The sequence below is a fragment of the Sus scrofa genome, chromosome 15, assembly GCF_000003025.6.
Source record: "Sus scrofa isolate TJ Tabasco breed Duroc chromosome 15, Sscrofa11.1, whole genome shotgun sequence".
Lineage (NCBI taxonomy): Eukaryota > Metazoa > Chordata > Mammalia > Artiodactyla > Suidae > Sus > Sus scrofa.
This window is the reverse complement of record NC_010457.5, coordinates 90897054-91041232: the sequence shown is the minus strand read 5'-3', so window position 1 is coordinate 91041232 and position 144179 is coordinate 90897054. Positions and strand designations below refer to the sequence as shown.

The 144179-nt window shown below is 35.6% G+C and overlaps 1 protein-coding gene and 1 long non-coding RNA gene across 3 annotated transcripts; one reads left to right on the top strand and one right to left on the bottom strand.

The window, feature by feature from the left end:
* FSIP2 (fibrous sheath interacting protein 2) lies at positions 40360-139166 on the bottom strand. Its single transcript, XM_021075472.1, has 24 exons — positions 139068-139166; positions 138637-138762; positions 134683-134844; positions 133606-133695; positions 132248-132381; positions 131011-131152; positions 130409-130519; positions 121816-121942; positions 119461-119547; positions 99847-99959; positions 99416-99461; positions 98131-98237; positions 95998-96058; positions 89652-89709; positions 86033-86069; positions 77486-83943; positions 74997-77437; positions 63758-73248; positions 60751-61251; positions 58571-58671; positions 51054-51100; positions 45742-45785; positions 43810-43879; positions 40360-40516 (listed from the first exon to the last, which is right to left on the bottom strand). The coding sequence occupies exons 1-24, from the start codon at positions 139164-139166 to the stop codon at positions 40380-40382; spliced, it is 20790 nt and encodes a 6929-aa protein (XP_020931131.1). The 3' UTR covers positions 40360-40379.
* LOC110257037 lies at positions 62053-70405 on the top strand. 2 transcript variants are annotated; one of them, XR_002339198.1, is made up of 4 exons: positions 62053-62574; positions 63765-63800; positions 68839-68964; positions 70333-70405. It is a non-coding gene; the product is annotated as an uncharacterized LOC110257037 (long non-coding RNA). The 2 variants fall into 2 exon arrangements; XR_002339199.1 differs by lacking the exon at positions 63765-63800.

Genomic DNA, 144179 nt, shown 5'->3' with positions numbered 1-144179 from the left:
ATGTATATATATCCTTTATTCAGTCTTTTGTTGATGGACATTTAGATTGCTTCCATGTCTTGGCTATTACAAATAGTGCTGCAATGAACAGTGGGGTGCATGTATGTTTTCAAACCATAGTTTTCCTCAGATATATGCCCAGGAGTGGGATTGCTAGATCATATGGTAGTTTTATATTTAGTTTTTATTTTTTCTTTTTAGGGAAGCATTTGCAGCATATGGCAGTTCCCAGGCTAGGGGTCGAATTGGAGCTGCAGCTGCTGGCCTATGCCACAACCACAGCAAAGTGAGATCCAAGCAGCATCTGTGGCCTACACCACAGCTCACAGCAGTGCTGGATCCTTAACCCACTGAGCCAGGCCAGGGACTGAACCTGCATCCTCACAGGTACTATTCAGATTCTTAAACTGCTGAGCCACAACAGGAGCTCCATATTTATTTTTCTAAGGTACCTCCACACTGCTCTCCATAGTGATTACACCAACCTTCATTTGTATCAGCAGTGTAGAAGGGTTCACATTTCTCCACACCGTCTTCAGCATTTTTTGTTTTGTTTTTTTTTTTTTTTGGTTGTTGTTGTCTTTGGAGCAGCACCGGTCCTTAACCCCCTGAGCGAGGCCAGGGATCGAACCCACAACCTCATGGTTCCTAGTTGGATTTGTTTCTGCTGCTCCACGATGGGAACTCCGAGAATCTTTCTATGTGTTTTTTGGCCACCTGTGTCTTTTTTGGAGAAATGTCTATTGAGATCTTCTGACCATTTTTGACTGGGTTTTTTTTTTTTTTATATAAAGGGGTATGAGATATTTGGATATTTTGGATATTAATCCTTGTCAGTCACTTCATTTGCAAACTTTTTCTCCCATTCTATGGGTTGTATATTCATTTTTTAATGGTTACCTATAATGTGCAAAAGCTCTAAAATTTAATTGTCTCATTTAGGTTTACTTTTAATATAAGGATTTTTATTTTTTTCCATTATAGCTGGTTTACAGTGTTCTATCAATATTCTACTGTACTCGGTGACGAGTTACACATACATGTATACATTCTTTTCTCCAATTATCATGCTCCATCACAAGGGACGAGACATAATTCCCAGTGATATAAAGCAGGATCTCATTGCTTATCCATTCCACAGGCAATAGTCTGCATCTATTAACCCCAAGCTCCCCATCCGTCACACTCCCTCCCCCAACCCCTTGGCAACCACAAGTCTATTTTCCAAATCTATGAATTTCTTTTCTGTGGAAAGTTTCATTTGTGCCATATATTTGATTCCAGATATAAGAGATATCATATGGTATTTGCCTTTCTCTTTCCGACTAACTTCACTCAGTATGAGAGTCTCTAGTTCCATCCATGTTTCTGCAAATGGCATTATTTTGTTCTTTTTTATGGTTGAGTAGTGTTCCATTGTGTGTATATACCACATCTTCCTGATCCAATCATCTGTTGATGGACATTTGGCTTGTTTCCATGTCTTGGCTATTGTGAATAGTGCTGCAATGAACATGCAGGTGCATGTGTCTTTTTTAAGGAAAGTTTTATCTGGATATATGCCCAAGAGTGGGATTGCTTGGTCATATGGTAGTTCTATGTATAGATTTCTAAGGTACCTCCATACTGTTCTCCATAGTGGTTGTATCAGCCTACATTCCCACCAGTAGTGCAGAAGGGTTCCCTTTTCTCCACACCCCCTCCAGCATTTGTTCTTTGTGAACTTATTAATGATGGTCATTCTGATTGGTGTGAGGTGGTATCTTGTGGTAGTTTTGATTTGCATTTCTCTAACAGTCAGGGATGTTGAGCATTTTTTCATGTGCTTATTGGCCATCTGTACATCTTTGGAGAAATGTCTATTCAGGTCTTTTGCCCATTTTTCCACTGGGTGGTTGGCTTTTTTGCTGTTGAGTTGTATAAGTTGTTTGTATATTCTAGAGATTAAGCTCTCGTCCGTCCATTGCATCATTTGAAACTATTTTCTCCCATTCTGTAAGTTGTCTTTTTGGTTTTTTTTTATGGTTTCCTTTGCTGTGCAAAAGCTTGTCAGTTTGATTAGGTCCCATTGGTTTATTTTTGCTCTTGTTTCTGTTGCTTTGGGAGACTGACCAGAGAAAACATTCGTAAGGTTGATGTCAGAGAATGTTTTGCCTGTGTTCTCTTCTAGGAGTTTGATGGTGTCTTGTCTTATATTTAAGTCTTTCAGCCATTTTGAGTTTATTTTGGTACATGGTGTGAGGGTGTGTTCTAGTTTCATTGATTTGCATGCAGCTGTCCAGGTTTCCCGGCAATTCTTGCTGAAAAGACTGTATTTTTTCCCTTTTATGTTCTTGCCTCCTTTGTCAAAGATTAATTGACCAAAGGAGTCTGGGTTTATTTCTGGGTTCTCTATTTCTATTCCATTGGTCTGTATGTCTGTTTTGGTACCAGTACCATATTGTCTTGATGACTGTGGTGTTGTAATATTGCCTGAAGTCTGGGAGAGTGATGCCTCCTGCTTGGTTTTTGTTCCTCAGAATTGCTTTGGCAATTCTGGGTCTTTTGTTGTTCCATATAAATGTTAGGATTGTTTGTTCTAGTTCTGTGAAAAATGTCATGGATAGTTTGATAGGGATTGCATTGAATCTGTAGATTGCTTTGGGTAGTATGGCCATTTTTGCAATATTAATTTTTCCAACCCAGGAGCATGGAATACCTCCATAGTATTTATATGTTAGTTTGTTTTTGTTGGTAGTGTTCTAGAAACTGGTATTAGAACCATGATCTATATCACTTATTACCCTGGATATTTCTCCTTCAGTTTTGTTATGATTAATAAATTCTGGAGTTCCCGTCGTGGTGCAGTGGTTAACGAATCCGACTAGGAACCATGAGGTTGCGGGTTCGGTCCCTGCCCTCGCTCAGTGGGTTAACGATCCGGCGTTGCCGTGAACTGTGGTGCAGGTTGCAGATGCGGCTCGGATCCCGTGTTGCTGTGGCTCTGGTGTAGGCCGGTGGCTACAGCTCCGATTCGACCCCTAGCCTGGGAACCTCCATATGCCGTGGGAGCGGCCCAAGAAATAGCAACAACAACAACAACAACAACAACAAAAGACAAAAGACAAAAAATAAATAAATAAATAAATAAATAAATTCTGCTCATTTCATAAAAGTTATACAGTCTATTTCAGGTAATGGTGTACAGTGGAATCTGTACCTGCCAAAATCCTAATGCCCAGAGTATGTAAAACAAAATATGGAGACTGAGTTCTGAAAGATTTCTCAATCTCATCCAGAAAAAGCTACAGGATCCACCGAGGGGCCTTCCCTTTTTAAAACAATGTTTTGACAAGAGTGTGTGTACATATATATATATATACATATACATATAATTTGATAATTTACATATATTTACATATGTAATACATGGATATATATGTATAAATGGTACCTATGTATGTGTGTGTACATAACATATAATTCCTTGGGAGAGTCAGCTCATACTTTAGCATCCTCGCAAAATCATCTGTGAGCCCCCAAATGATTAAAATCCACTTATTTAGAGAATTCTGTCTTGGTTCATCTTATGTTACATTACAAATAGGCAGTGTAAATTTCTGGATATTAATTAGATGACAGGAAGACCGAATTATAAATGAGTGGTGGCAACGAATTGGAATTTTGCAAAGAGACTGGGCAACAACCAGGAGTTTGAAATGTTGGGAACACAGTTAATAAGCAACATGAAGGAGAAACAGGACCCTCAGACATTTGGCCTGGTGCACACTCCTGAGTGATTCAAGCTAGGATTTTTCAGCTGATATTTGAACTGATTTCTGTCTTTAACCTTAAAATGTGACTATAATCTAAAATGCATAGATAAAGAAAAATGTTATATTAGGTTGGAGGGGAATTACTGGTTTGTAATTTTCGAAACTACTAAATAAAATGGAAAAACATAGCATAGGAGTCTTACAGAAGAGTTAGACATTAGCTGCCTAGTAATTTTTGTGTCATCATGAGTGAAAAAAATTTAAACAGATGATGGATTTATCTGAGCTTCAATTTAGCCTTTAGTTATAGTTATGGGGAAAATTCACTCTCAAGCAGCAAAAGCATAGTTGCAGGCCACTGAGCTGTATGATTAGATCGTGATATATAAGACAATAGGTTGCCATTTTGAAGCTGACTCTGAAAACATCAAGCACATATTGTGCATTGATTTTTTTTTAATTTCCACAAGAAAGTAAATCAATATATTCAGGTATCAGGAAAGACAGAGGTTTTATATCTTCATATTACTTGTATCTTTCCATCCAAAAATTTGAATCATTCATATATTCTTTGACTGATGGAGTTTTTCCTTCCTATTCACCTCAATTTTAATTTTATTGCCAGAGAATTTGAATTTTATGTTGAAACATCTGTTGGCTTACATACTAGTTTAGGAATGCTAAAGCCATAGTTTGAACTTACAATATTTTTATTGTATTTCTTTCTGTATATTAGGCATTCAATACTACCTAAAAATCAGAATATATTTAAAGAATAAAATAATAGCCTAAAGCATAATTTTTTTCAAAGACATACACCCATAGGTATGTATGTTCTGGTCTATTATTAAAATATAATTTGCATACAAAAAATTAACACATTTTAGTTGTGCATGTGACAAGGTTTGTAAATCAAGATAGAAAAATTTCCCATATTCTCAAAAATTTGTTTTTCCTTTTATATCTAGTCTCCCCAAACCACCCCAAAGCAGTTTCCATTTAGACTTTTGGCACCTTAGCTTTATTTGCTTATTTTAGAAATTCAAGTCAGTGCAATTTTACACCAGGTGCTCTCTTTCTGGATTCTTAGACTCAAACACAGTGTTCTTCAGATTTATCCAATTATTGGATGATCAATGCTTCATTCATTTTTATATCTAAAGAATATTCAGTTATATAAGTTTACCTGAAATGTTTTCTCTCTTCATCTGTGGATGGCTATTTGAGTTATTTTCAGATTTTTTTAAATCAATTTTACTGAAGCAAAGTTTACATAAATTAAAATGAGCAGATTTTAAAAATTTGATGAGTTTTGATAACTTTATATACTTTGGGGGACACAGTCTCAGTAAAGACAAAAAATTTCTTTTTGGAGTTCCTGCTATGGGTTAAGAATCCAATTGCAGTGGCTTGGGTCCCTGCCAAGGCACAGGTTCAATCTCCAGACTGATGCAGAGGGTTAAGGGTCTAGCATTGCCACAGCTATGGTGTAGGTTTTAGCTGCAGCTTGGATTCAGTTCCTGGCCTGGGAACTTCCATATATTGTGGGTGCAGCCATTAAAAAATAGAGATAAAAATTACTTCTGTAATCATTGAAAAAGTTCTCCCAAACTTTTGCCCCCAATGCTCTGGTTACTGAGTAACTCCTAATTTGATTCTTATCACCACAGCTTTGACTTTTCAATGCTAGAACCACATCGAAATGTGTTGTAAAATATTTTTCATCTGGCTTCTTGCACTCAGAAATGTCTTTTTTTAAAAAAATTCATTCACGGTAATTTTTTGAATGTTCTGTGATTTTGCACCAGTCAGTAGTTTATATCATTTATTACTGAGTAGTATCACAATGTAAGAATACACCAATATATTCATATTCATTCTCTTGTCAGTGGACTTTTGTTTTGGTTCCAGTTTTTAGCTATCATGAATAAAAATGTTATGAATATTAGTTTGCAAATCCTGTGTGAGCATATGCATTATGTACTCTTTAGTATATACCCATGAGTTGCTCTCTCTGTATAACATATTATATAAATATTTGTTTAATTATGTAAGGTTTTCCAAAGTAGTTGTACCATTTTACACTCTCATCTAAAATGTTAGAGAATTATAATCACTCCACATCCTTATCTGCCCTAGTCATAGTTGGTCCTTTTTATTTCAGCTATTTTAGTGGTTATGAATTGCTATCACACTATGGTTTTTATTTGTATTTCCTTGGTGACTACTGACAATGAACACTTATAAAGTGCCTAGAATACTTCTAAGCAATTTGTTTATATTTTATATTAAAAATAATTCTATAAAGTGGGTACTAAAAGGACTGATAATCAGAGCTATTTTGCTGATTAAAATTTTCATAAGCTTATGTATTAATGGCAGCTCTTCCCACACCTTCCTTCACAAGTAAACTTTGGGCATTTTTCAAGGCAAAGTGTCATATTTTTTGTAGTACTTATGCATGTCTTAATCATTTAGTGTATGTAAAACTGTACTACTGTTTTTATTAGATTCCCATCTTATTTATTTTTTTTTTTTTAAGGCTACTCATGTGGCATATGGAAGTTCCCAGGCTAGGGGTTGAATTGAGCTGTAGCTGCCAGCCTATGCCACAGTCACAGCAATGTGGGATCCAAGCTGCATCTGTGACCTACAGCACAGCTCACGGCGAGGCCAGAGGTCAGGGATCAAACCCATATCCTCATGGATACTACTCAGATTCACAGCAGGAGCTCCTTCATCTTATTTTTTTAAATATATCACTGTCAAAGTTTTTGAATAGTGCGCCTTCAGTCCTGTTTACTTATAATCTTTGTGGATTTTATTATGTCATTTTGATATTCAGTGAAAAAGATCTTTCAGGAAGTTCCTGAATTTAAAATTATTTGTAACTTTTCTCTTCATGGGCACACATTTCCTGGAAAACACAACAAAAAAGCAAAAAGCCATAACCATTTTATGTCCCTAGATTGTGTTGATGAAGATGGTAGAAAATTAAGTCATATTAATATAGATGGTAAGCTGTGTGGGTGTACCATGAATGGTTTTAATTCCCAACACTAAATGCGAAAGAGAGGAATGTAAATAAATTATGGAGAAATATTCCTGAAGTTAATGTGACCACTCATGTGTGTGTGTGTATTTGTGTGTGTGTGTGATTGATATATTGAATGTCTCTTGAGGCTTATAGCAGAAGAAAATATTTGAGAAGTCATTTGCTATTTTGGAGGGTGGGTAAGCACTTGAAAGTAGCAACAATATTTTATTTTCCTTATTTTATCTCCATACTGAAGGGACTAATGATCTTTTTCTGCTAGACATATGCATATGAATTATAGTAAAACAAACCAATAAATATCAAAACATAAAATGAATATGAGAAAATATACAATACTAAACAAATAATTATACTTTGTCAGTATGTCCAACTGTACAGAATATGGATTCTTGGCTCAAGTAGAAACGTCGGAGTTTAAGCAATCAGGACAGATATCATGGTATAGATGGTGGTGTCTACTCTAGGACATAAAAGACACATAGACTCTTAATAATTAGAATCATCAAAATATGTCACATATACATGAGGTGAACAAGGGTATACTGAGGTGGTAACTGGTTCATAATAGGTACTCAGTGATTTGAGTAAATCACAGGTGAGTTATGTGATGATAAATATGCTCTTAATCTTTAAAAGAAAATTTCCTGTAAGATATTAATGCAAAATTCTATTGAAAAACTATTTGGGCAAGGTTATGAAAAGACATTAAGTAGGTAATGAATATAGACATTTTTCCCACAGGCAGTGGAGAATTGATGACTCTTGAACAGACAAATCATTTGAGGGATTTTGAAAGAATAAACAAGCCAGACTTTGCTGGGACAATTCAAAGGAGGGAAGCTGGTGGAAGAGAGTATAGTTAGAAAGAGTTTCAACCTAAAATGGAACCAGAGGAGTTCCCATCAGGGCACAGCAGAAGCGAATCCGACTAGGAACCATGAGGTTGTGGGTTCAATCCCTGGCCTTGCTTAGCGGGTTAAAGATCCAGCATTGCTGTGAGCTGTGGTGTAGGTCGCCGACACATCTTGGATCCTACATTGCTGTGGCTGTGGTGTAGGCTGGCAGGTGCAACTCCGATTGGACCCCTAGCCTGGGAACCTTCACATGCCGTGGGTGTGGCCCTAAAAAGAAAAAAAAGTGAAAGAAAAAGAAAATGGAACCAGAGGATAGAAAATGGAAAATCTCTTGTATGTGCCCTCAGGAAAATAAAATTTAAATATTGAGATACTTATTTCCTATAAATGCCTGATTTATAGATGATTGATAATATTGGATTTTTCTTAAGGGATAGGGAATTGGTTAGGGGTTGCCTCATGTCATCCTTGGGAAAGGTTGCTCATGGTTTCCAGAGGCATGAACAAGAAATAACCCAGGTCTAGTCAGTCTTGAACAAAAAGCTGAATTGAACTTCAGTTGTATGATTGGGCTGGTTTGGTCTGCTTGGGGAATTTTCAAAGCTGTTCTCCATATGTTTTTTATTTTAGCAGATGCCAAGTGCACTCTCCCTTCTTTATATTCCCTGCCCATAAATACAGCCTACCCTAAAAAACAACTTGGAATAGCATGTTAGAGAAGGCATGTATTTCCTGGTTAGTTACTGATTTCACTTTTAGGTTATTTCCAGGTAAGCTAAAATAAATATTAAAAATAGGTAGTTTTTTTGGATGTAAAATTATAAGCCTAATTCTAATTTATTAGATATTTACCATTCTGTTCTTGTAACTGGACATGTGTAAAAGGGTGAACATCTTTGCCAGGTTGAAAGGGATTATAAAATGTTTAATTAAATTTAAGCATTTCAGTTCATAATTTTGTGGCTAACTCAGGATGCCGTGGTTAATGTGATTTAATTTGTTGGCATAAAGTCCTAATTAAAGAGAGGAGTACAGCCTTTTATAATATATTAAATGAATTTTCTCTAGTGTAGTCCATATGGTATATGGCTTATGTAGGTATTTTCATAATAAAATCATTTTAGAGAAAAGCCTTTATTCTTTTTTTTTTTTTTTTTTTTTTTTTTTTGCTTTTTAGGGCCGTACTCATGGCATAAGGAAGTTCCCAGGCTAGGGGTCAAATTAGAGCAACAACTGCTGGCCTACACCACAGCCATAGCAATGCCAGATCGGAGCCGTGTCTGTGACATACATCAGAGCATGCTGGATCCCTGACCCACTGAGTGAGGCCAGGGATTGAACCCTTATCCTCATGGGTATTAGTCAGATTTGTCTCCTTTGTGCCATAATGAGAACTCCCCTTTCACACTTTTAACAACAATAATTAAAGCACAAAGTTTTGTTGGCTAAAAAGCTATTGTAAACATTTATACATTTTTCTATTTAGGCTAGGTTAAAGTTAAAAGAAAAGATTAGAGTGTAATAGGGTATTACACTGTTGGTGGGATCGTAAATTGGTGCAACCACTGTGGAACACAATATGGAGATTCCTCAGAAAACCAAAAATGGAACTACCATTCGATCCAGCAATCCCACTCCTGGGCATCTATCCAGAGAAAACCGTGACTCACAAAGATGCATGTACTCTGATGGACATTGCAGCACTATTTGCAATAGCCAAGACATGGAAACAACTAAATGTCCATCGACAGAGGAGTGGATCAAGAAGATGTGGTACATATACACAATGGAATATTACTCAGCCATTAAAATGAATGAAATACCAGCATTTTTAGCAACATGGATGAACCTAGAAATTATCATACTAAATGAAGTCAGCCATACAATGAGACACCAACATCAAATGCTTTCACTGACACGTGGAATCTGAAAAAAGGACAGACTGAACTTCTTTGCAGAACAGATGCTGACTCACAGACATTGAAAAGCTTATGGTCTCCAGAGGAGACAGTTTTGGGTGTAGGGGGATGTGCTTGGGTTATGGGATGGAAATCCTGTAAAAGTGGATTGTTATGATCATTATATAACTACAGGTGTGATAAATTCATTTGAGTAATAAAAAAAAGAAAAAGAAAAGAAAAGATTAGATACTTTGAAGAAATTTTGAGAACATATTGGTAAGTTTGGTAGTATCATAAATGGAAACACAAAATTATTGCATATATCCTTTATGACAAATTCTCTGCAGTAGGGAGAAAGTAATTAAATTGTGCTTTAAAATAAACAATTGGGAAAAATGACCAGCAATTTGAGTTATCTTAAAGAATCTAACTTCTACTTTGAATTATAATTATTATCAATGCACATATCAAGTTCTTGAAAATAGAGATTTTTGTCTTATTTAAATTTTTTGTATTCCCAATAGTATTTTTTATATTTTAACTTATTAATTACTTAATACTTATGAATTTATATTGAGTATGGAGATTTTTTAGATCAAAGTTATAGTAGCTAAATAAACATGCGTCTATCATTATATTTTAAAATAAAATTCAATAAAAATTGCCTTAGAATTTGTAATTTTTTTAAGTCCTGTATAAGAAATCCTTCCCACTGTATAAATCATTAGCTTTATTGTCTTTAGTTTTGTAATGTTGATTGTCATGTCTGGGTATTTAAGCCACCTCGGGGTTATTTGCACATGTAACGTGAGTTAGGGACAGCATCCTATTTTTTTCATAAAGTGAGTCAAATTTCCCAAAATAAATTATTGAGCTTTCTGTTATTTTCCAATTATTTATGACAATGTCTCTACATGAATCATACTGATTTCTGGTCTGTTTGTCTGTACCAGTTCCTTATTGTTTTCATCGCAGAGGCTTCAGATAACTTAATAGCTATTAGGATGCATTTTCCTTTGTTTTGCTTATGTGTGTTTTTCAATTGCTTTTACTCACTGTGGGCATTTATTTTCCCATGAAAATTTTAGGACCTTTTTATCTAATTTCTTATTTTGGACATATGTATTTAAATTTATGAATTAAATTTATTTAATTTCTATTTAAATTGTTTTAGAGAGGTGGCATCTTTACAATATTGATATTTTCTTCATTCTATGCAAATGATATATTTTCTGCATCATATAGGCATTCTTTTATGTTCTTTGAGTTTAAAGTTATGTATAGAAGTCATGTATTTTTTGGTTATTTATTTATTTTATAGTGTTATAATTGTTTTTTATATTGAAAAAATGCTATCAATTTGTATGCTCTTAGATCCAACAAAGTTTCCTCTCTTGTAATAGTTATAGCAGTTTGTTTCCATTTGTGCACAATTTATTTTTTATTTTTATTTTTTGTCTTTTCTAGGGCTGTCCCTGCAGCATATGGAGGTTCCCAGGCTAGGGGTCCAATTGGAGCTGTAGCCGCCGGCCTATGCCAGAGCCACAGCAATGCCAGATCCGAGCTGCGTCTGCGATCTACACCACAGTTCAGGGCAGCACTGGATCCTTAACCCACTGAGCGAGGCGAGGGATTGAACCCACAACCTCATGGTTCCTAGTCAGATTCGTTAACCACTGAGCAACAATGGGAACTCCCTGTGCAGTACAATTTAAACTTTTTGAGACCTTAATCACATGGCTTTAAATCATATTACATTCTTATGAATACCACAGTAGCCCCTGACTTCTTATTGATATGCGTGTACCCATAAAGTTGCTGAGAGCAAAACAGTACTGAGCCTTTTGTTTTTTCTATGAACATATTGCATTCTTGCTCACGTAGAAATTTTTGTTATAGCAAAAGATGCAGAATTTTTCAAATGCTAATAGCTCTCATATCTTATCATTGAAGTGCAGATATACTATATAATAGCAATAAATCAGAGAATTTTCCTCTTCCCAATGTGTAGCATCCTTTCCTTTGGGGAATTACTCTTTTACCTGTTGAATCATTCAGGTTTTAGAGGAACAATGACTAAGATTAGGCCAGTTATGATTTCTCTTTATTCAACAGTGTGTATCAAAGATTTGGGCATGTATTCTATACAGTGTCAATGAGATATACTCCCAAATACTGATTTTAAGAAACAAAGAGGAAAAAAATCTCTATTCATACTAAACTATGAGATGTAACATTGGGGCCTCTGGTGGTCTACTTGAATGGGTGGAAGCCCATCTGCAAAGCACTTAAAAGGAGCCCTGCACAGTAGGAAGCAAAGCCAAGTCAGTAAGAGAAGAGAGGCCTGAATTCAGTTCCCTTCTTCAAATTCTCAAGTTAGGCACCATATTTTCTTTTTCTAGTGCTAGTTTGAGATGTAGTCTATCATTTTGAGTCAAAAGTTTCCTAATACTTAATCTGATACATGGAAGTAGGGTGTAGCATCAGACAAGGTCTAACGTATGAAATTTTTGCTGTCGTTAGAAGGACAAGAATATTCATTCACTAACAAGTGGGGATTTGGCAATCCTTATTTGATAATAAAGTAGATAATTAAATTATCTTTGTGTGTGTGTAAGGACATATATCATGTAAGTAGAAAAATGTCAGACTGTGGGATTGTGTTGGCTCAATTTACTTTACTAGTGTCATGAAAAAAGTAGGGACAGAACTACTGAGGAGCACAGAACTTGGAGGGTGATTCAGACCATTGCGAGAACTTTGGCTTTTGCTTTGAGTTGAAATGGAGAGGCATTGAATGGGTTTGAAAAGATGTGAATAATGATTTTAAAGTCTCACTCTGGTTTTTGAGTAGAGAACAGACATAGAAATGCAGGGAAAGACCAGTTAAGAATCTGTAAGAATAACCTAGTTGAGAAATGGCAGTGATGGTATAAGTTATTGGTAGTGTATGTAGTAAGAATTGGTCAGAGTTTCAGATACATGTGTCAGTCTAGACATGCTATCTTTGAGAGGTTGGCCATCTCATATTGATCAACTAGAGGCACTGAGTAATGGATAACCTCAGATAGCTATAACACTGACCACTTCCAGTTTCCTGAGGACTCTGCATACCCTTTTCGGCTTATTCTGTGGGAACAGTGCCAGGAAGAGCTATGTCAGAGCGTTTGCTCCCTAGAGGAAAGAATACTTAAATATATTTCTTCATGTTCCACTCAACATGATTTCCTGTTCTCATTTCAGTCATTAAAGGTACAGGTCAGAGTTCCCGTCGTGGCTCAGTGGTTAACGAATCCGACTAGGAATGATGAGGTTGCAGGTTTAATCCCTGGCCTCACTCAGAGGGTTAAGGATCGGCGTTGCCATGAGCTGTGGTGTAAGTTGCAGACACGGCTCAGATCCCGTGTTGCTATGGCTCTGGCTTAGGCTGTCAGCAACAGGTCCAATTAGACCCCCTAGCCTGGGAGCCTCCATAAGCCATGAGTGTGGCCCTAGATAAAACAAAACAAAACAAAACAAAAAAGATAAAGGGGAGTTCCCGTCATGGCGCAGTGGTTAACGGATCCGACTAGGAACCTTGAGGTTGCGGGTTCGATCCCTGCCCTTGCTCAGTGGGTTAACGATCCGGCGTTGCCGTGAGCTGTGGTGTAGATTGCAGACGCGGCTCGGATCCTGCGTTGCTGTGGCTCTGGCGTAGGCTGGTGGCCACAGCTCCGATTAGACCCCTAGCCTGGGAACCTCCATATGCCGCGGGAGCGGCCAAAGAAATAGCAAAAAGACAAAAAAAAAAAAAAAAAAAAAAAAAAGGTACAGGTGTCCAGTGGTGCCTCTCTACTAAAACTATGTAATATAAATGTAGACCAAAAGATCTGATAGAGATGTTGTGACTGTTTATAAATGTATCTACTTGAACTTAAAAAAAATTTTGATGTGTGTTGTTAAACTGGTATTATATCATTTAAACAGAGTTTAAATGTTTATAAGAGTATATGCACTTTTCAGTCTATTACAGAGATAAGCTATTAAAAGAAAATTTGCTTTTAATCATGCAGTGCTATATATATACATATAATAAATATATTTTGAGAATTGTACCATCAAACTCATTAAATGGTGCATCTGAGAAGAGTGCTAATTATGTTTATAATGAAGAATAGTAATATATAATAAAATGTATTGATGTCACATTAATAAATAATAATATTAAGAAGGGTGTACGCTATGTTTATTATAGCAAGTATCGTTTATTTGCACCAACATTTTAATTTTCACCTGTAGTCTAGTGAGGAAGACATTTTAACGATATAAAGCTAGTTACAGAAAGGGAGTTAGATAACAGTATATTTCTTTTATTTCATTTATTTATGTATGTTTTTATGCATGTGTGTGTGTTTGTTTTTATAGCTGCGCCTGTAGCACATGGAAGTTTCCAGGGCAGTGGTCAAATTGGAGCTGCAGCTGTGGCTTATTGCCACAGCCATGAAAACACCAAATCCAAGCCATATCTGTGACCTATGCCACAGATGGTGGTAATGCCTTACCCTTAACCCACTGAACCAGGGGATGGAACCCACATCTTCACAGAGCCAATACTGGGTTCTTAACCTGCTGAGCCACAATAGGAGCTCCTATTTCTTTTATTTTAAAGTTATTGCTGGATTTATGTATTTTACTGAAAATTATTAGTTGATTAAAAACATATTGGCCAAGATTTTTTTCGATATTAGTATATAATTAATAATTTGCATTTGCATGGAGTAAGCAATTTGAAAGCGAAGCTATTTTCTTCTGTATATCACTAATTTTTAGCAAGCAACTATATGTGACAAACTAGCTTCCATCAAAACTTAACAGGGAGTTCTCAGAAACTGACAAGCTTATTCTAAAATTGATAACAAAGTTTGAAGGACTCAGAAAAGCCAAAGGAGGGAAAACGTTTAAGGACTTAAGCTGCCTGATTTCAAGATTTACCATAAAGCTACGGTAATTAAGATACTGTACCATTACTTAAGTATTATATATATGTATATATTTGTGTGTGTGTGTGTGTATATATATATATATATATATATATGGCATAAATATAGAGTTCAGAAATACAACTGCACATATTGATCAATTCAGTTTTGTTAAAGGTGCCAAAAAATTCAGTGGGAGAATTATCATCTTTAAAAAAGTGGCGATGGGAAAGTTGAATATCCACATGGGAAAAAATTGAAACAATTGAAACTAAAAACTTTAAACATTAACAATACTTAATTCAGAGTTGATCATTGACCTAAATGTAAAAAGTAATACTGTAAAACTTCTATAGAGAACAAAGCAATAACATCTTGTGACTGTGGGCTAGGCAAATATTTTTTTAGACTGGACAAAAAAATCATGAATTATAAAATCCAAAAATGATAAATGGGATTTCATCAAAATTAAAATTATGATGCTCTTCAATAGTCGTTATAAGACAATAAAAAGGCAAGCTATATAATGGAAGGAAATATTTTCAAAATAGATATCTGATAAAGGACTTGTAATTCAATAATAACATAATCTAATAAAAAATGAGAAAAGGATTATGTTCTTGTTATTGTTTTGAAAACCGGGAGTTCCCATTGTGGTTCAGTAGAATGAATCCCACTAGTATCCATGAGGATGTGGGTTTGATCCCTGGCCTCTCTCAGTGCTTTAAGGATCTGGTGTTGCTGTGAGCTGGGATGTAGACAGCAGATGTGGCTTGGATCCCGTGTTAATGTAGCTGTGCGTAGGCCGGCAGCTGTATTCCAATTCGACCCCTAGCCTGAGAACTTCCATATGCTGTGGGTGCAGCCCTGAAAAAAAAAAGAAAAGAGAAAGAAAAAATATTTTCTTCCATTGTATGGCTTGCCTTATGACTTATGTACTACTGTGCACTGAATTACCCAAGACTTAGCAACCAAAGCAAGAAAACTTTATCACCTCACAGTCTATAGTCTTAGAATATGGGAAGAATTAGCTAGGTTTTTCTACCTCAGTCTCTCTCATAAGACTCCAATCAAAGTGTGGGTGAAGGCTGCAGTCATTTTAAAACTCAAGGAAGATGGAAATTATTAATTAGTAATGTGGAAAAACATCTTTCCCAATAGGTTTTAATCAATTAATAATTTTCTCCATTAAAATACTTAAATCCAGCAATAACTCTTAAAAAAAAATCATCAAGTTCTAGCTCTTTTTAAAGTCTTTCTTTCAATTTGTCTCTTTTCTCTTACATTTGACTGTTAGCATTGTGAAGAAACCAAGCCACACCTTCAACACTTTGTTACACAACCCTTTAGGCCGATCAGCCAGCTCATTAGGCACATTTTCTACTTTCTGCACAATCCAGTTTAGTGTTGTTAATCTTTCTTCCACTAAAACAAGGGTTCTACTTCCAGTTTTCAAAACAATTTCCCTCACTTTCTTGTAAACCCTCACCCACAGCATAAAGTCAAAATTCCACAAACAATGCTGAAGACACTTTAAGTTTTCACTAATACCCTCCTCAAAGCTCAATTCCGAAGCCATTGCCACATTTTAGGTTTTGTAGTAGCAGTCCTCACATTCAGGCACCAAAATTCGTATTACTAATCTACTTCTGCCTAATAAGTGACTCCAAAACTCGAAGTGGTTGAAAACAGCAACAGATTTATTATTTCATGGCTTCTGTCAGTCAGGAAACCAGGCACATATTTGCTGGGTATTTCTGCTTAATGGTCTCTCAAGAGACTGCAATCAGGGTGTCAGGTGGGACTGCCATTTTCTCATATTTCAATTAGGATAGGATTCACTTGGAAGTTTGCTTTCACGATTCTTGACAGGCCTCAGAAGATCTGCTTGTAGACGTAGTCATATGGACTTCTCCGTGGGGCTGCCAGCTGGTTTTCCTGTGAGTACACAACTCAAGATGCAGGAAGAGAGACAGCTTATTCATGTCTGCTCTATTATATTCACTAGAAATGTGCTAATAGGTCCATCCCACATTCAGGGTAGAGTATTACACAGGCGCTTGCATACTAGCAGGCAGGGGACAGAGAGGGGATGAGTGGGGAGCATCTTAAGGCTGCATACTGCAGTAGTTTTGTATACATACATACAAATAGTGATTTGGAGTTGTCCATAAAACTGAGTTAAATATTGCCCCCAATTGCAAGGCTTTTACAAAAAAAAAAAGTATTATATATGTCGTCTTGAAGGGGTAACCATAAATCTTGAATGAATGGACAATTTCATCATTTAAGTTATTCATATCTTTTAAGTTATAATTTAGCAGATTAAATTAGATGAAGTTACCTTTTTTTCATACTCCCTGGATCTTATTTTGTATACGTATGCACCATGAGAAAAAGATCACTACTTAAAACATTATGAATTTATTAAACATGTTTTTTATTGATTTTACAATGTAGGAATTTCACTAAAACCTGCTTGTTCTCTTATGCTGTCACATATTTTCATGTTGTGTCTCCACAATGTTTATGTTCATACACTGAAGTTTCTTGATGTATAAGCATTTACATTCCATTACACATTCCACCTTGGTTCAGAGAAAACATCCCTTATCCAGTCAGGGTCCCAAAAAAACAAAATAATGTCACAGAGATTTAGGTGGAGTCCAACAGAGGATAAAAAAAAATGCTAAGGGAACCCAGAGAATCAAAACTACATAATGCTCTCATCACCCTTTGAGAGGGAAACCAAAGGGATGTGGTGATATTACCTGAGTCTAATAATCCTGCCGCTGGTGCTTAGACCGGAGATGTAAGTCTGATTAATGCTGTTTGGAGAGCAGAGGAGAGGTGGATGCAAGTTGGTGCTTCTGAAACTCCTCAGTTCATACTTTCTGGGCTGTTGTTCATACTCCAGAGGGGTGACACGTGACTGCTGGGTATGTCAAAAGAAGCTGTCTTAACTGTACTAACCAGAGAGGTCAACCAGACCATGAGCTGGAATTTCTTCTCCTCATTCCAATTTTCTAATGTTCCACCAGTGACTACCACTAGGAAAGTGTAACTCTCAGCTGGTGAGGGAATTGGCTAAATACAGTTTGCACATTTTCAACCCCAGCATCACTGAGCAGTGTAGAGAGGTAGGCATGGCATTAAGAGACTAAAGGTGAGTAAATGCTCCCTAACATAAACTAAGTGGTTTGAGGTTAATAGTGACCTGGAATTCCTGTTGTGACTTAGCAGAAACCAACACAACTAGTATCTATGAGGATATGAGGATGCATGTTGCATCCCTGGCCTTGCTCAGTAGGTTAAGGATCTGGCATTGCCATGAGCTGTGGTGTAGGTTGCAGAGGATGGCTTGGATCCCTCATTGCTGTGGCTGTGGTGTAGGCTGATGGCTGTAGCTCCAATTCGACCCTTAGCCTGGGAACCACCATATGCCTTAGGTGTGGGCCTAAAAAGCAAAATAAATAAATGAATAAATAAATAAATAAAATAGTTCTGAGATCAACTGAGAATTTGAATTTTTAAAAAGATCCCAGTTGCTGCCACCGCAGCAGCTTAATGCAGAAATATTTTTGAACTGTAATGCAGACTCAAGAAAACCCTTGGTCAATCTTCAGAGGCTCTCAGGAGAGTGTTGCCCGTTACCCTGCTGGGCCAAAAGGACCAGGCCCTTGTCTCCTCATCTCTCTCAGTCACTAGGATGCAGGTCCCTGGGAAGGGCATAAGGTCGAGTAAGGCCAGCTCTTTGCAGCTGAGGCAGGCTCTGGAGAAGTCACAAGCTGGACACTGTTTGCCAACCTTGTTCTCCACCGTTAGTAAGCCTTCCTGTTGAGGGAGCTGGTGATGCATTTGGACAACTACCAAAAAGACTGAAATAGATTTCTTTTCTGTGGAGTACTGTAAGTTTTTGTTTTGTTTGTTTTTTGCTTTTTAGGGCCTCACCTGCTGCATATAGAAGTTACCTTCCCAGGCTAGGGGTTGCATTGGAGCTGCATCTGCCAGCTTATACTACAGCTATAGCAATGAGGGATCCAAGCCACCCTCTGCAACCTACACCACAGCTCATGGCAACACCAGATCCTTAACCCACTTAGCAAGTCCAGGGATTGAACCCACGTCCCCATATATACTAGTCAGGTTCGTAACTTACTGAGCCATAACAGGAACTTCTACTATAAGTTTTTTTTTTTTTTAATTTCAGTTAAATTAATGTAGTGTTCAGTATTCAAATAAAATACAAATTATAGGAATATAGTTCCTCCCACAACCATAAAACACAATGGAAAGAAAAATATGCTTATAAAATGAATGTGATATTTCTGTGTCTCATATTGTTCTGAAATAATTGTGCAATAAATCTATAAAACAAAGCTATTTTACAAAATAATACAGAATGCATTTAAGGATGTTAGAGCTCTTTGGAAAGATATAGATGTATAGTCCAGGTGTAATGGGTAAAATTTATGATTCAATTATGCAAAATATTCACTTTCTTCATTGCAAATATAAACTATGTTCAAACCATGGTTGGTCTAATTATGAATTCATACTGAAACCAAAAATAGACTTGTTGATAAATTATAACATATTTTAACATTAATATTGAAGTATATTTAAATATGCTGTATCCTCAGATTAGTTTTGGAATATATATATTTAAAAGTGTTAAAACTTGCTGTTTATATGCATCCAGAACCACAAAATATTTTTTATTCACCAGGTAACTTGCAGGAGGTGATTATTTTGAGAAATGAATCAATCATTTACTACATAAAGTTATCTCTTTTATTTTAAAATCTAATCTTAAGAGAATGAATTAGACTTTTTGCTTCACTTCGCAAATCCTGTTATTGGTGAGTGTACCACTCAGGTGCTATTTTGTACTGGCCATTTTCAGCTAGTCATTTCTAACACTATGACTTAGTAATAATTTTTTTCAAAAGTTGTAGCAAAAACTCTTATGACCAAATGAAAAGATGCAAAGTCACTGTTGGCCCAGATAGCCTTCGCGACAAAAGTCCATGCCAGAGTATCAAAGAGCCTGATTTCCGTTTCTTGAAAATCACCCACTAGGAGTCCTTGTCCCTCTCAGTCTTCCTTTGATCCTGAGTGGTGAGGAAAGCTCTCTACTGCTCTGTCAGATTGTCCTTCTGGCACCTGCTTTTTGGGACCCTGCTATTTCAGGGTTCCTGACCTCAAACTTGTCTCTGAACCAATCAGGTCCACATCACTTGGGAAGCATGCGAGTCTCTGTTATATAAACAAGACAAAGATGGCTTCTCTCTATTGGCCCTATGTTGGTTATTTCCTCATAGCAGAGTGAGGCCAAGTAGCTCAAAATCCCACAGGCATCAAACTCAGATTTTTTTAGATCAGGACATTTAGAGACTGTCCCCTTTGTATGTCCTGCAAAACTGCACTCAATATCTGCTGGTCATCTATATGATAAACTTTAGTATGTATAAGACCTCAGGCTGCCAGCTGTCCTTCAGAATGTCTGACCCAGAGGCTCCCCGGTGTGCTGCTGAGAAAAGTCACCCACACTGACACAATTCTACTAAAGTTAGAATTTAAAATAGTCTCATAGACCCACATTGATGTTTGGTCAATCAAATCTTTTTTTTTTCTTTCTTTTTTCCTTGAATAGTAATAACAATACCTAATATTGATTGAAGGCTTGTTATATTGCAGGCATTTTCCTAAGTATTTACATATATTAACTTAATTCTCACCCCCCCCCAACTTTGCTATAGGTACTTATAGTATTATTCCAATTGAAAGATGAAGAAATTGAATCACAGAGAGATTATCTAATTTTCCTAAGGTCAAAAACCAGGAATCAAACTTAAGCATACTAATCTTAGATCCTTACAACCTTGCTTTCATTGAATTTCACTTTACTTGGCGCTGAACTTCTATTAAAATTAGCAAGACATAGAAAACAAAAACCAAAGCAAAAATGACACCCTCCATTTACTTTTGTTTTAAAACTTCTCTTCAAAAAAGTGTTCTCATTATATCACCTCGGATGAACAAAGTACATATGACAGCTGATCTTCTTTTGTACATATAAAGCATGTGTATTATATATGTTATGCACGTAATATACTGTAGCTAGGTGATTTATATGGGGGGCTGGGGGAGACACTGACAAAAATAATGATCCTTCTTTTTCTATCTTGCCCTCATACTACTGAAAGCAGCCACTATAATACTTTGAAAATAAAATTAAGTTATGCTCCACTCAAAATATGTCATAGTTTCCATTTCGACAATAAGGCCTTGTTGTTCTTGGAGATGCTAAGAATGCACTGACACTCCATAAAGTTCCTTCTAACACTCTTCTACCTTTCATTGTGGCTTACCCCTTCTCAATTTTCTGGTCTCTGCTGAAAGGTTACTTTGTAGAATAGTTCTTCCTGGACTAATCCATATATATAGAACACTCCTCCCTGCATTATCTTTGTCTCTTACTTTGCCCTAATCTTCTTTATAGCATTCATGTTGCTCCAGAATGCAATTATAAAACCAGAGACTCTGTCTATTTGGTTTACTCTTGTATCCCCGGTGTTTAAAACAGTGACTAGAAAGTATTAAGCACGCAATATTACTTCTTATGTGAATATATTTATAGCTGACTTTGAAGATACATTAACCAAAGTGCTAGCTGTTATGTTTAAGTTGTTTAGATATAATGATACATAATCATGACAAGAATTTCATGTTATAGAAACAACCAACTTATAAGTGAAAGGGATGGCATTCGATCTTAGATAGTCTGACTTTAGAGACCTCACTATTGTTTTTTTCTTTTGACAGCTGTACCTGTGGCATATGGAAGTTTCCAGGCTAGGAGCCCAATCGGAGCTGCCGCTGCCAGCCTACACCACAGCCACATCAATGCCAGATCCAAGCCATATCTGTGACCTACACCACTGCTCATGGCAACACTGGATCCTTAACCCACTGAGCAAGGTCAGAGATCAGACCCACATCCTCAAGTATACTATGTAGGGTTCTAAACCCACTAAGCCACAACGGGAACTCCTAGAGACTACACTATTAATCACAGCAAACTACCAGACTATGAGCAATTTCTTTTAGTGTTTAAAACATTACTTTCTCATCATTAAATTTTTGATGTTCTTCATTCTTGGAAGTAAAGAGAGCTCATGCAATGAACATTTATGTTTATTCTGGGTGAGAGACAGTTTAAAATTTTGTTCTCCAATCATTATTTTTATCAATGCCTTAGAATATATGCCTTCTCTAGCATGCTATTCCAATTTTTTTTCCTAGAAAAAATGTGGTAAAATAAAAAATTATAATTTGCCTTTAGAATCTCTAATCTGCTGATCTTACGTTATGCCTTATTTGTGACTTGCATTATATTCACTGGGAAACTCCAGGCTTTGATTTTTCCTCATCAATATAGTATATTCATGCTTAATGCACTTAATTTTGTGCTTTGTGAACACTTTTCCTACTTTACAATGTAATTTTAATTCTAATTATATATGTCACCTAAGTATTACTTTAAATTCCACATATAAACTCAAGTTTCCAGAAAAAAAATTCCAAAGAATATATATTACTTCGGCTTTATTCAAAGATTGACAGTATAATTTGGTCATAAACTTCTGTGCTAATGTTTTACTGCTTTCTCACTGAGAGACTGAATATATAAATGGATCCTAGCCCAACTGTTGCCAACCTGGCTCCTTAGACTCTTTAATCAAATAGAAATTGATAACAGGCCAGATGAGAAACTCTGGCAAGGCTTTATTTGGACCGGTGCTGCAGCAAGAGGGAGTGAAAACAAGAAACAGGTGCCTTTGCTCACTCCCCGAGAGTGGGGCAAGCTGGTCCCTTAAATGGGGTGAGGGTACAGGTAGATTGATGAGTTAGGCTGGAGGAGTGACTTAGGTGGTCTCTTTACATCCTGGGTGGTGCTAAGTGCAGATGTCATGTGTAGTACCCTGCTTTTCTGTTCCCAGAACCTCAGAAGTGGTAGTTGGTTTTTGGTCTTTTTGTATCTTACTTTTCATAATTTGCCCCTACTGTGCCTGCATGTTATTTTTAATCACTTAAAATTTCCTTGTGTTCTGTTGCTCAAGGAGGAGATGATTATCCAGGTGTAAGCACTCCAGCAAAGGGTTCCAGGTCCTAGCCTCTCTCAAAACCACATATAAAAGTAGAATTCTGAGTCTCAACCTGCAGCAACTAGTCTAAGAAGCTAAACAACAGCGCATTAGCCATTGACCCAAAACAACCAGGACTGGATCAGTAATGGAGAGATTCTCTAAATTTTGCCCTTGCTTCCACCTTAGGATCAACCAAAGAAAGCCAGATGTGCTCCCCTCGCTAATCACATAGGATGCCTTGCTCCCAGTTAGCCTGCTTACAGCTTTTTCATGGCAATAGCCTCCAATCAGAGGATACTTGAAGCCTTCCCTTTTTTTCCCCCAGAAGCCTGTCTGCTTCTGAGTCTGCCAACAAAATGGTTGATGACTGAATTCTTTGTTATAGCAAGCTCTGCATAAATAGCATTTGTTCATTCTTATTTGGTTAGTCTTCATTTTTTCTACAGTTCTGTGACGATTTTAAATTGTCTCTAGAGTATGTGTTCGTAATATTTAAAATTTAGACTTTCACTTATTTATACATTGTATTCATGAACACTCATTTGTAAGACTTTTAATTATGGAGAGAGTGGCAATCAAGGGCATAACCCCCGACTCCTGGACCAGCCACACTCATATGCATCTCAGCATTCTTAATTTAGGTGCTGACATTCAGAGACATTTTAGGTACCTCAGCTGAAACCTTCTACTAAGAAACCTTTCTCCCCTCTGACTCAGCCTTTTCGCTCCTAGCACATCTCCTTCCTCCTCCTCCTGGCTACCTGGGTCTATAAAAGGCAGGAGGGTTTTTGTTGTTGTCGTTTGTTTCTTCTTTAGGATTCTCAGGCTTGAGAGGATTTCTCTCACTGTGCTGCCTATAATCTGACCGACCTTCTCCTAGCACCGTTCCACAGGGGAAAATGGAACATTGCTTAGCCTGTGCTTTTTTTTTGTCTCCGCACTACAGCAGTGTTACAGGCTAAATTGTGTCCCAGAACAATTCTTGTGTTGAAGTCCTAAGCTCCAGTACCTCAGAATGCGACTGTATCTGAAGAGGCAGTATTTGAAGAGGCAGTAAGGTTGAAAGAGCTCATTGCAGTGGGCCCTAATCCAACATGACTAGCATCCTTATAAGAAGAGAATATTAGGACAAAGACACACAGAGGGAAGATCACGTGATGACATAGGGAGAAGATGGCCATCTACAAGCCTAGGAGAGAGGCCTCAGAAGAAATAACCCTGCTGACATCTTGAGCTCAGACTTCCAGCCTCCAGAACTGTAAGTTTAAACCACTCAATCTGTGGTTTGTTAATGCAGTATACAGTTTGTTGTGGTTACTCTGTTATGGCCGCCCTAACAAACTAATACATAGAGTAAATGAACAAGGGCTTGATTGTTACTTTTGGTTTGGCTCATTGACCTAGTTTACTACCTTGACACTGTGGTTCAACAGTTTTTCTCTTAATTGTACAAATGATGTCTTTGGGAGAACACATTTTTTAAATGATGTCCCAATTTATACTTTTTTCTTTTATGTTCCATGTTTTGTTTAGCTTATCTAAGGAAGTTTTGCAAGGTTAACATACACTGATTTCTTTAAGAAATGTTATAGTTTCTGGTTGAACATTTAGGTAAGCTTTTCATTTTGAGTTCATTTTTGGGCATGTTGTGAGAAAAGGGAGAATGCTCAGTCTTTATGCATACAGATTAAATTAATTGCTTTGGCATTTTTGTCAGAAACAAACTGACCCTATATATATGGGCCTATTTCTGTGCTCCATTTTGTTACACTGATGTATATATATATCTATCTTTTCACTAGTACCAGGTTTAATTTTGTAGCTTTATTCTCAAAATTAGGTAGAATAAATCAGATTTTTCTTTTTATTCAAAATCATTTTTTAATCAGCTTGTCAACTTGTGTAATTGGAATTGTATTTAATGTATAGTTGAAATGAGGGAAGTTACTATCTTAAGAATATTCTTTTAATCCATGAATATTGCATGTTTCTCCAGTTGTCTTTTTTATTTTCTGTCATCAAAAATTTGTAATTTACATTATTGAGATATAGTGCACCTTTTGTTAGATGTTTTTCACATTTTGTGTATAGTGAATGGAAATTTAAATGATTTATTTTTTATTTGTTGCCACTAGTTTGTAAAATTACAACTGAGTTTGGTATTTTAATCTTACTCTTGAACTTTGCTATATTCATTCATAAATTTTAGTAAATTTTTGTGGACTTGGAACAAACACATACACTTCTGATACACCTCGGACACTATCGACCACAATATACATAGCAATGCCTCTCAGAGTTTTGTTTATTTGTTTGTTTTTCATTTATTGTGGTGAGAACACGTAATATGAGATCTACCCTTTTTTAATTTTTAAGAGCACAATACTCTATTGTTAACTATAGGTACTACGTTGTACAGCATATATTCTAGAATTTATTCATCCAGAATAATTGAGATTTATACTGTTGAATAATAGTTCTCCATTTCCCCCAGCCCCTGGCAAACACTACTGTATTTTTTATGAATTTGACTATTTTAGAAATTTCATATAAATAGAATCATGTAATATTGTTCTTCTGTGACTTGTTTATTTTACTTACCATAATATTCTCCAGGTTCAAGCTCTGTTGTGACATCCCTTGTTCAATTTCTGATATTAGTAGTATGGGTCTTCTCCTTTGGTTCATTTGATTTTTTTCCCCCTGTTTTTCTCTTTTCAATATTGTTGACTTTTGACAGTGTATTTATTATTTCCATCTTTCAATTTGTTTTGTGTTCATTTTGTCTTTTTATATTTTTGGGGGTGCAATATTCTGAAATCTTCCAAGAAACAGATCACAACATACATATAATAATGCATATATATATATATATGAGAGGTTATTTATATATTTATTTATGGTATGAGATCTGAGATCTATAGTCAGTAAACTGGAGATACAAGCGAGCCAGTGGTGCAAGTTTCAGACTGAGCTTGAAGACAGAAGACAGATATCCCAAGATGAAGATAACCAAGCAGAGGGCAATATTTTTTCTCATTCAAGCTTTTAGTTTATTCATGACTTCAGTGGGTGGAATAAGACATATTCACTTTGGAGAGAACAACCTGCTTTACTAGATTCATCAATTCAAATATTAATCTCATCTAGAAATACCCCCACAGACACACCCATGAATATGTTTAACCAAATAACTGGACAACCTGTGGTCTTGGCAAGTTGGCACAGATTATTGATTTGAGATGGGTGCTTCTTTATACGTATACGGGAATCACAGTGTTGATATTCTAATAAACTGCTTTACATAGTGAAGAAGGTGTTTCAATTCGTGATTTTATTTTCAATGCTATTGAGACCTATCTATCCTCATAAATGAATAAGTAGAAGAGAACTGGTTAATGTTAGAGCAGTATTCTTTATTATTGGCATGGTTTGCTTAAACTCATTCCCAGTGCAAAGCCAACTAGGATTAGTCAGTTTAACTAGATTGCTAAAGTTTCAGTGTATGAGCTCTAGTAATAATTTTCAGCTGGCACAACTGTAGTTGTATATACAATTAGTTTCAATAAATTAGTATGTCTATTTAACTACTGAACCACAAGCAGGTAGTTAGGATAATAAAGACAAATTAATTTAGGGAGTGGTCACATATTTAGTTCTACTATTCTATGATCCATGATTAAAAGTCATTTAACATGTAATTTAGGAGTTCCCATCATGGCTCAGCAGTTACAAACCCTACTGGTATCCATAAGGACACGGGTTCAATCCATGGCCTCGCTTAGTGGTTAAAGGAACTGGTGTTGCCGTGAGTTGTGGTGTAGGTCGCAGATGCTGCTTGGATCCTGTGTTGCTGTGGCTGTGATGTAGGCCATCAGCTACAGCTCTGATTTGACCCCTAGCCTGGAAACTTCCATATGCTGTGAGTATGGCCCTAAAAAGACAAAAAAACAAAACAAAAAAAAAAAAACAAAACCGAAAAAAACCATGTAATTTTATTCCAATAAGAAAACAGTTAAATGTGGACCAAAAATTGGTGTTGAAACAAAGTAAACCAAGAGAATCGTAGGCTAACTTTAGACCAAGACAGGTGGAACTAACATAACACAGATCAAGCTAGTTTATGTAGATTCCCTTGGGAGAATAACAAAACAGACAAAATATTCAATTAAATTTCATAATGAAATGAATCTCCCTAAGTTCATGCAAAATGACCAACCATCATAATATTGTGTCAGAGCTCAGGACCCGCAGTAGACTGACAGAACCCCTTAGTCTATGTCACGTCTTCCCAGCTTCTATATAGATTAAGGTTTTTGTCGTCACATCTTTTTATATCTATATCTGTATCCAAGTGTGTGTGTATACATCAATAAAACTAAACAAATAATATTCATATATGCCTTCTCATACCAAGAGACTGGAAATGTCCTAATGTCTAGGCATGAGATACCCTTTTAATCACAATTTTACTCACAATTTCTGACACAGAGAATGTGTTAAATGTTTTTTAAGTGAAAATGAAACTTTATATATTCATATTCTAGAAATTGTAAAAGGTGATTATGGGATTATTCATGTACTGTAAAATATGCTAATCTACACTCCATCGTATACTTTCAAATTACTTCAGCTTTACCTTATTCTCATTTTACGTGTTGTTTCTACTTTCTAATTATTTTAAGTATTTTGTGTTATAAGGGGGGAGAATTACATTAATTGGGAAAAAAAAATCTCCAAATACACATACTTTAGAATGGTTCTCAAAATTTATAGTCAGGAACCTTTATATTTATTTTTTTGAACACCAAAGAAGAGGCTCCTATTATTGGAATCATTTAACATAATCCAATTTGACATTGCCAGAAGACTCTTTACATATTTTCTATTTTAAAATAAATTACTTCTAAAAAATAAATAATACTGGTGATATAAGTTTTATAGACACTCACCAATATAAAATTGTCATGACTATGAAATTTCTTTACTTGTGATGATAAGCTATCAAATAAAATTTTGACTGATATCATTAGTATGAATTATTTCATTTACCCATGCTTAATGATAATTTATTAATATTTGAAAAATATTCAGTAGAAAATATTTATTCTAAAACTTTAAATTAGTTTAATGAAACAAAAATAATTCATTAAATTATATTTAGTGTAAGCAGAACTCTGAGCATCTGAAAAGATGAATATATTTGTTATGTACATTGTAGAATACATTTTAAAATGTACTTTAGGGGAGTGGTTCTCAAAATTTGCACTCAGTAACTTAAAAAATTCTTAAAAGATAGTGGAGAACCATAATGTAGGTAAATTCTATCTGTATTTAATGTATTAGAAATTTAAATGGAGAATTTTTAGACTCATTTCACTTAAGACATATATTTATAAAATACTGTATATATTTACAGAACTATAAAATAACTTTAAAACAGAAAAAGTAGCAAGAAGAGTGACATTTTATCATTTTGAAAATCTCATTCTTGTTTGGTTTAATAGAGGAGAGCTTGTTCAGTCAGTTGTAATATGCATTATGTGGTCTGGAATACTCAGAGTAACAAGAAAAAAGCACTTTTTCTCTTTTACTCCCCCTTCCCTTCTTTCTTTTCCTTCTCTTCCGCTGCTTCTTCTGCAAATTATTATTATGATTGTTATTAAGGAAATTTTTTTTACCTCACTGTCCATTTTATGAAATGTAGAATATTAAGAAGCAGCCTTTTAAATTACCTGTTACTTCTCTATATCATTTATTACACTATTCGACATCTATGAAAAAATTCTCCAATTTGTTCTCAGTCTCAGACCTTTGCAGTATAAAATTTCTTATCAGTTTGTACCTGTTGAGAATTTAGCAGCTCAAGCAATTCGACAAGAATGTGAGCACACTCAGAATTCAGAATTTCTCCACAAATTATACACAATTTGACTTTTATGTGCAGAAATGCATTTCAGGTCATTCAGTAAAAATATGTAAGATAAAATATATATATATTTAAATTTTTATTGTAGTTGATTTACAGTGTTTTTTCAATTTCTGCTACACGGTGAATCGACCAATTTACACACACACACACACACACACATGCATTCTTTTGTCTCACATTCTCCTCCATCATGTTCCATCACAAGTGACTAGATATAGTTCCCTGTGCTATATAACAGGATCCATTGCTTATCCACTCCAAATGCAATAGTTTGCATCTGCTAATCCCAAACTCTGTCCATCCTGCTCCCTCCCCCTTCCCCTTTGCAGCCACAAGTCTGCTCTCCATGTCCATGAGTTTGTTTCTTTTCTGTGGAAAGGTTAATTTGTGCCATATATTACATTCTAGATATAAGTGATATCATATGGTATTTGTCTTTCTGATTTACTTCACTCATTATGAGAGTTTCATCCATGTTGCTGCAAATGGCATTATTTTGTTCTTTTTTATGGCTGAGTAGTATTCGATTGCATATATGTACCACATCTTCTTAATTCATTTTTCAGTGGACATTTAGGTTGTTTCCATGTCTTGGCTATTGTGAATAGTGCTGCAATGAACATAGGGGTGCGTGTATCTTTTCAAATGAAGTTTTAGTCTGGATATATGCCCAGGAGTGGGATTGCTAGATCATATGATAGTTCCACATTTAGTTTTTTTGAGGTTCCCCCATACTATTTTCCATAGTGGTTGTACCAATCTACATTCCCCACCAACAGCATATGAGGGTTCCCTTTTCTCCACACCCTCTCCAGTGTTTGTTATTTGTAAACTTAATGATAGCCATTCTGACTGGTGTGAGGTGGTACTTCTTTGTAGTTTTGATTTGTGTTTCTCTAAATAATTAATGATGTTGAATATTTTTTTCATGTGTATGTTGGCCATCTGTATATCTTCTTTGGAGAAATGTCTGTTTAGGTCATCTTCTGCACATTTTTCAAATTTTTTTTTTTGCTGTTGAGTTGTATGAGTTGTTTGTATATTTTGGAGATTAAGTCCTTGGCAGTCACATTTTTGAGAACTATTTTCTCCCATTCTATATTTTTTTTTTTTTTTATGGTTTCCTTTGCTGTGCAAAAGCTTTAAGTTTGACTAGGTCCCACTGGTTTTTTATGCTTTTGTTTCTGTTGCTTTAGGAGACTGACCTAAGAAAACATTTGTGGGGCTGATGTCAGAGAATGTTTTGCCTGTGTTCTCTTCTAGGAATTTTATGATGTCTTATGCTTAAGCTGTAAAGCATTTTGAGTTTATTTTTGTACATGGTGTAAGGGGGTGTTCTAGTTTCATCGACTTAACATTCAGCTGTCTAGTTTTCCCAGCACCGCTTGCTCAAGAGACTTTCCCATTTTATATTCTTGCCTCCTTTGTTGAAGATTAATTGACCATAGGTATCTGGGTTTATTTCTGGGTTCTCTATTCTGTTCTTGGTCTGTAGGATAAAATATTGATTAAAAACGCAAGTTCATCAGAAATTCCTTTGTAATCATTTCCTTTTTCCATTAATTCTCTGTTATAACCTTTTTTATATTATCATTAACTTATTTCCCAAACTTGGCATATTAATGACAATGACTTTATGTTTTATTATAGTTGACTTCCAGTGTTGTGCCAATTTCTAATGACTTTATTTTGACATTTATTCTGGAATTTTTCCTTTATTCGGAGTAGCAAACAGATTGCAAATGATCAGACATGTTGCATTAGGCTATTATTTATCCTTCTGAAATTTATGGTCTCATATAAAATGGGACAATGATCCCTTTTGTTACTGAGTCCACGTTCATACTGCTCACTACACAACAGGCCAATAAATCAAGAAGAAAGATGTTGGGGCAAGGAATAGCGATTTTGTGCAGAAAGCCACCACACCAAAATGAAAAGATGGTGGACTATTGTCTGAAAGAACCGTCTTACTTGAGTTAGAATTTAGTATGGAGAAGAATAAATTAGAAGGTTGGGATTAACATATGCACACTACTATATATAAAATAGATAACCAACAAGGACCAAGTGTATAGCACAAGGAAATATACTCAATATTTTGTAATAGCCTGTAAGGGGAAAGAATCTAAAAAAGAGTGTGTGTGCGTGCATGTGCATGTACGTGTGCATAACGAAATCACTGTGCTGTATATCTGAAACTAACATATTGTAAATGAACTATACTTCAATTTTAAAAAAAGAATTCAGGCTTCTTTTATACAAAAGGTAGGGGGGTATTGCTGGTTGTTGCAAACTTCTTGGTGCAGAAATCCTTTGTTCTTGCAGGATATATCCACATGGGACTGGTTACAATGTTCCTGTAAACCTCCAACAAGACAGATGTTATTCTCTACTCTGTGACATTTCTAAATGCATGAAAAAAGTGTTATATCTCTAAAGGTCATAACTTTGAGAATAGGCTATCAAATATATATCTGGCCATAAGCAACATTCTTTTCCAGAGGTACAGAGCCAGCATGCCTAAGCACAGGCAACAGAGCACAAGCGCTAGAGCTTAAGAAATAGATCCAATATGGGGTTAGGTTTTCTCTTCTCTGTAACACTCTCCTATCTTACATTGTTATTAAATATATTTATATATATATAAATATAATGTAAACTTTAAGGTGATATCCAAATATATAAATATTTCAATGAATTATGAACACAATGCTAGTTCTTAGTCATTGACATACATAAATTCAAGACACATACCTGATCCATGCATAGATGATGACTTGATCTCTAAATCCAAATATTAGTGTAAGAATATGATTCTAAGTTGATGGTTAAAAAATGTTGGGTTGTGTATGGTTTCCCTAGTGAATAAGGACATTAGAAAACTCAGTTTATCCATAAATTCTTATAGATTAGTGGTTGCTAGAAAATACAATTTGTTGTAAAGACACTTCAGGAAATTTTAATTTTGTCATAGTAGTCCAGTTTATGATAGTTGACAGCTGGGAAAGTGTATATGCAAAATGATGAATTAGCCATCATTTTGGAACATACTCTATTTCCACAGCCCATAGTTATTCTAGAACATAACCTCTGGAAATGCCGTTTAAAATACTTTGCATCAATCTTATGAATTTAGTATATTTCTTATTTATCATTAAAGAACACTATGGCCTCTCTGCCTACAATGGGAATTGGAAGTTAATTGCTTTGTGGTAGCAGCAATGGACTGAATTCTGTCCCTCAATTGTTATCAGTGACCTAAGTGGAATGAGATAGTTTCTTCGTGGTGAATTCAAAAGGAAATCTCTTAAATGTTTTCCACAGGATTCTTTACTATGCCCTTATGAGAATAATATAGCTGATATAGTGGCAGACTAATTTCCCAGTGAGTATTCACTTTAGCCATACCAGCTGCTAGGTTGTACCACTAGCTTACAGCTTTGATATTAAAGAGAGTCATTTTTGTAAAGAAGTAAATAACTTTATTTATTACTGATGTTGCTTGCTTCATATATTGAAATACTTTTTCACAGCTGGAGAATGCAGCTGCTTTCTTTTTTATATTACAATAAAAATAAATTGTAGGAGAAATACATTAGCGAGTAAAATAGTTTATTCAGTGTTTAAAATAGGCTGTCAGCAAGTTAGAAATATGTAATTTTCAGAAAATTAGTACATAATTTAAAGCAAACATACTGATAATGATCCATTATCTGATTTTGTTATTGTATTATTCTGAAACTCTTCTTTCTTAGTTAAGACAAACAATACCCATATTTCAAACTTTTAAAGAAATTGAATTTTGGAATCTTTTGTGTAATCATCTATAAAAGATTTAAAATTGTTATAACTCCATTGTTTCAGAGCCTGGCCCATATTAGCAATGGCAATCTTAAACACAAAGTAGAATTGTTCCTGAATGATATGATGAATCCGTTTAGAACATCAAAAAGTGATTTATCTAAACCAGACTTCTCAAGTTAATAGAAAACGAAATTCATACTCTCTCAATTGTTTTCTAAGGTCAAGGATATTTAGACTTGGAGTTTCAGGCTCAGAGGAAATTCACTTGCTCCACAGGAATGTATATAAAACTCTCTTGATGAACTGAACTGATTAAACTCTAATACATAAAATACATCAGTATACCAACTGACTAGAACTTAGTAGAAAATTTGCAACTAAAAATTACCTATCAGTTTGCCAATAAAATAATATAAAAATAAGAGCAAAAATAAAATAGCATTTCTTTCCATCTATGACAGAGTAGGGAACTGGACTTACCCTCTCTCCTTATTCAAAAACAAAATCTAAAAGCAAACAAAAATATGAAAAATTGTTTTTAGACATTGGATTAAATGCAGTATAAGCTTCTGTGATCCTGCGAGAAAAGAAAAGCAAACAACATGAATCTTGTGAATTTTTCCACATTATTACCTGGAAATATTTTTCTTACTGCAGTGTGATTCGAGTTTCTTGGGGCGGAGTGGGTTCCATTGCCCATCCATTCCAAATATAGCAGTTTGCCTCCAGAATCCCCACACTGCCTGTCTATCCCACTCCCTCTCACCCCCAGCCCCTGGGAACCACAAGTCTGCTCTCCTTGGCCACTGCTATTCACTGCTCTCCAGTTCACTACTATTAATTGGAAAAAAAAAAAATCACCACAGGTTTTTACCTTTTGATCCCAGTCAAGTGTGCCTTTCTGGAAACAAGACTTCTGGTCCTGGTGGTCAACCCATACCTTGTGAAAATTGTCATATCTGATTAAGTTGGGAAGGGAGAAGGGAGGGAGCAGCCCCTTATGCAAAAAAACCAGACTCTGTTCTTACTGAAATTCTGGAAAGATATTATGAGTAGTCTGTTAAGGTATAGTGGTAGTACACTCCCTCAGCTTTTGTTTATCTGAGGATGTCTTAATTTCTCCCTCCTTTTTAAAGACGGTTTTGTTTGATGTAGAAATCTTAATTGATTTTTCTTCCTTCAGTACTTTATATATTTTATCATCCAATTGTCTTCTGCCCCACACAGTTTCTGATGAGAAATTGCATGTTAATCTTATTGAAGTTCCTTGTAAATTAATGTGAAATGTCACATCTTTCACTGCTTTCGTCATACTTCATCTTTTGACAAGTTGATTTATAATGTGTCTTGGTGTGAGTCTCTGAGCTTATCCAATTTTGAAGCTTAGATTTGTAGATTAATGAATTTCCATGCATTTAGGACATTTTTGACCATTTATCCAAATATTATTTCTGTCCTTTTACTCAGTTCCTTCTGAGAGTCACATAATGCATATTTTTGTCTGCTTAATGATATCACATAGATATAGGTCCTTATACAGGTTACTTAGGCTCTGTTTATTTTTCTTCATTTTTTCCTGCTCCTCAAGTGAAATAATTTCAATATTTCTATCTTTTAAATTCATTTCTCCTTTGTGTTTAAGTCTTCTTTTGAATCACTCTAGTGCATTTTTCATTTCAGTTATTGTCCTTTCATTTCCAAAATTTGTGTGGTTCCACTTTTGTCTACAAGCTATTTATTATTTATTATCATTATGATCAAATACATAAAAATTTACCATTTTATGTGTTTAATTCAGTGGCATTATGTACATTTATAGTGTTTTACAAACTTTACCTCTATCAGTTTCCAGAGCTTTTTCGCCACCTCAAAGAGAAACTCTGTAATCATTGAGCAATAACTTCCCAAGCCATACTTTCCCCAGCATCTTTTTACATCTGTTCTACTTTATACATTTTTGTATTTGGTTTATTTCACTTAGCATAATGTTTTCAAGTTTCATCCATGTTGTAGTATATGTCAGAATTTTATTTTTAAGGTAGAATAATATTTAATTGTACATTTTTATCTTATTTACCCATTCACTTATTGATGAGCATTTGGGTTGTTTTTCCTTTTGGCTATTGTGAATAGTGCTGCTATGAACAGTGGTGTACAAGTAACTGAGTCCCTGCTTTAAATTCTTTTGGGTGTATACCTAGAAGTGGAATTAATGGATCATGGGGCAATACTACATTTAACTTCTTGAGGAAATGTCACAATTTTTCAGAGTGGCTGTGTTGGTTCCCTTTTATAAGCTCTGCTTCTTTATTGGTACTCTCATTTAGTTCATATATTTTTTCTGATTTCCTTCAATCTTTGCCAATATTTTCCTTTACGTTTTTGAGCATTTTTAATACAATTTTTCTGTGATCTTTGCATAATTACTCCAAGATATGGGCTTCCTCAGGGTTGGATTCTTAATGTTTTATTCCTCTACAGAGGCAATACTTTTCTTTTTATTCCTTGTTGAAGATTTCGGGGGTTGTTTTTGTTATTGTTGTTGAAAACTGGACATTTGAGTATTATAATGTGATAATCCTGGAAATCAGGTCGCCCTCTTTTCTATGTTTTACCAGGACCTTTGGTATCTGTGTTATGTATGCATTATACTTTTTTTTCCCTAGGCATCTAAGAGTTGTTATTTTGGCTTGCAGTTTTTTTGTGGGTTTTTTTGTTTTGTTTTGTTTTGTTTTTGAGTGTTGAAGGCTGTAGTAGCCCATCTTTCAGTGACTTTCCCAAATTATTTTTTTCTAAGGATGTGCTCTTTGTCTTGTGTGGTCAAGTCTCTTTACTTGCGTTAAACTAGCATTTTGACAGAGATTCCCTAGAACACAAGGAGCTTAAAAACATTAACAAAATTAAAAAACAAAAACAAAATAATATATCCCCTAGTCTGTGCAGACTGGATCTATGAAGGGTACTACTTCAATACTTAGCTAGGCTTATACCAAACCTAAGATTGGCTGGGGGTGAAAACTCAGGGCCTTTTATATCTTTTCTGAGCATGAGTTTTGCTCTAGGAATGTGCATAGCTTCTAAATTCCTCATAGGTACTTTTGAATGTCTTAATGAAACTCCCTAACATTTACATTTGTTCCAGGACCTTTGGTATCTGTGTTATGTTTCCATTATATATATATAATATTTATATATGTATAAATATTATATATACTTATATATATATATTTTAAAATATATATATATTTTTCCCCCTAGGCATCTATGAATTGTTATTTTGGCTTGCAGGTTTTTTTTTTTTTTTTTTCTTCATTGTCCACCACTTTTCTGATCAGTGGAACAGACAAGTGCCTTGCATCACTATTTCATGCAGCTCCTAGACATTTTGTAACAGACCAATAATTTTCTGATGAAGTCTTCTCTGCTCCCTCCAGAACCAGGGACCAACGACACAAGGAATACAAGTTTCTTTTTCTTTTTCTTTTTTTTAAGATTGATACTCTGTTTGGAAGGAGGTGAGGCATGGGCAAGCAAAAACATCATAAATCTTTGGTGCCATTTTGAAGTTACCGTTTTTTTTTTTTTTTTCCTGATTCAATTTTCAGTTACTTACTATAATAAACCTTTAACTTTTTTCCAGAGTTCTGAAAAGTTGGGCCTGACTGTTTTTGTTTCTCAGAGTTTCTGTGAGGTAATGGGAACTTCAAGCTGCATACTCCATTTTGCTGCTATCAAGACTAATGTAGAAGTTTTACAAATGTCACTACTAAGTGCTCTGAAAATATGTCTGGGTCCATTTCGATTAACCATCCATAAGGTAGTAAACATTTTTTTAATGGAAATTCAACTTCAAATTAAATCTTTATCTCTTTTTTTCTAATGCAAAGTATATTTTATCGGAATACTCATGTGCCTTCCTGACAATGTATTCAATAATCAAATCACTAAAAAGGTGAACATTTGAACCTTATGTATTAATTTTTGTAATAACATTTAAAACTTTACAAGTAAAATTCATTGTTTTTATAAATCTATGCTTTTAATCATGCCAAGTTAATTTATAGCTTTCAAATATTTATAGTACATGAGTCAGCAAACTACCCACTCATGGGGTAAACTTGGTCTGCCATTTATTTTTGACTGCTATGCAAACTAAGAGTGGTTTTAGAATTTTTTTTTTTTTTTTTAATTTTCCCACTGTACAGCAAGGGGGTCAGGTTATCCTTACATGTATACGTTACAATTACATTTTTCCCCCAGCCTTTCTTCTGTTGCAACATGAGTATCTAGACGAAGTTCTCAATGCTATTCAGCAGGATCTCCTTGTAAATCTATTCTAAGTTGTGTCTGATAAGCCCAAGCTCCGATCCCTCCCACTCCCTCCCCCTCCCTTCAGGCAGCCACAAGTCTCTTCTCCAAGTCCATGATTTTCTTTTCTTTTTTTTTTTCTTTTTTTTTTTTTTGTCTTTTTGCTATTTCTTTGGGCCGCTCCCGCGGCATATGGAGGTTCCCAGGTTAGGGGTCGAATCGGAGCTGTAGCCACTGGCCTACGCCAGAGCCACAGCAACGCAGGATCCGAGCCGTGTCTGCAACTTACACCACAGCTCACGGCAACGCCGGATCGTCAACCCACTGAGCAAGGGCAGGGATCGAACCCGCAACCTCATGGTTCCTAGTCGGATTCGTTAACCACTGCACCACGACAGGAACTCCCCTGATTTTTTTTTCTAAGGAGATGTTCATTTGTGCTGGATATTAGATTCCAGGTATAAGTGATATCATATGGTATTTGTCTTTGTCTTTCTGGCTCATTTCACTCAGGATGAGATTCTCTAGCTCCATCCATGTTGCTGCAAATGGCATTATGGCATTCTTTTTTATGGCTGAGTAGTATTCCATTGTGTATATATACCACCTCTTCCAAATCCAATCATCTGTCAATGGACATTTGGGTTGTTTCCATGTCCTGGCTATTGTGAATAGTGCTGCAATGAACATGCGGGTGCATGTGTCTCTTTTAAGTAGAGTTTTGTCCGGATAGATGCCCAAGAGTGGGATTGTGGGGTCATATGGAAGTTCTATGGATAGATTTCTAAGGTATCTCCAAACTATTCTCCATAGTGGCTGTACCAGTTGACATTCCCACCAACAGTGCAAGAGGGTTCCCTATTCTCCACAGCCCCTCCAGCACTTGTTATTTGTGGATTTATTAATGATGGCCATTCTGACTGGGGTGAGGTGGTATCTCATGGTTGTTTTGATTTGCATTTCTCTTATAACCAGCGATGTTGAGCATTTTTTCATGTGTTTGTTGGCCATCTGTATATCTTCTTTGGAGAAATGTCTACTCAGGTCTTTTGCCCATTTTTTCATTGATTGATTGGTTTTTTTGCTGTTGAGTTGTATAAGTTGCTTATATATTCTAGAGATTAAGCCCTTGTCAGTTGCATCATTTGAAACTATTTTCTCCCATTCTGTAAGTTGTCTTTTTGTTTTCTTGTGGGTTTCCTTTGCTGTGCAAAAGCGTTTCAGTTTGATGAGGTCCCATGGGTTTATTTTTGCTCTAATTTCTATTGCTTTGGGAGACTGACCTGAGAAAATATTCATGATGTTGATGTCAGAGAGTGTTTTGCCTATGTTTTCTTCTAGGAGTTTGATGGTGTCCTGTCGTATATTTAAGTCTTTCAGCCATTTGGAGTTTATTTTTGTGCATGGTGTGAGGGTGTGTTCTAGTCTCATGGCTTTGCATGCAGCTGTCCAGGTTTCCCAGCAATGCTTGCTGAATAGACTTTCTTTTTCCCATTTTATGTTCTTGCCTCCCTTGTCAAAGATTAATTGACCATAGGTGTCAGGGTTTATTTCCGGGTTCTCTATTCTGTTCCATTGGTCTGTCTGTCTGTTTTGGTACCAGTACCACACTGTTTTGATGACTGTGGCTTTGTAGTATTTCTTGAAGTCTGGGAGAGTTATGCCTCCTGCTTGGTTTTTGTTTCTCAGGATTGCTTTGGCGATTCTGGGTCTTTTGTGGTTCCATATAAATGTTTGGATTGTTTGTTCTAGTTCTGTGAAAAATGTCATGGGTAATTGGATAGGGATTGCATTGAATCTGTAGATTGCTTTGGGTAGTATGGCCATTTTTACAATATTGATTTTCCCAATCCAGGAACATGGAATATCTTTCCATTTCTTTACGTCTTCTTTGATTTCTTTGATTAAAGTTTTATAGTTCTCGGCATATAGGTCCTTTACCTAGTTTTAGAATTTTTTTAATACTGAAAAGAAATCAATAGTTTATGATGTGAAAATCAAGTTGAAATTTTATTTTTCATAAATATTCATTGAATTCCAGCCACATTCGCTTTGTGTGTATATTGTCTATGGTTGGTTTTGTGCTACAAAGTCACAACGGAATAGTTTTGACAGAGCATCAGTGCCATACAAAACTATGATGTTTACTATCTAGCCTTTCAAATAAAAGGTTTGTCAGCTTCTGTGTTAGTACACTAAAAGAAAATCAACAACTTGAGAAATCATCCCCACGCCTTATGGATTTAAAGGATATTTTCCAGAATCAGCAGCTCAAAGACTGTTACTTCAAGAAATTTAGATACTGTGTATTTTATCTGGTAGTATTTTTTTAACACAGTCTTTAATACTTTTAGCATATTTCTACTAAGTTATCTAAACATCCACAAAGTTTCATTTAACACATCATGTCTAACAGAAACTTTTCTGTATTAAGCTTTCCCCTGAAACTTAAATTTATCAATAATTTAAATCACTTTTTCCATACAAAATTTTCTCTGATGTTTCTGCTTTAGCACTGGCTACTGTCAAGAAAATTATAGGTATAGAGTTCCCGTTGTGGCTCAGTGGTTAATGAACCTGACTAGTATCCATGAGGATGTGGGTCAAAATGTGGCTTAGATCCCATGTTGCTATGTCTGTGGTGTAGGCCAGCATCTACAGCTCCAACTTGACCCCCAGTCTGGGTACCTCCATATGCTGCTAGTGCAGCCCTAAAAAGACAAAAGAAAAAGAGAATTGTAGATACAAGAGAAAATTCTACATTCTCTAACAATGCATGAGTCAGTATTAGAATAGATAAGGATGATGACTGACATTCTTTACTATTTGGTCTACCTTTTAGATCTAGTAAACAAGATTTTTAGAATCCAGAGACGAATATGCTGAATGAAGCTGGACATGTATCACAAAGAAGCAACTTAACTGATTTTGAAAACTTTATGTACTAGATATCCATCTTGTTCAGTTTTCCTCAGTACTTTTTATGTTCTTACAAATAGAAACTTGATAGCTATATTCATATGAGATTTATATAAGGAATCTAATAACTTTACTGACCAAAAATTTATTTATTGATGGTATTTTATCCAAAAAGGTATGCTGTATGTAAAGGGGCTTTTAGTGACAGGTTATTTTTATGCATAGAAAATTTATCCATAGTTGGATATTTTTGTTTGGGAGGTGTTTTATAAACTAATGAAGGTATCTGCAGGTGGCATAAATACTTTTATTTGAACATCCAAATACCCCTTTTACAGTGAGTCCATCGTTTTCATGGCTGTGTCATAGAGTTCAGCCTGAGTTTCATCTCAATCCGTTAACTATTTTAGTGAAAATACCCTCCAAGAATTTAATAGGAAAAGTTCAATTTTGTTTTCAGGTAATGGGGGCTGACTGGTTTACTGAGTAGAGTACACGTTTTTTCTTTATCCTCATGGTACATAATGCTAGCACTAGTAGCTCCTTATACCAAAATGCTTATCAAAAGCATTTATTAAAACTTTCACTTACCCAGGTCTCCATTATACTTATCTTTCTCTTAATTTTTTGCTCAGTACTAGAAGAATCATCTTTATGGGACATTATGTTATGTCTTATAAAATATTTTATTTTCTAAGAGAAATGTAAGCATAGTTATATCAGGTACAGAAGCTTCATTGCTTGTCCTGGTGATGTGGTGAGGAAGATCTGGAAATATTGGTGTTAGTTCGAGAAAACACTTTTGACAAAGCTGAAGATACCCTTGCCAGCATATTAGATCCTTGTTTGGAAATACTGGGCTTGAAAGTTTCTGTGGATAAAGCGGAAAAAAAAAAAAAAGGTAGTATGTATATTTACTAGACATTTGAATTGATGCAGTCATACTATAGCACTGGTGATTTAGAATTCAGAAATTGACATTTATAAAATAATTTATGGGATTTAAAAAACATTCATAAAGATTTGGAGTTCCCATTATGGCTCAGTGGAAACGAACCTGACTAGTATCCATGAGGATGTGTGTTTGATCCCTGGCCTTGCTCAGTGGGTTAAGGATCCAGCTTTGCTGCGAACCTGGGGTAGGTTGCAAAAGTGGCTCAGATCCCGAGTTGCTGTGGCTGTGGTGTAGGTCAGCAGCTAAAGCTCTGATTAGACCCTTAGCCTGGGAACTTCCATATGCCATGGGTGCGGCCCTAAAAAGACAAAGAAACAAAAATTCACAAAGATTTTTTTTTCTTTCTTTTTTTTTTTTTTGTTTTGTTCTTTTTAGGGCTGCACTCATGGCATATGGAAGTTCTCAGGCTAGGGTTTGAATTAAACTGTAGCTACCAGCCCACACCACAGCCACAGCAATGCCAGATCCGAACCATGTCTGTGACCTACCCCACAGCTTACTACAGCGCTGGATCCTTAACCCACTGAGCAAGGCCAGGGATCGAACTTGCATCCTCATGGATACTAGTCAGATTCATTTCTGCTGAGCCACAATGGGAACTCTAGAGATTCTTTTGATTTGACCCTTCCAACATGCCTGTGAAAGAAACAGAAAAAGTGATATCTCCATTTTTGGATATAAATCTTGGTGAGGTCAGAAACTTTGTCTAAGATTACATGAGTAGAAAGTGGCCAAGCTGGATTAGGGTCCAGCCTTCTGATTCTCATGGCGCCATTATTCCTATTACACTCTGCTACTTCTCTAATCAGGTATGCAAAGAATATTTTTCTAGCAGAAAACTCTTAAAAAGCCTGGTGAGGAGTTTCTGCCATGGTGCAGTGGTTAACAAATCCGACTAGGAACCATGAGGTTGCGGGTTCAGTCCCTGCCCTTGCTCAGTGGGTTAAGGATCTGGCGTTGCTGTGAGCTGTGGTGTAGGTTGCAGATGCAGTTCGGGTCCTGCGTTGCTGTGGGTCTGGCGTAGGCTGGCGGCTACAGCTCTGATTGGACCCCTAGCCTGGGAACCTCCATATGCTGCTCGAGCGGCCCTAGAAAAGGCAAAAAGACCAAAAAAAAAAAAAAGAAGAAGAAGAAAGCCTGGTGAGCTAAACTCACATGGGAGAGTTACTTTCAACACTTTACAGTGAGGGTGTGTATTTCAGAGTGCTCAACTGAAAACAAAAGTGCATTAAAACTGCTAATAATTTATCACCACTTTAGGTAAATTTTGAGTTCACTAACTTCAAGTGATTTTTTTGTTGTTGTTGTTATGTGAAGAGAGGGCTGCAGAGAAAAATAAAAGATTTTCCTTTTGGATTCATTTTTCTGTACCATTTCTTCAGGGCATGGGTTTTTAGAGAAAATCATATTATAATTAAAGAAAATGATTATTTTATATGTAAAGACAGAGGTGAACATTTATGTACTTTTCTCATACTTAACAATAAGATGTGATAGGTCATGAAAACACACAGTCATAAAAGCCTATATTTTCTTAATTCCAGTAAATGCCAGTTCATGGCTATATATCTTGCAGTTACCTAGATTTGTCTTGTCTTTTTTTTTTTTTTTTTCAGTCTCTTTCTGCCCCCATGGAGTATGGAGGTTCTTAGGCTAGCGGTCCAATTTGAGCTGCAGCCACTGGCCTACACCAGAGCCACAGCAATGCGGGATCCAAGCCATGTCTGTGTGTGACCTACGCCACAGCTCACGGCAATGCCAGATCCTTTACCCACTGAGTGAAAACAGGGATTGAACCCGTGTCCACACGGATGCTAGTCGGGTTTGCTAACTGCTGAGCCATGACAGGAACTCCAAGATTTCTTTTTTCTAGCAAGGTAATTTTCTATGGTTAAAGCTAAAATGGCCAACAGAAAATTTAAAGCTAAGAAAGCCAGTAGCATAAATAAAGAATAAGAAAGTATATTTTAAGTTTTTTGGTGTGCTTTTCTGAAAAAGCAAGATAAAAAAGTATACTAACACAATTGAGGCATTATTCCAAGGCTTCTGAAATTCTCATTGGAGAGTTAAGAGTTAATGTCCTGAAAACTTAGTTATCTTGTTAAAAATGCAGATTCCTGGGCACCATTACTCCAAAATGCTAATAACTTAGCCAGTCTGGAGAGAAGCCGGGAATCTGCATTGTTAAAAGGTATCCTAGGTGGTTCCAGGGCAGTTCCTAGAAACAACACTGAAGATACTGCCTAAATCCACATTCATTATTAGATGACTGGTGGATAGTTGGTGTCCTAGCATCATCCACACAAAAAACAGTGACCCCTTGTTTTTATCAGTTAATAGTTCTTTTCACTCCAAAACCATAAGCTATCTGGTCATTTACCCAATGAGGACCTATTTCCAGGATGCAATGGCAGCTCTATGGAACCTCAATGTAGAGGGAAGAAAGAATGTAGGGTTAAAGTCAGAAGATATGCTTTTGAGCCCTTAAAGCTCTCCATTTGTTGACTGTGTAACTTCAGACAGTTATTTACTTCCATTTCTTCTTTTGTAAATCAGAGCTCTAAGACTTGCTGAAGGAACACAATATGGTAAAGGAGATATGAACAAGTTTTATTTGGTCCATATAGTGTTTTGAATTACTTGATACAACTAGAAATTTGGGAATTTTCACATAAAACTTCCACCTCCAGTTTCTTTTGAAGAATGCTAAGACCTGAATTACCAACAATCTAGCAAAGACCAATGACTGGACCTGTGAGCAGCTCCTTTTTTTAAATGGGACATGACATCTCCAGTGAACCACAGACTCGTGCTCAAACTACTAGTGTTATTTATGTTACCCACCTAGCACCTATAAATATTTGACTGTGTGAAATATGGTCATGCTGAATGTGCTTAGGCTTTGAAGTCGGTCAGATCTGTACTTGAATCCCAGCTCTGCAGCTTACTAGCTTGGGGAGACCTTAAGCAACCTTCTCTCACTCTCTCTTTAGTAAAATGAAGGTAGCTAATACATAATCAATATTAGTTCCATTATCTATTACCCTTTTGGTTTTAGAATTGCATAATAAACTATGATAGAGATAATATCTTACTATTTATATTTTTATACATAGCAATCTCATATTGATAATAGGTGTCAATACTGCAAGTGATGAGAGAAACCACTCATTTCAGGAGTAATATTAAAAGGATAGTATATTTTGTACCTGAAACGACTTCTTTTGAGGGATTCACACTGCCAAGAATATTCTCATTTCCTTCAAATATGGTGATAAACTGCCAAGACAAAGCAAAATATTGACTCAGTCTTTTCTTACATATTATATATAGATATCCTCCAGAGATGTAGTATAATCATTATAGCAGTTAATGTAATATCTGTGCCCTGCAGTCACAAATAATTATGCTCTGAGACTGAGACCCATAATTTTTGCCAATTATGATGTGTAGGATTGACCCTTTTCACAGATATGGGCCTTGACTACTAAATGATGATTGAAGGCTCAGACATCCTAACTGACAAAAAAATGTCAGCTCTGTCTCCCCCTATCCTGGATGAGTTGGAGTAGTCAATTATAAATTCTTTTCTGATACTGGATATGAGAGAAGGAAAAATAGATGTTTACTACATAACTCTAATTTCCCTGTATGGGAATCTTAGCCATTTTGGAATCTGGAGAAATAAAGTGGCTGTGTGAACCTAGGGAGGGGAACATGGCTCAGATACTGGCTTTACTCTGTAGGCCTTTATCATATCTTTGGTTTCAAAAGTAGCAATTTTTCCAGAAAGGCTTAAAATAGCCTGGGACAGGTAGATGGACTTCACTGTAGCTATTCTACAGTGCTAACAATTTTAAAGGGAAGTAAACAAGTCAATGAAATAAGTCTGAATGCATGTAATATACAATGTATTGTGTATAGATTATGTAAAGACTACCAGATATTAATGTGGGAGTTTTACCATAGTTCTTTCAAGAGGACTAGAAGAAATTTATGTATTGAGGTTTTTAAACAGGATACCTAAAGATTAAAATGGAGCAGAGACTATCTACAAAACTTACTCTCATTATTGGCTGCACAATAAGAGCTACCTGTGAAAAATTGTTTAAAAATATGAATCCCTGGGTCCCACACCACCACTGGAATTGAAATCCCTGTGGGTGGGACACATTTAGATACTAAAAAACAAACACATGACTCTACTGTGTGAGAATTAGAATTGATAATCCCACTGATAATTCCTAGTCATGAAGTGGAGAGCAAATGTTATCCTGTGTCTGAGATGAGTAACTACACTTAAGTTCTGCTAAGAATGTCTAGCTTTCCATTTGATTCAGAATATTTGCTGAATATTAGGCCCTCAGACTCTAGATTCTTTGTCTCCTCTTTAGTGCCATATGTTTTTTTTTTTTTTTTTAAATATGGCCTAAGTGAAGCCTGAGGTTGTCAAATAGATGTTTATATGTGAGGAATGAACCCAGTATCTTTAGAGATGTGGCAAAAGTTAGCTTAAGTATAAGTTGTAAGATTTGGTTCTGAAAATTACTCTGATAATGAGAAGTGACTGGATAATTTGAGGGACTGTGTGTCATGGAGTTGGGGAGATTTGCTTAAAGGTGGAACAAAATTGAGCTAAGAAACATGCAGATAAAACAGAAGATCCGTAGCTTGAGCACCATTGGAAACTTTCTAAAAAAGATTCGGAAAGAGAGCACTTCCTGAGTTTACATTAGAAGGTAGCTGGGCCTTTTGAAAAACTGACTTTAGTCAGTCCTTTGAAGCTTCAGTTTCCTCCCTTCCTTTATCAAGTCCATCACTTGGGTCTACCTGCCCTAGGTTTTCTCCAGAGACTGCAGCAATGGAGTTAAGGAATGAAATTGTATCTAGGTCCTAGGGAGGAACGGTAGCTTATCCTATGCACTTAAGGTGAGAATTTTGATTAATGGAGTTTTTGGGTGCTATGGACAAGTCTCAGTCAGGAAGAGATCTGAGCCTGAAGAAATTAGAAATAGGGGAATGCTTCCTGATGCCCCTCAAGTAGCAACAGTCTCTGATTTGACCTTGAAAAATAGGCTGTATTCAACTGGAACCCATTACTAATGAATGTACTAATTAGAGGCTATTGAAAAAGTATTTACCTTAATACTGTTTGAATTCTCTGGCTTTAGTTCCTGAGAATATTCTGTGGATAAGGGAAAGGAAAAAAAGCATTAATTTGTATTTTGAAGCATGAATAGTGTTAACACAAACCTAATCTTACTGTTTTTCACAAGAAAGTCATAGAATTTAGACAGATAGAAGAAATAACTATTATTTTTAGTGTATAGACAGTGCGAACAAAATTGAGATAGATGAGATCCCTAAAATTCTGGGGCATGTATTAGCCCTTCTTTTAGTAATTATGAAAGATGAAGTGTGATATAGTAGGAAAAGCAGGTTCTGTAACTCGGTAGCTATACATCTATGCATGACCACTCAATCTCTATGGGCCTATTTATTTACAGCTGAAATGAGAAGTTATCTTATAGGTGATACCTAAGAACATTCCCAGCTCTATGCTCTTTGATTCTACATAGCTAATTAAAAGCAGATAACTGGAACAAAGAGGGAGGTGCTATTCTTATGAGATACTTTGGGTGAGAATCAAACGAATTTTGAAGCAATATCAAGAGGAAATCTGATGGAGTTGTTGCAGTACTAAAAGTTGCCTAAATTTCAGGGGAGATCAATGTATCAGTAAATTCAACCCAAAGAGGTAGAAATGATACCATGAGAGAAGTTTCACTAAGACCCACCACTCTAACCTGCTAGAGTCAGAAAACCTAAATTTGAGTTTTAGCCTACTTATAACTCTGCAAATATTGGCAAATTGAGTCTAATTTCTCTCTTAGTCATCCCAAGTGTAGACTGTGAATGAAACTGTTTTCTTCCGGTCTCACAAGAGGATTCAATGATATATCACATATGTAAAAACTATGTATTTTATGGGCATGTAATCATCAAGAGTCAACACAAGCGGTTACTCTCTGAATAACCCTTTGGTTCAATGTAGGCTCTGGGGGGAAAAAAGTAGTAAAACCTCAATTAAGTCAAATATAAGAAGAGCTGATTATTTGACTTATCTGATGAAATTGGCAAAATTTCATTGTTGGTTGATATTTCTAAAGTGTCTGACTCTATATTGTACATAATTGAACTGACTTTTGCTTTTAAACAACTGAGGCCATATGGATTTACTACTAGGGCTTAAAAACTACACCAGTTTTTATGTTTCTAGGTTAGATGGCTATCACCTTTCCAGGATCTACTAGGAATTTGTTTTGATGAAGATTCAATGAATTCCGAATTTTAAGATATTCACATTTAAGTTATTTGAGATTTTATTCTGTATTCTATACAAAACTATAAACTAAAATTAAGAATGTATATGTTCAACCCTGACCTTGTCATTGCACTCTACACTTAAATTCCTATTGCTATGCAAATCAATCAGCATCATACACCACATTAACAAAAAAAAAGTCAAAAATCATATGATCATCTCAATAGACGCAGAAAAAGCATTTGACAAAGTCCAACATCCATTCATGATCAAGACCCTCGCCAAAGTGGGTATAGAGGGAACATTCCTGAATATAATCAAAGCCATTTATGAGAAACCCACAGCAAATATAATCCTCAATGGGGAAAAACTGAAAGCCTTCTCACTCAAATCTGGAACAAGACAGGGATGCCCACTCTCACCACTGCTCTTCAACATCGTTTTGGAAGTCTTAGCCACAGCAATTAGACAAACAAAAGAAATCAAAGGCATCCATATAGGAAGAGAAGAGATCAAACTGTCACTGTATGCAGATGACATGATTCTATACCTAGAAAACCCTAAGGACTCAACCCCAAAACTCCTTGAACTGATTAATAAATTCAGCAAAGTGGCAGGATATAAGATTAACATTCAGAAGTCAGTGGCATTTCTGTATACCAGCAATGAAACATTAGAAAAGGAATACAAAAATACGATACCTTTTAAAATTGTACCACACAAAATCAAATACCTCGGAATACACCTGACCAAAGAGGTAAAGGACCTATATGCCGAGAACTATAAAACTTTAATCAAAGAAATCAAAGAAGATGTAAAGAAATGGAAAGATATTCCATGTTCCTGGATTGGGAAAATCAATATTGTGAAAATGGCCATACTACCCAAAGCAATCTACAGATTCAATGCAATCCCTATCCAATTACCCATGACATTTTTCACAGAACTAGAACAAACAATCCAAACATTTATATGGAACCACAAAAGACCCAGAATCGCCAAAGCAATCCTGAGAAACAAAAACCAAGCAGGAGGCATAACTCTCCAAGACTTCAAGAAATACTACAAAGCCACAGTCATCAAAACAGTGTGGTACTGCTATCAAAACAGACAGACAGACCAATGGAACAGAATAGAGAATCTGGAAATAAACCCTGACACCCATGGTCAATTAATCTTTGACAAGGGAGGCAAGAACATCAAATGGGAAAAGGAAAGTCTATTCAGCAAGCATTGCTGGGAAACCTGGACAGCTGCATGCAAAGCCATGAAACTAGAACACACCCTCACACCATGCACAAAAATCAACTCCAAATGGCTGAAAGACTTAAATATACGACAGGACACCATCAAACTCCTAGAAGAAAACATAGGCAAAACACTCTCTGACATCAACATCATGAATATTTTCTCAGGTCAGTCTCCCAAAGCAATAGAAATTAGAGCAAAAATAAACCCATGGGACCTCATCAAACTGAAACGCTTTTGCACAGCAAAGGAAACCCACAAGAAAACAAAAAGACAACTTACAGAATGGGAGAAAATAGTTTCAAATGATGCAACTGACAAGGGCTTAATCTCTAGAATATATAAGCAACTTATACAACTCAACAGCAAAAAAACCAACAACCCAATGGAAAAATGGGCAAAAGACCTGAACAGACATTTCTCCAAGGAAGATACACAGATGGCCAACAAACACATGAAAAAATGCTCAACATCGCTGATTATAAGAGAAATGCAAATCAAAACTACCATGAGATACCACCTCACCCCAGTCAGAATGGCCATCATTAATAAATCCACAAATAACAAGTGCTGGAGGGGCTGTGGAGAAAAGGGAACTCTCCTGCACTGCTGGTGGGAATGTAAACTGGTACAGCCACTATGGAAAAGTTTGGAGATACCTTAGAAATCTATACATAGAACTTCCATATGACCCCGCAATCCCACTCTTGGGCATCTATCCGGACAAAGCTCTACTTTTGCAGCACTATTCACAATAGCCAGGACATGGAATCAACCCAAATGTCCATCGACAGAGGATTGGATTCGGAAGAGGTGGTATATATACACAATGGAATACTACTCAGCCATAAAAAAGGATGACATAATGCCATTTGCAGCAACATGGATGGAATTAGAGAATCTCATCCTGAGTGAAATGAGCCAGAAAGACAAAGACAAATACCATATGATATCACTTATACCTGGAATCTAATATCCAGCACAAATGAACATCTCCTCAGAAGAGAAAATCATGGACTTGGAGAAGAGACTTGTGGCTGCCTGATGGGAGGGGGAGGGAGTGGGAGGGATAGGGAGATTGGGCTTTTCAGACACAACCTAGAATAGATTTACAAGGAGATCCCGCTGAATAGCATTGAGAACTATGTCTAGATACTCATGTTGCAACAGAAGAAATGGTGGGGGAAAAACTGTAATTGTAATGTATACATGTAAGGATAACCTGACCCCCTTGCTGTACAGTGGGAAAATAAAATAAAAAAAAAATTCCTATTGCTTATGTCACACCTCAACTTAAATGTCTAATGGGTACCTTGATCTTAACATAGCCAAAACAGGATTCCTGTGCACCCTCCTTAATTATTCTCATAGTCTCTTTAATTTTACTAACTGCATCCTCCTACCACATGCCTGTTTTAGGCTCTTGGGAATACAGCTGTGATCTCCATGAACCTTACATTATAGAGGGAGAGAGTGAAAAAATAATCAACCTGTGCAGTCTGTCACATGGTAATAAGTGCTAGAGAGAAAAATAGCGAGACGTGGAATATGTAGTAACATTTGTGAGAATGAGATTACAGTGTTAAAAGAGTGTGGTCAAATAAGACCTCACTAAGAAGGTGAGATCTGAACAAAGATCTGAAAGTGAGGGATGAGGAATGTAGACACGGGGAAGAACAACTACAGAAGGATCAGAAAGTGCAAAGACCCTGAATTCCTGGAATATTTAAGGAATAGCAAGAAAGTCATGGAAACGATACAGAGTTTTGCAAGCCATTGCAGTTTCTTTGGCTCTTGTTCCAAATGAGATGGGAAATAGTTTACTTGGAATTATCTTTGATGCTCCGCCTCAAGTTACAATGTAAATTCTATGAGATCAGGGACTGTTTTGGTCTTGTTCACAATGGAATTTTAGAACACAGTGGAGGTGCTCAGTAAATCTTTGAATGAATAAATGACTGAATTGGACAGCTGCAGTATTACTGAAGGATTTAGGAGTTAAGCTTGATCACCAAGACAAAGTTGGAAAAAACAAAACAAAACACTGAATTTAGGGTAAGAAGTCTTGGGATCTAGACTGGGCTCTGCTTCTGACTCAAAGTGACCTTGGACAAGTCACTTCCTCACCCTGTGCTTGAGTTTCTAAACAATGAGGGGAAATAATATCAAGTGATTTCTGTCTGAATCTAACAGCCTATGATACCATCATACAACAGTCATATCAGTGATTATTTTGACAACTTCTGGTTATGGTGTATTTACTGAATTCTGGCATACTTATTGTTATCCTACGAATCATCTTAATAAAAATGACCTCCACTTCCAAGTTGAGAGGATATGTTTCTCAAGTAACTCCTGGAGTGAGCTGCATGTTTGAAAATAGCCAGAGTAAACATGTAGTTCAAATTTCAAGGCCACTTTATAGGGAACATGACACTCAATCTCTTGGTCATGCTATAACCACAATAATCGTCTTAGGTTTTCACAGAGAGCCTTTTTGGGGGTGCATTTTGGTAGGGCAAAGTACAAAGGAAAGATAATTTCTCAAAGAAATTGTTAAATCCCAGTATCACGGCTTCTGGTTCTGCTAGAAATTCATATGATACACCTTGATTTTGTGGATATTTCTCATAGGAGCATGGTAAATATAAGTTTGTATTATCACACCACATTCTTGATCAAAATCATCAACAGAGCAAACTAGTTGGCTTGTTTTAATATCTCTATGATGTAGTTCTGGATAATTTCCAAAAGTAGACAAGCTCATAAGGAAAAAAAATCAAATAGTATCAACTTCAGGTTTGATAGCTAAAAAAACTGAACAAAGCAGTACAGTGTTCTTTTGAATATTTCTACTTTAATTAAGAAAAATAATCCAACCTTTTAAAATTTTAGTACTTGTATCTGGGTCACAGTCTTCAGTCTCACTAAAACAAAAGAAAAATAATATTTCATTTTTTTGTGCATTTAATGAGTGAAAGAATTACTGACTAAATAACAATCTGTCAACCATTCTTCAAGTAAACCTGGAATAGTGTATCACTTAGTTTCCAAATTGACACAAATTACTTCTAAATTGACTTTTTTTGCCCACTTTAAAATTTTTGGTTAAATATACATAAAATTTACCATCTTAGCCATTTTTAAGTGTACAGTTCTGTGCTTAAGTACATTTACATTATTGTGCAACCTTCCCTACCATCCATCTCTAGAACTTTTTCATTTTCCCCAACTGAAACTCTGTAAATACTAACTCCATAAATAATAACACTGTATATCCCTCTCTCTCCATCTCCAGGCACCAATATCCTATCTTCTGCCTATTTAGGTTTCTTACATAAGTGGAATCATGCAATACTGTTGTTTTGTAACTGACTCACTTAGCATAATGTCTTCAAGGTTACATGTAGCATGAGTTCGCATGTCTGTCCTATTAAAAACTGAATATTCTGTTGAATGCATATACCATGTTTTGTTTTATCTATTCATCCATCAGCGGACTCTTGGGTTGCCTCCAGAAATTGGCTGTTGTGAATAGTGCTATGAATATGAGTGTAAAAATCTGAATCCGTTTTCAATTCTTTGTGGTTTATACTCAGAGGTAGACTTGCTGGATTATATAGTATCTCTATATTTAATTTTTTGAGAAACTTTCATACTGTTTTCTTTAGTGACTGTGCCATTTTAATTCCCAGAAGCATTGTATAAGAGTTCTAGTGTCTTCCATTCATGCCATCACATTATTATCTGAAAAAATTTTTTTTTGATGATATATATCCTAATGGGTGTGAAATAGGATGTTGTTTTGATTTACATTTCCCTAATGATTAGTGATGTTGAGGATCTTTTCATGTACTTATTACCCATTTGTATATCCCCTTTGTAGAAGTTACTATTCAAATCCTCTAATTTTTAACCACGTTTTTTTCTTTTTTTGTTCTTGTTGTTGGGGTTGAATTTATAGGAGTTCTTTATATATTTTGGGTAGTAATCTCTTATCAGATAATATGATTTACAAATATTGTCTCCTATTCTATGTGATGACTTTTCACTCTGTCCTCTGAAACAAAACATTTTTAATTTTGGTTAAGTAAAACATACCTAATTTTTCTTTTACTGCTTGTGTTTTTGTGTCATATCCAAGAATTATTGCCAAATATAAGTCATGGTGCTTTCCCCCTATATTTTCTTATAGGAGTTCTATAGTTTTATGTAGGTCTTCGATCCATGGATTAAGTTTTTATACATAGTATAAGGGTAAGGGTCTAACTTCATTTTTGTCTGTGTGGTTATCTAGTTTTCCCAACACCTTTTGTTGAAAAGACTGTTCTTTCTCCACTAATAATAATTTTTTGGCACACTTATCAAAAACTATCTGACCATATATTAAGGATTTGTTTCTGGGCTCTCTGTTCTACTGTATTGGTGTACATATGCTTTTTTTTTTTTTTTTTTTTTTTTTTTTGGCTTTTTAGGGCTGTGCCTGTGACATATAGAAGTTCCCAGGCTGGGGGTCAAATTGGAGCTACAGCTGCCAGCCACAGCCACCACAACAACTGTGGGATCCAAGCTGCGTCTACAATTACATGACAGGAATGCCAGATCCCCAGCCTAGTGAGTGAGGCCAGGGATCAAAGCCACATCCTCGTGGATTCTAGTCAGATTCATTTCCGCTGCACCACAAAGGTAACTCCCTACACATTTGTCTTTATGAGAGCACCACACTGTTTTGATTACCATGGCTCTGTAGTAAGCTTTAAAATCAGGTAATCCAAGGTTGTTCTTCCCTGTCAAGCTAGTTTTGGCTATTAGGAGTCCCTTGAGATAAGTTTTAGAATGATTTTTTTTTTCATTTTTTTTTTTTGCAAAACATGTCATTAAGTATTTTTATAAGGATTGTATTTAATCTGTAGGATACTCTGGGTAATACTGAAATCTTAATATTAAATCTTTCAATTCATGAGCACATAATATTTCCATTAATTTGTCTTTAATTTCCTTCAAATATGTTTTATAGTTTTCAGTGTACAAATCTTTTGCTGCTTGGTTAATTACCAAATATTTTATTCTGTTTGATACTAGTGCAGATTGAATATTTCTTAATATGCTTTTAGGTTGTTTATTGTTAGTGTATAGGAATGCAATTATTTTTCTTTTTTCTGTGTTTTTATATCTAGCAACTTTGATTCATTCAAAAACTTTTCTGCGTGGAATCTTTAGGGTTTTCTGCATTAAAATAATGTCATCTATTAACAGAGCTAATTTTATTTCTGTTTCAATTTAGGTGGCTTTTATTTCATGTCTAATTGCTCTGGCCAGGACTTCTGGTAATATGCTGAAAAGAAGTGGTGAAAGTGGACTCCCTTGTCTTTTTCCTTATTTTAGAAGAATATCCTTCAGGCTTTCACCCTGAGTATAATGTTAATTGCAGTTTTGCCATATATGGCTTTTATTATTTTGAGGGTATTTCTTCCTATTCCTAGTTTATTAAGTGTTGTTATCATGAAAAGGTGTTGAATTTTATCAAATGGTTTTTCTGCATAAATTTAGACAAGAATATGTGTTTTCTTCTTTCATCTTGTTAATGTATTGTATTACAGTGATTGCTTTTCATTATCTTGAAATTCCCTTGTACTACTTGGATAAATCCTCTTTAGTTGTGGTTGGTATATAATCTTTTAAGTCTTCTATTGAATTCTGTTGGCTAATATTTTGTTGAAGATTTTTGTATAAGTAGTTTCAGGAGTTGTTTTGTTTTGTTTTTGAGGAGGTCTTTATCAATAGTTAGAGGAAGAATTTCAGGAACATTAGTTAATTAACATTAGTTAATTTTCCTTTAAATGTTTGCAAGAATTCACCAGTGAAACCATCCGGTCCTGAATTTTTCCTTGTTAGGAGCTGCTTAATAACTGATTCAATTTCTTTACTAGTTATAGGTTTGTTCATAATTTTTTCCTAAATCAATCTTTTTTTATAATGATTTTTATTTTTTTCCATTTTAGCTGGTTTACAGTGTTCTGTCAATTTTCTATTGTACAGTATGGTGACCCAGTTACACATACTTTTTTCTCACATTATCATGCTCCATCATAAGTGACTAGACATAGTTCCCAGTGCTACACAGCAGGATCTCATTGCTAATCCATTCCAAAGGCAATAGTCTACATCTGTTAACCCCAAGTTCCCAATCCATCCCTCTCCCTCCCCCTCCCCCTTGGCAACCGCAAGTCTATTCTCCAAGTCCATGAGTTTCTTTTCTGTGGAAAGGTTCATTTGTGCCGTATATTATATACTCTGGTTTCTCTTCATATCCTATAAATCTTTTGCCTTTTACTAAATCGATCTTGATAGGTCATATGTTTCAGGAATTTGTCTATTTCATTTAGATTATCCAATTTGTTGGAATAAGGTTGTTCATAGTAATAATATAATCCTTTTTACTTATGTAAAATCAACTGTAATGTCCCTTCTTTCATTTATGATTTTAGCTATTTGAATCTTTTTTCCTTGCAATGTAACTAAAAGTTGGTTAATTTTATCAATCTTTTTGAAGAACCAACTCGGTTTCACTGATTTATTTTTCTATTCTCTATTTTGTTTATCTCTAACCTTTATTATTTCCTTCTTTATGATAAGAGTTTGTTTTTCTTTTTCTAGGCATTTAAGGATTAATATTAGGTTGTTATTATAAGAGCTTTTTAAGTGAAGAATTTATAGCTATAAATTTCCCTCTATGCACCACTTTCAACTGCATCCTATCAGCGTTAGTATTATTGCATTTTCATTTCATTTGCCTTAAATATTTTCTAACTTCCCCTGTGTTTTTTCTTTGATCCACTGGTTATTTAAGAATGTTTTAATTTCCACATATTTGTAAATTTTCAGTCTTCCTTACGCTTTTGAATTCTAATTATTTAAATTTTGATTAGAAAAGATACTTTGTATGAAATCAGTCTATTAATATTTGTTTCCTGGCCTACATATGGTTTATCCTGGATAATGTTCCACTGAACTTCAGAAAAATATGTTTTCTGCTATTGTTGGGTGGAGTGTTCCATATGTCTGTTTGGCCCAAGTGGTTTATGCTGATATAAACCTCCAGATATTCTGTCTGGTTGTTCTATCAATGATTGAGAGTAGTCTATTGAATTATCCTACTATTATTGTAGAGCTATCTATTTTTCTGTTAAATTTTGTCAATGTTTGCTTCATATATTTTGGAACTCTCATGTTTGGTGTATATATGTTTATAATCATTATATCTTCTTAGTGAATTGACTCTTTTATCATTATATAATCTTGTCTCCTGTAACAGTTTTTTACTTAAAGTCTATTTTTTTTTTGGTCTTTTTGTTATTTCTTGGTCTGCTCCCGCGGCATATGGAGGTTCCCAGGCTAGGGGTCTAATCAGAGCTGTAGTCTCCAGCCTACGCCAGAGCCACAGCAACGTGGGATCCGAGCCGCGTCTGCAACCTACACCACAGCTCACGGCAATGCTGCATCCTTAACCCACTGAGCAAGGGCAGGGACCGAACCCGCAACCTCATGGTTCCTAGTCGGATTCGTTAACCACTGCGCCACGACGGGAACTCCCTTAAAGTCTATTTTGTTTGGAATTAGTATAGCTGCTCCTGCTCTCTTTTGGCTTCTTTTGCATGGGATATCTTTCCTCATCATTTCACTTTTTTTCTTTTGCATGCACAGCATATGGAAGTCCCAGGCCAGGGACTGAATCTGAGCTGCAGGTGCAACCTATGCCACAGCTGCAGCAACCCCAGACCCTTAACCCACTGCACTGGGCTGGGGATTGAACCCATACCTCAGCAGTGACCCTAACCCTAGCCAAGGCAGAGACAACACTAGATCTTCAACCCACTGCACTACAGAGGGAACTCCTCATCATTTCACTTTCAACCTGTGTATGTCCTTATATCTAAAGTGAGTCTCTTACAGATAATATGTAGTTAGATCCAATGTACAGTTTAAATCCATTCTGTCAATATCTGTCTTTTAATTGGAGTGTTTAATCCAATTACACCTAATTACTTCCCTTTTTTGGTTCTTAAAATAATTATAAATTAAATACTTTTCCAGTTCAAGATGAGTATCCCCCATCCAGATTATAAGCTTCTCAAAGCCTGACTTTAGGAATCCCCTGTGGCTCAGCAGGTTAGGGCTCCGGCATTGTCACTGCTGTGGCTCATGTCACTGCCATGGTGCAGGTTCAATCCCTAGCCCAAGAACTCTCTCATGCTGCAGGCACAGCCAAAAAAAACTGACTTTAACCCTGACTTTTACTACACACTCAGCAGACATGTATTGACTGTGCCAAATGCTGTTTACAAACTAGAGGAAGATTGGAGGGGTAAGGCTGATGTGTATAGACAGAAAGGTTAAGGTTACTTCCTGGGGAATGAAGATGTTTCTTTTATCTTTCTTTTTTTTTCCAATTAATTTAAAATAAAAGCAATACATGTCCATGGTTAAAAAAAAAGTTTTACTATGTTTTCTGTATGTTTTATAGCTTTTCAATCCCTCATTTCCCCCACTACTGCTTTCCTTCGTGTTAGTTGATACTCTACAGATACACATTTTGATTCCCTTATTTCCTTTCAGGGTCTGTGTATGTACTTTTTTTTTCCTTCTTCAGTATTCCTGACTTACTTTTAAAAGTTTTATTTCCTAAGAGTCTGATCATGTTTCTTCTCAGGGCCTTAGATGTTCTGTTGTTTTCCTCTGCCTGTAATCTCTTGCCCTAGGTGTTTATCCATCTGCAGTCCTTGCGATTTTCATGCACCATGGCATCTACCTTTTGTGGTTTCCAGGCTTAGATCATACTATACCACCATTGTGCTTCTATTCAGATGAGACAGAAAACATTCCCTCAGGTAGTGCACAGATAAGCCTGAATGTTGAAAAAAATTCCAATCTGCTCTCTCCACACCCAAGAGAAAACAGAATTTAGCAGTTTCTTCCCAACTGTGCCACATCATGTTGGAGATTGGCGCTGGGCAAGGACAAGTTAAAAAAAAAAATCTGTGGAATTTCCTACCACTTTTAATGTGGGTTTTCTTTGGGCACTCACTTGGTTGTTACAGTTATTTGACTGTTTTTCAGAGCTCATAGAAAGTTGTTTTATCACTCTGTAGGTGTTTATTTTTTGTTTCTACAAGAAAGTAAGGGTGTGCTCTTTTTTGGTCTGCTATCTTACTCCAACTTGACCATTATTTGGTATTATCTGTGCCCTCTGTCTTCACTGATATAAATGACAAAAAGGTATCTGCACTACTAATTATTTAAGACAACCTGGAGTTCCCGTTGCGGCTCATCAGAAATGAATCCGACTAGCATCCATGAGGCTGCAGGTTTGATCCCTGGCCTTGCTCAGTGGGTTAAGGACCTGGCATTGCCGTGAGCTGTGGTGTAGGTTACAACATGGCTCAGATCTGGCGTTTCTGTGGTGTAGGCCAGGAGTAACAGCTTCAATTCTACCCCTAGCCTGGGAACCTCCATATGCTGTGGGTGTAGCCCTAAAAAGCAAAAAAACAAAACAAAAAAACCATTACTGCAGGAGAAAGAGGAAATGATAGGCCAGGAACAGATATTCCCAAATAATGTCAGTGTCGAAGAGAAACAATTCCATCATGCTATGTGGGAAAAAATTGTTACCAGGTAGATTTTTCTTCTATTCATATCCATTGCTTTTTCTTCAATAGAAATGGTACCTTTTCTAGGTTATGAGTATTCTTATAAACTTAAGAATGATTTTAGACAAGTTCTAACTGTTCTAGATATAATTATTAACTAAATTTCAAGTCTATGGTGTAGTTGTTCTCTCAATCCACACAGTGCAAACTTTGCTGTTATAGTCATCTAAACTTGGACTGCCTTCTCATGCAAATGCTGTCCATCCTTATAGACTTATATCAAACTCTATTGCTTCTTAGAATTCATCTCTGAATGCTCCAACTTACATGGTTCCTTCTCTTCTTTGGATTCTTCTTACTGGAAGTTATATACATTGGTACATTTGGGTACTCAAAGAGAGTTGAGAGGGAACCCTTTGGGCTGAAAGCCACTGGGTTATAATAGTATCTTATTATATTCCAAGTTAAGAAAAACCAAGAACAGAAAACACACTAGAAAATTCTTGATCAACAAGATGCTATACTAGAAAGAATGTACAGACCAGGTAACTAAAAATGAGGGACCAAATAGAAAGGAAAGGCCTTAGGAAGTGTCCACAGTGGAGAGACAAGGGAGGGAAGGATAAGAAGGAGTGAGAGAAGGTTTAAGGCTGAATGCTTGCTCCAATCATAATTTTATCTGACACCCCATTCTTCCCATAAGTATTACTTTCATTTCAGATTTCTTTATATTACTTAAATTTCATGTACCTGGCATGTGAAATCAGATCTTCTTGGTTGTATGATGATGAACTCATAATTCTGTGTATGAAGTAATGTGTTGGCTCAGTAATAAGGTTTTTTTCTTCTTTCTGGAAAAGTGCAAACTGTATATTACATGAAATAGAGTCTTATCTTCATTTTCTAACATATGTGGCATATTCTGCCCTCTAATCTATACTATAATAAAAAGAAGTTTGAGATTACTCTTTAAAATGGATGAACCCTAAAATTCTAATTAACATGTCTCTTTCCAATATACATCTTTGGAAATAGCTAGTGAAGATAGATTCATAGTATAATATTGGAGTTTGAATAAACTTCAGAGATAAACTTAGCAAAGATTGAAGAATATAGTTTTCCATGTCTGTACTTTAGAAATATTTTAATGATATTTTAGTTCAAAAAGAAAAGAATGCAGATGCAACTGTTCAGAAGTTTGTAAAATCACTCATATTTTTTTTTTTCCCCACTGTACAGCAAGGGGATCAAGTTATCCTTACATGTATACATTTTTCCCCCACCCTTGTTCTGTTGCAATATGAGTATCTAGACATAGTTCTCAATGCTACTTAGCAGGATCTTGTAAATCTATTCTAAGTTGTGTCTGATAACCCCAAGCTCCCGATCCCTCCCACTCCCTCCCCCTCCCCCCAGGCAGCCACAAGTCTATTTTCCAAGTCCATGATTTTCTTTTCTGAGGAGATGTTCATTTGTGCTGGATATTAGATTCCAGTTATAAGTGACATCATATGGTATTTGTCTTTGTCTTTCTGGCTCATTTCACTCAGGATGAGATTCTCTAGTTCCATCCATGTTGGTGCAAATGGCATTATGTCATTCTTTTTTATGGCTGAGTAGTATTCCATTGTGTGTATATACCACATCTACCTAATCTAATCATCTGTGGATGGACATTTGGGTTGTTTCCATGTCCTGGCTATTGTGAATAGTGCTGCAATGAACATGCGGGTGCATGTGTCTCTTTTAAGTAGAGTTTTGTTTGGAAAATCAGTCATCTTAATCATCATATTCTGATCTAATTTGGGGGAAGCTGTGTGTGATTTTTATGGCCGTAGCTTTTATAGAATACCTTTATTGTTATGTCTATCAGAATCTTGATATAAATAGACTACTGTTATTGCAATAATAATAGTTACATATATAAACAATAGTTTATATAATCCACTTTGATTTTTGCTAACATTATACTATGACAATTTAATTATTTATGAAGCCAGCATTTCAGACTATGAGGTTCAAGAGAACTATTCTGTAGACTGCATCTGGTCATGCAATTACACACAGCTTCCCAACAAATAGGTCAGGATATGTGTTAAGATGATTTACCTGTGAAGCTTCTGAACTGAACAGAGTTGTATCTCTCCCCCCCGCCCTGGTTTATCTCAACTTTTGTATTAATCTGGGGATCCTGTCAAATGGATAAGTAATAGAATTGTCTCACTAGGAAGTCCTAAATCATATATACTTTCACAAAGCATCTTTTAGTATGGCTGTTTAGACAGGAATCACCCAAAGGGTCACTGAAATCCAGACCATTATGTTATGTGAGGGGTATGGAACTAGGGATGAGTTGGTACCATGATGATGATAGAGTTTATAGACTGATTGCAAGGGTGATATTTCAAATATTTTGATTAACTTTTTAATTATGGTATATTGGCTAAGTAACTTTAAAAAAAATTGGCTATGTAATATTCTCAAGGGATGCATAGCTATTAAAATGAAAGGAATCAAACCCAGAAAATCTGAATTTGTGTGGATTTTTTTTTTTTAATTCTTCCTACCTTGGCCCACCTTCTGGTCCCACCCTACCTATTCAATAGGTATTTACCAGCCAAAATACAAGAAGGATGGAATATATTAAAAGGTATAAATAACTAACTTGATTTCTCTTAAACAGCTTAAATTTTCTGTTATCTTTGGGAGTCTAACTAATCTATGTTTCTTTCCATTATCTATTTTCTCTCAATTGGGAACTTTTTTTTTTTTTTTTTTTTTTTTTTGTGATCTCTCCTACTGTAAATGTTACCAGGCTTTGGAAGAGACTGGATTTTCTTCCAATTAAGGTACATTCTTGGATGGAATTTCTGAAGATCTCTAATCTTTCCATTGATATTTGATCATTGACAATCATAGTTCTCACTCACCTTTCTCTGTGGCTTTTCCTCCAAAGAAGGATCTGTTTTAGTCAAGGTTCTTGAGCAGGTGGCCATGTCAAGTTCAGCAACAGTTCTTTTAACTTGTCCCTTCTTAGGTTCTATTACATGATTTGAGGTTGCTTCAGTATTTTCAACATTTGGATTGGATGTGGGCTGACAACATGTGCTTAGTGAAAAAAATTTTTTCAGGCTGCTTGCACTTTGTGTTGGCTTGGGAGAAACAATTTTGTTTTCTACCAGTTTTGTGGCTTCTTTTACTTGATATTCAAATTTTCCTCCTACATGTTCTTCTTGTACAATCTCTCTTAAAACAACTTCGTCTTCATCAGACGTTAGCTCCTCTTCTAGGTTACTTTCTGAAATTTCTTGATCAATATCATGAGCTACTAACCGAATAATGAGTTCTTTTTTGTTTTGAACATCTTTTAAAAGTTCCACTTTGGTGATATCAGGCTTTCTTATATTCTGAAATGAATTTCTGCCAACAGCCTGGAATTGAAGGTATAAATGAATATCAAAAACAAAGGTCTCAATCATTTTTCCTGTGGTTCTATTACAATAAAGCAATTTTAATATGATTTCTAGTTTCAGTGTAAAAATACTATTATCTTCATATGCCATGTTTACATTAGCAATATTTTTTAAAAGAGACATGAAAATTGTAAGTATATTTATTGGTATCCATCATTTCTTTTACATTCTGGGATTGTTTTATTAATCTACCATAGTTTACTCTGCAGTTTAAAGGAAGGTATAACATGTGTTGTTCTTCTTCTTCTATTGTTTTTTATTTTTTGGCCTAAACTTTATATTTTGTTGCATCATAATTTAATTTTTCTTTTTGTTCATCATTTACTTTGAAAGTTTTGTGACAGAGAAGACATGATAAAATTTCTAAAGTTGTAGGTAGGTCATCATAGAGAAGCCTAAGTGTACATATTTTCAACCAAAAAGTATGGTATTATCAGATATTTACTTTTAAAAATGATGAATAATAAAGACTGTGAAGGTGGTCTTTGACTCTTTAATCCCTATCAATTCACTCCTGATCCTTTGGACATATATTTCCAAAAGAATCTTCAAAACATAACAAATTATTTTTTTTCTCATCTCCCTAGTCAAACATCACTTTCAATGTCTAAAGATAGATCAAAGAAAATTATAATTAAGTAACAGATCTTGACAAGTTAAGTAGTCTTTGATGGTGCCACAGAACCCCCATACTGTTTTAATAATCCTAGACCTCAACATCACTTTGTAACTCTGTCAAACCAGTTTTTCAGATATAGGTGCCCTAAAATAGTATCTTCTATGGAAACAAAATATAGAAATAGCCTCATTAAGAATAAAACACCATCAGTTTTGATTTTGCATGTTAGTGGAGGAAACCAGTAGTTTAGAAAATCTAAAATAATTCTATATGGCTTTGGAATTTACTATATATGCTTTTAATATATAAATGTCTAGTTGTGCCAGAAGTTTGGTATCTCAAAAACAGAAAATTAAGCCCCGGTATGGAGCCAACAAGTCTCTACATTCTCTGATCTACTAATCTACTGTTGTTTAGTCTCTTCTCTTGTTGCTGTGCTGGAGATTGACAGCACTGGTACCCAGACTGATACAAATCATGTCTTAACAGTTAACAGGTCTGCTTCTTTGTGTTTTATTTTAGGATGGATTTTCTTCATTGTAAGAGGACAGCAGTAATTATTTTGGTTTAAATATTCTTTTCTGATTTCTATGGTCTATTAAGTGATTCAAGGAGAGAAGACTTGTAACTAAAAGTAAGATTTGTGACAAACAAGTATCCAGGTAATAAAAAACTTATTTTGAGCAATGTTATTCTATAGTATGTTCATACAGGTTTTACTACTAAAGGGCTACTTATATATGAATGAAGACTACCAAATAATATGCTAATGCAATGATGGGAATCATATGGAAGAATAAATTTTAGAGCTCAAAAGGACTGTCATCCTGCCCTAAAAATAAGATTAAATTAGAATATCAGCCTAAAATAATCTCATTATTTGAGTATGAAATCATCAAGCACCAATTAACATATTTAACAGCTCTGAGACCTAGGTCAATGAATTGCATGACAGTGCTGGAGAAAATTTACATGATGTAAAGTTTATAGAAGAATGGTTTTATAAAACTTTGCTCACTGTCCAGGCCACTGATTATATCTATAAGCATACTCAGTCCTCTTATGAGTGAATACCATTGGTACAGGTGCTTTGATAAAAATCAAAATATGTAGGTCAGTATAACTCTATTGGCCAGACCATCCCTTTAGCCTTGGCAGTATAGTTTCCTTGTAATAAGGACATAATTTTGATATTGCAGTCTCAATTGATTTACATATTTAGGGCCTAGGTATGGAACTGCAGGGCAAGGTGGGGGTCTATAAGCAAGAGGAACCAAGTCATAGATATGGATGGCAGCATTAAAGCAGCTAAGTCTAGAACAAAGACAGAAGAGGAAAGAAACTTGGTACATCTTTAAAAGTATAGAGGGACTTACGGAAAGCTGATAAATTAAATTGAAATAACAAGAAACAAGTATAAGATTTTGTAGTCTGAAGTTTGTTGATAAATGTTGCTAAAAGTAAAAGTAGCAGCATTACTACTTTTAAGATGTAGAGCCTTAAGTTTGAAACATCTATTTTAGATAGTTTTATAATTTCAGTCAGCCTGATTTTCCTGTTAAGAGTATGTCCTTCTATTCATCCTCATTATTTTTAAAAGCCAGTTTAAATAGATGTCTTAGGAAAACTAGCCTGAGACCTTTAGAATGAGCCATGGAGTTGATATTGCAAGCCCCAGTAAATCCTGTACTCTACAGATGAACTTGTGCAACCAATTTTTCTATTGGGCTGAGCAATGACAACAACAAAAAAATACATTCCCGTGTATCTATTTGAAAAAAGGGAATCACAGAACCATGTCTCACTATTCTTTTTTTTTTTTTCCCTGTGGCTTTTTGTACTTACCTCAAAGGGTTTTACATCTAGTCGTCCTGTACTCTTCAATGAGGTACGTCTCTCTCTCTTTAACTGTCCAATTTTAGATGTGTCTGAGAAGTAACTTCTTCCACTTACTGATGCTCTTCTCAGTTCTTCTATGCTGTGTCCAGTTTTTTTTAAACATTCCATCTCAAGTTTCTCAAGAGGTTGAGTTTTTACAGAAATGACTGCTAAGTGTTCTGAGACAATGTTTGGATCTATTTTGAGTGGTTTATTCCCAACATGTGGAACTATTTTAATTGGAGAATCTTCTACAATTGAATCTCTTTCTAACTCTACATTGTCTAAGTCTGGAATCATTTCAATAGCATGCTCTTGTGCCTTTTGAACAATTCTATTAATGTCTAGATCTCTAAAGAGGCCAACATTTGAATTCTTCAGCCTAACTGTATCTAAGGGGAAATCTGAAACTCCACTAATAATTAAACTAGCCACTTTTTTAGGGAAAACTCTGTTTGTATTTTTTATATCATAATAAAGTTCTTTATGGGTTCCAGATTGTTGTAGTACATTACTATAAATAGAATCAATAACCTGAGAAATCATTTCTATACTTTCTGGATTTAAAAGGTGTTCTTCAGAATCAGCAGCAACAAGATTAATATTACTTTTGGAAATTTCAGCTGTTACAGATTTTGTCAGTTGAGATGCGATTTTATTTAACTCAGGCTTTGATAAGTTTTTTGCATGTTTGCTTGAGGCACATGGCAACCTTACTATTTTAGCCAAGAACAAGGCCAATGCCTCCTCTAAAAACGTGGCATCTAACATGCCTTTTTTGGATGAAGGCTTTTCTTGGGACTTAAATTCATCGACCATTTTGACCACTTTTTCCATAATTTTAACAGCTTCCAGAACTAATTCTGAACTTGATAATGCTTCCTCTACTTGAGGCTGAAATTCAGAATTGGAAATTTCTTTCACCATTAAAAAGCCTATTATATCAGAGAGGACGTTACTGTTGCCCATTAAATCTTTAAATATGGAAATATGTGAGCCAGAGTGCTTTAAAATATTGGTATAAACAGAATTAACTACTTTTTCTATAGTTTCATTGTCAGCTAAAGGTACAGTAAGCAATTCCTTAGCTGGTGATATGACTTTAATCTTACTTTTGGAGATGAATTCTTGTATTGAATTTAATATTTTTAAGGTTATTTTTTGCATTTCATTTTCTAGAGATTTGGATCTTTCCTTATCCACTTTAGGAAACATATATAAAAGTTTCGATAAAAATTTTACAGCAATTTCTTCTATTACATTATAAGGCAGTGTACGAACATGTGATGGTTGAGGCTGAGGAACGTCAGCAGTTTGGATAACATCTTTAAGAATATTTTCAACAACACTGTCAACTTCTGTACACTGCTTTGGAGTCAGCTCTCCAGAAAAGTATTTCTGCAACTGATTGCCAGTCACTTCTCGTAGAATTAAGTCAACTATGGTTTCTGAAAGAATTCTACATCCACTAATTACACAGTTTTGTACAATCTCTTGTGATCCAAACTGTGACAAGAGATTATTATAAAGAGATTGAACCACTAATTGAATAATTTCATCATCATTGGGATGTAAAGATTCCACATACTGTATAATCATATCTTCATCTTTGGAGATCTCTGTTGTAACTGTACATAGTAACTTCATTTGAAGGAAATCTAGTTTTGTGAGCCAGTTGCCCTCAGATGTTTCTGCTTTGGTGTCAGATACTGTTGAGAAAATTTTAGATAGAAGAGCAGAAATCACATTCTCTAAAAATTCATGAGGCAGCATGATGGTGTATGGTGTTGATGTTTGGGATTCTTTGCTGGCTGTTTGAGCCAATTTTTGGACCTTTTTAACAATGTCCTTTGTTTCCAGAGGCAAAAATGATGAAGCTGGAACCTTGTCACACAATATCAAATTAAGCTTGTGTTGAAAAATTTCATTTATCACTGCACTAGTTAGTCTTCTTGCTAAATTTCCACCATTACTCTTAATATTCTTACAAATGGAGTCTTGAGATCTATATTCCTTCAAAATATTGCATACAGAGGCGTGAACAACTTTGTTGACCAATGTTTTATCTGGTGATGACATTTTATTTAGGGAAAATGTCTTATTTGAAGAGGGTTTTTCAGTCATTTTATACATGTTAGCCACAGATACTTTCTCTTTGTTGGGTAATGTTTCATCTCTATTTGATTCTTTATGCCTGGGAGGTTCTTTAGGAACTGATGACACTTTATCTACAGGTGAAAAAAACTGATTTTCCTCATCTGGCCTAAATACCTTAATTTGAGCATCTGAAAACTCCTTTAACAGTGAATCAATAAGTTTCATAGCTGTGTCATAGAGTTCAGCTTGATTCTTATCATCACTTACATTTTGACATCTATCATATGTTTGTGCTTCTGCAGAGGAAGAAAAGATCAATTTGTTAACCATTTCGGTGACAACATCTTCCAAAAATTTAGCAGGAAGAAATCCAGGTATACTTTTTGGTGGGGAGTGAGGACTGTTTGATTTACCAGGCTCCTTTTTAATCTCCTTAACTTTCACTTTCTCGCTTTCTCTTTTTTCCCCTCTCTCTTTCTTTTCCTCCCACCCTTTTTCTATTTCTCTTGCTCTGTCTTTTTCTTTTTTCTCTTTGGCAGGGAGATTTTTGTTAATTGAGAGGGATAAATCTTTTGTTGCAACAGACTGGGCAGAATCCTTGCCAACCTCTTGAGTTGTGGGCAGTGCTGTATCACTTGGGAGACTGTGGAGTTTTGAATAATCTGCTGATTCTTGAGAATGATACAGTTCTAAAATATTCTCATAAATATTTTCTATGACATTTTGAACACATTCATAATCTGAGCATTGTTCCTTATTTTTATCTATTTGAGCTGGAGAGTCTTTCTTCTCGTCATTGTTTGGCTTTTTGGTAACTGTTTTCAAAGTTTTCTCTGTTGCAGTCTCTGTATTTCTCACTTTGGATGTCAAAGGAGGTAACTTAAAGAGCTTGTCTTCTTTTTCTAAAGAATTTTCTCTTGTTTTGTCAATCTTCTTTTCACTGTCTATTTCAAAATATGGCCCAAGTATTTCCTTTTCATGTTTTGTATCGTCAATACCTACTAAAAATTGTTTGTGTACCTCATTAATTTGGCCATCCTTATCATTTGAAGCTGATATGATTTTCTTCTCTATTTGATTATTTTTAAGTGTTATCCTTAAATGCGGCCCCTGTGTGTCTTTACTTTTCACACTAGTTGTTGGATACATAACTTCTGATAAATTATATTTTTGAATTGGAATTCCCACTTTCTTTTCATTCTCTTTCTTTTTATTTGCAACACCTGACCCTGATAAGTTAACCATGTTGTTTTTTATAATTCTAGTTACAGAGGTAACTACTGGATCTTGGATGTCATCTCTTTTCATTGATGTCTCCTTAGTTTTGAAACTTTTCATTTTATTTTTTGTGCTTCTATCTATTTCCAAAGTATCCAAGAAATTTTTCTTGTCTGAGGTTAGAGATATGTGTTTGTATGACTGTTCTGGTAATGCAGGTTGGTTCTCTTTTAAGCATCTGTTTATCTGTACAGAGGTTTTATGTGGAAGGTGTTTAATCCTTTGGATAATGTTATCTGGATTTAGAAATGAAAAGAAGGTAGAAGACCAGTCTCCTGAAAAAAGTGGTTGAATTTTGAAAGCAGAGATTGCCTTCTGGGCTAAAGCAGCAATCATTTCTAGAATAATGTTATTTTTATCCTCCTTCTGAATATTATTAGATCCATATTCTCCTAAGAACTGATCATAAACAAAATTGGATATCTTATCAACTGTCATTTTATCAATTGGTGGAAAAGAAAGCATTTCTTCAGCATTTGGTAGAACTTTAATTTCACTTTTCCTAAATTCCCCTATTAGAGAGTTCACAAATTCTACAGCCAAACTTACAATGTCTGGCTCTGGTGTTTCTTTTTTCTTAGAATCTTCAGTAATACTTGGAAGAGAATAAAATTTGTGAACAAGGTCAACAATTACATCCTCCAAAAATGTAGCTGAATATAGAGAAGACTGTCTCTTTTCTTTATCAGGTTTACTAGGTACAGAGACATGGTCATAATTAGATAAGTTACTGGAAGGTGATTCTTCACCATGTAAAAATGGCTGCAGGTGATGATCCATGATTTCCTTCATAATGAAACCAGCTATTTTACTGAGGAATGAGCCTCCTTTTTTGTTTGCATCTTTCTGGGCTTCAGCTTGAAATTCATATTTTTTCAAAATATTATTACATATAGAGTCAACCAAATTCTCAATCACTTCTAATTGCATACTTTCTGCATTTTCCTCTGCAGTAGCAAGACGGATCTCATGTTCAGAAATTTCTTTGATAATTTCATCAGTCAGTTTTGATGCAGCATCCACAAACTCATCATCTGGGGGAATCTCTTCCTCTTTTAGTTCACTTTCAGTGTCAGCTGAAGGGAAGATATGCACTAAGAGCTTGTAAATCATATCTTCTAAAAGAGAACGTGGCAGCACCGTAACCCATAATGGCAAGGCATGGCTATCCCTCATGATGACACTGAGCACCTTTCTGATGATTTTATCAGTTCGAGGGGAAGAACAGGAAGACAACACTAATTGTCCTGAAACTAATGACTGTACCTGATAATCATAAATTTCTTCCAAAAGCAGATTATATATTTTTCTTCCAAAACAAACAGTGTCACTTTGTATAGCCCTGTATACTTGAATCAGAGATTTATATTCATCTAATATTTTTTCATAAATTTGACTGACTGTTTTTTGAACCACTTCTTTGTATCTTTCTGAAAACCACATATCATCATCAAAATTATCTGCAAGTAAAATCTCTGATGTGGTAAACTCCAGAACAATTGATTTTACTAATGCTGTAACAATGCCAGTAATTTTGGCTTTTACTGTATCTGGGTTTTCAGCAGTCAAGACATTATGTGAGAATGCATAAAGGAGTTTACATAAAAGTTCAGATATTACTTCCTCCAAAAAGACAGCTGAGTTGACAATGAAAGACAACTCTTTTTGTTTAGGATCTATTTCGTCCTGTTTACAAGTTTGATCAACTGCAGCTGAAAGAGTTTTATCTCCAGACAAAAATGACTGAAGATGATGGTTAAAGATTTCTTTTATTATAAAACTTGCTATTTTTGAAACAGGTATGTTATTTATACCTTTTTTATCTTTTGTAAGAGACTTGCATATATTTGAATATGAAAGATCAGCATAAATGGAATCGACCATGGACTGGATATCTTTTTCTGACATCATACTTTGTTTTTCATTCCCATGTTTAATAATACATATTGCATGTTTTGAAATTATTGACATAATTTCATTTATCAGTTTTTTGACTGCATTACTTAAATCTGAATGAGAGGTATCTGGGCATTCTGTACCTAAGGCCAGTGGACTCATCTGAGATATAAGCTGAGACACAATTTTTTCCAAATGAGTATGAGATAACATAGTAGTATAGATTGCTGAAGGCTGTCTTTGGAGTCTTGATTTAGTAATATTGCATTGAACTTTCTTCATCAATATATCAGTATTAAGTTTGGATTGTGACTCAAAAGGAAGATTTTTTGCAAGATTTGGATCAATTTGGAAATCAGAAGTTTTGGCCAGGATGTTTTTAGCTATCCTTGTAGCCAGTGTCTTTATGTCATTTAGAAAACCTTTATCAGGTGTTATTTCCATTTCATATTCTTGCAAAACTTTGCTGTATACCATGTCAATAATGTGTTTGACTACATCTTTCTTCACTGGAGTCAAACATAACTTTTCCTCAGCATTTTCTAAAATGCTAATTTGGGCTTTTGAGAATTCTTCTGTTATGAAATGTATGAGTTTTTCAGCTTTATCAAATAGTTCATCTTCTGACTCTCTTACTGATTCTGTTTGTACAATGCCTAACACCCTGTGGAATATTTTGCTTAAAACCCCAGAAACCACATCTTCCAAAAATGTTGAGGAATAAACACTGGTATAAAACCATTCCCTTCTCTCGTGGCCAAAATATGTTCGTGATGAAGAAGGTAATGACTTTCCATCTACAAATGGCTGAAGATGTTGTTGACAGATATGTTTAATCATAAAACCTGCTATTCTATCAATAAGAACATCATTACTACTTGTGATATTTTGCTCAACTGATTCTTGAGACTCAGAGTTTTGTGAAATATTTTTGAATACTGAGTCAATGAGATGTTGAACATCATCTTCTGAATAAATAAACCTGGTTTCTTCTTCCTCTCTTGAAAATCGAATTTCATGCTGGGAAATTTTCATCCTAATATCACTAATTATATTTGAAGCAATTTCATTGAAATTAATTTTTGATTTGTCTTTTGGAGGTTCTCCGTTTGGCACAATGCTAGATGCAGAAGGAAAAAATTTAGATAATAGTACTCTGATCATGTCTTCTAAAAATGTGTATGGCAGCAAGGTGTTATATGGAGATAAACTCTGACTTGACTTGTCAGATCTACTGATGTTACTGAGAACATCCTGAATGATATTTTCAGCTGCAGAAATAGAATGTGAAGATGATGACAAATCCCCAGAAAACAGTGGATGAAGGAGGTAATCTGCAATAGCTGCTACAACTAAGTTGGCAATTTTTTCAACAAAAATATCACTGTCTTCGGACTCCTTAAAAACTTCAGGGTCTAGTCCATGCTGTTTCAGAACATTTCTATAGACCGAGGTCACAAGTTCATCTACAATATCTGTACCAGCAGAAGGGTAAGACTGTTCCTTGTCATAACATAGAATGTGAAATTTAGCTTTGTCAAAATGATTATTTATTGAGTTTACTATTTTTTGAGTCATGTTTTCCAGCTCAGTTTCAGTGTTGTGCTTTGGACTGAAAATCTTTGATAGCAGTCTGGCAACAATTTCCCCTACAAATGTCTCAGGGTATATACCTGAGGGTAATGGCGTCTGGGGTCTGTGTGACTCTATAGCTTCTCTGAGAACCTGCTTAACCATATTTGATATTGCATCTGATGGAGTCTCTGGGCGAGGTAAATCTTCTCCACACAAAAATGGTTGAAGGTGATTTTCAATAATCTCTTGGATAATAAAACTAGCTATTCGGTCAACCATAAAGGGGCTTCGGCTGACTATACTTTTCTGTATTGAAACAAGAGAGTCAGATGTTTGCACAATATTACTATAAACAGAATCCACCATCTTCTGGAGGTTTTTTCCTGTATATAAATATTGATCATCATATATAGTGAACCAAATTTTATGTTTTGAAATGGCTGATATAACCTTATTTATTATACAGGTAGACATTTCATTAAAATCTGAACATGTAAAATATTTTTTTTTCAAATAGGAAGCATTACTGGGTGGAGGAATGAGTTGAGATAAAAGTCTTCTGATGATATCTTCTAAAAATGAGTATGATAACATGGTACTATAGCCTTTTGAAGATCTAGGTTGGAAAGCAAATTCTCTCAGGTTATTTTGAAGTTTCTGTAGTATAATTTCGGCATTGAGAGAATGATATGAATTATGTAAGAGCTTTCCCTTGAAGCAGGATGGGAGTTGGTAGTCTAAAATCTCTAACAATATGCTATTAGTTATTTGCTCAGCTATTGAAGTACTGTCACATGCCGGGTTATTACCACAGCTCACTTTCAATTTATATTGCTGTAAAACATCATAATAAACCGAGTCAACAATCCTACTAACAGTTTCTTTATGAACTGGTGGAAAACACAGTCTTTCTTCAGAATTCCGTAAAACAGTGACTCGTGCCTTATTAAACTCATTCACTACATTGTTGACAAATAATGCATTCATCTCATTGAGATCGGCCTCGGTGATGTTTTCATCTTTGCCCCAAAGTGAAATACAGAGATTAAAAAACAGTTCTGAAATTATTTCCTCCAAAAATGTGGCTGAATAAACACCTGTATTCATATCTCCTGGATATAGCTTATTATTGATGGCTACTGTATCCATATCCTTTGTTCCTTGTCTTTTAAGGGGTGAAACATGAGAGAAATTTACTGAATATTTCTTGCCAAATGGTGCCTGTATTTTGGAGCTAACTACTCTGGGATTATTCGGGGGTCCTATCAAAGCATCACAATCATAATTCACAAATCCTAAAGAACCTTTACCCTGCCCAAATTCCGTTAATTCTGGCCTTTTTGCATTTATGAAGTTAGACTGAATTTCTCTTGCTCCATATTTTGAATGCATGTTTGCAGAAGGTGGACTCTGGGGGAGTTGTATACTGTGAGATAATTTGTCCATCATTGATTTAACCAAGCTATGGGAAATAATAGTTAAAATAGAGTCTGATGATAAATCTTGATCCATTTCTGCCATATTTTCCAAAATGTCTGACATATAATCTCCTTGAAATTGTTCACAATCCATTGCTCCCTTACAATAATTAGATTCTTCTTCTTCTACACTTTGAAGTATTTTTAAAAGTTGACATTCTTCTGCTGATATCTCTTCAGAAAGAGAGCTATTATCAAGAAAGACAGAGTTTGTGCATTTTTCTAAAAGTGTTCTAATAAGTTTCTCACACACAACATTGAGAAGGAAAACTGATTTGGGAGTGAGCCCTAAGTTATTTCCAAGTATGCTACTACTTTGCTGATTTGGTGATGAGAAAAATGTTCTTGCTTTATCAGAATCCATAGCCTTACCTGACTGTTCATCTGGTAAAAACAAATCCAAAACAATACTAAAAACTTTGTTGACTACTTCTTTGGATTCCTGAGTTTTTAAGCTACCAGCAAGACTATCTATCTTATATGCCAGATAATTTAATTTATTTTTTTGAATGATATGATCCATTTGGTGAGTAGATGATTCCAAGTCTCTGGACCCTGTTTGTCTTTTCATGGTAATTTTTTTGTTGCAAGTGGGCATACTGTTACTTCTAAGCATGGGAAATTGTTTATTTCTTCCATTATTTTCAAGGTGATGATTTAACCCTATTTCTTTGGACAGTACACGAATCACACCTACTAAGAGATCCTGAAAGAGACCATCAAAGTCACTAGCAGTGACTCCTGGGCAGTAAATGTACTTTGTTTCTAATGAAAACATTTGCTGCGCAATGTCAGTCTGTATGATGTTACTATTTAAAAGGATTTCTGTAATGACTTCAGAAATACTTAGAGCAAGTTCTCCAACAGAAACTGACCTACTCTCAAACACCTGAGAATCAATTGAAATAATTGTGTTAAATGAAGCATTTTGTCTTTCCCATGCTTTCCCTTTTTCTCTGCCATCTTTGGTGCTATCAGAAATGCTTGAAATTAAATGGCAAATGACAGAGTCAGTGAGATATTCACAAAATTGATAAAGTGAAGAATCATTGTATGTGCTTCTTAGAGGCTGTTTTGATTCACATTTTTTCCTTGACAATGTGGAAACAATAGACACCTTCTCCTCACTGGAAACTTAAAAAAAGAAAACATTACAATTTTAGCATGCCCTAAGGAAAATATGGAAAATCAACATATTCATAATTATTTACATATGAATTTCACCCTTGGAACACCTCACTAAAGAAAAATCTTTTCTTTTGGGTTTTCTTCAGATACTGAGGAAAGATAATGAGTTTTTTAAAGATACTTACTTCCCACCTATGGAATCTTAATTTTAGCCATAAAGTTGAGAAAATAACCCTCAATAATTCAAATCTCTAATTTTAGTGCTCCTATATGTCTTGCTTAGATGGTTAAGAGGCTCTAAGAAGCTGGAAATCCTGGGGTAGATAAATGATTTCTAAGTATAGTGTTATATACTAGCATGTCTGCACTGATCTCTAGAGACCTCATATAATTATTTTAAAAAATATTTTTAGTCAAAACATTAAATGTTATGTATAATTTTTAGGAAGCTAAGGAGTTGTGTTGCAAAAACAACTTGACTGAAATAAAAGTGCTAACTTTAGAAAAGTTAGGGATAGATTATAACGTCAGGAGTACTTTAACCCCTAGATTAATTTGTCACAAAGATAATGAGCCAACCTATCCAGGTGCAGGACTCTGTCCTCTCTTCTATTCAACAGAGTATTTATCGCAAAACATATACCTACTTGGGATGACCAATTTCTCAGAGTGGTGGCCAGAGAAACATACCGTTTGGTTTTTTTTTTTTTTTTTCTCAAAACTTCCTCAGAATGCAGTAATTTATTATACCTTTCCATGTGGAATCAGGCAAGACTCAGTGGAGAGGGGAGGTTTTGGCCATGTTGACATGAAGGTGGAGGAAAGAGTGCACCATGTGGAAGCGGGAGCATGAATGAAATCACTAGAAGGCCTTGGACATGTCTGGGAATAGAGAATAGATATGATAGAAAGAGCCAAATACCAGTGGGATGGAATCATGGGCCTTCTCTCGTTTAGGCTATGCCTGTAGACAGTCTACTTGTAAGCTTGTAAGTGCACACATACCAGTGCCCACCTTGGAAGAATAGCAGTTTTAAGTACAAGAAATGGCCTCATTGTGCAGATGGATATAACTAGTAGTATGTTTTTCTTTTTAAACTATGGGCGAGTGATGTATCTGGACTAGTAAAGTAGCAACTAATTATTGGTAACTGGAATTACTGATCCATTTCAAGGTTTTGGCATATAAAACTGGCTGTCCCATATGCTTCAACCTAATATATACAGATAAACATTTTTAAAAAGAGAGTGAAAATGTCCTTGTAAAGATCTGTTTAGAGTATTACACCTAAAAAGAATTTAACAATATTAGAATACACAATAAGATGTTTTATCACTACTGTTCTTATAAACTGTGGCTAATAATAGCAAAGAATTCAGTTGTACACCTTAAAAAGTTCAATCACTAACCTTCAATCAGTTACCTTTACATCTGATATGATTATAAAGAAGTCATGCATGAGAACTTTAAAAACTTTTTTTCATACCTCATATTCAACCAAAATTCTCTGCTTTAAAACAGTCACATTCTCTCAACTGCAGACATGGAAAACTGAGCAACAGTCCTTTTGGATTCAAACCATTTGAATTTATTTTTTTACCTATCCCGATAGGTTAAGTAATTAATACCCTAAATCTAAGGCTATTTTCAGAAAAAATAAATAAATGCAGATTCATGGACAGAAGATCTTTTAAATATATTTGAATTTTTCCTAAAGTATGTCCACTTTTAAAGTAGGTTATCTGTTGCTTACCTGTGGTTTCAAAGTTCTTGAAATATGTGACCACAGATGTGGCGACATGTCTTGCTATCAAATGAATTTCATTTGGACCCAGTTCATGATCAGCAAAAGCCATGACTTCAAGTTCCTTCAGAGTCTTTATCTTCAGGTAACTCTTATTTTCCCACTTTTGCAATAAAGAAAAATCTCCCCTGCTGGCTTTAGTTTTTTTGTTTTCCTCTTCAGGTATGTAGCTGATTCTTTTATCCCACACTCTGAGCAGACTTTTCTCTTCATTCTTTTGTCCTCCAGATAATGCAGACAAAGGCTTTTGCCTGGATAAGAAAAATGGTTTCATTGTTTCTGTGCTTTCATTAATGTGTGGTTGACTTGGAAAGCCATAGCTTGACAGCACAGTACTGACAATATTTTCAGCAGCTAAGCAAATTTTGAGTGGAGAAACGGCTGTCTGAATTTGGTTTGGCTTAGCAACTGGTTTGGTGATCTCATAATGAAACACTCTTGGGTTTTCACCTTTTCTCATTTCTATGAATGACATGACTTGCTTTAATGATGTTTTTATGGATTCATTTGCTTTCTTTAGTAGTTTCTGTAGGATACTGCCTTCAGGGAGTGAGCTATTTCCCTTCATAGCTTGATCAAAATAGCCCAAATTATATCCCCTTGGGTTAAAGTCTTGTACTTTGTTTTTAGAGCATGATGGCATATTTTCTAAATCAAGCCTTTCCATTGTGTCTTCTACACAGGTTCTGGCATATGAGGGTAAATTTTTTCTCATATCTTCTTCTGAATAAAACTGCAAATCAGGAACACTTATTTGTGGAGGATTAGTCCCAGAAGTTACGTCCTTTAACTCTGATGTGGACATTTTCATATTAGTTGCTAATTCAACCTGATTAACAATGTAGGTATTTTCTGCTCCTTGGAAGAAACTTTGGTTTGGGAGGTTTTTCATCAGAGATTCATTGAAATGAGTACACTGGTACATCAGTGTGTCAATGATCTCACTTGCTGCAATGTTCTCTTTCATGCTAACTGAAGATGGCCCTGCTTGGCTTATTTCTCTGTCTAGTTTGTTCTTAATTATACCAAACATGTCACTGACAATATTAATAGCATATGTAAGTAATTCTGAATGGAACGAATGAACCTGTAGAAGGATATTCTGTACATTGTCCGTGGAAATAACAGTGCTTGACTTGGACTCACTGGCAAATTTTTTCAGTGGTTGTAATTTGGGCAACATCTTTTTGCTTAGTAGTCTCTGTTGGACAGGAAAAAGATTTTCTATAGGTGTTTTCACTATTTCAGAAAACTCATATTTAGAAATATGTTTAAACTGTAAGTCTACAAATGACTCTAACATGTCCAAAACCCTTTCTACAATTTCTCGAACAATCCGATTGCCAGAGCCCAAAGAACTTTGGTGTTTGGTCTTAGTATCATACATCGGTACATTGCTGAGGATGTCCTCAGTTGGAAAACCATGTTTACTTTTAGTAGTAATTTGTTCCTTCCTATTTGCTGGAATTTCTTTACTATGTGGTGTGGGCATCTGGGACAAAAAGCACAGCTGTAATTTTTCAAATAACATTTCAACAATTTCCCTTACAAACATACTAATTTGTGCCTTGGTGTCTTCAGCTCTGGAAGAAACTCCTTTGAAACAACTATTAAATCTGCCCCCACAGTCCTCAAGATATGGCAAGTTTAAAAGTGAAAGAGAATATTCTAATTCTTTTGCCTTTATTGAAATTTCAGTCAAAACATTTTCAGCTATCATCAATAGCTTACATTTTTCATTTTCCATGTCATTTGATTCTGCTTGCCATTTGTCAAACATTTTTTTAAATATGCCTTCTTTAGGAAAAATCTGTTCTAACTGTGAAGAAACATTTTCCAAGTAAAAACATGCTTGTGGTTTGGCAAAAGACTCTGTACCTATATTTCCCTGTGAAAATTTGGGATCATCCAGATGTGAGAATTTGATAGGATTAGCCAAATTGTGGTTATTTGCAGTATATAATCCTTGCAAAACAGTATTAAGTATTTTATTTGCTGCCATGATTTGATCAGATGGTAAAGCTTTGTCATTTACCAATGATCTAGTTTGCTTCACCTTTTCAAATTCTTTAAGGGTTGTTTTCAGGATATTTCTTACTATATCCTTGGAATAAATTTTTAGTTCTATAGTAGGCAATTTCATTTCCAGTAAGTTTTTGGCATCTCCCATGGATAGGATGTGTGGTAGCCCACTGGAAGTCTTGGACCAGCTCTCTTTTGGAGTCTTCTCTCCAGGGCCTAATTTGGTCTTGCTTTTGGTCTTAGAAGCATGACTACGTCCTAGATGTGCTTTTGTTCTAAATTTAGGCAAAGGAGTAACTTTTGATTTTGCTTTTAGACTTGTCTTAAAACTTGGCAGCTTGGGGCTGCCCTTAGGGCTCAGTTCAGAACTGTGTAGCCTTACAGGTTGCAACTCATCAGAACAGCCTTCATAGGACAAGGTCTCTTCTAGATAAAGCGAGGCAAAATTTGTGATCTTATTGAGAACCATTTGGACTAAATCCTTCCCTACTTGTAATAGTGAATATCGTAAAAAAGTTTTTTCTGTTAGAGAGACATTTTGACTTCCTGCACAAGGATAAATCTGAGGTAGCACATATCTCGTAAGATTACATCCTATTCCTTCTTGTTTAGTTTCTCTGATGCATGATGATTTCTTTGGTAAAATATCATTTTTGTCAGCTGTTTCTACTTTATTACTTTCATATAATGATGTCACAACCACAGAGTACATTTTTCCCAAAACACTTTCAATTATATCATTTGCAACACTGTTAATATGTGATTGAAAGAAGTTTTTCTGTGTTATGTCTGCTGTTTTGATTTTAGAACTAGATATAGAGTTGGGGATTCCATTAAATGAAGGCAAATGGCCTATGATTTCCATTGTTCTTTGATGCACTTTATTTAAAACTTCTTCCACTGCACTGAATAATGCAGTTCTTTCTTTTTGTTTTGATTCTTTATTTCTCATAAATATTTCTTCCAAAACAATTTTTTGACCTTCCCTTTCCAATGCCATTTGGTTTTGTTCTAATGGATACTTTGAAAAGAGAGACAGTTTGGTGTTTTTTTCCTGAGCTGCTTGTCCCAGCAATATTTCATCTGACATGGTTAGTTGTGAAACTAAGTTAGGATTGTCTTTTGAGTAAAAATTAATTTCCTTTACAGATCTTTTGTCATATAAAGTCTTTAAGATACTATTGACAGTTTCATTCACAATGATGATTTCTTGGAATAATACATTGTTTGGATACGAGTGCATCTTTTGGATTTTGTGGTCTAAGTCATTTTTAATAAGTTTCAAAACGGCAGTGGCAATGATGTCAGCATATTCCTTAAGACCAGTTTGTGATAGATGAACTGTGGATCCAAGTTTTTCTCTGTAACTGGCAAAAGTGGAATCTGTGAGTTCTTGGCAGAAAATAGTTTCAGTTGTGATTTTCAATATATTTACATTTGATTCCACCTGGCGTGACGGATGAAAGATGCTGTCATCTTGTTTAGAATTTTCAAGTTCTGTGTTCACAAATGGCTTTTCTTTAGGCTGGAAAGCAAGAGTAATTAATGAATCTATTCTTTCGGTGGCAAATGATTCCAACCGATTAAAAATAGTTTTAGTGATGAAGTCAGCATGTTCCTCACATGGATCAGGAACAGATCTCTTGGGGTCTTCTTTCTCTATTACAGTTATCTGACTATCATTAGCATAAAAAGATTTGAGATTTTTTGAAGATGAAACATATTCTGTTTTTCTTTCACTTTTTGACCCCGTAAGAAGAGGCTGTTGATGTTCTACTTTTGGAAACATATCACAAAAAGTCAGGGGTAATCTTGCAGAATTAGAATCCTTTGCATTTATGCCAAGTATGACAGCAGAACTGAGATTATGAAGAACAATATCTACTATATCATTGGATATCAAAATAACATCTGATTTAGGAACTGAAAGTTTTGGAAGAATTTTACTTGCAGCCTCAATGAGCATTTCAGAATTTGTTCTGCCATGTTTACCAGCTAAGCTGCCTTTCAAAGTGGGTTTGGCAAATGAGAGATTATTCTGGTACAGTCTTTTTTCATAAATATCACATAAGATACTTTCAACGGTATCTCGTATTTGAAACTGAAGTACTTTTCGATACTCACTTTTATTAAATAGCTTTTCAATAATACCTTCTTGCTGATCTGATTCAGTCTCTTTGTCGGAATTGTTTTTGCCACATTTTACTTTAGATGATACAATATCTAACACTGCATTAACAACCTGACTTGCAATACTTTCAGAAACCACAATGTTATGAGTTAAGAAAGGACATTCCCTCTCCTTATCTAATTCATGTTTGATTCCTTGTAATATTTTTCTGGCCACTTCTGTTGCATATGTATTTAGTTTATTCAAAGAGGGCTGACATAATGAATTGTTTTTTTCTGACATAATATGATCCACTGAGCAACAGGAAAATTGATCATCAGAATGCAAATCTTTGGCCAATAATGCTTTGTTTAATGTACTCTTACCCTGCTGAATAGGTAAAGCCATTGGAACTGTGAAGTCAATTTGGGGATAAAAGAGAGATTTTACTTTGGAAGTAGCAAAAGTTTCTAAACTTGTTAATACTGCTTGTACAATATCTTCAACTACGTTTACTTTTGCCTGTTGGTCAACATTGAATCTGGACCGAAGAGTGTATGAATTTTCATCTGGCACAGTAAGGGAGGGCTTTCCTCCTTTACAGGCATGCTCATGAAAAGAAACATTTGCTGAAAAGGTGACAGTTTTATACCTGTTTTCACTTGCATTTCTTTCTGTCAAAGCAGCTGAGTAAAGTTTATGAAATACAGTCCTAACAACATCCTCTGCCACTATGGTTACATCTGCTTCAGACACTATCATTTTGTCTGTAAATTGAACAGATGTTTGAGCAACTGGGTCATCAGCATTGTGAGGGATGCCACTTAAATTAGAGTGGGAGAGTGAAAGTGCATTTAATTGACTGACCAAAGCACTTTGAAAAATTTCATTCAGAATAGTTCTTATAATGGGAACAACTGGAGATTTCTGTGGTTCTTTGAGTTTCACTTCAATTTCGTTTAAGGTTCTTTCTAGACCACATTGTTGAAGAGAATCTGACTTAGTTTCTTCTCTTAGTGCTGGTCTATCTCCAATGAATTCCTTCTCTGTATTTCCAGCATCTTCTAGGAATGAATCTGATTCAGCTCCACCAGGAAGAAAATTTCCATAGGTTGGTCTGTATCGATAAGTTTCAATGCCTCTCTCTTCAGATTCAGTTTCATCAAGCACATCTAAGGATACTGCATCTAAAATTAAATTGACTATATTCTCAAGCATTTGTTTCTTAGGTGGTGGGATTCTCATACTTGTCTTCAAATCTAATGAGTTCATATTTAATTCTGTTTGAATAGCTTTCAAAATAGTACTCGATACCTTCTTTGCTTGTGTGTATAAAGCTGACTGCAGTAGTTCTTCAAGTGTGTCTGTGAAAACATTGGGACTTTCACATTCTAAGCCCACCTTATTTCTTTCATTTTTATCATTAATAGAACCCACAGTTTCTAAATTTCCATTGGCAAACCCTTCTAATTTAGCAAAAACCGTATTAAGGATATCTGAGGCCAAAGATTTCAGTTTATTTGAATGCATTTCTTTTGTGCACTCTGTTTTGGATGACATAGGTGGAATAGTTTTTTCCTTGCTTTTGGTTGTCTCTTTATTATCCTCCTGAACCATCCTGGAAACTATGCTGGAGATTATGTCAGTGCATTTGGCCATTTCCTCAATAACTGAAGTAAATGATAGGCTGTCAATATCAAGAGACTCTGAGACAGCTTTAAATCCAGAACTTACAAGACTAGTATCCATGTCAGCACTACATAATTTTGCAAGGATATATTCTAAAATTGTTGTGGAAATGAGCTGAATATTAGACTGCAATTCAGTGGCTGTTTGCTGATTTTCATCCATCTTCTCACTGCTTAGCTTACTACAAGATGGCTGACAGTGAGGGTGGGCCCCTATGAGCTTGCATAACATTTCAAATAGTGTTTCCCCAATGTTATCTAACACTTGCAATCTGGATTTCTCCTTGAGATCTTTTCCATTGCAGACACTATGGAGAGCACATGGAGTAGCAAAAATTTTGTAAAAAGATTTTTTATCCTGCCTACTTGGCAAAATCTTCTGCTTATCAACATTATCAGATCCATGTGAAGTCGTAGGCTTTGGGCTATCCGAAGGAAGTGACATACTGCTTTGATCTGAATGTCCACTTAACAGAATTTCACAAATACAAGCTAATAACGGAGATGCCATATTGTCATCATTGAGATTTGAGACAAGAGATTCTAACGTATCATTGTCAGCGAAAGATCCTTTACCTGTAAGAGATTTGGTATGGTCTGCTTCCCTAAGATTTCGGTTTTTCTCACCGGGTTCCAGTTCATTCTGGATAGCATGCAAAACAATGTTTACCACTTTAGTTGTATAAGCACTAAGCTGAGACTGTAATGAAGATTGATCTGCAAGTGAAGGTTTGAAGCCAATTTTCAATTTTGGACAAACAAATGACTTCAGCCTTTTAAAAACTGTATTAACGATGTTATTAGTAATGTCATCTACAGGTTTGGGTTCACTTTCTTTAGATTTTAACATGGAAGGCTTTGCAGGATTTACATCAAGCGAAGATAAATATTTCATTTTCTTTTCACTGTCGAACCATATTTTTAATGGCTTTTTATTTCGTGCTTCTTTGACCATATGGAGAGTGTCAGAATTCTCTAGAGAAGTTTGATGAACTGATGATGAAATGGAAGTTTTGGTGGTATTGGGAATGCAGCTTGCCTTATGAAGTATATTTAACACAGCATCTGTTATTTCTTGAGCCACTGCACTAATTTCTGATACAGAAAACATCTGGTCCATCCATTCTTGATGTGACAGTCCTTGAGGTTTTTCTAAAACAAGAACTGAAGCTTCTTTGCCAGCTTTATTGTCTAAGTGACCAGGAGCAACAGGATATATGTCCTTGAGCATTTCTGTTAAAATGCTTTTAACTATGTTTTCTGAAGCCTTATGTATTTGATGCTTTTGATCTTGGCTGAAAAACAGAATGTCTTCATTCAAACAGTGCTTTTCCTTAAAATTTTTTTTATTAAGAGATGGTAGCTCAGTCTTTAAACTTCGATCATGAAATAAAACTTTGCTTCTTGGAGAAGTGGGCTTTGTAGGTGGTTTGCTATTTCTTTTGTATTCAACACAAGTGTTTCCTTTTATAAACCAATGATCAGGAACATGTTCTTGTGATTCTGCTTTCTCATCTTTGAAAAATGTATCAAGCACATTTTCCACAATTTTGTCTATTTCTTCATTATCATCTTCAGAATAAAGGACCGTGCCAGGAACATTAACAGGTGGAAATGGTTTTACAGACCTAGGACCATTAGATAATCTAGTGCCAGTGAGTCTGTACTTTCCTTCAGTGTCAGAATTATTTCTCAGTCTAGAGTGTCTAGATTTTTGATCATTTGCTTTTACTGGTTCTAGATGTAGCTGAGTAAAGATATCATCGAGTAGCTGAAGGAGTACTACTGTTTGTTCAGATGCAATAAGTCTCTCATTATTAAGTTCAGTTTGTACATATCCTAGTATAGTGCTGATGGCTTCTTCTATGTAGCCAACCAAAGAGGACTGGGAAAAAATATTTGACATTAATTTTTTTATTTCTTCCTTAACAATTAAATTAGCTGAATCAAGTGCAGGACTACCTTTCTTTTTGTTGGCTTTCATAAGGAGCGTATATGCTGGGTCTGTTATATGTTGCTGACAGGAAAGTTTAGTTGCATCTTCAAGATGAGGAAGTTCATTTTGCTTACAAGATGTGAGGGTCATGAGCTTTTCTAAAATGGCATGCACCATATCCTCTGCAATATCGCACATGGGTTCCACAGTTTGAGGAAATGAAGCTACTAAAGGTTTTTCATATGATGGAGTGAGAGATTCTCCACTAGGTGTTAAGCTTGGGTTAATGTTGACTGACAAATCTTCTTGTGAAAATATCTGGACACATTTTTTTTCAACTGCAGACTGTAGCTTCTCAAGCATATTTTCCACGATCTCTGAAGCAACTGAGCAGATATCAATGTTGGAAACCAAGTCTCCTTTTTCAGGCTCACTTTGGTCAACAAAAACTTCAGCAGTAACAGAAGAAATAGAGGGAATGGCCTGTGTTAAATCAGACATTATTTCTTGAAAAATGCTTTCCAAAATCAATTCAGTTTCCCCTTTTAAGTGACACTTAAAGTTAACCAAAACATTCTTTAAACTCTTCATTTCACTCGTGGCTTTTGCTTTTTGATCAGAAAACAATGGACTAGCTAAGCCATCTGTTTCAGTGGTGGCATCCTTTGATTTTTTTGCGCCTGTTTCAAGTGCTGCTAGAAGGTGACTGTCAGATTTACAACTTCTGATCTTAGGGTATGTGTATATCATGCTTGTTTTATTATATTTGAGCTCAGAGGTTACAGATTGTCCATTAATGTGGTATGTGTTTCCCACAACTGTTTTTTCCACATGGGCAGATGGTGGTCTTAGAGGTGTGGTTGGTTGCCTTACTGATATGTCAACTGCAAATGCACAGGGCTCTCTCTGAAATGTTTTAGTTGTTGCAGATGTGTAGCTTCTATATGTAAACTCTTCACTGCATGTGCTACAGAAACTTGAACTCTCTGAAGAAAGGACAGAGTCATCAGACACTGGGTATGCATTATTTTTCAATCTTTCTTCATACTTTGTGATGGCTGGGTACAATATACTGGTCACTGTAGCCACAACCCAGGTCATTATATTCTGAATTATACTATTCAGTTCTTCAGAAGTTACCTGGAAAGGAGGCAAGCAGGAATGGATAGAAAATCATGTAACAACTTGCTCTATTCTGGGACAGATGGTAATATTTGATTTGGTATATCAAACAATGAATATATATAGCTTGATACCCATCATGGTTATACAGAGAACGCAGTAAACAATCTATTTAGAAATTCAAGTTAATTACTTCAAGATGGTTTATTATGCACTACAGCAAAATATTTTTGTGTGTAAGTTTCCACTTGACTCTCATTCCCGCAGAAGTTTTTTGTTTTGTTTCCAACATTTATTTCTTGGATAAATGGATTTTTGGTTAAAGAAAAAAGAAAAGCAAAAGAAAGGAAAAAAAAATCACCAAATTGCTGTCTAGGCACATTATATGCACATATTTTGACAAGAAGAAACATGTCTACAATCCAGCAAAATTACTTTAAATAGAACCAGATTATTTCTAACAAATTCCTAAAACAGGTGCAGTCAAAACATCTAGGTGCCTCAGAGACATCTGTCTAGCTAAGATGTAAGGATGAAAAAGACACCATCTCTTCTCCCCCTTCCCCTGCAGGGATGTGCCTGTGATCTGTATATATGGAAATGACTACAGCTAATTGTTAATTATTATTTGATAGGTAACCCCAAAAGTCCATGCTTTTTGGAGATTGAATGGCTTTGTATCTACCAAAAAATGTATCAGTGTAAACTGTCTTGGGAAGGCTGAGAAAAGGTGATGTACTGAAGGAAAAAATGAGTTTAGATAGAAAACAAGGGTAGTCTAGAACTGGGTCTCAAAGAGTCAGGAGGGATAAGCAAGGGGAGGTGTGGCAGAATTCCTCATTTTGAGCCAGAAATAAAAACTTAGGGACAAGATTTGAATGACTGTTTCCTTAGTGGTCAATGGTGCTATCCTAGACATTTAATCTCTAGAGTAAAAACAGAATTTATGTGTTTCTGTATACCTATATTTATGTATGGAAAATATATTTTGTGCTTACAAAAATCTTCTTGCCTATAATAAAGTAATAGTCTATTTTAAATTGTTACTATTCACAATAGCCAAGACATGGAAACAACCTAAATGTCCACTGACAGATGAATGGATTAAGACAATGTGGTATATACACACAATGGAATACTACTCAGCCATAAAAAAGAAAAAATAATGCCACTTGCAGCAACATGGAAAGAACTAGAGACTCTCATACTAAGTGAAGTTGAGTCAGAAAGAGAAAGACAAATACCACCTGATATTACTTATGTCTGGAATCTAGCACACAAATGAACCTATTTACAGAAAAGAAACAAACTCATGGACATGGAGAACAGACTTGTGGTTGCCAAGGGGGAGGAGGAGGGAGTGGGATGGACTGGGAATTTGGGCTTAGTGGATGCAAACTATTGCATTTGGAGTGGATAAGCAATGAGATCCTGCTGTATAGCACGGGGAAATATACCTAGTCAATTGTGATGGAACATGATGGAGGATAATGTGAGAAAAATGTATATATACATTTATGACTGGGACATTTGGCTGTACAGAAGAAATTGACAGAACATTATAAATCAACTGTAAAAAAAAGAAAAAAAGAAGACTCTTTCCTTACTGGTAAGATCCAGAGTTGGGCCTTATAAGTATACTTTCTTATCCAACTGTTTCAAGTCTCAACCCACAGGTAACCAGGTACCTTTTTATGTGACCTTAGGTGACTAGGTCCCTTCACAAAAACTGCTAGATGCAAATTCAGGCATTCCAATTCATCAGCTGAGTCTGTAAAATGATGCTGTATAACAGCTTCCCATGACAGAATGAGTTTGGGGTTATTTCATGGCTAGGTCCCTTAATTCCCTTCCTCCTCCTTCCTGCCTATCCCCATGAGACCTCTTTCTAAAAGACAAAAATTATCTTTTGATGAGAACTTTAGACTACTACAAAATCTAAGAATGAACTGAAAGTAAACTTTAAGGAAGAAAAAAAGTACAAAGAGGGAGACTAATATCAATAGACGATTACTCATTATTTGACTCATAGGTTTGTTTTCTATTATGACACATTTGAGTGTGTCATTAACATGCTATTTTACCCGTGGGTTATATGATAACATACTTTTTCTTGCAAGCAGTTTTCTAGAAGGTTCTGTTGTCTGTAAAGTAAAGTTTGATGATTTAGTTTTATTTAGGGTCAAGAATTTATTTAGGTTTTTACAAAACTTCTAATCATTGAATTAGTTTTTTCTCTTTATATCTGAGATTTTTAGGAAAAAACTCTACAGAAATTTAAAAGAATAAGCTTTTTTTTGTTTACCCCCCCCCACACCATCTATTTCTTCTCCTCCTTTGATACTAACCCACATGATATTACTCAGAGTAGAATTGTAGCTGCTACAGGAAAAAGTAATCTATTTCTGAGCCATGCCTACCTTGTGGTTCTCTGGGGAAGGACACAGATTTGGAAGGAGAGAGTAAACTGGTCCTTTATGTTTGCTAAAAGGTAGGATGAAGTGGCAAGACATCTGACCAGAGCGGAATTCCAGACAATCCTTTACTTACCTTTTCAAATCCCATAGTCCTAGTCACACTCTCATCAAACAGCAGTAAGGAATTACGTGATGACTATTCCAAAACTATGGTTAAAATCATAAGTTTCTAGCACACAGTTTTCTAATCTTCTTCCTACTTTCTTAAAAGAAAATGACACTCCTTTTTCACTTTTTCTAGGCCTAATCTTTAATTATAAAATTTAATTTTTCTCAAAATTCAGTTATGAGAAACAGTAAGACAATTATATCCTAAATCTTGGCAGAAAAAGGAAACCTCACTTGTTTTAGCTCAGAAATCAGGCTTGGTAGCAGAAGTCCATACTAAAAACTAGTGCCTTTTTGCAATGTGGAACCTGGAGCACAAAAGATAATGCTGGTGACATGTTCTCTATATTCTGGCCTCCTTTATTTTTTTCTGGATCTGTTTTTTAGGTCAACCAAAGATAGGTTTTTCTTTTTAGATATATTTTATACATTCTTTTAAATTTTGATATTTCTTTAGATAGTTTAGATATTCTACAACCTAATTCTCCTAGAGTTGTTTTTCAATTCTCTTCACTCTATACTGTTGGTACCAAATGGAACTCAAGAAGTCTGATTGATACCAACAGACTTTCTTCCCCAAAGGCATGCATATAGACCCAAACCTAGAGTAAAGAGTAAAAATAACCAAATAACTGGAAAAACCTCACATAAAACAACTAAAAAACAATAGCAATAGCTAGATAAAGGATGACATCAGTGAAAATGGCAGAGTAAGGAGCTCTGAAAACTTACTCCTTCTTAAAAGCAATGAGTAAACTGGCCAAAATTTTTTCCCATGATTTTGTAGTAAATATTTTTCATAGTAAATTTTTTTCATAATTGTCAGAACTCTGAAAATTAACCAGACTTCTAGCATTCCAGTGTTCAAGAAAAGTAGTTCATCTAGGTAGTAACAATGAGCTTTTTGATGTTTTAACCTACCCTATTTCCATCCTCTTTCTCAGCAACATATCTTTGAAAAACAACATCCCACAATCACAGGGGCATAGTTTTCTTCCTTGTGGTATCTGGCATAATATCTAGCATTTTGCTTTTAACATAAATAGATTCATGCTTATAGTCTTCTGGATTTGGGCCTACTCTCTAATCCAAAATGAAGCCTTGGTTTAGGCCACAGAGAGACTTCCAGAACTGGTTCCTAGTTTCTTGCCTTCAATTTTTCTTCTATGTTTCTGTTGGGAGTGATCCATCATATATGCTAGTTTGACCATACCATTCCCCCTCCAAACTATCAGAGTGTTGCCCAATAAATAAGCTATAAATATATGACCACAGTTTACAAGGCAGTAGAGTTACTGCCTTCTTCACTCTGTTACATCTTCCATTACAACAATATAAATTTATTTATTATCTAAATGTAATGCTTAATTATTGAAACTGTTTACCCCTATTGCTATCATATTTGCTTTGTCTTCATTCTCTTGGTCCTGGATTTCTATGTCTATTTTATAAGTCTTTCTCTGTGTCTTTTGTATTAACATTAGAACAAACAGAACTAAGCAACAGAGGAAAGAGAGGGAGAGATAGGGTAAATGGTAAAACAGATGTAGTGATTCCATAGTAAAGCCTTAATGAAATCTGGAGTTTAGTCAAAATAAGAATGTGACATATGTTTGACAGGCAGAGTCAGACCAGAAAGTATTGTTAGCTGTGTTTTGTTTGTATTCTGATGTGACATTAGGCTGGTTGGGTGCAACTGAAAGTAGTTTTCCCTGTCAGTCTTGGAGGGAGTTGTGAAGAAGAAACTCCAGATAATACATAGAGTTACTCATCTTACTAAGCTAAGATTTTTAATGAAACAGTATCTAGAATATCTGCCATGAAAGATTCATGTGACTCTGTAATTCTGTGGTCTTGGATGGAGAAAAATGAAGAGGCAGTAATTAAAGCTTTATATTGATCTTCCTCTAAGCATTTTTATAGGTAGGCAGGCATTTATATTTTCAACAAATAAGCATTTTTTTATTCAATAAGTAAAATAAAAATGGCTACTTTATACAAATGATTACCACTCTTCTACCTTGTTTTATTTCTTTAAACTGGACTTGTCCAGTTTCCTTCTTTCTGCATATATTACAGTACTGTGTATCTTAAGAACTTTAAGTCAAAGTGATGTTCATCAGTCCTAAAGTCAAGATCCTTCCTCCAAGAAAGCTTGATATGAATGTTATCAGCACCATATACCACTTAACTTTACCTAACCATTTTCATATGAATTTGGGGTTTGTAAAGTCTATCCTGGACCTTATTTGGGTTATTGAATTTTTTTAAAGGTGATAGTCTCTCTGCTTTAAAGTTGATAAAACCATCAACCAAACACAAAGTTTAAAGAATAAAAATCTGTCAGGCCTCCCACATTTCTTCTCCAGAAACTTGAAAGTTCTATCACTAGAGATTATTCCTTTGGATTATACTGAAAATATACTTTAGGATGGGAATGACTAATTAAAAGCTTGAAAATTTTAAAAATTCAAACTAGTTTACCATCCTTAGGTAAGTAATAATCTCAAAAGATCTGAAAATGGTAAATGTTTCAAAGGGGAGAAAGGCAAAGAGATAAGTCCAGAATCTGGAAAGCTATCTGAAAAGAAAAGGCATCATAGTAGGATACACTTGAAAGTGGCAAGAAAACTGAATATAGGGGAGTTTCCATTGAGGCTCAGCAGTAACGAATCTGACTAGTTTCCATGAGGATGCGGGTTCAGTCCCTGGCCTCACTCAGTGGGTTAAGGATACGGTGTTGCCATGAGCTGCGGTGTAGGTCACAGACATGGCTCAGATCTGGCATTGCTGTGGCTGTGGCTTAGGCCAGCGGTTGCATCTCCAACTTGACACCTAGCCTGAGAACTTCCATATGCTGTGGGTGTGGCCCAAAAAAGATAAAAAACAAACAAACAAATACTGAATGTAGGGAAAGTGTAAAAACCACAGTGGAGATAAAGAAACAGAGAAGGAAAAGGGAAAAACATTATCTTTGTCTACATTTAAGCTTAGTGATGAGAATTTGGAAAATACAGAAGTTTCACTAAATCTAAGTAGAACTACAAGAAAGATGCCATGTAATTATTTGCTTTTGAAAAGCACTTATATACTTATTAGAATGTTAATTTATATTATACATTAATTTTCTTAGATACTTACGTATTTGAGAAAACTCGAGAAGGGAAAATACCTTGGACTGTGTCAGGAACCCGAGTTCCTATTTACCAGAAAAAAAGAATAATTAATTTGTATCCTTCTCCAACAACTTGCAAAATGGTAATTAATATCCTGCAGTAGGTCTTTATTCTCTGTTGTCAAAGTGTTGTTTAAAAGCCTCCAAAGATGGGAGTTCCCGTTGTGGCGCAGTGGTTAACGAACCTGACTAGGAACCATGAGGTTGCCGGTTCGATCCCTGGCCTCACCCAGTGGGTTGGGGATCTGGCATTGTCATGAGCTGTGGTGTAGGTCACAGATGCGGCTTGGATCCCATGTTGCTGTGGCTGTGGTGTAGGCCACTGGCTACAGCTCCAATTGGACCCCTAGCCTGGGAACCTCCATATGCCGTAGGTGCGGCCCTAAAAAGACAAAAAGACAAATAAATAAATAAATAAAAGCCTCCAAAGACACTCTACAATGAAGTCTAAATTCCTTAGCAAGGCATAAAATATACCATACAACCTGATGTTCTTAATTTGGTCTCTGGTGTTTTCTCTGGCTAGTTTTCCATATGTATCCTATGAATAAGAGGCATGGAATAACTTGTTGACTTAAATATATCATGTTTTCCATGCCTCTATGTCCTTGTTTTTCCCATTTTCTTTGGCTGGAGCCCCCTCTGCCTCTTTTTAAGTTCTTATTATCTCTTTTATCTTATTCAGCTTGTGTTAACTCCTCTACAATTTTTCTTTGGCCACTATCATGGCATATGGAAGTTCCTGAGCCAGGGATCAAACCCACACCACAGCAGTCATAAAGCTGGATCCTCAACCCTCTGCACCACAAAGGAACTCCTCTTCTACAATTTTAAAAGCAAAATAAAAACCAGACTGTTCTGTGGTTTTCATTAGTATTCTTGAGTAAATATTCTAAAAACATTTTTCCTACAATTTTGTATAAAACATTAAAACCATCCTCTTAAAACAGTAGGGCTTTTAAGGAGTTAAAAGAAATCCTTGAGAGTGAAAAATTGGAGGGAATAAAAATATGGAATTTTACTTAAGCACATGGTGAAGTAGATGCCTGCCCTATGAGCACTGGCCATAAGTGCAAAGTTAATGGGCTGTCAGGTATTTAAAACCATATATTAGGCTAAAACAAGATGCGAAATTAAAACTTAGAGCCTGTAAAATTATGCCATATCACACAGAGAGGTACATCCTAGGTGAAAGAGTTGTCTTTAAAAAATCATGCCACAGAGGTAGCACGACAGATAAATCAAGTCTTGGCTTCAGTTGCAGAAAGAAGAAGAGTAAATAAAAATATCTCCTAAAAATTCATAATCACAGACTGCATCTTTATGACTTTGAGGTTCATATTCATTCTGAGAAATTATTTTAAATGAACCTGTATATATAGCTATCCTAGATGTCTAGCCAGAAGCATATGAAAAAATTTAACAGCTTTATTGAAGTATAATTGATATTCACAGAACTGGACATATTTAATAAGTTCAGTTTGAGCTTCTACATAGTGATCTATCAACATATAAAATTCCCAATGATATATTTCTGTCAAAAATAAGCTAACATATAACAACCACATCCCTGCCACACACACATAGACAATTATGAAGAAACAAACTACAATGCCTGTTATTAGGAAATTAACTTTAAAATTAGACCTCAAAGATTTCAGATATTTATTAACTATGTGCATTTTATATATTTAAACAGATAAGTAATTGGAAACTGCAGGAACAGAATGTATCAAAAAGTCCAATCAAACCTGAGAAATCACTATTGATATAAAGTGAATTTAAAACTGTATATAATTTATAAAATAAATTATAAAAATAGATATAACTGAAGAGAAAATAGGTGAAAAGGAAGACAATCTTGAAGAAATCAACCAGAATGAAATACAGAGATTTAAAGGCTATATCTTCTGATACTAAATCAAAGTAAAAATAATGAGTATGTTACCAAAAATCGGTTATATATCTATATATTAATTACAAACTAACAGAAAAGGAAATCAACACAATAATCCTAGTTAGATAGCATCAAAAACAGTAACATATTCAGGAATAAATTTAACAAAGGAGGTGAAAAACCTGTACACTGAAATTATAAGACATTGATGGAAGAAACTGAAGACGTTACAAATAAATGGATACAAGTAAATGGTAAATTTGCATGATAATGGATGGGGAGAATTAATATTGTTAAAATGTCCATAGTACTCAAGTCCCTATCAAAATTCCAAGGGTATTTTTCACAAAATAGAACAGTTCTAGAATGTATGTTAAACCATAATAGACCCTGAATAGTCAACACAGTCTTCAGAAAGAAGAACAGTGCTAGGGCATTACACTTTTATTTCAAACTATATTACAAAGGCATAGTAATCAAAACAGCATAGTACTAGTATAAAAACTGACACAGAGGCAGATGGGACAGAGTAAAGAGACCAGAAATAAACCCATACTCACACACACACATATATATATTCAGTTTATAATAAAGGATTCACAAATATGCAATGCAATGAAAAAAGAATAGGCTCTTTAAAAAGTGGTGTTGGGAGAACTGAACAACAAGATACAAAAGAATGAAATTGGAGCCCTACAATATACCATACACAAAATTCAACTCCAAAGAGATTAAAAACTTGACCATAAGATCTGAAATTATAAAACTCCTAGAAGATAACTTTGGCAATAAGCTCCTTGTCATTGGTCTTAGCAATAGCTTGTTTTTCTGTCAAATCCAAAGGAAAAAAAAAAAAAAGCGATAATAAGTGGGATCACTGAAAATGCTTTTGTACAGTAAAGAAAACCATCAACAAAATGAAAAGAAAATCCATGGAATGGTATGAAATATTTGCAAATGATACGCCTGATAATTTACCCCAAATACCTAATATAATTCTATAGTAAAAAAGCCCCAAATACCCAGTTAAAAAATGGGCAGAGGAGTTCCTGTCCTGGCACAGCAGAAATGAGTCTGACTTGGAACCATGAGGTTGGAGATTCGATCCTTGCCCTCGCTCAGTGGGTTAAGTTTCAGACGTTACCATGAGCTGTGGTGTAGGTCGCAGATATGGCTGGGATCTAATGCTGCTGTGCCTGTGGTATAGGCCGGCAGCTGTAGCTCCAATTGGACCCCTAGCCTGAGCACCTCCATGTGCTGTGGGTGCAGCCCTAAAGAGCAAAAAAAAAAAAAAAAAAAAAAAAGGCAGAGAAACTGAATAGACATTTTTGCAATTTAAACCAATAAATGGCCAACAGGAACATGAAACTTCAAAGACAATTTTCCAACATAAGCTTATAAATGGCCAAAAGGGATGTGAAAAGGTGCTCAACATCAATAATCATTAGGGAAGTGCAAATACAAACTACCCTAAGACATCATCTCATACCTATTAGGATATACATCAAAAATATAAGAGATAACAAATGCTGATGAGGATGTGGGTAAAAGGATACAGTTGTACACTGCTGGTGGGAATGTACAGCCATTAGGGGAAACAATATGGAGGTTCCTTAAGAAATTAAAGATAGAACTACTACATGCTCCAGCAACTCCACTTCCAGGTCTATATACAAAAATATGAAGTCACTATCGGCAACTTAAAGAGATAGCTTTAAGAGAACTACTATTCATTGTAGCATTATTTACAATAACCAAGGTATGGAAACAATCTCAGTGTCTGTTGAGTGAATGCGTAAGGAAAATATTAGATATCACACACACACAAACACACACACCCCATTTGTGAAAACATAGATGAATTTGAAGGGGCAGGTTATGCTAACTGAAATCAACCAGACAGAGAAAGACAAATACTGCATGATTACACTTTTATTGCGGTATCTTTTTAAAAAAAAAAAGTTCAACATATAGAAATAGTAGAATGGTGGTTTCCAAGGGCTGGGAAATAAGGTAAAAAGGGTCAACATTTTCTGTATTTTTTCTTTTTATGGCCATACTGTGTTAGCAGTACTGAATTCAAGTCACATCTGTGACTTATGCTGCAATTTGTCGCAATCCTAGATCATTAACCCACTGAGCAAGACTAGGGATGAAACCCTCGTCCTCATAGGTTTTTAACTCACTGAGCCACAAGTGGAACTCTAAGGGGGTCAAATTTTAGATATAAGATGAACAAAGTCTGAAGATCTAATTTATAATATGGGGTCTACAGTTGGTAATACTGTATTGCATAACTTATATTTGCTATCAGAATAACCCTTTAGCTTTCTCGCACAAGAAAGACATAACACTGGCTAGGAAAAGATTTCTTATACAGGACACAGAAATAACTCAGCGAAATAAAAGATAATTTGAATGATAACCTATTTTTTAAAAGCCATAATAAAAAAAAGGAAAGGCATATAGTATGAAAATACATTACACTGTTATATACAACAAATAATTAATTATGTAAAATATAAAAAACCTTGCTAAAAATTAATAAAAAGCAGAGGTGAAATATCATAGAAAAGTGGATGAAGGACTTAAGTAGAAACTTCACAAAAAAGGATATCTAAATGGCCAATAAAGATATGAAACTTCATTACTAATAAAAGAAATGTTAATTAAGTCCTCAATAATATACCAATCTACCAGAATGGCTAAAATTGAAGACTATAATAAAGTGTTGAGAAGGATACAAAGCCATAAGAACTCTCATTAACTTCTGGTACAAGTTTAAATTGGTGAGACCTCTTCAGAAAACTCTTGAACATGATCTACTAAAATCGAACATATACAAACATACCTAGTGGCACAGCAGTTTTATCCTTAGTAACAAATCCATAGAACACACACATATGCAGACAAATGTACTATAACATTATAACAGTTCATATCTGAAAAATCCATATATCCAAAAATAGAATGAATTGTATGTTCATAAAGTGGAATACTATACAACAATTAAAATGAATTATAGCTATACACAGAGATAGTATGAATCTCAGAAATATAATATTGAGAGAAGCAGCCAGGATAAAAAAAAATACATTGATTGCATTTATATAAAGTTCAAAAACAGGTAATACTAATCTTTTGTAGTAGAAATCAAGAGAAGGAAAAGGAGGCACAATGTTTTGATTTGGAGAGAAAAGAATGGGGGCTTCTGAAGCACAGAGAATTTTATTCTATTGTTTATATCATAGGTTACATATATTTGTATGCTAAGTGGGTTAAGAATCTGGTGTTGCCTTGAGCTGTGGTGTAGGTTGCAAACACAGCTGAGATCTGGCATTGCTGTGGCTATGGCCACAGCTCTGATTTGACTTCTAAACTGGGAACCTCCATGTGCTGCAGGTGTGGCCCTAAAAAGACAAAAAAAAAAAAAAAAGGTACTAGAAAAGATTTTTCAAAAATTAATAATTCTATTTCATAAAATGAAACTCATAATTTCATCCTCAGCCATAATTCTCAACTAAGGAAAAACTACTATAATAACAAAGCATAATTGCCCAAATCAACAAAAATCCTAAATGGTAAAACATAAAACTATTTCAAGTAAAACCCAGAATTTAACAAGCATATTTTTAACTACCGTGCTATTAATATTGGAAGTTCCAGTAACTGTATTTAGACAGGATATTAAAATGAGTACAAAAATTGGGGAATTTAAGAAAAATCTCTCTCATGTAATTATTTATTAAGGAAAAACAGACATTAGCAAAACCATTAAAATTAACCAGAGATTTATTTTGGTAAGGTAGTTGGATACAAGAGGAAAAACCTTTCTCTAACCTGTATATCAATGTGGGAAAATGTTTATTAAAATGGCGAAAATGATAAAGTTACTAAGGAATAAACCTAACCATAGAACTAATGTATATCCTACATCTCACACACGCACACACACACAAACACACATACACATATATAAAACAAAACAACATTCAAGGCAACTTTTAAACAAACAGGCATTAAGTATTTGAAGAAAGAGAACAATTAACATTACAAAGTGTCAATTTCCTTAAAATTAAAATAGAAAATTCATCCTCATCCTTCATGTCTTAAGTATGGCTTATCTATTCTGTAAAGGCTTCTCTGAGAACCCTAGGTAGACCTAAGCATTGTCTTCTCTATATTTCCTTTGATTTGTACACATATCTACTTTACTGTGCCTATCATAATGGATTTTGGTTATTGACATGATTATCTCCTTACTATAATGTAAACAGCCCTGAATAAGATCTGTCGGTTTCTTTAGTTAGTATTTAGCATCATACCTGACATGAAGTTGGAGCTCGATAAATGTTAGCTGAAACAATGAATTAACAGACTGTACAATTTACTTAATAGCTGTTGCTGATGTTTACCTGATTCAGAGAAGCAGCTTGGTTTCTTTGATCTTTCGTTCCAATCAGCATTTATCTCCTTCTACATAATCCAAACAATAGAAAAAACATCTTCAACAAATTTTTTTCCAGAATGTGAACATCAACTATTATTTATTTATTTAAAATATAGAGATTTAAGGTTTTTAAAACTCTTAATGGTTATTTTTAAAAAATGTATACATTTTGATGATTACATCTATTATTTATAGTATTCAAAAGTTCATAGTTGTATCATAGGGCCACAAGACTATGCACACATATGGTAATTTGCAAAGACTCATAGGACTCTGAATATAGTAGTATTCACAGCCAATATTTATTACAGTTTAAAAAAATACACTGTAAGGGAGAAAGACATAGGCTGAGACTGGATCCATCCATGCATCTTCCTTATAGTCTCCCCCTTCTGTGAAAGGACATATTTGAACATGAGCTTTTCTCCAGCAATAAAAATGCAGTAATGTATGTGCAATGTTCCTGCCTGAGAAGCTGTTTAGAAGCTCAGTTCTTAAAGGTTTTTTTGAGGCTGGTCATGAAAACAACCTCTGCCTAGGGCATATGTAAAATTCTAGCCTGCCAAAAGGAAATCCGCTTTTTAGCAAAAAATCACATTGTTTGCAGAGTCTAGGAACATACACCCACCCATTGTTATGGAAGGTTCCCTATCAGCTAGGGAATGTTAGAAAGGCCAAATTCCCAAACATTAGGCATAGGCCAGTCTTGGAAGCAGGATTTTATAAAGACAGCAGTCTCAAATATGCTATGTTAACTCTTTCCTGCACAACATTATTTATGGTTAAATCAATTCTCTTTGGAGTACACTGATTAGTAAAAGTTAATTAACTCAATGGGACAAATGAATAGGTTTTTTTCTAAACAAAACTAACAAAAGAAGAAAAGTTTTTTAAGTAGAGCTGGAAGGCAAAGGGAAGAGTATCTGAATATATGAGAATTTGACTCTTGAGATGTGTCCCACAATTCAAGCTGCTTAGAATGCTAAATCTAGTGCAACAGACTTTTTAATTCCCAGATCTGAGAGCTGAGCACAAGCCACCAGAAAAAAGTTTTTGGACACTGGTTGGCATTTTCTGACAGTGGTACAACATATTGGAAATAGGATGTAGTACTTAAAATCCTCATGGTATTTCTCATAATAAATTAGGTATTTGTGGACATTTAGTATTCATTTTATAGCAACATAAGTGGCAAATTTAACAATACATTACTCAAAATAGAACAATAATATAATTCATACACTATTTTTAAAGAATTTTTTTGTTTTGGTTGGTTTTTGGTAGATGACATAGTCTTTGGCATCTGTTAGGGAATATGAAGACTTTAAATGTCAAAGTAGTGAAGAAATTTCTTTTTAAAATTCTTAGCCTGCTTAATGTGCATACTTAACAGTAGAACACTGAAATATAAAATGCTTGTTTGTAATAAACTGTGCTATAAAAAAGCATATTATAGTAAACATACTACATTTAAGAGTTATGTATAATATAGTCTGTCAACCATTAGGCATTAGAGGACATGGAAGATAAAGACACTTTCTACTAGATCAATAGAAATAATTTGGAAAAAAATTAATAAATTCCTGGTTTACTGAAATCTCTTTCAAACCATGTTAATGTTTTAGCACAGTTCAACCAGTTAACACTATGTTACTAATGGAATGAAAGATATGGTTTTGACTCCTATAATAGCAAACTGGCAACCCACAGAGAAAAATGTCTGTGTTATACCCAGAAGCTGCACCCTGAATCTTTGCTGGTAACCTTTCAACAGCAAGTAACTGATCACTGGTCAAAGGGAATGTGGAGAGATAATATGTCTGTCTCTGAACAATTCATCAGTACTAGGCAAGCCCAATCAAAGAAGCCAAATTTGATACTTTCTCTGAAGACTACAGGTATGTACCATGAGCTACATGTTGTATATATTTAGGAAGACTCTCCTATAGCTATTAAAATTTCATTATGGTATGATTAATTTCAAGGAGTAAAGTTGTTCTGTATGGTAACTTCATGAATTAATTTTTTATACTGATGATGATCACAAGATTGTACTTCATTTATTGTTTTCATTTGAAGCAAAATAAATATTTTATACCTCATACTTTGAAGGATCCACATAAGACTGTGAAAGTCTAGGAAAATGTCTTGTAGCTGAATTCTGAGCTGAAATCATTGAATCTTGAACTGAGACGTATATCTCTCCTGGAAAAAGAAGAGATACTTAAACATATGAAAAGATAGCATTGGTGGCACAAGGGTTAATGTTACAAGAACTGATCTACTATTCTCCCTGCTGAGCTGGCACAATTGCAGGGATTTACCTGAGTTAAGAAAATATATCCAAGAATAACATGGATTTTTTAAATGCTGAGTACCTACAAATTCCCAGCGGTTCACCACTGCCCTCAGGAACAAGTCTGAGATTCTTAAACTCTGATCCTAATTTATTTAATATTATGCCAGATTAATCCCTATAACTAACCACAAACCATTGGCAGATATAACTGCATTTCATTCAGCTTGCTATAGAAAAACATTCACAACTTGAATAGAGAAAGAACCAAAACTACACTTCAGGAAGATTGCTTTCACACCAAAATGCATGGTGGATTAAAAAAATGAGGAAGGGGTTGGAGGAAGGTTACTGTAGTAGTAAAGGATGGAAGAAACAAAGGTAGCAGTTGTGTGAATAGAAAAGAAGAGAGAGAGAGAAATTAAGGAAGTAGATTAGACAGAAAGTGGCAACTTTGGGATACAAAATTCAAGAAAGAGGAAGAGTCAAAGGTAAGTCCAGTTTTATCCCTGTGTTAAAAATACAAGGATCAGGAAGATGAAGAATTTGATTTTTGTATTGAATCTGAGGTGGTCATTGGTCGCTGGATGGAGATGTATAGCATTTTCTATGTGTGTATGTAGGATATGCATGAGAGTATTTTTAGGTGACTTCCAAAAATCTAACAAGTTGCAGAAAAACTTAGCTATTGAATATTCCACTCAAGGATAGATGGGAAATAGGATAAATTGTCTGTGGGGAAATGATGGCAGTGGAGTATGGGGACCTTCCTGGAGGTAGTTCTTTGTACTGTAACCAGGTGTACTGTAGTATGGTAGTACCTTACTCTGCCTATCATGATAAACAGCTACAGCAGGGACTCCTAACTTTTCCACATAAAAGTCATACCCATCCAGTGATCATTCAAATATATAGGCTAATTATAATATTGAAATTCATAAGGAGTTTTACACCATGCTTTATTTTCCAAAATAACCATGATTTTAATAATCAGGTAAAACAAACAACTTGAGAAACCATATGGTGAAATCATAATTAGGTACTTAGTGAATAAGAGAAGTATTATGAATGTTTTTTATTTTCTCACCTCTATCATCAAAAATACTTGATTTTTCATGTGTCTCTCCATCTTTCTTTATGGTACAACATTAAAGATAAGAACATTCATTAGTAACTTTACCTCTGAAAGAGATTTTGCCTTCTATCAATCAACCAAATTAATACATATTTTCTTTTATCTCCCAACTTTTTCATGAAAATTGTCTCAATATTTATTACTAACCTCCTAGGATACCTTCCACAGTGATCTTAAATTTAACTATTCAAAACTGAGTTTAATATGTAGCCATGTACAAACTTGCTTCTCTTCTAGTACTCCATATTTCGTTTAAAGACATGATAATGTATACAACGGCTGGTTCTAAGAAGTTTAGTCGTTCAATTTGTTTTAAGTTCATAGCAATAAAAGCTGGCTAAATTAATAATCACCTTATAAAAGTTTGAAACATAATTTTATACCTTTTGTTCAGTATCATCTTGAACATCTGACTGACAAATGACAGGAGGTACTGATTTTTTGGCAACATTCTTTGAACTACTTACAGATTGATGAATAGTGTTTACTAAGGATCCTAAAAGTAAATAAAAAAGAAACAGCATATTTTAAAAAGGAATTCACTGAAGTATAATTGAAGTATAATACACTGTATTCATTTAAATTGAATGTTTCTTCAATTTTAAAATGTCTACAACTGTGAAGCCATCACTGTAACAAACTAAAATTTCTAATACCCCTAAAACTTTTTTCATCTACTTTTGTAGCCCATCCATCTTTTTCATCTCATCCTCTGACAACACTGCTCTATACCTCTCTAACAAGAGGAGTTTGAATTTTTTAGAATTTTATATGACTGGAATCATATAGTAGGTACTTTTTTTTTTGCCTGGCTTCTTTCACTCAATGTAATATTATATGTTTTAATAATTCATTCCTGAAGTTCCCATCGTGGCTCAGTGGTTAATGAACCAGACTAACATCCATGAGGATGTGGGTTTGATCCCTGGCCTCGTGCAGGGGGTTAAGGATCTGTTGTTGCCGTGAGCTGTGGTGTAGGTTGCAGATGTGGCTCAGATCCTGAATTGCTGTGGCTATAGTGTAGGCCGATGGCTACAGCTCTGATTCAACCCTTAGCCTGGGAACCTCCATATGCACCAGTGCAGCCCTAAAAGACCAAAAAAAAAAAAAAAAAAATCATTCTTTTTTATTTCTGAGAAGTATTTCATTGTATGGATATACCACATTTTTTTTTATTCACTCACCTATTGTTTGCAGTTTGGAAAACTTATATTTATGAACTTATAGGCATAAGTTTTTGTGTGGTCATGTTTTTCATTTCTATTGGGTAAATACCTAGTAGTGGAATGGTTGGGTCATAGTATATGTTTAACTCTTAAGAAAAGCCAAACTGTTTTCCAAAATGGTTGTACCATTGTATGCCATTCAGCAGTATATCAGGATTTTAATTCTTCCACATCCTTGCCAACACTAAGTAGAAGAAAGGAAGAAAATAAAAGATCAAAGCAAAAAAATAAATAGAAAAGAGAGAAAATAAACAGTTGAGAATCTAAATAAACCTGATAAGTCAGATTGAGCAGAAAAAATAGAAGATATATATTTACAGCATCAGGAAAATTAGATATAATATCGCAACAGAGTCTACAATACTACAATAATAATAAAGGAGTAGTATAAAAATATATAGTAATAAATTAAAAAAATGTAAGGGATGATTTTCCTTGAAAAATACGAGTGATCAAATCTCATATAGGAATAAATAGAAAATATGGAGAACCTCATAACTGTTAAAGAAATGTAATATGTAGTTAAAAAACATTTCCACAAAGAAAACTCCAGGCTCAAATCACTTCAATTCTTACCTATGCAAAATATCTAAGGAAGAATTTATACTACTTCTACATAAATTCATCTAGAAAATTGAAGAGAAGTCCTCTTCCAGCTCACACTTGGAGACCAGAATAACTCAGATACAAAAAATCACTACAAGACCAAATTACAACAAAAGAAAAATTCAAGTCACATATCTTCTCCTGAATAAATATTTAAAACTTATAAATAAAGTAAAAGTAAATTGAATAACAATATATAATAAAAATAATATGTAACGAGTAAGTGAGGCTTATCCCAAGAACGCAAGGTTGGTTTATCATTCAAAAATAAGTGAAAATAACTTATCACTGTGAGAGGAACAAAGAAAATTTAGATGATTATCTCAAAGATGCAAGGAAAAACATGATAAAATTCAACACCCATTCATAATAAAACTTCTTAGTGAATGATAAGTATGAGGGTATGTCCTTCCTTTCATAAAAGCTATCTTCAAATCTCTGGAGTTAATATTCTAATTCATATTGACCACATGGCCTTAAATTTTGTAATAAGATTAGGATGTGCATAATCACCACTTTGTTCAACACTGTTCAGGAGGTCTTGGCTAGCAAGGAAAAGAAATGAAAGGTGAGGCCAGAACACATATCTGGAAAATAGTAGGTCAATGTGCCCTTGCACCTCAACCATCTGCTCTAAGGGCTTCAGCCACCACTGACTGGGCCCATGGGGACACCTGTATCTGAGTTTCAGTGACATGAGAAACTGTCTGGATTCCCACTGTTTAAGATACAGAGTATTGTTGGGAAGGTGGATACAAAGTGAATCCTCTGCTCTGAGCTCAACTTTCAGGTTAAACTTCGCCACACATGAGGAAGCACAGGTGCAAGAACTTCTCATGTGGCCTCCTGTGAGCAGGTAAGAAAAGACTAAGGACAAACAAAAGAAAAAGCATAGGAAGTTCCTGTTGTGGCTCAGTGGTTAACAAATCCGACTAGGAACCATGAGGTTGCGGGTTTGATCCCTGGCCTTGCTCAGTGGGTTAAGGATCTGGCATTGCCGTGAGCTGTGGTGTATAGGTTGCAGACATGGCTCAGATCCCACGTTGCTGTGTCCCTGGCATAGGCCAGTGGCTGTGGCTCCGATTGGACCCCTGGCCTGGGAACCTCCATATGCCATGAGAGTGGCCCTAGAATAGGCAAAAAGACAAAAAAAAAAAAAAAAAAAAAGAAAAGAAAAAAAATATAAACACAGGAGCTCAAAAATTGAGTCACACTCATTCAATTAAAGGAGTGGTGGACTTTGTAGGTATGTATACCTGGGGACTGGACCAGGCCAGAGCCTGAGTGGCTTCCATAGCTCCTGTAGTGAGACCAAGTAAATGAATACAGCAGCCCTGGGTCCTGACCTCAGTGGATCTGTGCTGGTGGCCAGGTGAAAACAATACCTAAAAGATATCAGGGCAAATTATTGACAGACCCATGCTTGAGGTGGAGGCAAGAGTAGTGCCAACAACAGTAAACTTTGTGAGCTGGCAAAATGAGGAGGAAAAGGCGACACAACAGGGCACACTCTCAGGTGAATAGCTCTAGTGTAGGACTACCCAGTAGCTCCTCTCTGAGTGGGAGTGCTGCAATCCTGCCTACCTCACACCACAGATCTGAAACACAGCTCAGAAACAGATCCAAGGGATTCTACTCCAACAACTAGGTAGCAGTACAGGGCTGTGACAATCACAGAGCAAATAGGAGACCCTGCTCAATATCCATTGCAGGCTCTGGTCCCCACAACATCATTCACACTTCTATTAAGGGGTGTGCATACTCAGCCAACATACTCTGAAGAAAGAGGTGTGGCAGGCATCCAAACTAAAAGCAGCCCTTGCATCACAAAATATTAAAACCGGACAGGCTGCCTAAAGTTGTACCAAGCCCACAGCCACCTCTAAACACACCCCTTGACACAGCCCTGCACACCAGAAGAAGAAGTCCCAGCTCCATCTACCAGAGGGCAGACACCAGAAGCAAGAGGAAATAAAATCCTGCAGCCTACAGAAAGGAAACCACAAACATAAAAGTTAGGCAAAATGAGACAACAGAGAAATATGTTTTGGACAAAGGAACAAGATCAAAACCCACAAAAACAACTAAATGAAGAAACAGGCAATTTACCTGAAAAAATAATTCAGAGTGTGATAGCCAGAATAGTCCATGATCTTGGAAAAAGAATGGTGGCACAGATAAAGAAGTTATAAAAAAAAGTGTAATAAAGAGCTAGCAGATTTAAAGAACAACGATGAATATACAATATCTGAAATGAAAAAATACACTAGAAAGAAGCGAGAGCACAATAACTGAGGCAGAAGAACGAATAAGTGAGCTGGAAGGCAGAGTGGTTGAAATCACTGCTGCAGAAAAGAATAGAGAAAATAGAATGAAAATAAATGAGGATAGAGACCTCTGGCACAACATTAAATGTACCAACATGTCTTAGAAAGAGGAGAGAGAGAGAAAGGGCTTGGGAAAATATTTGAAGAGATTATAGCTGAAAGCTTCCTTAATATGGGAAAGGAAATACTCAAGTTGAAGAAGCACAGAGAATCCCATACAAGATAAAACCAAGAAGGAACATGCTGTGACACATATTAATCAAACTGACAAATAATAAATACAAAGACAAAATAGTAAAAGCAAAAATGGAAAAGTAGCAAATAACTTACAAAGGACCCCCAGAATGTTATCAGCTGATGTTTTAGCAGAAACCCTGCACTCCATAAGGGAGTGGTATGATTAATTTAAAGTGATAAAAAGGGAAAAACATATAATCAAGACTATGCTACCCAGCAAGGCTCTCAGATTCAACACAGAAACCAGAACTTTAAGAAGAAAGCAAAAGACAAAAGAATTCAGCACCACCAAATTAGTTTTACAACAATGCTAGACGAACTTCTTTAAGTGTAAAAGAAAAGGCCACAATTAGAAACAAGAAAATTACAAATGGGAAATCTTACCAGTAAAGGCAAACATAATATAAAAGGAGGAAATCATCCACAGACAAATATATCAAAACCATTATTTGTGAGAAGAGGAAAGGATGAATTCAGAATATTAAAAATGCATTTGAAATTAAGGGACCAGCAACTTAAAACAATTTTTTGGATAGATAGATAGATAGATAGATAGATAGATAGATAGATAGACAGACAGAAAGATAGATAGACAGATAGTATGGTATATCAAAACCTCATGGGAACTGCAACCCCCCCCAAATTATAATAGACACATAAAAAAGAAAAAGCCAACCAAATACAACGCTAAAGAAAGTCATCAAATCACAAGAGACAAGAACAAAGGAGGAAGGGAAGAAAAGTCCAACAATAACAAATCCAAAACAGTTAATAAACTGTCAATAAATGCATACATATCGATAATTTCCTTGAATGTAAATGGGTTAATGATTCAACCAAAAGACAGAGACTGGGTAAATGGATTAAAAAAAAAGACCTGCATATATGCTGTTTACAAGAGACCCACTTCAGATCTAGTGTGAGAATGGAAGAAGATATTCCAAGCAAATGGAAATCAAAAGAAATCTGGAGTAGCAATACTCCTATCAGACAAAATACATTTTAAAATAAAGAATGATACAATAGGAGTTCGTGTCGTGGCTCAGCAGTTAACGAATCTGACTAGATTCTGTGCGGATGCAGGTTTGATCCCTGGCCTTGCTAAGTGGGTTAAAGATCTGGTGTTGGAGTCCCAGGTGTCTCAGTGGTTAATGAATCTGACTAGGAACCATGAGGTTGTGGGTTTGATCCCTGGCTTTGCTCAGTGGGTTGGGGATCCGGCGTTGCTGTGAGCTGTGGTGTAAGTTGCAGACACAGCTTGGATCTTGCGTTTCTGTGGCTGTGGCACAGACCAGCGGCTATGGCTCCAATTTGACTCCTAGCCTGGAAACCTCCATATGCCGCAGGAGCGGCCCAAGAATGGCAAAAAAGACAACAACAACAAAAAAAGATCTGGCATTGCCCTAAGCTGTGGTGTAGGTTGCAGACATGGCTTGGATCCTGTATTTCTGTGGCTGTCATATAGGCCGGCAGTTACAGCTCTGATTCGTCCCCTAGCCTGGGAACCTCCATATGCCACAGGCATGGCCCTAAAAAGCAAAAAAAAAAAAAAAAAAAAAAAAAAAAACAATAGACAAAGAAGGACACTACCTAATGATCAACAGATAAATCCAGAAGACATTAACAATTGTAATTCTATATAAACCTGATGTAGGAACACAACAATATATTAGGCAACTGCTAACAGCCATGGAAGGAGAAGTCAACAATAGCACAATAATAGTGGGGGACTTTAATCCCTAATTTATGCTAGCGTATCCTCCCCAAAAAATCAATAAATGATGCTTTAGACCAGATGGACATAATAAACATTTATAGAACATTCCATTTGAAAGCAGCAGAATACACATTCTTCTCAAGTGCACATGGAATGTTCTCCAGGATACATCACGTTTTTGGGCTACAAATCAAGACTTTGTAAATTTAAGAAAATTGAAATCATATCAAGCATCTTTTCTGACAACAATGCTATGAGATTAGAAAATTATAAGAAAAACTGTAAAAAACACAAACACATGAAGGCTAAATAATAGGAATCAAAACAAAGGTTTAGAAAACATCTGCTCTATCTCCAGATCTATCTTCAATTAGTGAACTGATCTTAGACAAAAAATAAATCACAAGAAAAAACTGTAAACACCACAAACATGTGGAGACTAAACAATATGCTATGAAACAACCAATGTATTACTGATGAAATCAAATATGAAATTAAAAAATACCTAGAGACAAATGGCAATGAAAGCATAGTTGCCCAAAACTTATGGGATGAACCAAAATCATTATCAGAGGGAAGGTTATAGCAATACAATCTCACCTCAGGAAATAAGAAAAATCCCCAGTACACAACCTAACCTCACACTTAAAACAAATAGAAAAGAATTACAAACAAAACCCAAAGTGAGTAGAAGAAATTGTAAAGATCTGAGAAGAAATAAATGAGATGGAAATGAAGAAAACAATAGAAAATATCAATGAAACCAAAAGCTGGTTCTCTGAAAAGTTCAAGAAAACTGATAAACCTTTAACAAGACTCATCAAGGAAAAAAAGGGAGAGGGCTCAAATCAATACAATTAGAAATGAAAAAGTAGAAAATAGAACTGACACCACAGAAATACATAGAATCATGAGACTATTATAAGCAACTAGACAGCAATAAAATGGATAACCTCAAAAAATGGACAGATTCCAACAAGATATTAAAACCAAATCCAACAATATATTAAAGTGATCGTACACCATGATCAAGTGGGATTTATCCCAGGGATGCAAGGATTCAACATTTGCAAATCAATGTGATACACCACATTTACACCTGAAGAATAAAAGCTGTTATGGTCATCTCAATAGATTCAGAAAAAGCTTTTGACAAAACTGAACACACATTTATGATAAAAACCCTGCAGAAAGTGGGCACAGAGGGAAACTACCTCAACATACTAAAGGCTATGTACAACAAACCCAGAGCTAACATCATTCTCTAGGGTGCTTAGCTGAAAGCATTTCTGCTAAGATAAGGAATAAGACAAGTATTCCACTCTCACCACTTTTATTCAACATAATTTTGGAAGTCCTAATTATGGCAATCAGATGAGAAAAATAAATTGAAAGTAATCCAAATAGGAAAAGAAGCAATAACACCCTCACTGTTTACAGATAACATGACATTACTACACATAAAAAATCCTAAAGATGCTACCATAAAACTACTAGAGCTCATCAATAAATTCAACAGAATTGCAAGATACAAAATTAATAAACAGAGGCATCTTGCATCCTTATCACTAACAATGAAAAATCAGAAAGAGAAATTAAGGAAACAATCCCATTTATCATTGCATCATAGAGAATAAAACACCTAGGAATAAACCTACCTAAGGACAGATTCCAACAAGATATTAAAACCAAATCCAACAATGTACTTTGAAAACCCGTAGTAAAAGAGATACAAGATGACACAAACAGATGGAAAGATACACCATGCTCTTGGATTGGAAGAATCAATATTATCAAAATTACTATCAAAGGCAATCTAAAGATTCAGTACAATCCCTATCAAATTACCAATGGTGGGAGGTTACTATCATGGCTCAGTGGAAACGAATCTGATGGGTATCCATGTGGTTGCAGGTTTGATTCCTGGGCTCGCTGAGTGGATTAAGGATTTGCCATGAGCTTTAGCATAGGTCACATATGTGGCTCAGATCTGGCATGGCTCTGGCTGTGGCATAGGCCAGTGGCTACAGCTCCAATTTGACCCCTAGCTTGGGAACCTCAATATGCCACAGGTGTAGCCCTAAACAAAACAAAATGAAAAACAGAAAAAAGATTACCAATGGCATTTTTCACAGAACTAGAATAAATATTTTAAAATTTGTGTGGAAACACAAAAGACCTGGAGTAGCCAAAGCAATCTTGAGAAAGAAAAACAATACCAGAGGAATTAAGCTTCCTGACTTCAGACGATACTGCAAAGATACAGTCATTAAAGCAGTGTGCTACTGGCACAGAAACTGCAATACAGATCAGCGAAACAGGATAGAAAGCCCAGAGATAAACCCATGCAACTATGGTCAGTTAATCTCTGACAAAATAGGCAAAAATATACAGTGGAGGAAAGACAGTCTCTTTAATAAGAAGTGCTGGGAAACCTGGACAGCTGCATGTATAGGAATAAAATTAGAGAGTTCCTGTTGTGGCTCAGCTGGTTAAGAAACTGACTAGTATCCATGAGGATGTGGATTTGACCCCTGGCATCGCTTAGTGGTTTAAAGGATCCAGTGTTGCTGTGAGCTGTGGTGTAGGTTGCAGAAGCAGGTTGGATCTGGCATTACTGTGGCTGTGGTGCAGGCCTGCAGCTGCAGCTCCAACTTGACCCCTAGCCTGGGAACTTCCATATGCCACAGGTGTGGCCCTAAAAAGAAGGGGGAAAAAAAAACCAAGAATGAAATTAGAACATTTTCTTATACCATATAAAAAAAATAATCTCAAAATGGATTAAAGATCTAACATAAGGCTGAATACCCTAAAACCCTCAGAGGAAAATATAGGCAGAACACTTTTTGACATAAATTGCAGCAGTATCTCTTTGGATCCACTTCCTAGAGGAATAAAAATAAAAACAAAAAGATGGGACCTAATTAAACTTGAAAGCTTTATCACAGAAAAGGAAACCATAACAAAAAACAAATAGATAACTCACAGAATGAAAGAAAACATGTGCAAACCAAGTGACCCACAAGGGATTAATCTCCAAAATATACAAACATCTATTACTACTTTATATAAAAAAAATCAAAAAATGATCTGAAGATCTAGATATTTCTCCAAAGAAGACAGATGCTCAAAAACCACATTAAAAGATGCTCAAAATTACTAATTGTTAGAGAAATGCAAATCAAAACTGCAATGAGGTATCACCTCACATCAAAAGGGACATCATAAAAAAGTCTATAAACAATAAACACAGGAGAGGATGTGGGGAAAAGGCAACCCTCCTATATAGTTTGTGGGAATGTTAATTGGTGCAACTACTGTAACAGCATGGAGGTTCCTTAACAAACTATGCAATCCTATTCCTGGGTATATATCAGGACAAAACCATAATTCGAAAAGACGCATGCACCCTAGTGTTCATCACAATACTATTTATAAGAGCCAGGACGTGGAAGCAACCTAAATGTCCATCAATAGAGGAAGTGATAAAGTGATAAAGAAGATGTGGTATACACATATTCAATGAGATGCTATGCAGCTATAAACAAGAATGAACATGGATGGACATAGAGAATATTGTGCTTAGTGAAGTAAGTCAAAGACATACTTAGATATGGAATATAAAAAAAATAATACAAAGGTATTTATAAAAAACAGAAATAGACTCATAGACTTAGGACAAAAACTTAATGGTTATCAAAGGTGAAAAGGAGTGAGAGAGGGACAAATTAGTATTGGGTTAACATACAAACTACTATTCATAAAACAGATAAGAAAGAAGATTTACAGTATAGCACAAGGAATTATATTCAGTATTTTGGAGTAACCTATAATAGAATATAGTAAATTGAATCTTTATGTTGTATACCTGAAATTAACACAACATTATAAATCAACTATACTTCAATTAGAAATATAATTGCAGAGTTCCTGTCGTGGTGCAGTGGTTAACGAATCCGACTAGGAACCATGAGGTTGCGGGTTCGATCCCTGCCCTTGCTCAGTGGGTTAACAATTCGGCGTTGCCATGAGCTGTGGTGTAGGTCACAGACGCGGCTCGGATCCTGCGTTGCTGTGGCTCTGGTGCAGACCGGTGGCTACAGCTCTGATTCGACCCCTAGCCTGGGAACCTCCATATGCCGCAGGAGTGGCCCAAGAAATGGCAAAAAGGACAAAAAGAAAAAAAAAAGAAATATAATTGCTATGGAAATGCACAGAACAAATAAGCCAACCCAGAAGAACAACAAATGTTGGAGATCTTAAACTGCCAAATTTCAAGACTTATTATAAAGCCCGATAGTTAAGAAAATACTGTATTCTTATAAGGACAAGGAGACCAGTAAAACAGAAGAGAGAATCTTTTCAAAGAATCCTTTGAAACTCAATGGTATTGAAACAACTGAACTGTGTACAAGAAACAGAGTGTGTACAAGATAAGTGTGGATAATCCATTCTTCTCCGATAGCAAGGAAGTTAAAAAAATAATTAGGGTTGTCAATAGGAGTCCCTGAACAGGCACCATCTGCAGTTCCAATCACCTCAGAGGAAGACATTGTAATCAAACACAAGCTGTTGTTGCTCTTACTCCCCTGGGAACTAACAAACCTTGCTCCTGCGACTTCCAAATGCTCTGGTCACTTTGAAGATCTGCCTAGAGCTTATTACCACTTCCCAGGGCCCTGCAACTAGGAGTAGCCTGTGCCATCTTCCTGCAGGTCCTTGCTGCTACTGAGAGCGCAATGACCAGGCACTGACTGCTGGCCCTACCCATTGCCTCCTTCTCCCTGAAAACACACTGAGCATCCTAGGAACAACAGCCTGATCACACCGAAGAAAGAGACAGCAAATATTCAAACTCCCACACCAAAAATAAACAGTAACCCCCCCAAAAAATACAAAGGTGTATTCTTGCATACCCCTTTGTAGCCTTACAAGACTACAGTTTGGTTTCCCCAAACTCACAGAAAAAGAAAAACATAAGCAAGATGAAGAAGCACAGAAACCATTCCCAGTTAAAGGAACAGGAGAATTCACCTAAAGCAGACCACAATGAAACAGACCTCTGCAGTCTGACAGACATTGAGTTCAAAAGGGAGATAGTGAAAATACTGAAGGAATTAAGAGAGGATATGAACAGTAATGCAATTCATTTAGAAAGGAACTAGAAAATATAATGAGGAGCCAAGAAAAACTAGAAAATTCATTCGCAGAGATACAAACTGAGCTTAAGGCAATAAAGAACAGAATGAATAACGCAGAGGAACGAATTAGTGATGTGGAAGATAAAATAATGGAAATCACCCAATCAGGACAGCAAACTAAATGAAAAAACATGAAAGCAATATAAGAGAACTATGGGATAATATAAAGTGGGCCAATCTATGCATAATAGTAATTCCAGAAAGAAAAGAAAAAAAGGGGATTGAAAATATATTTGAAGAAATTATGGCTGAAAACTTTCCAAATCTAAAACATACTGATATCAAGATACAGGAAGCACAGAGGGCTGCAAACAAGCTGAACCCAAACTGGCCCACAACAAGACATATTATAATAAAACCGGCAAAAGTTAAAGATAAAGAGGGGATTCTAAAGGCAGCAAGAGAAAAGCAAAGTATTAATTATAAGGGAACCCTCATAAGGCTATCAGCTGATTTCTCTACAGAAACACTACAGGCCAGAAGGGAGTGGCAAGATAGATTTAAAGTGCTGAAAAAAGAAAAAAATTTGCAACCTAGAATACTCTATCCAGCAAGAATATCATTTAAAATAGAAGGGGAAATAAAAAATTTCTCCAACAAACAAAAGCTAAAATGAGTACAGCAATACTAAACCCATTCTAAAAGATATACTGGAAGGGCATCTCTAAATTAAAAGAGAGAGAAAAGAGAGAAAAAGAAGAATTAGGAGGGAGGAAACCACAATTGGAAAGCAATCACTTAAATAAGCCAACATACAGATCTAAACATGAAGATCTTTAAAAAAAAAAAAAGACATCAAAACCATACAATATGAGTATGAGGAAGGAAAGTAAGAAAATATAGATTCTTTTTTTTTTATTATTTTAATGATGGGTCTGAGCCTATATGACTATGAGGCAAAAGCAAGCAGATATAGGAAGGGCCTAACATGCTTAAAAAAGAGGGCAACCACAAATCAAAACCAAACATTACATTCACAGAAACTGCAAAGAAAAGTACTCAAGCATAAAATAAATGGAAACCATCCAACCCAAAAAAGAAGAAAAGAGAAACATAGAATCAACTGGAAAACAAGGTTTAAAATGGCAATAAATACATATCTATCAATAATCACCTTAAATGTCAATGGACTAAATGCTCCAATCAAAAGATAAAGAGTGGAAGATTGGATAAAAAAGCAAAAACCTTCAATCTGCTGCCTACAAGAAACTCACCTTAGGGCAAAGGATACATATAGACTGAACATGAGGGGATGGGAAAAGATATCATGCCGATGGACAAGACAGGAAAGCAGGAGTTGCAATACTCATATCAGACAAAATAGACTTTAAAATGAAGGCCATAAAGAAAGACAAAGAAGGATACTATTTAATGGTTAGAGGATCCATTCAAGAAGAGGATATTACAATCGTCAATATATATGCCCCTAATACAGGAGCATTGAGATACCTATAACATACTAACAGACATAAAAGGAGAAATCGATGGGACTACAATCATAGTAGGAGACTTTAATATCCCACTCACAACAATGGACAGATCCTCTACACAGAAAATCAATAAGGCAACAGAGATCCTAAAGGACACAATAGAAAAGTTAGACTTAATTGACATCTTCAGGATATTACATCCAAAAAAATCAGAATACACCTTCTTCTCAAGTGCACATGGATCATTCTCAAGAACTGATCACATACTGGGGCACAAAGCTAACCTCAGCAAATTTAAGAGTATAGAAATTATTTCAAGTATCTTCTCTGACCACAATGGCATGAAACTAGAAATCAACCACAGGAAAAGAAATGAGAAAAAACTTACCACAGGGAGACTAAACAAAATGCTACTTAAAAACCAGTGGGTCAATGAGGAAATCAAGAAGGAATTAAAAAGTACCTTGAGATAATGAAGACATATCCACTCAAAATCTATGGGATGCCGCAAAAGCAGTGCTCAGAGGGAAATTCATAGTGATACAGGCCTTCCTCAAAAAAAGAAGAAAAATCTGAAATCCATAATTTTAACCCAACACCTAAATGAATTAGAAAAAGAACAAACAAAAACTAAAGTCAGCAGAAGGAAGGAAATCATAAATATCAAAGAGGAAATCAATAAAATAGAGATTAAAAAACAACTGAAGAAATCAATTAAACCAAGAGTTGGTTCTTTGAAAAGGTAAACAAAATTGACAAACCTCTGGCTAGCCTCACCAAGAAGACGAGAAAAAACGCAAATAAACAAAATAGGAAATGAAAAAGGAGAAGTCAACATAGATACTACAGAAATACAAAAAAACATGAGAGAATACTATGAACAATATATGCCAACAAATTTTGCAATCTAGAAGAAATAGACAACTTTCTAGAGACTTACAGCCTGTCAAAACTGAATCAAGAAGAAATAGATCAATTGAACAGACCAATCACTAGAAATGAAATTGAGTATGTCGTAAAAACATTCCCTCCAAATAAAAGTCCAGGACCAGATGGCTTTACAGGTGAATTCTACCAAACATACAAAGAGGAACTTATATCCATCCTCTGTAAACTTTTCCAAAAGGTCGAAGAAGAAGGAATACTCCCAAGGATATTCTATGACGCCTCCATCACCATAATTCCAAAATCAGACAAAGATACCACCAAATAGGAAAACTATAGGCCAATATCTCTGATGACTATAGACACAAAAATTCTCAACAAAATTTTATCCATCCAAATCCAACAACATATGAAAAAGATCATACATCATGACCAGGTTGGATTCATCCCAGGTGCACAAGGATGGTTCAACATATGCAAATCAAACAATGTCATACACCACATTTGTTAACAAAAGAAAAGTCAAAAAACACATGATCATCTCAATAGATGCAGAGAAAGCATTTGACAAAGTCCAACATCCATTCATGATCAAAACTCTTACCAAAGTGGGTATAGAGGGAACATACCTTAATGTAATCAAAGCCATTTATGACAAACCCACAGCAAATATAATACTCAAAGGAAAAAAGCTGAAAGTCTTCCCACTAAAATCTGGAATAAGACAGGGATGCCCACTCTCACCAATGTTATTCAACATAGTACTGGAAGTCCTAGCCACAGCAATCAGACAAACAAAAGAAATAAAAGGCATCCAAATAGGAAGAGAAGAGGTAAAACTGTCACTGTATGCAGACATCATGATACTATATATAGAAAACCCTAAGGACTCAACCCCAAAACTACTGGAACTGAGCAACAACTTCAGCAAAGTAGCAGAATAGAAGATTAACATTCCAAAATCAGTCTCATTTCTGTATACTAACAATGAAATATTAGAAAAGGAATACAAAAATATAATACCTTTAAAATTGCACCCCAAAAAATCAAATACCTGGGAATACACCTGACCAAGGAAGTAAAGGACTTATATGCTGAGAACTATAAAACTTTAAGAAAATTAAAGAAGATGTAAAGAAATGGAAAGATATTCCATGCTCCTGGGTTGGGAAAATCAATATTGTAAAAACGTCCATGCTACCCAAAGCAATCTACCAGATTCAATGCAATCCCTATCAAACTACACATGACATTTTTCACAGAACTAGAACAAACAATCCAAAAATTTATATAGAACAACAAAAGACCCAGAATTGCCAAAGCAATTCTGAGGAACAAAAACCAAACAGGAAGCATAACTCTCCCAGACTTCAGGCAACATTACAAAGCCACAGTCATCAAGATGGTGTGGTACTGGAACAAAAGAGAGAACCCAGAAATAAACCCAGACACCTTTGGTCAATTAATCTTTGACAAAGGAGGCAAAAACATAAAATGGGAAAAAGAGTCTTTTTAGCAAGTGTTGCTGGGAAACCTGGACAGCTGCGTGCAAACCAATGAAACTAGAACACACCCTCACACCATGCACAAACATAAACTCAAGATGGCTCAAAGACTTAAATATAAGATAAGATACCATCAAACTCCTAGAAGAGAGCATAGGGAAAACATTCTCTGACATCAACCTTGTGAATATTTTCTCAGGTCAGTCTCCCAAAGCAAAAGAAATAAGAGCAAAAATAAACCAATGGGATCTAATCAAACTGACAAGCTTTTGCACAGCAAAGGAAACCAAAAAGAAAACAAAAGACAACTCACAGAATGGGAGAAAATAGTTTCAAATGATGCAAATGACAAAGGCTTCATCTCTAGAATATACAAACAACTTATACAACTCAACAGCCAAAAAGTGAACAACCCTATTGAAAAATGGGCAAAAGACCTGAATAGACATTTCTCCAAAGAAGATGTAGACATGGCCAACAAGCACTTGAAACAATGCTCAACATCCTTGATTATTAGAGAAATGCAAATCGAAACTACCATGAGATACCACCTCACAGCAGTCAGAATGGCCATCATTAATAAGTCCACAAATAATAAATTTTGGAGAGGGTGTGAAGGAAAGGGAACCCTCCTGCACTGTTGGTGGGAATGTAAGCTGGTACAACCACTGCAGAGATCAGTATGGAAGTACCTTAGAAAACTATACATAGAACTACCATATGACCAAGCAATCCCATTCTTGGGAATACATCCGGGCAAAACATTCCTTAAAAAAGACACATGCACCCACATGTTCATTGCAGCACTATTCACAATAGCCAAGACATGGAAGCAACCCAAATGTCTATCAACAGATGATCGAATTAGGAAGATGTAGTATATATACACAATGGAATACTACTCAGCCATACAAAAGAACGAAATAATGCCACTTGCAGAAACATGGATGGAACTGGAGACTCTCATTCTGAGTGAAGTAAGTCAGAAAGAGAAAGACAATTATCATATGATATCACTTATATCTGGAGTCTAATATATGGCACAAATGAATCTTTCCACAGAAGAGAAACTCATGGACTTAGAGCATAGACTTATGGTTGTTAAAGGGGAGGAGGACAGAGTGGGGTGGTTGAGGAGCTTGGTGTTAATAGATACAAACTATTGCCTTGAAATGGATTAGCAATGAGATCCTGCTGTGTAGCTCTGGGTACTATGTCTAGTCACTTATGATGGAGTATGATGTGAGGAAATAGAATGTGTACATGCATGTGTAACTGTGTCACCATGCTGCACAGTAAAAAAAAAAAAAACTGTATTGGGGAAATAACTATTAATAATAATAATAATAATAAATATTCCAAAGCAAAAAATAATAATTAGGGTTGGTTCAAAAAGAATTGAAAAGTTACCTTGCAAATGCTCTTACTGCCAGCACTGTTACAATTTCAATATTAAGAAGGAAAATAACAGCAATGTATTTGAGCATATCGAATTTATAATGAAACAAACAAAATTAATTGTTCATTGTTTGAAGGTGCTATGCATTATTTTGAAAAATGATAAATGATGGTAAAATGTTAAGCATTGGTCTGCTTTCCCGAAGTATCCTCTATAACAGTGCAACCAAAGAGTAGTTGAGGGAAAGATGTTTATTACATATATTTTAGGTAATTTATGAAGGAATGATATAATTAAAATATCCCAATTTTGCTACCATAATTAATTCATGGATGAAGGCCTTGACCATAAATGGCTGCTAATATAACAAAGAAAATGAGATATTATGTGCTTCCTTATGGAGAGATACGCCAGTATCTGTGAATCAGTTTGTCTTGCTAAAGAAATTGAACCTGAAGTGTATAGGTCTAATTAATTATTTACAGGAAATACAGAAGAATAGCATGCACCATATAGATGCAATCAGAAAAAGTTCAGTTTCTAATGAGTTCAACAGGACAAGAAACTTAGTTTCTTCAACAAATAAACTAATTTTTAAAAAGAGGAAGGGGGATGGAAAGGGATATATGGAAGGAAAGCTATAAATTAAGAGACTCAAAAGACACAAGTTTTTGCAGCATGTGGCAATGTAAATTCAAAGTAACATCAAAATACTTTTGTGACACGTAAAATTACTAGAAAGCTGAATAGTCATTAAATATTTGATTACATTAAGTTAGTATTAATGTGCAACATGGTCATGGTACTGTGGTTAAAAAATAATCTTTTGGAGTTCCCATTGTGGCTCAGTGGTTTAAGAACCCAACTAGTATCCATGAAGATGCAGGTGCGATCCCTGGCCTTGATCAGCGGATTAAGTATCCAGCATTGCTGTAAGCTGCAGCAGAGGTCACAAATGCAGCTCAGATCTGGTGTTGCTGTGGCTGTTGTATAGGCTGGCAGGTTCAGCTCTGATTCGAACCCTAGCCTGGGAACTTTCGTATGCCACAGGTGTGGCTGAAAAAAAACATCTCTGTCTTTAGGTAATATTGATGGATGAAATGATATGTGAGATGTGTTTGAAAACAATATGGCAGCAGGGGAAAGTTGATGGCATAGACAAAACAAAATTGTCCACAAGTTGTTTAAGTTGAAAGATAGGCACATAAGGATTCTGTCAGTTTGTGCTTATATTTGAGGACTTGAAAGACTTGTATTCAGAATATATAAATAACTCCCAAAACTCAACAGCAAGTAAACTATCCAAGTTTATCCCTTGATCAAAAAGCTTTAAGAGATAATTCATCAAGCAGGATTTACAAACGGCCAACAACATATGAAAAGCATATTCATCATCAGGGAAATTCAATGAAAAACTGTAAGATACCACTACATCTATTAGAAGGACTAAAATAAAAATAACTTGTAATACCAAAGGTTTCAAGGATGCATAGCAAATGGATCTCTTGTACATTATTAATGGGAGTGCAAAATGGTACAGCCCACTCCAGAAAACAGTTGGGCAGTTCTTTATAAACTTAAACATGTACAAAAATCCCTTGTTCTCAATCACCAAAATCTGAAAACAACCAAATTTCCTTCAACTGATGTATGCATAAACTCTGGTGTATACACACAATGGAATACCACTCAGCAATAAAAAGGAGTAAACTACTGACAAATGAAATAATTTAAGTGAATTTCAAAGGCACTCTGCTGAGTGAAAGGAGCAATTATCAAAGGTCAAAAACCATATGATTCCATTTATAAGGCATTCTCCAAAGGACAAAGAACTGTTTTGATGGAGAACATATCAGTGGTTGACTGGGGTTATTAGTGGGAGGAAGGAAGGTATGACTGCAAAAACACATTTTTGGAATATTGGAAATGTTCTTGTATGATTGTGGTAGAGGCCACATAAATCCATATGTGTGCCAAAATTCATGCAATTATGTAAAAAAACCCACTTTAGGTTAATTTAAAAACTAAAATAAATTACCTCTGGATCTCTTTTTGAAAATGAAAAAATATAAACAAGATTAGAAGCAAGGATTCTAGTGAATTCTGTCCTCTGAGCTCTGAATAGATGCCAACTACAAAATGTGGAGAAAAGTGCTCATAAGAATGTAAAGGCTGTGACACTGTATGGAGTTCATACTTAGTTCAATGATGAAATGGAAACTAAAGATGTTTGATTATGTGAATGTGAAAGAGGGGCACTTTTAATAATGTCTAATGAATTGTGATATCACTGCTATACATTTCTAAAATTCACAAAAAAGAATGATTCATATGCCATTTTCTTATAGAGATAGAGCCCTGCCACTCACAGATATTAATATAGTTTCAGAATTCATCTTTTAATGGAATATGTCTCCAGCTATGCTTAATTAAATTTATAGTTTTGATTCCTGGACAATTGTCACAGATTAAACTGGCACTCTGGTGAGGCTGAAAACAGCATTTTCCATCTACCATCCTTTCTTCCAATATCACTGAAATTCTTTTGACATCTGTAAGATCAGTCTGGCCTGCATTAAACACTACAGTTTTAGAAGACTCTTCTGTGTGAGCTAACTATTTTAGAGACAGAATTTATTGTCTACGTTTAGTTGATGTGTGGCTGGTACTGCCATAATTGTATGTGTTGCATAAGTCTTTGGTGTTTTATAAAAAAATCTTTGGATTTTAAAAAATGGGACCCAGAAAGCTTACAGCTGAATTAACTAAACCTCAGCAGTCCTGAATGGAAGACAACCCTGTCCTTCACCAGACACTTTATGAGACTCAACAAATTACACAGGGAAGAAAGATTTTAAACTTTTTCTTTAGAATTTAACTGATAAAGGGATTTAATTTTTACAATTTAGTTTTTCCCTGGAAATTGAATATTGAAGAAGAATTCATACTGTTCAATTTTTAACTCTTTTACTTTTGGCAGCATATTATTTCAGTGATACTTATACTGTCATTTGGGTTCCTAGTCGAATCCACTTAGCTCTAATAGACAACATGAAGTAACACAGAATGAGAGAGATAATAAAGTGTTATTTCAATGGGATTCATGGTAGGTTGAATTAATGCATTTAAACTTAATTTGACCTACTTTAGAATTTTCTAAAATCACTTTTGAGCATTATAATTTTTTATGTAATTTGTCATGTTTCATGTATTGTTCATTCGATAGCAACAGACCCTTGATTTAATTTTTCTAAAATGATGATATAATTTCAAAACAGTAAATCAGTACGTAGAGATTAAATTCTGAAAGCAATATATATTGTATCATTGTTGGTAAACATTACTACTCTAAATCAGTCATTTGACAACAAAAACAGGAATTATTTGGATTTAAGCAAAAGGGGCCAACATTCAGTCTTTCTCCAAAATACTATTTAACATCTCTTATCACAATAGTAAATTACCATATGCTCCTTTATTTGCTTTCTGGTCACCAACATGATAAACTAACTTTACGTCATCATTGTTCTTCTTTTTCTTTGGATAATAAGCTTAAAGAAAAGCAAAAAAAATTATTTTTTAATAACGATGATGACAGAATTACCCAAGATAGACTCTCTTTTCATGCCCAATTGGAAATGAGTCATATGCTAATTTATATGGATGATTATGGGGAGGGGTATTGGAGAAGATGGAGAGGTGTGAAATGGGAGGAAAGACCATTACTCTTCAAATATTATTGCTTCAATTTAAAAGATATATTTGGGACAAAATTTTATTTTGGCAGAGAGAAAAGCTACATCTAGCTTTTCTATAATGGCATTTTAGAGATGGATACCAATACAGCTACTGGCTGGAGACCCACCAGTCTGTAGTTCTGAAGACTGCAGTTCTTGAGCAGATTAACCCAATATTTCTTTATTCTCTTACTCTCTCTCCCTTTGGAAGCTGTCTACTTGGTGAAGATGACATCACTTTAGAAGTATTTCATTTATTAAACAGATATTATTCTGTCACCTTGATAAAATAAATTGCATTTATCTATAGCCCACTTCTTCAAAAGAGGAGATTTGAGGTATCAAGTGTTTAAAATGTCTTCTTGAAACTCTTTTCCAATTAAATGAGAAAGTTAATAGTTATTTATGCAGGGATGTATAGTTACTAAAGTGATTTCTATTTTTGAAGAATAAAATTGCTATCTTTATCTCAATGAGTTGAATAGATTAGATTAGTTCATTCAACAAGCATATATTTATTGTGTGTATATGTGTATATATTTACATGGTGCACACTGTGTGTCTGTATGTGTGCATACATACATAAAGTACTAGGTGGTCTGTGAAGTACAATGATGGGATTTACAATATTATGGGTAATTAAGACAGTGGGAAGTATGTAATATGTGTATTAAGAATAATACTATAGGGATTAAAAGGAGAGGTATCTTCCAATTACATTTATTAAGAAAGACTTTTTGTAGTGTCATTTACAATGGAGCTTAAAGAATTGTAGTATTTGAATAGATGGACAGTGAGCATGTTATTCCAGGCTAGAAACTTGGATAAAGACAGGCACAGAAGTATTAAAGATAACTTGTGTTTTAGGAATGGTCAGTAGTCTCATTTGACTGCACAATGAAATAAACCAAATGCTTACTATGGGCTTGCTAGAACTTTTGGGCTCCTTAGGGGAATTATTTAGGAGCATATCTTCTCAGATGATGAAACTGTGATTCAAAGAGATTAAATAATTTGTTCAAGATATTTTTACATGGCTAGAAAAATGGTAAAGCAGGACTTGTGCTTCAGCAGTTTGGTTCCAGACCCTATGTATATACCCCTAGATCATAGCTGACTTCTTCAAAGAGGTAATGTGAAATAAAGTTAGGCTTAGGTTTGACCTTAAGTAGTGATGAATAGTTGCCTAAGATGTCTGAGCTTCATTTAAGAGATAATGGGGATCTTTAAATGTTGGTGCCAGGAGAAGAAACCATCAAAGTAGAATTTTATGTGTAATTAGGTAGCAGTTTAAAAAATGGATTTGAGGTAGGTAAAAATATGACCCAATAGAGACTACTGGTAATTTACTGGAGTGATAACAGGAGGCTCTCACTTAGAAACAGGATTGCTGGGACAGAGATAGGATTGATGAGCTGCTATGATGATAAATGCATGGGAGATGATCATGTTCTTTCCTGATACACACAGTCACAGGTAATTAAAACAAATGTACATTTTTGTATTCTGGCCATGAAATTTTCATTAGTATCATTAATTTAATAAATCCTGCTCTAGTCTTACAGTGTTAAAAATAAAGGGAATCTGGTAGATGTTGGACATAACAAAGTAATGACTTGATGTTCTTTCTTTAAACTTCCATTTTCTCCTTTTTTTCCCTTTCTTTCTTCCTTTCCTTCTTTCCCTATCTTCTCCTTCCCTTCTTGTTTTTGTTTTATTCTGGTCTACTCTTTATGGCTGGCAAACTAGTACAACACCATATTGGTACATAATACAAATTATCTTACACGCAAATTTTTAAGTTTAAGCAGTAAAAAATATTTTAAGTATAAGTAATATGATTAGTACTGCAGTATAGGCAAGCTTGTCTGCTGGATCACTTGATAAGGTTATTTTAGTTTGTTTCAATTTTTAAATATATGTCTACTTTTCAACTTGAACTAGGATAGGGTAATGCCTAGAACCTTGCCCTGGCACAAAGCAGGTAGCAAACATAAGTATGATGGTTTTATAAAATGATTTTTTACATAAATAGATAGATAAGCACTTTCTACATAGTACATCAGCTCTTAATGTTCTCACATTCATAAGGTAGTCCATCTTGTTCTCTATAATCGACTATATTTTTCCTCTTATCTTCTCTTTTAATGCCACTGTCTTGCATTTTTTGTAAATGATAAGCCATTTTTTTCTCTATAAGGGCTTGTTTCTAAAATATTAAACAAAGCATATTGGTTAACATCAACTTGCTATTTAGAAATGCAAAATAAATATTTAAAATGTGACAGTAGGAGTTCCTGTCGTGGCGCAGTGGTTAACGAATCCGACTAGGAACCATGAGGTTGCAGGTTCGGTCCCTGCCCTTGCTCAGTGGGTTAACGATCCGGCGTTGCCGTGAGCTGTGGTGTAGGTTGCAGACGCGGCTAGGATCCTGCGTTGCTGTGGCTCTGGCATAGGCTGGTGGCTACAGCTCCGATTAGACCCCTAGCCTGGAAACCTCCATATGCTGTGGGAGCGGCCCAAGAAATGCCAAAAAGACACCCCCCCCAAAAAAAAGTGACAGTATATTTAAAATGAGCAGTCATTTTTGTCTTGCGATTTGTAAGGTTATGCAGAGTACAAATATGAGACAGTGGAAAGGGATACATTTCCATGTGTGGTTAAACATGCATATATTTAACCCTTAGATGCAATTAACCTCACTGCATAGCTTCAGGGAACTAGTTCAGTTTTAGATCATATAGGGACTATTTTTTTAATTTATTTCTTCATTTATTTTTTATTGTTATGTAGCACTGAGAACTATGTCTAATCACTTATGACAGAGCATGATAATGGGAGAAAAAAAGAATGTATTCACGCATGTATGGACTATTAATGAATTGCTCTCCTGGTGAGTTTGGGCAATTTTGAAATCATGTTCAATTGGAGGATTCATTAACCAAGTCACTCAGGGCTACCATAGATAAACCTAATATCATAGATAGAATGTGACTTCCCTTTGTAAATCTCTGAGCTAATATTGATACTGGATATATAGCAAAAAAAGAGGTAACTGCACAGAAAAAGAATCCCAGAAATCATTAGAGAATTCCCTAGGGTAGCTGACAAAGAATGGATCAGTACAAGGCCAAAGAAAGGACCATCCCAAAGGATTCAAGAAAATAGTACTTGGCACTGATCTATAATGCCTAGTCTCACCAGACACCCTAGAAAAAAATTCATAAGTCACAGGGCATTGAGTAGAGTACTAAAATGTGCCTTTCCTCACTAGTGAGGAATAACTAGTCCCAGATTAAACATGGATATGGCCCATTTAACATATATCAAAAAGCAAGACCTATAAAAATCAAACTATTTCCAAATAAGCTACCTATCTATATCCAAGAAAAATAGCTAAGAAATATTTATAAAAAGCTAAAAATATTCAGCACACAAAAAATAAAATTCACAATACTTGGCATCCAATAAAAGAATACCAAGCATGTAAAGAAGCAAAGAAATATGACCCATAAAATGAGTAGTCAAAAATGACCCAGAAATGACACAAATGTTTGAATTTAGAATAATAGCATTAGGAGTTCCCGTCGTGGCGCAGTGGTTAACGAATCCGACTAGGAACCATGAGGTTGCGGGTTCGATCCCTGCCCTTGCTCAGTGGGTTAACGATCCGGCGTTGCCGTGAGCTGTGGTGTAGGTTGCAGATGCGGCTCGGATCCCGCATTGCTGTGCCTCTGGCGTAGGCCGGTGGCTACAGTTCCGATTCAACCCCTAGCCTGGGAACCTCCATATGCCGCGGGAGCGGCCCAAGAAATAGCAACAACAACAACAACAACAAAAGACAAAAAGACAAAGGCAAAAAATAAATAAATAAATAAATAAATATTATAAAAAAAATAAAATAAAATAATAGCATTAAAACAGATAACTTCATTCCATGTATTTATATGGTAAACAAGGATGGAAGATAAAAAAGTGCCCAAATCAAAATTTTTAATGAGTATGTGAATAATGCAATGGATACATTAATAGCAAAGTAAACACTGCAGTGGAAGAGGTTAACATGTATTTAGAAGAAACCATCCCAGAAGAAATGCTGACAGAAAAAAAAAATTACAAAATGGGGGTGTGTGGTCAAGATGGTGGAAGAAGAAGACCCTGAGCTCACCTCCTTCCATAGGCACACCAAAATTAAAGTTATTTACAGAGCAACTATCTATGAGAAAACATGAAGGGTAACAGAAAAGATTTCCCACAACTAAAGATATAAAGAAGTAACTGTATGAGATGTGTAGGAGAGGAGGAGAGGCAGTATAGTCAAGACCCACACCTTTGGGTAGATAAACCACAAACAAGAGGGTAATCACAATTGCAGAGGTTCTCCCCAAAGGTAAAGGGGTCCAAGCTCCACATCAAGCTCCCTAGCCTGGAGTTCCTTGACCAGGAAGACAAACCTCTAGAACATCTGGCTATGAAGGTCCCCAGAACTTGTGTATAGGAAAACCTGAAGGCTATAGGAAACAGTGACTCTGCTCTTAAAGGCCACATGCAAATCTCACATGCTCTGAGTCTCAACACAGAAGTAGCACACTGAAACAAGCCCAGGTCAGACCAATTTTTGGCTTATCTTGGAGAGGCAGGAGGCAGTTGGCATTTCCCCTGGGGTTGGACATGCAAGGACCCAGCCCTGCCCACCAGTGGGAAGGCAGCCATCACATGAAGTAGGGCCTGGAAGCCAACCAGACCAGGGCTAGCCCTGCCTATTGGCACACTCAAATAGTCGTAACAAGCAAAAGCAACAGAAAGGCCAGGAAGCTCCTGTAGTGGACACCCCCAGAGTATACGGCTTTCATGACCAGAATGGAGTGTGTGGCTGGGCCCCATAGGACATCACCTATATAAAGACACTTCTTCAAGATTGGGAGCTTTAACCAGCCTACTTAATATATGGAAATAAATACAAAGAACTAGGCAAAATGAGGATATAGAAGACTGTTCCAAACAAAGACAAAACTTCAGAAAAAGAACTAAATAAAGTGGAGATAAGCAATCTGCTTGATAAAGAGTTCAAAGTAATGTCCATAAAGATGCTCCAGGAACACAGAAGGATTGAAACAATGAGAAGTTTAACAAGAGTTGGAAAATGTAAAGGAGAATCAAACAGTGCTGAAGAATACAATAACTGCAATAAACATACACTAGAAAGAATCAATAGTGGATTAAATGATACAGAGGAATAGATGAGCAAACTGGATGGTAGTCAAGTGGGAATTACCAAGCTGAACAGAATAAAGAATTAAACAAAATAAGGACAGTTTAAGATACCTGTAGAAAACATCAATTATACTATCATTTGTGGAGTTCCCATTGTGGCTCAGTGGTTACAAACCCAACTAGTATCCATGCAGATGCAGGTACGATCCCTGGCCTCACTCAGTGGGTTAAAGATCCAGCATTGGCACAGTTGCAGCATAGGTCACAGATGTGGCTCAGATCCTGCATTGCTGTGGCTGTGGTGTAGGCTGGCAGCTGTAGCTCTGATTTGACCCCTAGCCTGGGAACTTCCACATGCCAGAGGTGCAGCCCTAAAAAAAGAAGAAAGCCAAAACAAACAAATCATAAAAACCTATTATTTGAGTTATAGGGGTCCTTGAAGGAGAAGAGAGAGGGAAAGGGGCTGAGAACTTATTTGATGAAATAATGGATGAAACTTTTCTGGGAAAGGAAGCACACAGAGTCCTAATCTAGGTTAACGCAAAGAGGTCTACACTAAGACACATTACAAATAAACTGGCAAAAATTAAAGAAAAAAAATCTTAAAAGTAGCAGGATAAAAGCAACTAGTTATATGAAAAGAAATGCCCCTAAGACTTTGAGCTAACTTTTCAGAAGAAATTTTTCAGACCAGAAGGGAGTGGCCCAATATATTCAAAATGCTGAAAGTTAAAACCTACAACCAAGAATACCTGGCAAGCCTGTCATTCAAATTTGCATGAGAGCTCATGAGTTTCTTAGACAAGTAAAAACTAAAGGCTATACTACTACTCAAGTGGTTCTACAGTAAATGATAAAGTGACTCATCTAAGCACAAAAGAGCACAACTGGAAATATGAAAAATACAAAAGGAAAAAAACTCTGGTAAAGGGAGGCTTACAGTAGAGGCAGTAGATCAACTGCTTATAAAGCTAGTAGGAAAGTAAAAAGTAGTAAAATCATCCAAATCCACAATAGTTAAGGCATACACAATAGAAAAATTTATAATGTATATGTCAGAAACATTAAAAGTGGGATAAGGGAGTAAAAATGCTAGAATGTGTTTGAACCAAAGAGATCATCAACTAAATTAATCATGTAGACAGAAAAATAGATAATGTTTTTACATATGAACCACATAGTAACCACAAACCAAAACCATATAATAAAACACAAAAAAGAAAAAGAAATCTAAACATAATATTAAAATACTCAACAAATCACAAGGGAAGATAACAAAAGAATAAAAGAATGACAAAGAAATGCAAAACAACAAGAAGTCAATGAACAAAATGGCAGCAAGTACATACATATCAATAATTAAATGTAAATGGACTAAATGTTACAATCAACTGGCATATGGTGGCTGAATGGATAGAAAAACAAGATTTATATATATGCTGCCTACGAGTGACTTACTTCAGTTCCAAAGACACACAGACTGAGGGGATAGAAAAGGTACTCCATACAAAAGCTGGGATAGCAATATTTATAATAGACAAAATAGACTTTAAAACAAAGACTGTAACAAAGGATAAATAAGGATACTACATAATGATAAAGGATTGATCCATGAAGATATAACAATTGTAAATATCTATGCATCCACCAGAGAAGCACCAAATACACAAAGGAAATATTAACAAACATAATGGGAGAAACTGACAGCAACACAGTAATAGTAGGGATCTCTAACACTCCACTTACATCAATATATAGATAATCCAGGCAGAAAATCAAAAAGGAAACACTGGCTTTAAACAACACATTGGTCCAGATGTGTTTTCTCCCTCTCTCCCTCCCTCCCCTACCCAAACATTCCATCCAAAAGCAGCAGAATACACATTCTTTTCGAGTACACATGGAGAATTCTCAAGGGTAGATCACATGTTAGGCCACAAAACAAGTCTCAATAAATTTAAGAAGACTGCAAACATATGCAAGGATGTTTTCTGACCAAAATAAAAATCAACTACCTGGAAAAAACTGAAAAAAAAAAAAAAAACAAAACACAAACATATGAAGGCTAAATGATATGCTATTAAAGAACCAATGGGTCACTGAAGAAATCAAAGAAATTAAAAAATACCTGGAGATAAAGTGGAAACACAATGAGCCAAAATCTATGGGGAAACAGCAAAAGCAGTTCTTTTTTTTCAGGTTTTTATTTTTTCTATTACAGTTTATTTACACTGTTCTCTCAATTTCTGCTGTACAGCGAAGTGACCCAGTCACACACACACACACACACACACACACACACACACACACACACATGCGAGCATCTGATAATACATTATAAGGATCATACACCATGTTAAGATGGGGTTTACCCCAGGCATTTAAGAATGTTTTAATATTCACATGTCAATCAACGTGCTACACCACATTAACAGTTTGGAGAACAGATCACTATGATTATATCAGTAGATGCAGAAAAATATTTTGACAAAATTCAACATCAATTTATGATCAAAATCCTTCACAAAGTATAGAGGAAGCCTACCCCAACATAATAAATGCCATGTATGACAAAGGTGCAGGCAACATCATATTCAATGGTAGAAAGCTGGAAGCATTTCGTCTAAGATCAGGAAAAAGAAAAGGATGCCCACTCCTGCCACTTTAATCAACAGAGTATTGCCACTGGTGTGAATAAAGATTAATTCCAAATGAGCAATGAATCCCTGACAGTACTAAAAGTTATATGTAACAAGGGTAGAATAAAAGATTTTCAGCATATTTAAATTAACCAATATTTTAAAACTGCTATATAGTAGTATATGAGTATAACCAAATCATGTAAAGGATATATATAGATTTGTCAACAATATTAACTAAATTGGAATCCCATTGTGGTGCAGCAGAAATGAATCTGACAAGGAACCATGAGGTTGCAGTTTTGATCCCTGGCCTCGCTCAGTGTGTTAGAGATCCAGCGTTGCTGTGAGCTATGGTGTAGGTCGCAGACGTGGCTCGGATCTGGTGTGGCTGTGGCTCTGGCATAGGCCAGTAGCAACAGCTCCAATTAGACCCCTATCCTGGGAACCTCCATATGCCATGGGTGGGGCCCTAAAAGAAAAAAAAGACTTGGTAATATTGCTTGAAGTCTGGAAGAGTTATGCCTCCTGCTTGGTTTTTGTTTCTCAGGATTGCTGTGGCGATTCTGGATTTTTTGTGGTTCCAAATAAATTTTTGGATTGTTTGTTCTAGTTCTGTGAAAAATGTCATGGGTAATTGGATGGAGATTGCATCGAATCTGTAGATTGCTTTGGGTAGTATGAACATTTTTACAATATTACTTTTTCCAACCCAGGAGCATGGAATATCTTTCCATTTCTTTACATCTTCTTTAATTTCCTTGATTAATGTTTTATAGTTCTCAGCATATAAGTGCTTTACCTCCTCGGGTCAGGTGTATTCCCAGGTATTTGATTTTTTGGGGTGCAATTTTAAAAGGTATTATATTTTTGTATTCCTTTTCTAATATTTTCATTGTTAGTATATAGAAATGAGACTGATTTCGGAACATTAATCTTCTATCCTGCTACTTTGCTGAATTTGTTGATCAGTTCCAGTAGTTTTGGGGTTGAGTCCTTAGGGTTTTCTATATATAGTGTCATGTCATCTGTATACAGTGATAGTTTTACCTCTTCTCTTCCTATTTGGATGCCTTTTATTTCTTTTGTTTGTCTGGCTGATGTGACTAAGACTTCCAGTACTATGTTGAATAACATTGGTGAGAGTGGGCATCCCTGTCTTATTCCAGATTTTAGTGGGAAGGCTTTTAATTTTTCTCCATTGAGTATTACACTTGTTCTGGGTTTGTCATAAATGGCTTTGATTATGTCAAGGAATGTTCCTTCTATATATACTTTGGTAAGAGTTTTGATCATAAATGGATGTTGGACTTTGTCAAATGCTTTTTTTGCATCTACTGAGATGATCATGTGGTTTTTGACTTTTCTTTTGTTAATGTGTATGACATTGTTTGATTTGCATATGTTGAACCATCCTTGTGTACCTGGGGTGAATACCACCTGGTTATGATGTACGATCTTTTTGATATGTTGTTGGATACCATATAATCCAGCAATCCCACTCTTGGACATATATCCAGACAAAACTTTCCTTAAAAAAGACACATGTACCTGCATGTTCATTGCAGCACTATTCACAATAGCCAAGACATGGATACAAACCAAATGTCCATTGACATGACTGCATTAGGGAGGTGTGGTACATATACACAATGGAATACTACTCAGCCATACAAAAGAATGAAATAACGCCATCTGCAGCAACATGGACGGAACTAGAGACTCACATACTGGGTGAAATAAGTCAGAATGAGAAAGACAAATACCATATGATATCACTCATATCTGGTAACTAACATATAGCACAAAAAACCTTTCCACAGAAAAGAAACTCATGGACTTGGAGAAAAGACTTGTAGTTGCTCGGGAGAGGGGGAGGGAGTGGGAGGGATTGGGAGCTTGGGATCAACGGATGCAAACTGTTGCTCATGGAATGGATTTACAATGAGATCCTTCTGTATAGCACTGAAAACTATGTCTAGATACTTACAACACAGCACGACAATGGGAGAAAAAATTATGTATATATGTATGTATAACTGGGTCCCCATGCTATACAGTGGAAAAAAAAAGTATGTTGGGGAAAATAACAATAAAAAATAAATTAAAAAAATTAAAATGTAAAAGCAAAAAAATAGAAGAAAAAAATGTAAAAAAAAGAAAAACGTTACCTAAATTATTAGATTATTATGTAAATTTTTTAGATTATTTTAGATCAAGATTTATTGATATGGAGAGTTGTCAATGTTATTTTATTAAATGAAAAAATGATCTACAAAACAACCTGTAAGGTATACTATTTATTAGATTATATAAATATTCACAGAAATATTATGTGACGTGTGTATATATAGCTCTGTGTGTGTGTATATACTAATGAATTCATATGATCTGGGATTACAAAGTAATTTCCTTTCTGTTTATACTGATTTATCCTTTAAATCACTATGTATTATATATTATTTAAAATTAAAAATAATTACTCTGAAAAATTAACTGATCTGGAAAAACTGAGAACTCCTAAGAAATTCTAACACTCAATTGTGTCATTTTTTTCTGCAGGAATTAACAAATGTAGTTTACGGTGTGAGATACAGTCAAAAGTAATTAACATCAAATAACAGGGAAATACTCTATGTTATAGTCACGATATAACATGACCAAAATATAGTAAAAATTTTTATATTTTAAGTTTTGTATAATATATATTATTTAGGGTAGTCCTTCCATTATCATCTCACAAAGTGAAATACTTTCATAAATCAAATCTAGCAAAAGCCTGTTCTCAAAAAGCCCCAATTAGAGGTTAAAGCTCACCCTACCTTCCTGTCAGTCTCTTCTCTGCCTCTACGTCGCTGTTCCTCTATCCTAGCTTCTCTTTTAACATCTTCTCCAATCTTTGTCAGAAGTAACATTTCTTTTGTCTTCCATTCCTGGAAAGCATAATGTTATTGTACTCAGGATGCATTCACAATAAACCTATTTTGTCCACTACCAACAATCAAGTTAAAATAAGTCAAGAGCCTAAGAGAAATCAAGTCAAACATAACTAAAGGAATACACTGGCATTAGAATGGGCTTTCTTTACTGAACTCCTATTAGGAATGCAGGGATGATTATTTTTAACTGAAGCTAAATTAAAATGTCTTTCTTCTCCACACTGAGGGCTGGAGTAGTTAAATAGTATCTAGTAACTTTCACCATCATTGCTTTAGGAGCAGATATTGGCTCATATATGTAGTTCATGGTAGCCTTATTATTTTTGTAACCATTTGTGCATTATAGCTGTGAAGAAAGATTACTATGGGTAAACCATACAGACCTGAAATGACTTCAAGTGGTATAATGTACAGATAAAATCATTTACAAACGAAGCAACTGTATACAATTATTCTCTCAATACTTTAAATTTGTTATCTCTCACCTCTTCAATTTTTCTACGAAGACTAAGTTTTCTTCTTGTGTATTCTCGCTGTCGTCTTTCTTCTCTATCCATCCAGAGCAGGCGTTGCTCTTCTGCAGTACGCTCAAGTCGTTCTAATTCCCTACTTATCATATCCAAATATCTAAGTAAAAGTGCAAATGTAAGTGAAGATGAATTGAGAGTTTCCTTTACTTTGGCATCATCTGCTTTGATATCCCCAAACCACCTCCTTGCTTACTTTTTATTTCTTGAGCTACAGGAATTTGACTGTTTTTCCTCAGCTCCATTCAAGGACTTTAAGCCTGACTATCCCATGAAGTCACCATACACAGGTCTTCCTACCAGATACATAAGTGTCTGTTCTTATGGCTAAGACAATGATAAAATGTGGAGCATACCAATTAAAAACATTTTGCACAGTATGTATTTGCAATTCAGCATGCTTAGAGATATGAATTTGCAAAGGCTGAAGTAACCTAAATATTAACTTCAAACCTGGAAAAAGATCAGATCGGAATTTCCTAAGAAAATATGTATGTTGAATCCTTTGTAATTTACAAGGCCTTAAACTTATCTTCCACCTATAGTCTCTAGTATATCAATATGTAGTATGGAACTACCACTGAACATAAAATTCAGGTAAGGCAACCTAATCCCCCAAATTAATGGAGGAGGAAAAAGAAGTATAGTGTGTCTCTTCACTTCCTAGGAAATGGTCTTGGCTATGACAAGGTGATGATTGAATGTGAGTAGATAATATCTGAAGAGCTTATAGTTTTTTTTTTTTAAGAGATAATGGATATTTATATCAGTACCTGATAAAGTTGTATCAAACTTTTTTTTTTTTTACTTTGCTTTACTCAAACTTAGTGCTGTCAGTCCCTAAAGATGAGCTATAAAAAACTACTATTAGAAGCATGTGCTAAAGATACTTTCCCTCCATCTTCTATTATAGGAAGGATTTTTGGATCTGATTTGTTCTTCAGTTATTGGCTTGGATGAACTTTTGGGCCCCCAGCAACCGTATCTTCTCTAGTAGAAATTCATCTTCATACCCTTGGGCACCAAAGTTCCTAATCCTGTACCTCTTGGTCTCCCCTCCCTCTACTTACTGAGGCAAATAGTGAAGTTACATAGAGTCTAGTGCTTTAAAAAATTCTACCTTCAATTATTTCTAGTATTTTCAAATTTATTTGGATCTGCAATATATATAAATATGAATTAACTTCAATCTTACCTGTGCCTCATTAATCGTTCCTGGTCCTTAACAGACTGTTCCTCCTTTAACAACTGATTTTGGAACTGTGCAACATCAGAACATCCAGAAAGACTTTTTTCCTCTAGTTTATTTACTTGTTTTGCAAGCATTTTCTATCAAAAAAAGTGTGTGTATCATATATATATATATATATGTAAATATAACTTTCTCACATTTCTCAGGAATAAGGCTGTCTTTTGATATGCCTTTTTTAATATTAGTATTTAGTAAAATTCCCATAAATAGCTAATTCTATTTGACTGAATCCATTGCAGACATGGACAATTAAACCAAAGTAAGTTTCTCTTTCTGAAAATAAAAGATTAACATTTAATCTTATTTTTCTGTGCATTAACTCTAGGCAGGAGAAATGGGGGAAATATAGAACACTTAAAGGTATAGAGAAGTCTTCCTTATTTCTATACAACTCTTTTGACCTTGGAACATATACACACCTTTCTCATTTTTATCCAACTGTCTTAACTCTAAAGCCTGAATTCGGAGTTCCCGTCGTGGTGCAGTGGTTAACGAATCCGACTAGGAACCATGAGGTGGCGAGTTCAGTCCCTGCCCTTGCTCAGTGGGTTAATGATCCCAATCTGGCATTGCTGTGAGCTGTGGTGTAGGTTGCAGATGCGGCTAGGATCCTGCGTTGCTGTGGCTCTGGTGTAGGCCAGTGGCTACAGCTCCGATTGGACCCCTAGCCTGGGAATCTCCATATGCCGCAGGGGCGGCCCAAGAAATAGCAAAAAGACCAAAAAAATAAATAAATAAATAAATAAAGCCTGAATTCACTCACATACACAAGGGCACAGGCACACATGCACACAGTCACACAAACTGTTGAGACAAAATTTGAAAGAAAGTCCCTATGTTCACTCATCAAATCATCCAACTATCATTCCATTTCACCTTTGCGAGCAACATTTTTTTATCAGGTGAACGCATGTGTGTGAGTACAAACATATTGTACATGCTCTTTGAGTCACCTCTAGGATGATGTAACTATTCACACTGTTCCTCTCCTGCTAAGCTGTTTTGTCTTCTAGATTAAGAATCTTGCTGCCACAATTAGCCCTAGCTCAAGTGGAACAGATACATTTGAATAGCAGTTCAATTACTAAATTATGTCAGATACCATTGGCATATTGATAGATGACCCAGTCCCTTTCCCTTTCTTGGCACAGGATAGCAACCTCAAAATATTATTTATTCCTACCTTAATTTTTACGTGGAAAAAATTATTTAGTTCATCAAAGTTAAAGTAAATAAAGTTAAATATTTTGCATACAAACAAACCTTTCTTCCAAGAAACCAAATTTAAGTATTTAACTTACTTGTTCTCTTATGTAGTTTCTTTCAAAGTCTAATTTTAAACTGGTAAGATATTGCCTGTACTTATTCAATTCCCTCAAGGTACATACAATCTAAAAAAAAAAAAAAAAAAGACAAAAAACGCAAAACAATAAAAAGAAAAAATATATAAATACAAATATTTTAAAATCATACCAATTACTTTTCAGAGGAAAAATTCTAATAATGTACCATTTATAGTAATTATTAATACAAAAATATTAACAATTTCATATGTATTATCTCTAAAATTGTTAATCAACAGTATATCACTATCCAAATAACACTACTTTACTAATATAGCTTGTGCCATGATAAGGAATTGGGTACACGCAACTGGAGTTAAAATAAATTACCAGTGTAACTATAATGTTCAACCCCGATAAGAATAGAATCTATTAGGACTTTATCAGGCTCATTTTTCTAGGTTCTAATTTTGTCTTAATTTGTGAAAAGTATATTGGGCACAGACCTTGACAAGCATACAGTGCCATTAGAGACAGAGAACAAGGACTATAATACAGTTGGGAGAATTTATATCTTCAAATTATTTGGTAATCATCTTTTGATATTACAAAGAAAAAAAGGTGAAGAAGTAGTTTCTTTTTTTTTTAATTTTTTTGTCTTTTTATGGCCACACTCATGGAATATGGGGGTTCCCAGGCTAGGGGGGGAATCAGAGCTGTAGCTGCTGGCCTATGCCACAGTCACAGCAATATGGGATCCAAGCCACGTCTGTGACCTACACCACAATTCATGGCAATGCCAGATCCTTAACCCACTGAGCAAGGCCAAGGATCAAACCCGCATCCTCATGGATACTAGTCAGATTCATTAACCACTGAGCCACGATGGGAACTCCCAGAAGTAGTTTCTTTTAGGAACAACTGTTGTCTGATTTTCCTTAAACCAAATTACTGAGTAATTAATGAAATTTCCTATTAAGTACCTTTCATGACCAGGTTAAAGGTGATACAGGCCTCCCACTGAGGTACACAAGCAAGCTTATATCAAGACTTAGAGATGTTTCAGTGATTAAAAAGAAGTAATCTTCAACCTACCTTATTATTGCTGGTGATGTAGCCTCCTTTCTTTAATCTCCTCAAGATATCTTTACGCTTATGGTATGCTCTTAAATGTGGATCATGGAGACTTTTATATTGGTTTTCCAAAAGTCGACAATAAGGATCAGTCAAGTTAAAACCATAAGAAGGTTGAAAAAGCTGTAAACATAGATTTAAGCATATTATAAATGTACAATTAATGAATTTCATTTCTGAATACTCACTTATTGAAAGAACTAGATTATTCATTGAAAATAAAGCATGCAAAAGGAAGGTGAAGTGGGGAAAAACCAGCAGTAGAAAGATTTTGAATGGGCAATGTTAATTGTTTATCTCTACCTCTTTTATTCACTGACCTGAACTATTCTGAAAACTTGTCCTCAATTATTTCCCCTGTATCTCCATTAGTCCCTAATCCAAAGCTAGAGAAGGAAGGAGGAAAGGAAAAGAAAGAGGAATGAGATAAAATTTGTTTTCATGTATAAAGCTAATACTAAAATTCTCCCTGTCCTCTTCCCTCTTCCAGATCAAGGCACTGCATTGAAAGCATAAAGAGATAATATCAATTATCATTACAATTCAGTAATTTTATTTTTTTAACTTTTTTTTTTCTTGTCTTTTTGTCTTTCTAGGGCTGCACCTGCAGCATATGGAGGTCCCCAGGCTAGGGGCTGAACTGGAGCTACAGCTTCTGGCCTATAGCAGCCCTACAGCAATGCCAGATCTGAGCGGTGTCTGCGACCCTCACCACAGCTCATGGCAACGCTGGATCCTTAACCCACGGAGTGAGGTCAGGGATTGAACCCATAACCTCATGGTTTCTGGTCGGATTCGTTTTCACTGACCCACAATGGGAACTCCCATAATTCAATAATTTTAAAATTAAGGAAAATAGAAAAATTTTCACAAAGATTCATGGAAACAACTTTGACAAAAAATAATAGGTTAAAGATGATGAATTGAAGAGTTATTGTGTTTTGAGAGCTTATCTAGTTAAAAAAATGATTTCTGAGTACTACAGTCAGGGAAAAATTCAAGGTCTATAGTAGAAGTATAGTATAAGTTTGACATATTGAACCTATATACCATACTTATACACAGAGTATACTACTATACATACAGTATATGTATAGTAATACATAGAGTATACTATACTTATAGTATACATAGAGTACACTTATACAGAGTATACCATACTTGTAGTATATATACTCTATGTATACATACCATAGTATAAGTGTAGTATAAGTTTAACATATTGAAGAACCAATTAAAAAGGATATTGGCAGCGACTGAGTTTTCTCCATGTGTGTAAAGACCAAATACAATCTTACGTAGTGGCCATTAACATACAAAAGAAAGAATAGGCTAATAGCCATGTTTCTATATCTGTTACTTTAAAGGAAATAGATTAGTTATTTAATCTCATTTGTAAATTAAAACATTTCCAAGTGAGTGGGGAGTTATTTTTTTTTTCCTTCGGTGTGAGTACTTAGATCATTTTTCAACAGCAGGATGGTGAGAATGGGTAAGGAAAGAACCTCTGAAAGGGAGAAAGTGGAGGATGCAAGTAGGTGTTGAAGTTGTCCGAATATTGTCTTTGCATCCTATCTTTATGCTTTCCTTTAGGTTTTCTTGGCCAGGAAAACAAATTTTAGTCTAAAGTAATGTCAAAGCAGGAATTGGCTCCCAAATGGAATGTGTGAGAGATGTGTTAACCTTAGAGTGCCTGGTTTGTAGGTATCCAGTTCAATTTATATGACCCCACATTTTGTGCATCAATCCAAACCTGTCTGCAGGTAATAATTTGTGACCTCTGTGTTCAATCTGGAAATAGCTACCTCAGTCAGATTCTGAACATTAAGGAACCTGGTTGGGTGGGACTCTAAAAAGAACCCTCTCAAGTGAAAAGATGCTTGTGTGAACAAAGGGGAAAACTGGAGGAACCTGATATGATGCTAGTGCTCCTTATTCATTTAAAAGCTTCCTTGTAAATTGCTGACCTCTTGCTTAATATCAGATTTTAATCTCTTCCGAGAAGCCGAAGTCATAAAGTGGAATTTCCTAATTACCAATGCTTCCTTGAGAAGGTAAGGGAAAAATAAAAAAGTAATTCCATAGGGCAATGTCCTGAACTCAGTGAGACCAGGTATGAATTCCCTATCTTTTCAGTAAGGTAAATAATCAACAATCATGAATCAAAGTGGGGATTGTTTCCTTTAGATGTTGACATTTAGCTGCCAGCTTTACATTTTGAATTTTAGCTTTGATGGCGTGCCTCTCAAGACCATGCTTCTCAAGAGCTGTAAACAAAGAACACCTTTTATATAAACTCATTCATTAGTATCAGGGTGACAGGTGTTGTCAATTAAAATAACTGGTTTCCCTTTGGGGAAAAAAAAGCACTAAAGGTGTAAATATAAAGCGAGGAGACTGGACTGAAAGAAAAAGGATATCAGAAAAGTCTATCTTCAGGGAAATTGTACCTAATTATGATTAAGTGAATTTTGGGGAAATGAAGGTAATAAAGAATAGAGAATGTATTTTTAAAAAGTAGTTGACAAATGAATTGATATTTGACATAAAATTATGATGAAGCAAACAATATATTTGAGGAAGCAGACAGAAGACAAGGCTAAAGTTACATATTAAAGAGGACTGATAATAGGTTTCAAATATGTTTTAGGAAAGCTGGATATATCTCAGTCAAATTGTGTGAGGTTGGACTATTTTGAGTTAACTTGGTCTATTCCAGTAGAGTAGATGTGTTTTTAAAAAGGGAAATCATATCTTTTCCAAAAACAAAATTTAAGAACTCATATTTATTAGGCAAGCTCAAATACAAAGGCCCCCCCTACTCATTTCTGATGACATCATAGATAGTAGATGGGTAAGCGGGTCATTCAGAATTCTTCCTTGTAGAATTTTCTGCAATATTGATCAAAGCAACCACTCAAAAAGAATGTATTGAACTTCCCTCAGCAATAATTACTGAGTCAAGGAATGAGGAGATTTGAGGGTGGGGGTAGTAGCATTGAAGACTAAAAACCATAAAAAGGTTTGAGGGCAGTATACACTATAACTCAGTATGGTTTACATGGTAAAATTACAGTGTTGAGTAAAATTATACAAATCAAAGGCACTGCAAATTCTAAGGAAGAATAAGCTAATTGGGGGCTGTGATAGTTGGAAAGAATCTTGAAAAATGGCCCAAACTCATAGATGGGGAGAAGAACAAAGGGCATGCCAAATTTGGGAGGCAAAGTGAACAAAGGTACAGGAGTATTAACATGGTATGTATGAGCAGCTATAAAAGACCCCAAATGGAAAAAGCTAAGCCTCTGCATCAGGGAAAAGATGGAACAGTGGGGAGGCTGGGGCAAATCATGAAGTCTCCTCAGGGAGACAGTGCCTTCTTTTATTAAAATGAGATTAAAGTACTAAAAACAACTCATTTCAACTCCACCTTTTTCTCACTTTGTGTGTGAGACAGAATTCAGCTCAAAACAAAACACAAAGAAGTGCTCTGTAATGAAAGTTCTGTCCAAGTTACTATTGGTTGAAATCATAACATATAATTAAATGCTAGCCGCTACAGATAACCTTCCGTCTTTCAACCAAACATACTTCTAAGACAATTAAATCTCACTAAACAAGCATATATGAAGTGCTATTATAGTTAGCACGATTCCATAAATTACAAATTAAGACAAACAGAACTAAAAATCTGAACTTTTCAGCCCAAGATTCTGTCCAAACCATACTAGATGAAATTGCTTGGTATGAATATCTTAAGATAGATACGAGGTTGATTTTTTTCCCCGTGAATGTTAGTGCACATTCCCTTAATGGACTTTGTGTAGTGTAGCTAGTGCCTTAATTTAACAGGAAGTTAAAAAAAAAAAAAAAGTTCAAAGAAACCAATATAAAAAGAAACAAAAAACTCATTACCTTTTCACTTAATTTCGTAGTGTAGTATAAAGTGTTGCTTCCTGGGATTACAGGCAGCTTGACCCCAAGAGGCAGATCCAGTAGTTGAGCTGCTCCGATACCCGGAAGGTGGGTTTTATGCGCGCCCTGTCAGATGTAATTGGAGAGTTTTGTCTTTCCCTTACCTATTACACAGTTAGTTTAAGTCAACCTACTGCTGTTCCAACCAGAGGAACCTAAGTGTCCAGCCCTTCCACAGTCACCGGCTGCGCCACAGCCAGTTGGTGTCCCGAGCCCTGCCACCGGCCACACCATACGAGGGAGCCAGAAGCCGGGCGGTTACTGACCTTACGGATCTTACGAGAGGTCAGTGGCTGGCCCCGCCCCGCCCCGCCCACCAGGCCGAAGGCCCCAGAGAAGGTCACGACGATGGCAGGCACCCTGCCACTCACATCTCTGCACTGCTGGCTGTCGGAGGACAGGCCACTGGTGGCGGTCTTTGTGGAGGCGACGTTGGCAGCCTTGGAGCAGGCGCTGAGGTACAGCTCCATGGCGGGGTTGGGCCCCTCTATGCCCCCGCGCTCACCACTCACCGCCCCTCGAACCCCTTCCCCGCCGTCGTTGTCGGTTTGTAACGACCCGACTGGGAGTGGCCGGTACGTCGGTCTGGAGGCCCACGCTCCCGGCCGCTTTGCAGGTCCGAACGTGCTGGCGTCAGAAGGGCAGTGCCTTCCCGAGGCCCAGCCTCTCGCGCTGGAGGCCTGAGCTCCTCAGAGCTGGGAAATCCGTGCTAGGGGCCTGGTCCCAGAGTGCCGAGGTCGAAATACTTCTCTCTGAAACCTACAGCCCTCAGTCAAACCCAACGAAAAGTCAAATATAAACCTCTGCTAGTGGGTTAACTGGCTAATTTCTCCTGCCCTCCAAGAAGATTTGGTTCCATGCGAAAAATAAACCAAATAAACTAAACCCCACAGTGATTGTACTGCCCATTCTAGGGCCAGGAAACTGTCTTTCTACATGTCCCACTTGCTAATAGACGCTGTGACCACACCCATCCCCAGGTTCTCATAACCTCTTCCCATCCAGGTCCCACATAACCAAAGTGTCTCCTCCTCCTCCCTCTTCTAGTCTTTCATTTCTAGCTCTCTTCCTCTCTCCCAATCCCTTCTCTCCACCTCTCCTGCTTTCTTCTAAGTCTCTTTCTCCTCCTGTCAACCATCTAGCCAAAATTTATAAAGTGCCTGACTCCTTTGGACCAGACATGAGCTGGGTGGGCACTGAGTGTAAAGGGAGGAGAAAAATACGGTCCTTCCTTCTGTGAGCGAACTAGGTTGCAAATACTTTGAGGGCAGAGACTCTTCTGATCTGTTGAATTTGGACTTAGCCTCTTAGATTCTTTGGCCCACTGTCATCCTCAGTTATTTTGGGGCCATTTAGTTAGTAATAATACCTACCTTTTACTGAGAATTTGCGAACTCCAGATACTGTGCTAAACACTCACTAACAGCTTTGTTAATAATTACCCCATTTCTTCAAAGACTAAAGAAGAATAACAGTCACTATTAAATAGTGGCCCCAGAGGCTGTTTTTTAATCAAAATTTACACTTGCTCGATTTGTTTTAATGCCGTTGGTATGCTTAGGACTCCTAAATTTGAAATCTAATTTTGGATTATACTCTACTGTCAGCTCTCCATATAGACATCTCACAATCATATCAAATTCAATATATTCAAATCTCAACCCACCCCTTTCACCAAAATAGGGCAAAACAAAAGCCTTATTCTTCCTGCATTTCCCATCTCAATGACAATATCAGGATCTACCCAAACCAGGAACTGTGAAATCCTCTTGGATATTTCCCCTTTTCCTAAGTCCCACATTCAGTTGCCCTCTCAGTCCTACTGATTTTATCACCAAAATTAATTGGTCCTCTCCTATCTCTCTCTACAGTACTCCCTCAGTTAAGCCACTCTTTCTTTTTTCAGTTTGTGTGATTGTCACAGCTTTGTATCTCCCTGCCACCATGCATCCCAACAGCTCATCTTTATTGAATTAACCCTTGATACCATTTCCCTCCCCTGCATTAAATCCCTGGTTGCCCTTAGGAAGAGTTAATACAGAGCTTCAGAGCATGTAACAGCCTCTGTTCCTTGGTCCCAATATTAGTTTCTTATTACTGCTATAACAAATTATTGTAATCATAGTGGCTTAAAACAACACAAAGGTATTATTTTATGACAAATGAGGTCAGCAATCTGAAGTGAATTTCATTATGCCAAATTCAAGATATTGCCAGGCTGCCTTCTTCTGGAAGCTATAGGGCACAATATGTCCTTTCTCTTTCTGGCTTCTGTAAGCTCCCTTTTCCTCCCATTTTAAATCCAGTGTGTAGCATCTTCAGGTCTCTCTCTGACCTCTGCCTCCATCTTCTATAATTAAGACACTTTTGGTAGCGTTGGCCTCATCTAAATGACTTGTTTATTTTAAGGTCGGTTGATTAGCAGTCTCAATTTCATCAGCAATCTCAGTTGCCTGTTGCTGTGAAACATAGCATATTCACAGGTCTTAGAAATAAAGATGTAGATACGTTTGTAGGTTATCATACTGTCTACCACTTCCCTTTTCTTCCTTTCTAAGACAAGGTTGCCCTAAATCACCCCTCAAAATTGAACTTCAGATGATGCAGAACTGTTTGCAGGTATTTTCCTAAACTGATCCTGCTGATTCAAGACTGCCTTTGCTATGCTGTACCCTCTGCTTAATAGCCCTTTGCCCCTTATTTTTTTTGGCTAATTTCAGTTAGCCTTTAAGACCACTTAAGTATTCTCATCTCTAGGAAGCCTTTCTTTTTTTTTTTTTTTTTTTTGTCTTTTTGCTATTTTTTGGGCCGCTCCCGCGGCATATGGAGATTCCCAGGCTAGGGGTCCAATCGAGCTGTAGCCACCAGCCTACGCCAGAGCCACAGCAACGCAGGATCCGAGCCGCGTCTGCAACCTACACCACAGGTCACAGCAACGCCAGATCGTTAACCCACTGAGCAAGGGCAGGGACCGAACCCGCAACCTCATGGTTCCTAGTCGGATTCGTTAACCACTGCGCCACGACGGGAACTCCAAGGAAGCCTTTCTGACATTGCTTTTGTCAAATTATCTTCGTCTGTGCTTCCCTCCATTTTAGCACTTTTCACTATATATCAAAAAATATCTCCTTACCTGTCACTCTCCTTTTAATAGAATAGAAACTCCTCGAAAGCAGGTATTTGCTCATTCAACTTTATATGCACAGTACTTAGCATAGTGCCTAGCAAGCATTAGTGAGTCTTCAGTATATTTTTGTTGATACTTACTAATGATAGTCCTAACCACGTAACAATGACAACAATGACAATAACAACAAAGTTTTTTGCTAGGAAAAAAAAAAATCTTTCTATAGGGAATGCTTTTAGTAGGATGTTCCTAACTGTCTAGAATTAATTATGGAAAACAAACTGGAATATAAGGATTTATAAGGATAATGGCTGATTGGAAAATGTTACCTAGTGTGTGTGACTCTCTCAATATAAAATGTAAATGTTTCACAGTAATCTAACTGGCTCCTTCTATGGAAGTGAAGTAATGAATTTCTTACAGAAACCTCATATGTTAAGTTGGGCCAGAGTGCATCTAATGTGGTATGGTAGGACTTGGGAACTATGCTGGAGGTCTAGGTTCTTTCTTTTTTTGCCTGTGCCTTACAGTTACATGTATCCTTGAAATTATTAGTAAAGCCTGATTCTGGGTAAGATCTCTGAGTCCCATGAGTCTGAATTATCCATTTAACCTTTTATGTTATCTTAAATTCTAAGATATATTGATTTATATCATAGGCCTCAAATTTCATCTTTCTATTAATTGATTTAATCATCTTGGGATTCCTCAGAGGCACAAGATACAGAATTTTATATTGATAAAGTAATAACATGTATGGGTAAAAATCTGAATACTAAAAAGTAAAATCATTCACCCTTATCCTCAGATCCTGTTTCTCAACCCAGAAACAAACAACTGTCCTCTGTATATCGTTATACATGTGTAAACATATGAAATATTTAGTGTTCATTTTTCACTGAGCAGTATTTCTTGAAGATCATTCCATATGAGTACACTGATTTAATTTAGTTTTTAACTTCACATTTACAGTATATAATGCTGTAATTACCTTAATTTTTTCAACTAGTCTCATATTTATAAATTTTTAGAATTTTTTCTGTTACAAAAATTCTGTCATAAGCATTCTTTAAAATAGATTCCTAAAGGGTATGTTGATCTGATTTTATTTTATTTTTTTATAGCTATTGTCATGTTTCCCTCAAAGCAGTTACACTCATTTATCTGCCCACAAATGGGGAATTGATAAGGTATGTGCTTGATGTTATTGTCTTCTTTCTATCCTGAATAAATATTTCTTATAGGTTGTGGTTTCAAGTAATGGTTAAACTAGTTTTTCTAATTTTTTGTTTGTTTCAGAGACAGTATAGATTTTTTTCCCTCAATTTTCATGCACTTTATTTTTTGTTGTTGCTGTTGTTGTATTTTGAAACTTTACTCTGCTACCTTTAAGCTAAATCACTGGGTAATTTTCTCTTACATGTATTTCATGCATTTCCCCTGTATTTTCTGTCCTTTTAGGGCCGCACCTGTGGCATTTGGAGGTTCCCAGGCTAGGGGTCCAGTCGGAGCTGTTGTCACTGACCTATGCCACAGCCACAGCAATGCTGGATCCTTAACCCACTGAGCAAGGCCAGGGATCGAACCTGCAACCTCATGATTCCTAGTCATATTTGTTTCTGCTGCGCCACGACGGGAACTTCACCAAATTGCTTTTTCATGGACTAACTTGCAAAATATAATTTTTGTCTCCTTTAGAAATCAAAGAAACATTTAGTAATCATAATAAACATATGTGTATATTTGATCCAAAATAGATCACAAATTAAAAATAACTTTGAACTTATCAGCCTATGTACAAAAAGGTTAATAGTGTAGGCCTCAGCCTGCTATCTTTCAGAAAAACCTATTTGCAAGGTAATCTCATGACTGAATTCTATCATGAACGTGACAGTTGAGCCATTCAGGAACTGATTAACATGGATTTACTGTGCCTGGACTGTTTGTAAAAACAATGTTGTTTTTGCTGGATGTACACTTTCTTGGCATCTGGTATTTTGATATATGCTACGGAGAAGTGCTTATCTGATCAATCATCATAAAAACCTTGGGCTCTGTTATGGGCTGAATTCCTATGTTGAAATCCTAACCCTCAGCACCTCAGAATGTGACTGTATTTGATGGGAGGGCCTTTAAAGAGGTAATTAAGTTAAATGAGATCATTGGAATAGCTCTAATGTAATATAACTGGTATTTTTATGGGAAGATAGGCATAGAGGGAAGACTATGCAAAGACATGGGTCTGTCTCATCACAATAAAACAAAAATTCTTTAGGGAAGATTTTTGTCTGGCTTGTTTAGTGTATTCTTCAATAACAGATCAGTACCCAGTAGTTATTATCAAATAGAAAAGGTT

What these genes read in the sequence shown, in the direction of transcription:
- FSIP2 (XM_021075472.1), bottom strand. Translation starts at nt 139,166, where the DNA reads ATGGAGCTGTACCTCAGCGCCTGCTCCAAGGCTGCCAACGTCGCCTCC. An exon ending in AGATGGACTACCTTATGAAT is followed by an intron (nt 119,548 to 121,815) that starts GTGAGAACATTA and finishes CTTTTCTTTAAG; the next exon opens with CTTATTATCCAAAGAAAAAG. An exon ending in CAAGAACTTTGAAACCACAG is followed by an intron (nt 73,249 to 74,996) that starts GTAAGCAACAGA and finishes TCTTTTTTTAAG; the next exon opens with TTTCCAGTGAGGAGAAGGTG.